Source organism: Argiope bruennichi, chromosome 8 (assembly GCF_947563725.1).
Source record: "Argiope bruennichi chromosome 8, qqArgBrue1.1, whole genome shotgun sequence".
Taxonomy (NCBI): Eukaryota; Metazoa; Arthropoda; class Arachnida; order Araneae; family Araneidae; genus Argiope; species Argiope bruennichi.
Window position 1 is genome coordinate 10,859,287 of NC_079158.1, and position 123,050 is coordinate 10,982,336.

At 31.6% G+C, this 123,050-nt stretch overlaps 3 protein-coding genes across 3 annotated transcripts; 1 reads left to right on the forward strand and 2 right to left on the reverse strand.

Moving 5' to 3' along the window:
- The first annotated feature begins 15,839 nt into the window (after positions 1 to 15,839).
- Positions 15,840 to 88,730, forward strand: LOC129981358 (proton channel OtopLc-like). The gene is made up of 7 exons (XM_056092179.1): positions 15,840 to 16,073; positions 60,055 to 60,276; positions 71,356 to 71,482; positions 74,179 to 74,356; positions 79,331 to 79,485; positions 82,748 to 82,931; positions 84,060 to 88,730. The coding sequence occupies exons 1-7, from the start codon at positions 16,054 to 16,056 to the stop codon at positions 85,034 to 85,036; spliced, it is 1,863 nt and encodes a 620-aa protein (XP_055948154.1). The 5' UTR covers positions 15,840 to 16,053; the 3' UTR covers positions 85,037 to 88,730.
- Positions 88,731 to 98,266: 9,536 nt separating this feature from the next.
- Positions 98,267 to 99,508, reverse strand: LOC129981464 (uncharacterized). Its single transcript, XM_056092311.1, has one exon. The coding sequence runs from the start codon at positions 99,506 to 99,508 to the stop codon at positions 98,267 to 98,269; it is 1,242 nt and encodes a 413-aa protein (XP_055948286.1).
- Positions 99,509 to 99,535: 27 nt separating this feature from the next.
- On the reverse strand, positions 99,536 to 100,816 carry LOC129981465 (uncharacterized). The gene has a single exon (XM_056092312.1). The coding sequence runs from the start codon at positions 100,814 to 100,816 to the stop codon at positions 99,536 to 99,538; it is 1,281 nt and encodes a 426-aa protein (XP_055948287.1).
- Positions 100,817 to 123,050: the final 22,234 nt, after the last annotated feature.

Genomic DNA, 123,050 nt, shown 5'->3' on the forward strand with positions numbered 1-123,050 from the left:
TTTTTTTTTTTTTTTTTATTTGACAGGAACGACATTTCAGTTCTCCAGCGTCAATCTTAAGTTTTGCTGTGCTTAACAAAAACGATCTCTCTAAGTTGCATTAATGTCCGTGGATGCTTAGTAATATAAAATAAATTTTGTAAGGACGTTTTTAAGCAATATTATTAGAGGTATGTTAAAACGAAGAATTTTTATATTTTAATTATTTTTACATAAGGATTCTGAAAAAACGAATTTAAGTCTTGCTATTTCATGCAATCGAAATTGCTGAAAATCAAGATTTCTAAGTTTAAAATATATAATTATCTCGATGTTGGAAAAAAAATTGTTTCAAACTGAATTTTCATTCATAATAATGTTTACAATATTCAAAACATGAACATGAATTGGGGTAATTCAAATATACATAAATATATATATACATATGAAACATATCATGTATTTATTAGAGAATATTTATAGAGAAAAATACTTTATCGTGCAGCAGCAATGCAAGCAAACGCAAAGCAGTGGAAGATTTATTCGTAAGTACAATAAAATTTCATTATTCAAAAATTTAAGTTAATTAGAACTTTATTTAAAAATAAGTACAGCAAAAAAAACTTTTTTTTGTTGCTAAAAAAGATAATGCATATCTCTTTTTAAAATTTAAATAAATGAAACAAAATGAATAAATAACTACAACGTGAAAATAACATTTCAATGAAAAAAATAATCATTATTGCTACAATTTTTCAAATTTAATATTTTAATAATTTTAAAACAATTATTTTAATAAATATGCTTGTTTTAATATCTAAAATAACAGCTCAAAAAATGCTGTTTATTTTTAATGGGATGCAGAGTTATGTAAGCACGTGACATTAAAAAATAGTGCGAAGTCTAAACATTTTTAATTAGTGAAATCTACTTTATAGTTTTTATTCTTCATTTGAATCACGAAAAAAAACTCGTCATTGTTCTTTGCTTTGTTTATAAAATATGAATTATGATGAAAATTAATATAAAATTAATTTTTAATGAAAAGATTTTTTTATATTTACGTAGATTTTATGAGCTTCGTTTTGGAAAAAAAAAGTTGATGATGATTATTTTAAAAATGAAAAGCAGTCTGTTGTATAAGTAAATAAGAAAACATGGAAAAATTCATAATAATAATTTTATGAAATATGATACTTGATTTTAATTTGAATCATTTCGATTACATTCGTTGCAGCACACTGGTACAGGGCCTAACTGGGAGCAACTGGTCAATTCGACTAAAAACGAGCTCTCCTTTCTGGCAAACATCCACATCACACCAGCGGGAGAACCTTTGATCCTCTATCAATTTCAAATGCACACAATAGATCTTTCGTGCAATCGCGATCCTTCGGTTCCGAGGTTGAGGTGACAATGAAGTGCGCTGAGTTATTAAAATTCTAATTTTACTTATTTCAATCCGAGCTCACACTTTAATACAATTTTTGGTATCATAATTTGATCGAAATTCGTAATCTGTGTTTTAATCCATCGATAAAAATAAGTTTCTAATTTAAGATATTTTCATTTTTAAGCATCATGCTTATTGTTAAGAAATGTTATCGAGTTGTTTGCAAACCGCATGTATATGAAATAATTATGCTTCTGTCAACTACTTTCGCTCTCTGAGTGTTATCTGAGTGCAGAAGAGATTTAATCGTAGTATCAGTCTGTTCATAAATCATCTCAGGTCAGCGTCGATGAGCGAAGACCTCGACCCCTTCTCTTCCTCTGCGTGAGATGGACCTTGAAGCGTCAGAGGACATCCTCATTAAGCCCTTTCCCGCTGTCCTGAAGGGTTGAATATCGGAAAGCACTGTCTAGAAAACTGACACCCTCAGCAGCCACTTGGCACGCGGTGAATCTTCCTCCCATTCACCCTAGCCAGCACATCGAACATCATCACCCTGTACGCTCAATTTGCTCTCTTGTGTGAAGGAGAGGTGATGTAATCGACCGGATGAGGAGGGAAACATTTTCATTTCGACCAAAGAATTCGTCTACAAATACAATAACTCGAAAATGGGACGAGCTAGGTGAATGAAATGAGTCGTGCTGTATTTAAAAAAAATTCTAGATTTATGTTAAAAACATGGTCGAAACATATAGGAAGTATGTCTGCCCATAGTTTTGTATATGAATATGTTAGCTTGAAAACGCCACGATCTAAATGATGTACGGTTTTATCACAAAACTGTTGCTCTCTATCAAATGTTTGACATATGTCCGTGTGGACAGAATACATTGAAAGCGCAACCACTTTAGTATATATTTTTATCAACATAATTTTAGATTTACCACAATTTGGAAAGAAAGATTGCAACAGCAGCTACATATTCGTATGTAGCACCAAACAAGCAAAATAAAAAAAGGTGGAAGGTTTTTTTTTAATATCAGCCATATTTGGTATTAATAAACTTTAGAAAAATATTAATTTGATGTTTAAATTGCTCAAAAAAAAAGGAAAAGCAATTTCCAATACATTATTTATGCAGTAATTTACTGTCAGTTCAGTAAATTATTTGTGCAACTTCTATTCTAAGCATCAGTAGTTTGTTAAAATACATCAAAATACATTTAAAGCTATAGATAGATGAATATTAAAATTCACTATTAATGACAAGAAATGGAAATATGACGAAATAATGACAGTTTGGCCTGATTGTTTCATTATTGCCGCGATTTTAAGCAATCGCATCTGACGGTGAATCCGGCCTTACAATAAATAAGAAGACGATTAAAATGTACGCTCGTTTTTCCAATCAGAATGCTACGCTCTCGTCATATTGTACCGATTCAGTTTCATAATGAAGATTAGTGACGCCCATTCATGGCATTATTCCTGCGTCCCTTTTCGTAATATTGATAGAAAGTGAGATGATCCATTAAAATTTTGTCCTCATAGCGCCCCTTAAAAATGGCTCCCAGGGCATTTTGGCCCCTTGATCCCTGTTTGTTCATCTTGTCTTGGTTTTTTTAAGTCATAAAGTCAAAAGTAGCCAAGAGAGGAAACTTGCACGTCATATTGAGATTTTTTATGCTAACCATACAAACATAAACTAGCAATGAAACGCATGACATTGCGTATTTATTTTAAAGTAAAAGATGTTCAACACGACCATCACCACAAAATATTAGGCAAGTAAGGATCGTCACTACGTTTATTACAGCTGAGTGTAGCATCCTGGCGAGGATGTTCCTGAGGGTCCGTCGAATGGACCTTTCCACCGAAGTGGCAACGGATGCTCGCTGTACGCTAGATTTTAAGCATCCCCATAACCAAAAATCTACCGAGATCAAATCTGGTGATCGTGAGGATCACCTCAACTTATTTTAGTGAAAGTGTCCAACATGAACCTCTTGACTTAACGAGTGAAGCGAGACGAGGCGTCATCTTGCACGAAGACGAGGACGCATTAAGCAAAGTCTTTCCTGCAATACAGGTACAACATGAATACGTAACAAAAAAAATCAACATGCCATGTGACTGCATAGGTTTTCTAGCCGGATACAAGGCAACGCTCTTCAGAAATGAAAGAGCCCAGAATGAAAGACGCGGTGAAATCGCATCGAACAATCATATCTGGAGAATGCAGTTTCCTAGTCAAGTACTCACAAGGATTTAACGTCACCCGTACACGACTGCTTTGTATATTGATGTTTGTATGCATTGATTTCTTGGTTCAATTCGATTCACGCTCAAAGATAGTCTCCAGACTTCCCTCCAAACTCCCTTTCTCCTCAATGAAAAATGTTCTTTCTCAGTGCGTGAATGAAAAAATCATGATCCCTCCAATTAAAGCATTTTAAAGGGTATTTTCAGTTGTTTTGAATCGAATGCTTCTTCCATCTTTGATTTATTACCAATTTCATTGGTAAATATAAATTGAATGTTATTGTTGAATTTAAAAAATAAAAAGACGGTAAAATGTTATTCCATCAGCCAGGAGCCGATTGTATTGGCTGTTCGGAATCCATTCATGTAAGCATCCATACGGTCATTAAAACTTTTGAAATGTTAGCCTTCTCATCGTTTTAGTCAGAAAAGTTTCGCTTACTGAGTTTTTCCCCCCTATTTCGTTGTATACTTAAGGTCATAATTTAATTCAAATCAAGGAATAAGACAGGAAATGCGAGTAGAAGTCTTGCGCTGCTTACTCGCGATCAATACCCTCAAGTTTGAATTCCATGAATTTGAAATATGTTTTTAATTCATTATTCATTTTGAAAATTATCATCTGAATTAAATTTCTACTTTTTTTAATAATTTTTTTCTATTGAAATTGCCGACAGAAGGATTTCAGTTTGCAGCACCTGTTTCATAAGAAATGTGTCCCCAACAGGGAATGAATTGTTTTAGAATTAATCTTTTTTAGCTATATACGATAAATACATACCTTCCATTCTTTTTACTTTCTAGTATACAAAATGAAAGACAATGATATGCAATTAATTCGATGTCGACCCATTTGCCTGTCTCAGATCTCCCTGCTTAAGGAGAAAATCATTCTTGGAATTCTGCCGACTCGTGAACACGATGACTAAAAACTGAATTCGCTGAAAAGATGAAATTTTGCATTTAAAACTAAAATCGCAAATTTTTGCCAAATTCTGTCCATATATGAATGTAATAACGAAACAGGTTGTATGAGGGAAATCATATTTTGTACTGTCTGTAAATTTGGAAATTATCTCTAAAATATAGCGAAGAAGACTGAAATGCCTACTCGGTTCATTTAAGGATAAACCGAATGTCCGAAACCGTTCCAATAAGCAATAAAAATGAGGATAGATTTTATCTGTTTTCATAAGGCATTAATATAGATGGCTTGCTTGCTTTTTTGTACATACAAATCTTAACAGTTAGTGGAAACATTGCAAATAACATTGAACGGCAGATAATTACGTACACGTGAATAGAAGTAACTTTAAATATATTTTGAAGCAATTAAATTGTTTGAAAACATTTCTGTTTCTTACTGAAAGCCTGTTTTATTTTTGAATTTGCTGATCATATGTAAGCAAAAGAGACGTTAAGTAATATATAATTAATTGTTTTGAAAATTTATCCTTTAACATGGCCAATTCAATCGCCAAGATGTTTCTCTATATAACAACAATAGTGTGCTCTCAGCTTCGCACGCACTTGAGTCGTCTACAGTGGCGAGCATTTGCACAGGCTTCGAGACTTCGGTGGGAGGACGTCAGATTCTATTCGATGAATGTTGTAATGCAAAACCAAGAACAAATTTTCTACATTGCAGTCTTGTTCATGGAAAATCTTCATCTTTACTTTATTTAATTTATTTTTTTAATGAATGGGGGGGGATGAATGCATCAATGAGTGAAAAGAACCAAATGAAAGAAAGAGGGAAATAAGCATTAACAAAAACACGGGAAAGAAAATCAGGGCAATAAATTCAAAAGTGGTGATATTCGGCAATTACTGGAATAAAAAGGGTTAAAAAAACGATATTATTAAATCAACACTCTATTTTAAGCTAAAAGCGTAAAAAAAGATTTTCAATCAGTCTTTTTCTATCCACTGAAAGGAATAAATTTTGTGTAGAATCATTTTCGGCACTCTTAGTGTGATTTTTTTTTTTTTTAACGCTAGAATCAACATTGGCCGTACTGTTGGGATCCTGTTTCTCTTCAAAAGTGTCGCCGTTCAAGTCAGATTCTTTCGTTTTCAATAATGCAAGGTCATTTATATTAATAAGAATAATATCTCGGAGTTTTTCTAAATCATTTAACAAATCTGAATGCAGTAAGTTATAAAGGGTGCTTAAATATTGAAGTAAAAATTCTTTTGCTACTTTTTCTTTCGTTTTTTCCAAATTGAAACGTGATGGAAATCCATACCAATTCTGAAAAGAAGTAGTGAGATGTTTTCTATTCTAAAGTGCATCGAGAACCAGAGTAATATGAGTGAACCGCATTTAAATGAGCTGCCGCTCTTGTTTATTGACAATGATGTAATGCAGATACTATTAGGTTACGAGAAAACAAGTTGACCAGTCCAGGGGGGGATGTCATTTTGTTGTCTTTCAATATTTGCTCCTAAGTTTGTAAAATTTTACCTCCCCCCCCTTGCTTTCACCGCTACCATACAACATCGCAATGCTTTTGTGTTTCTGAAAAAATTATTTCCTAAATTTATCTAAAGAATTAATTATTTTGTTTTTCATATAATAATAATTTCTACCATTATCGCTCAGTTTTTTTTTTTTTAAATATTACTTTATATTAGAAAATATGCTAGTAGACTGATTTTAAGATACTTTTACAAGATACCAGTAAATTTTATGGATTACTTTTGCTTTGAATTCACTATTCTGTTTTACAATTTATATTATTTTATTAAAGAGATTGAGTGGTCTCCACGAAACTTTCTCGCTTACTCGCTAACAAAAGTTTTTATCTCCCTCCTCAGCTTTATATAAAATTTGAACTTCGAGTGTGTTTTGGATGTCTTTTTTCCACCTATTAAAATTAATTTTTGATTTAATTGCACTTCTAGTCACTAGATGACACACCAAATTTCATTTCCCCAAATCATTACATTTTTAAATTATCACGTTTGCTTGCATACAAAAGTACAAACCGACAGACGATCCACTCCTTGACAAATGTAATTGAAAATTTGATATGTATCTAGACTTTAGATGCTAGATCTGTGTATAATCTAGTGTACGACCTACAACTTTTAGCCTCGCAGTTATCACTTTAACTTGTATTCGGACAATCTTAATGAAGTCTATAAATCAAGTCTGATTGAATTTCGTTCAAAATTTGATAGAAATCTATAAGATGGATGGTTAGATCCTTCAGTGTAGAGACCAAATTTCACCAGTCTAGATGAAAGAGTTTTTGAATCATTTTCATAGAGGGAGGGACATAATTCAAAAAATGCATTTTTCAAGTTCGGTTGGTTGGTTGGTTGATGGAGTTTATTGGCGCAAGAACCATTTTTGATTAAACTGCGCCAAACATACGGTAAGATTTAATCCTATTTTAAAAGTTTAAAAATTTCTTTCTAAATTGCATCATTTTCCTGAACTTATCAACCTGTAAAATCTACAAAACGTAAGAGCATTGCAAAATAGAATCTAAGGGTCAGAATCTAAGAGTTTCAAGTTCGGAGACGTCTGAAATGGGGAAATTCATTGAAATCACCCATTTCAGTTTTTTGGCGATTACTATACTAGAAAAGAGAAAAGAGAAGGCAAAAAAGGGAAAACAGTTTAAAGTCGTTTTACGATGAATCGAAAGAGTCAACAAACTTGTTCTTTGAACGTTTCTTAAAAAAACATTAGAGATTTCGATGTACCTTCACCTGAAGTCGTTTTGTTTCAAAAGACTCTGTTAACAGCTACCAGGATTCATTTCCATCGAAGCAGCTGTCTACTTTGGGCAGATAAAATAGTTTTATCGACTTAGTTACAAAATAAATAAATTTGTCAGAATTACAAATTCTATGAATCATGAGATATAAGCATATGGCCAAATAAAAATTGTTCTATCTCATTGCGTTCATTCATCATATAACTAGACACTAAGAGTTTTTTTTTTTAATAAAATGGTCTGCAGATACGGATGCAGCACACTCATCGGTCATCTATATCTATCTATCTATATACTTATAATAAAGCTCAATGTGTGTGTGTGTGTGTGTGTGTGTGTGTGTTGGCGCTCTACAGGCCAGACCGTTTGACATACAGCTACCAAATTTGGTACATGTATACCTTGGAGGTTGGGAATGTGCACCTGGGGTTTCTTTTTTCGAATTTTTAATTAGAATTTTAATTATTAATTAAAAACTAACTTTCCCGCCAAAAAAATCTTCCATTTTCCCCACCGCCAACTTTTCCGCCAAAAAAATCTTCTATTATCCCCAGCGCCAAACGAGAAAGGCTTCCGGGTTTTTTTTCTCCCAACAGTAATGAGGCTAGGGTTAAAATTTTTCGGCGGATTATTTCAATCGGTTCTGTTTATTTTCTTAATGTTTGATGCATTTAAAATTAAACATTGTTAATGAATCAATCTTTCAGATTCATTCAGAAGTACTTTTGAATTAAAATAAAACAGAATAAAGGAAATTGAAAATTTCTAATCCGCATAGCGTTACCCCAACTGGCGTAGAAAAAATCACGTATTTGCGTTACGTAACCGGCGAAGAAAATTCACGCATGCGCATTCTGTTCTGATTGTTGCCATGGCAACGTTATCAATGGATGATTTAAATTATTTTTGGGTTAGTTGCATGCTTTTGTAAGTAAATTGTATTTATGTTAGTTATATATTTTTTGTATATGCTTATAGTTTTAAGTACATCGTTTTTTAAGTAGTTTTTTTTAAACCTGTTTTCAACCGTTTATTTTAAACGATTCGTTTTATTTTCTTAGTGTTTGATGCATTTAAATTTAAACATTGTTAATTAATCGATCTGCTCATAATGAATCTAAGAAAATTTTGTTGACGAACTCTTGAGATATTACATAAATTAAAAAAGATATTCTTTAGTGCCCATAAAGTTTAAACGCTGAGTGACTCTATTTTCAGTAATCAGATTATAAAAAAATGCTTTGTTTCAGTAAAAAATATTATTATATTAATTGAAGATAAATTCTTTCCACTTTAATTTAAAGCATAAATTCTACCGTTTTCAACCGTTTATTTTAAACGATTCGTTTTATTTTCTTAGTGTTTGATGCATTTAAATTTAAACATTGTTAATGAATCGATCTGCTCATAATGAATCTAAGAAAATTTTGTTGACCAACTCTTGAGATATTACATAAATTTAAAAAGATATTCTTTAGTGCCCATAAAGTTTAAACGCTGAGTGACTCTATTTTCAGTAATCAGATTATAAAAAAAATGCTTTGTTTCAGTAAAAAATATTATTATATTAATTGAAGATAAATTCTTTCCACTTTAATTTAAAGCATAAATTCTACGGGTGCTAACAGAAAATGAGAGAGATACATATTACGTTACGACTGAAGGCCTTTATAATATTATGAATGAATTATATGATAATCAAAATTTGAAGTTTTAAAATATTTTGATGAAGAAGCTATTAAAGTAGAAATTGCATAAAATATTTAATTATTAAAATTTTAACGAACATTAAGATTGGCGAACCAGCTGGTCGCCAAAGGCGGCTAGTACTTATAATAAAGCTCAATGTGTGTGTGTGTGTGTGTGTGTGTGTGTGTGTGTTGGCGCTCTACAGGCCAGGTCATTTGACATACAGCTATCAAATTTGGTACATGTATACCTTAGAGGTCGGGAATGTGCACCTGGGGTCCCTTTTTTTCAAATTTTAATTAGAATTTTAATTATTAGTTAAAAACTAACTTTCCCGCCAAAAAAATCTTCCATTTTCCCCACCGCCAACTTTTCCGCCAAAAAAATCTTCCATTATCTCCAGCTCCAAACGAGAAAGGCTTCAGTTATTTTTTCTCCCAACAGTAATGAGGCTAGGGTTAAAATTTTTCGGCGGATTATTTCAATCGGTTCTGTTTATTTTCTTAATGTTTGATGCATTTAAAATTAAACATTGTTAATGAATCAATCTTTCAGATTCATTCTGAAGTAATTTTGAATTAAAATAAAACAGAATAAAGGAAATTAAAAATTTCTAATCCGCATAGCGTTACCCCAACTGGCGTAGAAAAAATCACGTATTTGCGTTACGTAACCGGCGAAGAAAATTCACGCATGCGCATTCTGTTCTGATTGTTGCCATGGCAACGTTATCAATGGATGATTTAAATTATTTTTGGGTTAGTTGCATGCTTTTGTAAGTAAATTGTATTTATGTTAGTTATATATTTTTTGTATATGCTTATAGTTTTAAGTACATCGTTTTTTAAGTAGTTTTTTTTAAACCTGTTTTCAACCGTTTATTTTAAACGATTCGTTTTATTTTCTTAGTGTTTGATGCATTTAAATTTAAACATTGTTAATTAATCGATCTGCTCATAATGAATCTAAGAAAATTTTGTTGACCAACTCTTGAGATATTACATAAATTAAAAAAGATATTCTTTAGTGCCCATAAAGTTTAAACGCTGAGTGACTCTATTTTCAGTAATCAGATTATAAAAAAATGCTTTGTTTCAGTAAAAAATATTATTATATTAATTGAAGATAAATTCTTTCCACTTTAATTTAAAGCATAAATTCTACCGTTTTCAACCGTTTATTTTAAACGATTCGTTTTATTTTCTTAGTGTTTGATGCATTTAAATTTAAACATTGTTAATGAATCGATCTGCTCATAATGAATCTAAGAAAATTTTGTTGACCAACTCTTGAGATATTACATAAATTTAAAAAGATATTCTTTAGTGCCCATAAAGTTTAAACGCTGAGTGACTCTATTTTCAGTAATCAGATTATAAAAAAAATGCTTTGTTTCAGTAAAAAATATTATTATATTAATTGAAGATAAATTCTTTCCACTTTAATTTAAAGCATAAATTCTACGGGTGCTAACAGAAAATGAGAGAGATACATATTACGTTACGACTGAAGGCCTTTATAATATTATGAATGAATTATATGATAATCAAAATTTGAAGTTTTAAAATATTTTGATGAAGAAGCTATTAAAGTAGAAATTGCATAAAATATTTAATTATTAAAATTTTAACGAACATTAAGATTGGCGAACCAGCTGGTCGCCAAAGGCGGCTAGTACTTATAATAAAGCTCAATGTGTGTGTGTGTGTGTGTGTGTGTGTGTTGGCGCTCTACAGGCCAGGTCATTTGACATACAGCTATCAAATTTGGTACATGTATACCTTAGAGGTCGGGAATGTGCACCTGGGGTCCCTTTTTTTCAAATTTTAATTAGAATTTTAATTATTAGTTAAAAACTAACTTTCCCGCCAAAAAAATCTTCCATTTTCCCCACCGCCAACTTTTCCGCCAAAAAAATCTTCCATTATCTCCAGCTCCAAACGAGAAAGGCTTCAGTTATTTTTTCTCCCAACAGTAATGAGGCTAGGGTTAAAATTTTTCGGCGGATTATTTCAATCGGTTCTGTTTATTTTCTTAATGTTTGATGCATTTAAAATTAAACATTGTTAATGAATCAATCTTTCAGATTCATTCTGAAGTAATTTTGAATTAAAATAAAACAGAATAAAGGAAATTAAAAATTTCTAATCCGCATAGCGTTACCCCAACTGGCGTAGAAAAAATCACGTATTTGCGTTACGTAACCGGCGAAGAAAATTCACGCATGCGCATTCTGTTCTGATTGTTGCCATAACAACGTTGGATGATTTAAATTATTTTTGGGTTAGTTGCATGCTTTTGTAAGTAAATTGTATTTATGTTATTTATATATTTTTTGTATATGCTTATAGTTTTAAGTACATCGTTTTTTAAGTAGTTTTTTTAAAACCTGTTTTCAACCGTTTATTTTAAACGATTCGTTTTATTTTCTTAGTGTTTGATGCATTTAAATTTAAGCATTGTTAATTAATCGATCTGCTCATAATGAATCTAAGAAAATTTTGTTGACCAACTCTTGAGATATTACATAAATTTAAAAAGATATTCTTTAGTGCCCATAAAGTTTAAACGCTGAGTGGCTCTATTTTCAGTAATCAGATTATAAGAAAATGCTTTGTTTCAGTAAAAAATATTATTATATTAATTGAAGATAAATTCTTTCCACTTTAATTTAAAGCATAAATTCTACGGGTGCTAACAGAAAATGAGAGAGATACATATTACGTTATGACTGAAGGCCTTTATAATATTATGAATGAATTATATGACAATCAAAATTTGAAGTTATAAAATATTTTGATGAAAAAGCAATTAAAGTAGGAATTGCATAAAATATTTAATTATTAAAATTTTAACGAACATTAAGATTGGCGAACCGGCTGGTCGACAAAGGCGGCTAGTATCAAATAAAGACACGTGCATTTTCACAAAGTTACTTAAATAAAAAAAATTTACCAGAAATAAATCTTAACAGGATTAAGTTAAAAATGCTCCGTAATGTTTAACTAAATTGACAATTTTATTAAAAGGGGATCACATAATGCGCACTACATTGAGTCTAAAGCCTGAATTTGTCATTGATTCAAAAATAACGGAGAGAATTCCATTAGCATTTCAATTTACCACTCAAACTTCATTGTAGTTCTTTCTCTCTCAAGAACAGTCAAACAGCGTTTAACCACAAGGCCTGGTTGATCCGTGTTGTATGTTTCGAATTTATAGCACGTAAAACACCAACATCTCTTAACATTACTTTTCTATAGTAATCGCCGATCAGCAGCTCGTTTCGAGCTTCTAGAAAGCCTTACACAGAGAATTTTTATTTTCTCATATGCGAAAGGAAAGTGCCCTAATCATCATAAAATTTAATCCCAAGATTTTCTCTGCGTTTCAGATCACATTGTGTTCGAAAAGCACATGTCTGATTTGAAAGATATGAAAGTTTGTATGTGATGATCTTAATGCCGAAAATGTAAATTTCTATCAAATATGGAAGACAGTGGGAACTCTGCAAATCTGCCTGTTTACTGGTATGTAAGCACGAAAACTCGAGGCTTGAGCTATTTGAAATTTGTCGATTTTATCATCAAAATTTGTTATTTGAGAGAGGATTTTGTAATTTCACTAAAGTACGTGCTATACAAAAGGGGAACATATCTGCCATAATAATTCAATTTATACTGGTAACTTGTCAGAGTACTTTTGCACTTACTTTCTACAAGTAATTTCATGGAGCGGGAAAAAAAATCATATCCTAATAGTGTTGCTTTGCAACTTTAAAAGTTTGCTTTATGCTCGTAAATCAGAAGAAAGTGACACGAAAATGCATTTTTCCAATTCTCCAACCTATTTAGCGTTACGATCTCAAAATTTTTTTTTAATTTTTTTCCCAGGAACAATTATTATGAAATTTGCTGCTTTTAATTTCTATATATCACATATAGAAACTTTTTTTAAATTTTAGAGCACTTTTACGCTAGGTTTAGTTTTATTAACGCCTCGTTTTTAAAGCAACACTTGGGCTATTTTGGGATGAACCTCGTAATTTTGAATCGCGGTCAGATGAAGAAGGCGACATCTGGTACCTCCTTTTCCAAACTTCCACACAACACCAGCGGGAGGATGTTTAGCCCCAGCAAATTTAATGTGCGACATACCCTCTTGTACGGAGGTTCTTCGGTGGAATCGGGTCTGGAACCTGAAACCTGTTGGCTCCGAAGCCGGGACCTTACCGCCAGGTCATCGCAGCCTCTTTTAAACTAGGATTTTTTCAGACAGATAAAAAAAAAAAATAAAAAAAAATACTGTATCGACATTTTCGGAAATTAATAAATATATTCTAAATTTTTTTGCACAAATTTACTCCTGCATAACACTTATGAGGAATTCCAAAAATTTTATTCGAATTAATAAAGAATCCACTAACGCACACAAGTACACATATAATATTAACCCTCCGAAAAATAATGAACATACAATTATGTCTATTTGAATGTAAGTATTCTTTAGAAAACTGAGATTTGCTATAACTCTTAAAAATTAATGTAAGAATATTTTCTATAATGAAATTACAATATTAATCCTTATTTAACATCCTTTTATATGGCGACATAGGAGTGAAAAGAGTAAAATGGTACGATAAGAAGCAGCATATTTTTCAATTATATATTCTGTACAAATGAGGAGAATAAATGTTATAGAAGAGATAAATAACAATGTAGAACTTAGCGCCATACGAAATAAAAAATATTTTTAAAAAAAATTAGGCATGAAGGTAAAGTTAGAAGTGCAAATGAGTTCAATTCACGTGATCTATCTTCAACAGATTTTGCGTAGGAAAGAATTTCAAAATAATTTAGTGCCTGCGGTCTCACGTTGCCAAATTTCTGATGCTTTGTAATTGATTTTTCTCACGCTTTCTAGTTTGAGAAGTTTTTTAATGTTTATGTTTTATTTTAATTTTTTTTTGGAATTTAATTACGTGTGCATTAATGCACAAATTGAAACTGAAATTGGAATTCATACAAATAGCACCATACAATAGCGCCATTCCATTACTGAACGTGAGAAGAAAATGAATTGGCATTACCATAGTCAATTTACCAAATCTATGATGATGAATTAATTGCCTATTAAAATTAAAATTTGAAAATAATTAATTTCAAAATATTTCTGCCTAAAAATTCGGAAAAGAGAATTTTTAGAACAGTTTTAAAGAATTTATTTTCATATTAATATATTTAACAAATAAATTCTGATTAAATTAATTAAAACTCAATAGAACCTAAACTGAAACTTAAGTTCAATATACATTTTTAGAATACAAGGGCCGTTCCATGAAAAATTCTTCTAATTATTCTAAAAATAAAAAATTGTCTTCAAATTAAAAACGAAAATAAGTGAGAATAAGTATTAAGCTCAGATGAGTTTTAGTTCATGTATCAGTGGAGAAGAAAAGACTAAAAAATAACTCATTTGCCTCACGTTGGCAAAATCCACTCTTAGTCGTCTCGCCATTGAAGTAATGCAATAAAAAAGCATTTGCGACGAAGAAACGGTGGAACAGAGAAGGAAGGAGAGTTATTATATTCAATCTTGGAAGCGATGTTCTCTTCTCCAGTGGTTTCCTTTCTTAAACTCGAACTTATTCATTCAAATGAATTCAAATATCGTCTAAATTTCAGAATATTATTATAGGGATTGTTTTATGCTTTAAAATTGACTTGAAGATGAGGTTGGTCCGGTTTGTTTTATGTCTAAATGGCTGATTCACAAGACAAGGCAAATCGAGAGCATTTTGTATAGTTAAAGGATCTAGATTTTATTAAAAAGATTTGTAATTTTCGAAATTATTTTGTTTGAAATTATTTTTTGATTTAAATTTGGTATTTATTTTATTCGCGAGATACTGATACAAACTCTCTTAAAGATTTCTTACAGTTCAATATTTTATTATTTCCACTGATTAATATAATTTAAGCTAAGTATTTTTATATTTATATTCGAAGTCGGTTTCTTAATTTTTATAAGCAGTTTCTGAAGAACACATATCACGAGAGCTGTAGCAACAAAACTTTTAGTTATGGGTATCCTTCAGGAGAGTTGGTACCTGTACTTCGAGCAGAACCCACCACCACCACCAAATTTGAATAAAAATATTATTTTGAAAGAAAAGTAAAAAAAGAAACTGTTTCAAATGCATTTTAAATTTTCAAACCAGAAGAATGAGCCAAACAAATAATGTGGATGGAGGAGGGGTATGCATGCTAATCTACAAGTGATTTTCAGAACATGAAAAACAACAACAGAAATCTTAAACCATATTTGACTTTTATTTTGCAACTACATATAGCCCTTGTAAACCAAATGAAAGAACAAAATCTGATACAATTCTGAAAATACCTCAACACATTTTTGAAGTTCTCCGGGCAATTGTCTTTTCGATAATTTGGCAAGAAAAGACTAAATCCATGGCCGCTTGGGCTAATTTTCACTCCCCTCCTCTCCTACTAACGCTTGTCCTTCAAAACATGAAATATGCGCAAGATTGTGGCCCTCATGGTGTCTGTCCCCTTAATCATCCCATCCGGGTAATCCCTTGCTTTCGTGACGCCACGGCTCCTGCCGTTCCTTATTTTAGCCACGACTTCGCCAAGAAGCGAGAAACACAGAGCTTTGTACTGTTCGCTCCAGTTTATTCATTGGACATACGTCATCCATTCACACAAGGCGTGTAGTAATAATTAAAGACTGAGCAAATGGAAAAAAAAGTAACAATGAAAACAGCCGCTCGGGGAAGAAAGGATGCACTGGCGGGAGGGGCGCGCGGAAGAGGAGCGTAGAGTGATCCTCAGTTGAAGCAGAGCAGGACCTAACAACAGCGGGGAAAAAAAGCCCACGAAAAAGAAGTGCGGTCACGAGGGGTAGGCGAATATCGCTTGCATTTCTCGATAAAGCCGCGCCCACAGCAGAAGCACTTGGCTGAACTTCCACACGATGGATGATCCGGGTAACGGGTAAGCAACTTTTTATTGTTTGTTTACCCTCTGCCCTGCGCAGGAATACCGAGCAATGTTCGAGATCTGTGGTGCCGATGATATTCCGAAATAATTTCACTTAACGCTCACTGCGTGGGATGGGATGATTGAAAGTTCTCAGAACACGTGTCTATTTCAAGTGTTGAGGAAGAGAGTCTTCCGAGAACTGATGTTCGACAGCAAAATATCTTTTGCATTTCCTACTTTAAAGAAACGACTTGGGCATTTAAAAAATATAATGGAAAATTCTGTACAGTTGGGACTTTTAAAATTGTGTATTACGAAACTTGAGGATTTTGAAGATTGTTTCTTAGATGATTACCATTCCTGGGAAGCTATTTTAGTTAGTTCTACTTAATATAATAGTGATGTGTTGGTTATGTTTATTGCCCCAATAATCCATTTTTCAACCGGAAACTCGGTTTATTTGAGGATGTACTATGAAACAAACTCCTTAAGTGCAAAATGACCAGCTAGGATAATTCTGGACAATAATCCTTCCCCCAGCTTAGAAAAAGGGTTGCTCACTTCTTAAAACCGATTTTCAATGTGCTGTCAGCGTATTTTCAAAAAGAGCAATATCTATATGTGAAATGATGATATGTGTTGTCCCAAACAACGTAAAAGTCGCTCTCAATGAATCTATATAATTTAACAAGCAATGCTATTAAAGCATAAGGTGTGAATAAGAATTCGCTCCACTGATTCAGTGACTTATTTGGTAATTCAAATTTCTTTGGTTCCTCCAATTTACTGTCTTTATAATGACAAGTATCATTTATAATTTAAACATGTTTAGATTCATCCGAAGATTTTAATTTTTTTTTTAATTTCTGAACTTTTTTATTAATTAAACATGTCTGCGCCTCAGTAATCATGAATGAAAGGCCTTTCTTTATCTGAGGCATAAAAGCATAAATATACATAAAATAAAATTGGTACAATTCCCATGCTCTTGACGGATCGGTTGAAATTTGACAGTGATATTTCTCCGATTTTTATTAAATTTTTCAAGGTTCATTTAAAAGAAATTGTATCAATTTCATGTTTTTTTGTCGTCATGTTAATACCATTTCATTGTTTACGAAAAACACAATTTTTCACAATCTTAAAATTAAATTACATTTTTTAAAACCATTTTCAGTTTTGCATTTATTATGTAACATAAAAGCAAATATGTCAACATGCATGCTGCAATTGATCCTTAAACTCAGTTTTTTTAAAATTTGGGAGCTTTTAGACCACTTTTTGTCTTATATTTTAGCCCTTTTAAAATTTTAATGTCTTTGGTTGGCATATTGTAAGTTTTTACTACTCTTTTTTACATTGAGCTCATCGTATAAGCCTTTATTTAACTTTACGTTTGTGAGTTTTGAGTTTACTTTAAGTTTGTGAGTTTGTATTGCAATAATAAATATTTTAGCACATCGACTTCAAAGTCATAATTTTTAAAAGGCCTCATTGGACATTTGGTTTCCGCTTTGCATTTTCTAATTGCAAATATTTGACCTTTTTTAAAATGCGTAATGATTAGAATTCAAGAATTCTCCCCACCCCTCCTCGATAATAGCTGCAAACGTATTGGCAGTGCTAAAAAATTTCAATTATTGAATTTTTAATAGTTTTTAAATTAATTTTGGCCGTCAAAGCTTCTAAAACAGTTTGGATGTGAATGCCAAAATCTGAACCAAACCTAAAATAGAAACTTTACAGACATTTAAAAAAAAAAAATCGTGTTTATTTATAAGCCGATTGGCATTCCCGTGAGGGCACGTGACATCGTGCTTCAGGAATTTTCTATAATTCCTCGATATCCCAAAGCATTCAGTATTATAATTAATTCTGATTTTAGCTGAAACTGAGAATTCTGTCTTTCTTGAAATTGAAAGAATATGCGTATCTGTGTGATCGCATTATCAACCATTTCACCAAATTTTGCACCAATATACTTTTAGTGCTGGAAATGGGCAACTCAAAAGGAGTTTTCCTTTTGAAATTTTAATTAATTAATAATTATATTAGATTTTGGCATTTTTCTATAATAATTGCTGGACATATCTTACGAAGATTGCACCATTTTATAGTTCAAAAAGTAAAATATTCTGAACTTAGGGTTAAAAAAATGTTTTTTGAATAATTTTCTAAATTAAATTTCATTTTTGTACTGAAATTTAAACTCCATTTTTTTGTTGAAAACTAAAGAAAAAGGATTCTGTTTAACATTTGAATAGTTTACAGGAGGAATGATTAATGAAGTCAAAGTACTACGACAATTAGGAGACAGATGATACATTTTTAACAACAATGTGCTACGACTTCATAGCGGAGATTTATTTACACAATAAATAGAACAATTGTGTGGCTTTTCAGATAATTCGGTTCTTATGCATATCGGAATTTCACGCTTAAAAATATCCTTAATTAATATTTGATATTAATGATTTTTTTCTTTGAAAAAATCATTAATATCAAATTTATGCATATGGGATTTAGGGGAAATTATTAAGGAAAAACATTTTATCGCTTAAGACTGATAGTATATTCAATAAAAATAAGAAATAAAAATGATCACTTGTTTCAAAACGCTATGCATGCATTAACTATTTATAATTTCAAGTTTCGTTGTGCGATGGTTGTATAATGGTGTTTCATTGCGCAATCGCTGTGGCATTGAAATGAAATAATGATTGTGTAATGGCATTTGATTGTATAAAGTGTCCATCTTTTTAAATTACTTGCTTATTTATAGAAATTATTATTTTCAAAGCTTTGCCATTTTTGTTTAGTTATAATTTAGATAAATTCTGCGAATTAATTATATTTTATATATTAAAAGTATTTACTTTTTAATTTGAACAGAACATTTCATTGAAATTTTCGAACATTTCAAAAATAGTCTTAGCCTTCATTTTTAATTTTAAATATTTGTCGTTTTCTCTTGATGTACACATTTTTAGAACAATTTTTCTTAACCCTTTCTAGGGCCGTGGGAAGTATGCTTCCCACCAAATTTATCAATCTTTGTATGCATTTATGTAGGTTGGCATAGATTCTGACAAATTTTCTTAGAAAGACAGAAACTTAGATGCTTTAGTTCTTTATCTCACACAAAATGATGTGCCTTGATTTGTTACTTAATTATTAATTAACAAAATTAATTAATGAATCAAATTAAATTTATCTAATAAGCTAAATGAATCCCTTTTCTTATTCTAATCTCAAGCCTAAAAGTATTTTAACATAATATGACTAGAAAAAAATGGCCCTTTAAAGGGTTAATTCGAAATTTTATTGCGGTCATATAAACTGCGAATTATCTAAATCCTGTGTTATACGTAATTATAGAAAATATCCCCCTGAATTCATCCAGACAAATGACTAAAGGGACTGTACCCGAAAGATTTTTTTTTATTTTTATATTACTGTATTATTATAATAATAAAATAATGATAATTATTATGCAGATTGAGGAAAAAACATTAGTTTGAACATTAAAAATGTTACATTTTAATTTAAATTTTATTGAATATTTTCAAAATGAATCGTAAAATGATAGTTGATTCACGGTGCAGTATAGGATTATACAAAATATGGACATTTTACTGCTTTTGCTTTCACACTTTTCAGTTTTTATATGCATAAAGTAAATGCGAATTCTGCTAATTTCAGAGAAAATTCTCATCTGAGAGTGCATCAAATCTGAATGCGATCCCACACTCTTTTTTTCTTGCTTCCTGCCTTTTTATTTGGAGTGTGTTCATTTCCTGTTTATGGATTTAAAAAAAATTGAGAAATTAAATTGCTAAGAGTTGAACTCTTTCCTTAACGACGAAGGAAAAAAATAAAGAAATAAAACTTTCAATTAAAGAAGTTATATTTTTCATAAAAATTGCATTCTTTTATTTATATGTAAAGTATAATAAGTAGCAGACATGGTTTAATAAGTAGCAGACATGGTTTAATAAGTAGCAGACATGATTTAATAAGTAGCAGATATGATTTAATAAGTAGCAGACATAGAGTTCTATAACAATATTTTTTATCCTTCGTGATGTTACCGAAGGAATTGACCATTATCTTTATACTAATCATGACCAGCAGAAAATGCCGTCCGAACAGGGAAGCAGGAAAAACTTGAAGTGAGAAAGTATTTTGGACTTGTATAGTTTCAAATGAGAATTTGCTAATACGGCGTTTTGATTCGGCACATTTCAGAATCATCGGTGGAAAATAAGAGCCATCTCAACCCAGAAAAAGTTTTAAGTGATTTCGAATTATAAGAAAATAATTATTTTTAGAAAGTAATTAATTGAGGTTATATATAAGAAAATCAAATATTGTTGTCGAAACATTTATCGAATGTAAGGCATTCTTCCACATATCGATTTGATTTGTCTTCTGTGTTAAAGAGCAGAAAAATTTTATTTCTGGAGAAAATATTTTTATATAATTTTTATTTTATTGAAATATTTTACTTTACCGAAAGAAAAATCGTATTTTTTCTGCAAAATCACCAAAACTGCTTTCGCCGATTGGAGAAAATGTCTGAACCCGTGATCACATGAACGTAATAACCGCATTCATCAAAAGAGATATTTTATCAGATTACATAAATGATGCGATTAGGCGATCGGTAGTACTAATGCTAACGCGTCAGTAAATTGCTTAAACATTCCTAATCTTAAGTGGAAATATGTACCGAATGAAATAGCTGAATAGATTTTTTTTAAAAATATGTCATAGTAATATTAGTAACTAAATGCCGTTGTCATTGTCTATAATTGTAACAAATTTTCGAACTGTATATATACCAAAATAGAAAATAGTAGTGACTTGTCGATTATTAAACTGCTAAGATTCAACACAATTGAAAGTGGAAGCAACAGAAGGTTGCACAGTAAAAACGTCAAAAAAGGAAAAGAACACCTACGTCGTGGAGGCAAATTCGAGAATGTTGCTCTTCCCCAAATCCTTAGAAATTAATTGAATATTTTTAATTAGTTCATTGAAATTAATTTAATTAATTAATTGAACCGTTTATTCAAATTCGGGAAACCAAATAATGTTATACTCTTCCCCAAATCCATAGAAATTAATTGATATTCTTTTTAATTCCTGGAAAGAATACGGATTTTATTTATATTGGAATTTGGCCCACAAGGGGAAGTTTTTGATTAAAATTCGATGACAATTCAAATTTTTCTTTGATTTCTGAAATTTCATTTCAATACTATTAAGACATCCCCTATAATAGCAATATTTTGGTTAGCTCGATGTCAAAACAAAAAAAAGCATTTATTTCTAAATAGTTTTTATTATTTAGATGCATCAACACATTGTGTTTTCAATAATCGCACGAGAAAAAATTTTTAACACTTCATAACTCACTCGGAAACTCGTAGAAAGCGCTATATATCTATAGTAACAGCAGATGTCATGTTTGAACATTCAAATGAAAAAATTAACAGTTCTTTTTTTTTCCCCAAGCAGTTAGGTAGAACAAAAATTTACTGATTGAAAATCTGGTATTTGTCAAATTTCGAAATTTTTCTTCTTTCATCATTTTTCTATTTTCACCTATGAATTAGTTTAGTGTTCGGCTCCATCGAATTCATTATATCTAAATTAAAATTTTGACATACACATGTCGTAATTTTTTTAAATTCACGATTGAGCAATTTTAATGTCGCTAGGAGTTTCAATTTTTTTTTTTTTTTTATTCTCCTCTGTACTGTGGTATATTTTTTAAAACGGGACTTCTGAAAAAGTTTGAATTTTCTAATTTGAGTAAGTTCCATCTTTTAAATTTAATTGTTTTCAAATAAAATCTTAAAATGATTTTGAATGAACATTGTTTGAAATGTGAAAAAATCTTCAGTACGAATTTCAGTTTAGAATAAGAGCTGCATCCAACTGAGCTGCAGTGCCCCACAATGCCAATATCCTATCAGCTGCCACCGGAAATGTTACACAAAAACACATTTGTTTGTCAACCGTTTGTTTTACGAAATATTTCCATGCTCTGAAGCTTCTTCAATCAGCAGTGAATTCCCGTGAGTCTCTGAACTAAGGAGGTGGATTGCAGTCTAATTACTAAATAAATTTATAAAAAATATATATTTAAGAATTATGAAAAACTAGAAGACCTTTCGAGACCAACTAGCTCTAGGGTTACTGCTCGCTAAAATTTTTAATTAAGTTCTTTATATAATTTAGTCTCTTAATAGCGTTTAGAGAAAATTATTTTTAAACCTCAAAATTTGATAGTAATATATAATAGTTATTCTATTCATTGTGCAAATGCAACTGTCTCATTTTTTGTCAATCTCGGAAAATGTGGACTTTAAAATCCAGCGGTTGTTATTAAACATCAATTAATAAAAAAAAACTTTTTTGATGAAACCAAACATATTTTTTAATGTGAGTTCAGAAAACTGAATCATTTGGCATTTAAAGTTTTATGCACATTAGAGAATATTTTTTTTTTATAATTAATGCAATATCTTAAAGAATTGTTAAAAAAAACTTTATCTGATTCATCACAAAATTCAATTTCTAATTTTACTTTCAAAAGGATTTAAATGACATATATAATTCTATTTTCTTTTGTTTCAGTCAATAAATGCATCTCTGAAAAAATATTTATTTATTCCTTTGGTGCTAAGAAATCATATTCAATGAAATATTCTTGATACACCAACTTTTAAATCAAAAAAGTATTTCTATCTTCTGCGTGGACAAGTCTTGAACAATCAACATGATTTTCGGCTTCTCAGTCTTGGTGGCTCATCCTCACTTAAGAAGGTCGAGGAAGTGCTCTGAAGTCGTGGGTTTTTATAATATGGCAATATTCAAATTTTCATTACTCATTCAGTTCACATTCAGTCGCAATAGACTGGATCTTCTTCTTTATAAATGTAATCGTCTATAGAATATTTTACTAAATATGACTCATAGGACCGACAGGCTCTTTATCAGTATAAATTTCACAATTCATTAGAACTTTATTGGTATTTTAATTGATTCAAACTGCATAAAGCAGTATTCTTTACTTCATTTAGACCCTTTTTCATAGTAAATGTATATGCCTAATATTAACTGTTTGGAAATTATGTGTTCACACCTGATTAGAGTAGATAACATGCATATACAGTGGCTCAAACAATTGAAAGTGCACCTTACTTTTACATGATGAATCAGTCATCATAAATAACACATTGCCGAAAAGTGCAAACATATTTTACTTTTACTCATAACAAATGGTTTAATTTAAAGTAAAAATAAAGAACAATCAACGAAAAACTTCTAAATTGAAAAAGTTTCAGAAGCAATCTAAAAAAATATATACAGATTTTTGCCTCAAACAACTGCGAATACACCATGCAATTTTTGTAATATCTATCATAAAAATTGTGTCAATATTTAGGCGCATGTTCTTTGGCTTTTATAATGGCTTCTAAACGTTGTGGTACTGATACGACCAAATTTTTGGTGATATCTGAAAATATTTTATTCCATTTTTCTTGCAACATTTTTTAAAATAGGCTTTATTACTAATTTTGCTTTTTTTGGACTGCTGTTTCGAGTGTGGCCCACAGATTTTCAATGACATTGGTTTTGGGGGATTATGGTGCCGTGTATAACTGCTGTTTACAAAAAAAAAAAAAAAAAAAAAAAAAAAAAAAAAGACACTGACGTTACATGCCGTGTGTTTGGGATCCTTGTAACGTTGGAAAATGAAATTTCCATTTAAACCGACATTTTTAGCACTTTCCTTTAGAATGTTGCGAAATTTATCCAAATAAACATATGGTTTATGATGCCATGTATAAAAACTAAATTTCCGACCCCGGAAGAAACCATTCACCAACCATGATGGAGTAATAACCACATTTAACTGTAGGATGCAAATTTTTTGGATTCAAAGCGGTATTGAACTTTACAGTTCGACGGCCGTCACTGCCAAAAATGTTGAGTTTACTTTTATCATTAAATATAACTTTTTCCAAAAGTTCTTGATCATGAATTGATGAGTTTTTGCTCCAAACACTTTTTCTGATTTTGTAAGCTGATGAACGGTTTATTTCTAACCACTCGACTTTTATATCCAGCTTGTCTAATTATATTTCGCACAGTTTCGGCACTTAAACTTCTGCCTATGATTTACTATAATTTTCTTCAACAAGTTTGATTGAACTTACTTAGGATCAATCTTGATTTCTTTCAAAATTTTCTTTTTTGCAGCATCTCTCAGAATACCTTTCCTTCCTCTTCTACATTTATTTTCAATCAACTCATCATTTTAAAGTTTTTTAAATTAAATGATTTTCAGGACACACGTGTGGCTTCTATCAATAATTTCAAGATAAGTATTTTTTAAAAAAAAAATAATCTTAATACGGATTCCCTTATATAAATACTGGTTTCTCGTTGATGAGCCACTTTCTAATTATTTAGTAATTCAGAAACGCTCTAAAAGCCATGGTGGAATATCATATTAGGAAAGTGAAGAATGATAAATAAGAACAAGAGCTAACAAATTGAACATTTAAAACACAAAATATGAATGCAAATTTTTCTGTATACACCATCAAAAGCGTCAAAAACGTCAGTATTCTCAATTTTTTGAGGCAAAAATCTGCATATGTTTATTTAAATTACTACTGAAACTTTTCGTTTTAGAAGATTTTCTTTGATTGCTCTTTATTTTTAATTTAAATTAAGCCATTTATTAAGTGCAAAAATAAAAACATGTTTGCACTTCTCAGTAATGTGTTATCTAGGTTGAAGTCGGATTTATCAAGCAAAAGTAAGGTGTACTCTCAATTGTTTGAGCCACTGCATATTAACCATGTTTGCCTTAAATACTTCAGAATTAACGCATTAATATTATAGAAATTTTTAAAAATCAAAGAAACTCTTCATTTTTCTAGAAAATAGCATGTTTCATTTATTTATTTCATTTCTTAGAGATATATGCTGAAAATTACAGGTTAATTTGCAGATTTAATTGCAGTTAATTTGGTTTAATTTGCAGTAATAGTTAATTTAAATTTTTAATTTGAGCTTTTGTCAACGTGATGGAAACTTCTAATAAAATATAATTTTCTCATGTAAGCAGCTCATGCACAATTTTATTTTATTTTATATAAAAATATTGTTGGAAAATGTGATTAAATTATCATTTAAAAATTTATTAAAAACTTGTTGCCTTTAGCCTGGAGCTAGTTCTCCAGGAGAAATATTATCTTAAATTTTCAATTAAATATTCATGTACATTGTCTCTTAATAGTTTATTCAGCAAAATATTTTTAAGCTTCAAATTTTGGTACTCTTATACTTTTATTGAAGCCTTACGATATTCAGTACATTGTACATGTATTATAGATATATATAGTACATTGTACTATATATATCTCTAATTTTCAGTTAGTTCTTGCAAGATTTAAATTCCAAGATAAATAACTTTATAAAACTTTAATAAATATGAAAACTTATTTGCTGAAACCAAGCGTATTAAAAAAAAAAAAATGTGAGTTCAGAAAATCAAATCCTACGGCATTGTAATCTTATGTGTACCACAGAATATTTTTTTTAATAATTTATGCACTATTTCCAAGAATTATTCAATAAAAATGTTCCTGATTCACCATAAAAATCAGTTTTATCATCAAAAAGATTTAAATGCTGTAAGTAGTATTTTATTTTATTGGAATACTTCTTCTGAAATGTACTTCTGAAAACAATTATGAAGTCTAAATTTTATATAGTCTTTCTATCCTATAAATCATATTCAGTAAAATTACCTTAACATTCTAACGTTTCTAAGTGCCCCAAGATCAAATCTGCTTTGAATATGATTGTTATTATATAAAGTTATAAAGCGTATGAAATATAATCAATAATTACATTATTTTAGGCAATCAGTATTGGGAAAAATCCAAGAATGGCGTATTTTCTTCAAGACGGTCTATGGGGAGGGAAAAGAATGCACGTTTTTATAAAATAGAAACATTTTGATTTTCATAATTCAATAAGCTTTAATTGCAAAAGAATGGAACGTTAATCTTAATTTAATTTTTCTTTTAAATATTAGTGTCTCAAGAATATTTTATTTAATGACTCACAAAACAGAGGATCTATAAAAAAATAAAATAAGTATAAAAACTTCATAATTCATCACAGCATTTATTGATTCAAACTACATTATAATTATTTATTTCATTTAGACCATTTTTTTATTCACTATATTTTTAATATATATATATATCATTTCCGGACCTTTCAAGGTATACATGTGCCAAATTTAGTAGCTGTAGGATAAACGGTCTGGCCTGTAAGCGCCAACACACACACGTTCATCTTTATTATTAGTAATGATTGCATTGTGTATTTACATTATTATTAAAGAGATTAGAGTATAATTAATTACGAAATTTTAATAAATTGGAATAGTGTTGGCAACCCTATTAAAAAACCATTTGACCATTAATAGTTTATTATTAGTGAAAATGGAGAGTTACACGATAGAACAACGTGTTTTCATTGTTCAGCAATATTTCAAAAATTACGAAAATTTGACAATTGGCCTTCTATATTGTGCAATTTAACACAATTGAATTTAGTTTTATGTGGTTATTTGAAGTCAAATGTCTATGCCAACAAGCCCACAAACTTTGAATGAGGAATTTCAACGCTGCATAAGCCATATTTATGGAATATGATCATGGAAAATTTCGATAAAAAAGTGTGTATGAGCCAGTATAGCCGTGGAGGTCATTTGCTCTATGTGTTATTCCATACATAATCCTATCCTTTTACAATTCAATAAAAATATAACAATTTAAGGAAAGGAAACTGCGTTTTTTTATTTAATTCAAATCTTGCGTTAAAACGTTATTTTGTCGTGTAACGCTCCACTTTTACTAACCTTAAACTATCAACTGTCAAATGGTCTTTTCAATTGGGTTGCCGACACCTTACTGCACGAATGGTGACAAATTCAAATCTTGAGTTTATTTGGGGACACCTTTTATTACCCTGTAAGATGCTGTAAAAGAATGAATTTGAATGGGAGTTTAAGTTGGAAATTCGTTACCTTTTTATAATCCATCATGATAATAAAATGCTTTTGTTTTTAAGTCAGAAAAAAGTTAAGTAAAAATTATGGTAAATTCTTCGACGATTTAATTACATAAATCATTTTTTTCCATGACATTGTATAAAAAAATACTTAAATAATAAAGTACATTTTTTCAAAAAAATGAAAAATTAAATTAAAAATTTTAAAAAATATAATTAGTAAGTGATTAATATATTGATTAAATCAAATTAAGTTGAAGTGTGAAACTAAATTAACAAATTATTAAAAGGGGGGCATCATAATATGAATTGCAAAATCTTCACTACTGCACGTCGTTCGTAAAAATGCCATTCTTATTTTTGTCCCGATTCATCTTTTTTTTTTTTTTTGGGGGGGGGGGGGTGTTAAAAGATTGCTTATTCCAAATTGCCTTTTTTTTTTGTAGTTCAATGAATAATAAATTAAAAGAATCAATTAATTAGATCGAATAATATAGCAATCAATACTATCATTTTTTTTTCAATTCTTTCTTGAAAACCAAAGAATAGAATACTTTAATTTCTATGTATTGGTGTATATTATTGTATAATACATCCAAAGATGAAATTTGAATACCTCTTTATATAAAAAAGATTGTTGTTATTAATTTATTTATTTAAATTGTTGCTATCTGGAGTAATAATCACGAATTTTTCCAGTCTTTAAAGATCGTTTAAAGCGGTTACTTGAATGCATGCTGAAGAGGTTTCACAGCAGATTTTTCCCAATGTAATGGAATATGAATAGCTACATCCAATCGCAATTTTTTTTTAAAAGCAAAGTTATATCAATAACGGAAAAACATTCTGTGGTCATACTTAACAGCATTTGGATCCAAGATTCGATCATCTTGTTCGGACATCGGTTATCTGAATGCATAGTGAAGAGTTTTTACTGCAGTGCTTTGCAAAGTAGTGGAATATGAATAGCCAAATCTAGTCGGAGATGTATCCAAACGTCAAACTGTTAATTTTCGATGATGGAAATGCTTTTCAATTACTGGGAATAAATAATTGTTACATCTCCATCTTTTCGAAAGATTGCACTTCTATCGTCGACAAAATCTTACGAATCTGCATTCTCATGAAACCAAGTCTCATGTCATACGATGCCATGGAACTAAAAGAAACGATTGTTTTAGTTCGCAAGCATGCTAAAAGAACATAAAAGCACTTGCTGAATTGAATAAGAGTTCAAGGATTTATGATTTAGGTTGAAAATATACCCAATAACTCTGCATCATCAATAATTTCATCATAAATCTCAGCATTCTAAATAAGACAGATTTCTGTCCACGTCATTGCTTTTAAAAACTTTTTGAAATCATTTTTTACGCGAAAGGATTCGTAAGACTAGATTTTAGTTATGTGTGTCTATGGCATAAAGTATATTTTTAATTTAAATTGCTGGTAATTTTGCAGGTTATTCATTTTTAATCGTCGAAGATATGTTAAGTTATATTTCTACTTTGGAACTGGCGTAATCCGGTCACCAATGCAACCCAGCCGCTAAAGCATTTGGCATGCTTACGATGTGCATGCATATTCTTGAAACAAACTCGTTTTAAATCAACCACAATGATCATGCTTTGGGAAAACCTTCCTTTTGCCGTGTAGACATAGACGAAAAATGCTGTAGCATCAGCAGCGCGAAATTAATTATTAATCAACTTAATTATTTTAAGAAACCTGATTCGATAGTCAGGGTTATAACATAGATTTGTAGATATTCCCTTATAATTGAACATTCCGTTATAATTTAAGCTTAAATGACATTATGCCTTTGATTTTCATTTTGGAACAGATTTCTGTCCACGTCATTGCTTTTAAAAACTTTTTGAAATCATTTTTTACGCGAAAGGATTCGTAAGACTAGATTTTAGTTATGGGTGTCTATGGCATAAAGTATATTTTTAATTTAAATTGCTGGTAATTTTGCAGGCTATTCATTTTTAATCGTCGAAGATATGTTAAGTTATATTTCTACTTTGGAACTGGCGTAATCCGGTCACCAATGCAACCCAGCCGCTAAAGCATTTGGCATGCTTACGATGTGCATGCATATTCTTGAAACAAACTCGTTTTAAATCAACCACAATGATCATGCTTTGGGAAAACCTTCCTTTTGCCGTGTAGACATAGACGAAAAATGCTGTAGCATCAGCAGCGCGAAATTAATTATTAATCAACTTAATTATTTTAAGAAACCTGATTCGATAGTCAGGGTTATAACATAGATTTGTAGATATTCCCTTATAATTGAACATTCCGTTATAATTTAAGCTTAAATGACATTATGCCTTTGATTTTCATTTTGGAACAGATTTCTGTCCACGTCATTGCTTTTAAAAACTTTTTGAAATCATTTTTTACGCGAAAGGATTCGTAAGACTAGATTTTAGTTATGGGTGTCTATGGCATAAAGTATATTTTTAATTTAAATTGCTGGTAATTTTGCAGGCTATTCATTTTTAATCGTCGAAGATATGTTAAGTTATATTTCTACTTTGGAACTGGCGTAATCCGGTCACCAATGCAACCCAGCCGCTAAAGCATTTGGCATGCTTACGATGTGCATGCATATTCTTGAAACAAACTCGTTTTAAATCAACCACAATGATCATGCTTTGGGAAAACCTTCCTTTTGCCGTGTAGACATAGACGAAAAATGCTGTAGCATCAGCAGCGCGAAATTAATTATTAATCAACTTAATTATTTTAAGAAACCTGATTCGATAGTCAGGGTTATAACATAGATTTGTAGATATTCCCTTATAATTGAACATTCCGTTATAATTTAAGCTTAAATGACATTATGCCTTTGATTTTCATTTTGGAATTTCCACCAAACGATACTTTAAACCATTTTAAAGAATTTTTATACGCTTCATATCTTTTTACCAGAAAATGCATTCAATAAAAAAAATAATAATTGGCAAAATGTTTAGAAGCATTTGTTTCATTAAAAAAGAGTGGTATCTCGTGAAAGTCTGATAATACTGCATTATCTATACGATAGGAGTTGTTTTTGTATTTTATTCAATAACGTTTTATATATTCATATATTTACGGATTTAAATATACAGAATTTTGCTTCTGTGATTTTTTTAATCAATTAATGATCTCACAAGTAATTTTTTTTAGCTGTAATCGGCTGACAAACGAAATTTGGTTTAAAATGTAATCTAAGTAGAATCTGTCGATTTTCCCCCCTTTTCATCTTAGCATTTACTTTAAAAAGAAAAGAAATTTAAATAGCTTAAAAGACACGTTTTGTTTTCCCTCACGTTTTGTCAATTAAACCTTACGAAAGATGGATTCAATTTGAAGGCATAAAATATGGCTTCAGATTTTTTTAAAAACAACAACATAATTTTGTTTGTTTGTTTATTGAATATTTTAATTCGTGATAACAATTATTTGTAAAGCATCATTACTTCCTAAAATATATTTTTAAAACATGAGAACTCTCATTGCAGATTAGAAACTCAAATTTATCAAATTAATTATCAGTTATAAGTAAATTTTTATTTGCTTATAACTGATCAATCAATTACTCGAATTTACAAACCGCTTCATATATTTGAGCAATTTTAATTAGGAGAATTAAGATATGTGTTCCAAATCGGGTATTGCTATTTGGAAAAATTTAGCCTCAGTAAACCTAAATATAGAGACGCCCCTTCACAGGAAAGAATATTTCATATACTTAAAGAGAACACACAGTGATAGACATTTACAATTTTACTTTGCGGTTATTAATATCGGAATAAAGAGCAAAGTCTGGATACTTTTTTGATGAATTGTAAAAAAAAAAAGAACAAGATAGTTTTCTTCCTTTAAAATAAATTTAAGAATATTGTTAATTTTTAATTTGAATATTGAATTTCAAAGTTCTTTTTGAAGTACATTCATTATTTTAGTATTTAATGAATTAGGAACATTTTTACTCATCTTTATAGTTTGAAAAAAACTCTCGTCAGTTTAAAAGTTCATTTTTCTTCATCCAATATTCCTTATAATATTAGCTTTGGAATGTTGAGACCTGGCCGCACTGTTCGTGCACTACACTTCGTTCGTTCGTTCATGAGGGTAAACTGAAAAATAAGTCAAAATATAAATTTCTGCGTCCTTTGTATAAAGCTTTGTTTTCCCCTTTCGACTCCGGGAAAAAAAGGATTCTGCTGTAGTTCCTAATAGCCAAACCAATCTGTAATTACATTTTCTAGAAGGATGCCGGGTATTCGAAAAAATGACTTTTGTATTTTTCTACAATTAGATTGCATTATGAATGTATACACATAAATCGTCTGAATATTCAAGAACTTTTAGCTCTATGAGCCCGGCTTATGTAAAAATTCTAGTGCCTGAAAGCACGTGGAAGTTCGTGTATGGAAACTGAATGGAATTATGGAATAATAATAGGTTGAGAGCACCTGTTGAGAGCCATAATTGCAATGCCCGTTCGAATTTTTCGCTCTAATACGACATCCTCTTATTGCAATTTGCGGTTTTAAGGAAGAGTTTACTTAATTTATTGATAGTTGCTAAATTGACATTCATCCACATTTCGAAGATTTTAAGAATATTTTTTTTCTTGTATCGTGGCAAAATATAAATTACAGCAAATTTTAAAAAATAAAATGGGAGAGACGAATCAAAAATAAAACATTAGCATACATTTTCCCTCATAATTTTAAAAAGAAATTTTATATAATGTGTTAAAATTCATCGAAATATGAATACGTTTAAATATATAAAATAAAACTTAAGTAGTAAAGTAAAATATAAATTGATTTTTTACGTGTTTTTAACGACATCATTCACAACATGGCGAACAGGAAACTGCTTTATTTATTATTATTTTATTACTTTTTATAAAAATATCAATTTTTATAAAAAGACTGTTTACAGTTTTCAATTTTCACAGTTACAATTTTTTTTACAGTTACAGTTTTCAATTTTCGCATACAATTCATATTTAAGCGATTTTTAGCATAACTTTATTTATTTTTTCATAAGTAATTTTATACTTCAAGACAGATTTTAAATATAAATAGTAGATGCCATTTTAAAGCAAAAGATTTTCTGCTTTAAAAACAATTGAATGTGTCAGATTAAGCATATTTATTTCATTTGTTAGTTTGTGCATTTTCTGTTCGGAGCAATGAAATAATTTTTTATCATTTTTTTCTCTTACATATTCAGATATAATTTAATTACTCTTAAATTCAGGGAAAATATTTCCCGATTTATTATTTAGGGAGTATTATTACAGGTTCCCATCAGAAGTAAAGAACAAACTTCTAAATTTCGGTTCAAAACCGTATAAAATATTGCCAATGTACAGATAATATATAATATTACATTTCATTTAGAAGAAAGTATTTTTATTTAAAGAAGCAACCTGATAATGTCGAAAAAATGAGATAGAAAAAAATTTATTTCATAAATCAAACACCATTTTTTTTTTCTTAAATTAAAATTGAATACATCATTTTGAAATTACATTCACAGTTTGATTTTAACTGCATTTAACAATAAGCATATTTCTCTAAAATATGGGGATAATAAAATATAATAAAATGCGCATATATATATATATATATATATATATATATATATATATATATATATATATATATATATATATATGTGTGTGTGTGTGTGTGTGTGTGTGTGTGTGTGTGTGTGTGTGTGTGTGTGTGTGTGTGTGTGTGTGTGTGTGTGTGTGTAAGGATATTTTAAACTCTAATTTCAATTTAATTAATTTCCAAGGTTTTATCTTAATTTAGCCCATAGTTACTTCATTCTAAAATATTCTCTTATTTCGTGATCCAATTCCACTTTCTCTACTTAATTCATTCAAGAGAAGCTTTGTAAAATTGCTGAATCGGCTAAAAGCATAATTTTCTCACACTCCGCGTGAAGGGCTAGAAAATGTCCAGTAAGCGCATTCTTTTTTAAAAGGTTCCTGTGTTTCCCCTGCCTCTTAGGCGCGTGTAGCAAAAATCCCTATTGAAATCTCATTGTATATAACACTATGAAGAAATATTTTCCCTATCAAGATCTCAGGTTATTTAAGACCAGGGATAAAATGTTCAAGAGCTTTTCCGTCACTTCTTTCTGTGTCGTTCAGTGTTGTGTGTGTTGCTCGTCGCTCCTGCTTGTAAATAATGCCTGCTTCTCCAAAATGAAATAAAACGACGTCACGAAATCGAAAGTCTTTTCACTGTCTTCAAAACTGCATCCTGATTCACATAATATATATATATATATATATATATATATATATATATATATATATATATATATATATATATATATATATATACTGATGGGAAACCAACACCAAGAAAATAACAAAATTTGGTAGGCGTGTTTATATATCTAAAAGATGACATCAATTCAAATTTCGTACTAGGCGCATGAATGTGGCTCGAAAAGCGCCACTATGAATATACAAATCTTTAAATAGGAGCTGTAAAATTCGTCAAAGTTCTTTATCGTTGAAATTTGACGTAGTGAGTTTGATGTTAGTCAAGAATGTCTTTAAGAAGACGAAGAAGCCATTTTCAACTGCTCACAAAGTTTGAACGTGATCCTGAAGTAAGACTATGAGAAGATGGATTTTCTTTCTGAGATATAGCAGAAAGACTTGGAAGTATTGTATTCCGGTGCACGATTGTTGGCAGCAGTAGTCAAGGGAAGGTATTTCTAAAAAAGATCGGGTTTCGGGAGATCATGTGGCATTAGTGACTTCCCAATTTTCGCTTAAGGAATATTTCCATTACTATCAAGATTCCGGAAAGAGTTATGTTTGTTAAATGAAGTTCAACTGTATTTGAATAATAATTTAACATTTTAACGACTCTTGATCTTAATTTTATTCAGTTCGAGTGCATAGTCTTTGTAAAGTGAGTAAAAACTTAAAATTAAAATATTCAGAAAATATTACAAAAGAAATATGTATCGAAATGTGTGGGGCTTCTGTTATTGCGGTACAGATACCTGTTTGTTAATTTTATCTTGACGAGAACTCCCTCCCCCCCATTCTATCTAATTACTCTACTACCTGCTAAATGAAATCTTAAAAGAGAGTCTTTTGGCAGTCATCAGTCCCTCAGAAGAAATTAAGAGATTCTTGTGAATTATTGCTGAACCACACCTGTTGACTGATTGTGCTAATTCAAAGCTGGTAGTTTGAAGTTGATTACTTCAAGTAAAAGAATGCCATCACGTGTCTTGATACTACAATCGTAAATGGTACAAATGCTGGTGAATGAAACATTTGCTTTCATTTTTACTTTTTACTCTGACAAATTTCAAAAGCAATTGATAACTAATCGCTTTTATTCATGAAATAGCGGAGAGGAAAGCGAAGAAAGGGTCGGAGGTCCATAACTAGAGAAAGGCAAAATCCAACATCGTAAAGAAGGCGATGTCTCCTTTTATCAATTCAGTCAACAATCTGTTTCAAAAAAGACCAAATCTTCTTTTTTACTTCCTCATGTCTTAAATGATCGAAGAAATGAATCTTTAAATTTTGATGTGACCTCATTGAAAGCCACTTTTAGGATTATGTCTGCTCGTCTGAGAACACTTAATGAGTCAGATAAATAATACGGTCTTCATATAGCAAAAAAAAAAAAAAAAAAAAATGTAAATTTTAATCAAATTTTCTACAGTTTTTGTGGCAGGGAATCTTCCTTGACCGTTCATGCCAGCGCTTGTGAATGGAAGAACTGAAAACCGCTACGAGCCTGACGAGTGAAATTTTATGTTTAATTTTATCACGAAAATTGTAGATTTTTTATCGAATTTCGGATGCATTTCGCCAAGACGATCATTCTCTAGTAGTCTTTGTGTTTATGTATAGGAATGCTCTAGATCAAAAGCGGGAAAAAAAGTAGAGATTAATTACTGTAATTGATTTTTTGCCCAAAATTGCAAATCTTTTGAACTTAATAATAAAAAGGAACGAATCTGAAATGCATACTCTGTTCTTTTGATTATGCGTGGGAAACAAATGCAAAATATGTCATATTACCTGAGGAAATCGGATTTCCTTTCTTTTTCTTAACTTTTTTAATATGCTATATTTTCAGTGAACAAACAAATAAAAAAAGAAATGAGATAATCTGGGAGAAAGCAGAGATTTTTTTTCAAACCAGGCACTGTCGAAAACCTAAATTGTTCCGGAAACTCTGATCACTTTAAATGCTATTCATAGCTTTTTTAAAAAAAAAGGCTTTCTGTCTGATCGCGATTGAAGTGAAACTTTTGTCGCTGTCTTGTGGTAAATAAATTGAATCCTGCTTAACTTTTCATTATTTTTCGACGGTCATTTCCAACTCCCTCACCGCGACAATCATTATTTTCTGGAACTGTGCCAATGCTTTCATTATACCACAGTATGTAATGGAACAATGTCTTCTGCCGAGGCGGCATCTCGAGTGTTGCCCGGTCGTCCATTGCTTTGACGTAAACAGTGTCATGTGACACCGACTTTCGAAATCCCACCTCCGCTTCCGGGTTTCGTGTTGCTAAGTTGGCTTCCATACTTCACTTCTTGTCCAGAAAGCACAAGAGTTCATCTAATGAATGAACAAGAATAAATGGCACCTTCTACAGAGCAATTTATTCACTTTCTGTCTTCATAGCTGCCTATAACACGTGTTTCATCCCTCTGAGTCTCCCCACCACTACCCCTCACCCGTATCACGGTGCACTGTTGCCTGGAATTATTTCGAAAGCACGCACGGCGTACCGCCGGGAATCATTGTTCCCGAGAATACCGATCAAGGGGAACTTTTACAGTCTTGCCCTCCACAACTGCAATACATAGATTGATAGCAAAGCTAACCTCTATCGCAAGTGTCTGGCAAAAGTACCAAATGGAAACGGATGTGCCCCTTGTATCTTTCTTGCAAATTCACACGCAGGCACAATGTTAATGTGACCCAAATTTCCATAATCCCTCGTGAGATTGCAAATCATTCTATTTTTTTTTTTTTCGCTCCTCGAAGTCGCTTTTGTGAAACCTCTTCAATACGGGCATTCGTGCCTAATTTACATTTTAAAGACTAGGCAGAAGGAACAACTGCGGGAATGAAAGAAGGCTGATATCAGATGAATACGGGATTTGATGAACTGTTGCCAAATATTCGAGGATAATAACAGCACTAGAAAAATGTACTTTATCCCCGTGTATTTAAAAGTACAAAAAAAAAGTACATCGTGCCAAACACATGAGATAATTCGCCAAAATTCCGAATTCAGTTCCTTTCTCCGAATTGATTTATGAGACATTAGAATAATATTCGCTGTTGACAGTCTAGTTAATTGATAAAAATCCGCAATGTAAAGTTCTACAACTTAAATTTTTATTTGATTCGCTTCTTTGTTTATTCCACTCAGCTATTCTTGTTTGTAAAATCTTTTTTGAATTACTTTTCTGGAAGAAACTGCATCGCATAAATGCATACTCAATTATATTCGACATTTTGGAAGATAAGATGGAATCATTTATGTCATGCTCAATATTAAATTCATGTTTTGTTTCAGAGATTGCAGTCAATCGAATTCGTCTACATTCCAATCGATGGTGCGTCTCTTATTAAATTAAATCTTATTAAAAATAAATTTATTTTCAAGCGATAATATAAATTTCTGATTAGATATTGCCAGATATTCATATAAATCATGAAAAACTTTTCAAATAGGTTCTGGTGTGTATATAAATATATTCAAACAAACATGCTTTTCTAGATTTTGGTCCAAAATTTGACATACTTCTGCTATTTTGATAATAAACTGTATCCTAAATTTCATACATCAAGCGCATTGCATTTTTAAGGTAAAATATAAAAATGTTGTCAATGGTGAAAACTATCCTTTAAGATCTATCAGTGACACTTTTAAGTACATTGATAAAAACTTGCTTTTAAAAATCTTTTTTATTTATTTTAATTATTGGAAAAAATAAACCGAGTGGAACTCTTTGCATTTAGTCCGTCTTGGAATAAAAAGCGAAATATACCCTTCCGTGATCACTAACAACGTACTAACATTTTATCAAAAATAAGTGTGCAGTTAGTGGTTATAAATTTAGTGTTGATATTATTTCAGGGACATAAGCGCGCTCTCTCTCTCGCAGAAAAACAGTCGCCGCATTTCGCGTTCCTTTCAAGGAGGTTCAGCAGGATAACGCTGCATTTGGGGTTTCGTTGCAGGGTGTCAAGTTTCACATCTTGATATAATGCTTATTTCATCCTTACCGCTTCGCAGCGTCTCAATTTTCAACTACGCAGAGAAAATTCTGAAAAATTCCAGCGTTGAGAAAAAAAAATTGTTCCTGTCAAATTCCTGTCAAAAAAGAGCAGGAATAATAAATCTTAAAACGTTGCCTGTAAGCATCAAAAGATGCGGTCAGAGCTCTTCGAATCTTTCCCGTGTAAGTATCCTCTCGAGACTCTATTAGAAGTTCCACGTCCTTATTTGTGCCATTTTAATAGAGACACCAGTAGTATCATTTGGTTTGTTTCCCGATGATAAAAATAAAAAAAAAGTTTTTTAAAACGGGCTTTTATTTGCGTATTTCAAACAAGAAGGCTTTAAAAAAATCTGATCTCAAAAATCTCTGGATCAGAACAAAATGCATAAAGCTTTTGGTCTATGAAAATTGCAACTTTTATTCATAATCATAAAATATTTTAATTTTTAAACAATTATTCGTTATGGCTTTCTGATACCACGATTAACCATTTATAAATTAACCGCTGATTTGCTCTCATCAACCTCTGATGAGAGCAAACAGCAATCATATAACTGAATATTGACTATGTAATATGGTTTGAACTATGAAATTAATAGTTAATATTATTATTATTTTGCGATAGAAATGCTCCAACATCTAATGTATAGGCGTGATTCCAATTCTATATAAAAAAAATCTTTCCATTTAGAAAACTAACCTAAAATAAAATTCCTGTAGGGTAAAGGCTCTAACTATCGACACTTTATTAACATTTTTCAAGTATCTTCCCAATAACTTTTTTATTAATTGATACATCCTTCAGTTTCTAAGTTTCTGTACTGCCCATGTTTATTTTATAGCTTTCGCTCATAATTTTTTTTGCAAAAATTCTAAAATGTTCCTTTTTTTTTTTTTTTTTTTTTTTTTTTAGCCGGAAAACAATGAAAATATTTTTTTACCAATTGTTGATAAACAGAAACAAATTATCTGCAGGAAAATTATTGAAATGTGACTCATTTTTGTTATGTGTGCATCAAATTTCGACAGGGAAAGGAACCAGTTACTGCCAGTATCAAACGAATTTATTTTATGCAAAATGCCTTAATATATATCTTTTATTTATTGGAACAAAATGATCATTCAAGAGTTACTGAACACTTTTAAATTTATTACAGTTATTAGTATCTAAATGTTATTACAAAACGACCTGAGAAAGTAAATTACCAAGGCAAATTTTTAAATTGTCGAGTATATTTGGATATATTTCAATTGAAATTTAAGCGATTGAAAAATAAAACTTTGAATCTTCTTATTCACAAACGCACCAGACTTTGGCGACTTGTAACTATATTCTGCTTTTTGATTCCAATTCTCAAAACTTCGCATGTCTTGGCTTTTTTTTTGTTTTTTTTTTGTTAATATTGTGGCTGTGATGAAGTTACATTTAATTATTGCTCACTCTGTGTCCATTTCTGCTGAAATTTTGACTTCTATGTTTTTTTGTTGTTTTTTGTTGTTGTTTTTACTACCGTCCATCTCACCATTCCCATCGGTTTGACCGTACGGTCCCCTCTCTTCGTATCTTCACTGCAGCTTTCATGTAATTTCTTAGTCTTATTGGTTCTTATATCATTTTCCTATTATTGTGATATTGCCCTTTTTCTCTCTCTCTCCTTTTGGTAATATTTTTTTTTAAATTTTGTACTTGCTTTGTTCTTTCCTCAGTTGTTTTATTTTCCAGTTCCCTTTTCAGTCAATTTTTATACTCAGTTAAAGTGACTATGCTAAGTAAAGCTTCTCTGCTACGCTTCTTTTCATAGACCTCAGGCCAGCCATAAAAACTTTTGGAAAAGCTTGATAACAAAGTATTGGCTCCTTCAGGATTTGCTTCAGGTACCAATTATCAATTAATATTGCTGAAAATGTGAGATCCAGTGTGCCGTGAGAAGAGCCAATAGTTCAATAACTGGTGTACTCTAATCCAATTATTGATATTTCAGCTCTATTATTAACAATCCATTAAAAAATTTCATTCTTTTGTTATTTTTAAAAAGTAAAAGTATAATTACTTTACGAATGAAAAAATAACTGTATTAAGCATATAATCCAAAGTTTCATGAAATATCCAGTAATTTACATTTTGTGACAATAATGAGGAAACTGGTCATTTTGAAGATGCCATTATTGATATCTCTAAAAATTGTTTTATTAGAAAATGTCATTTGAAAATGGCATTCAGCCATTAAAAAGTAACATCAAAATGTGTGAAAATGTTTTAAATTTCATAAACTTAATAGGACAAAATAAGCAAAGTTTTGAGTCATCGTTTTGGCGAAATCCATAAGAAGCCACCGACTGATGTGAAGTGTTAAGAAATATGCGTTCCTTGCACCTATTATTACATAATAGAGATTAGATATTAATCGGAATCTGTAGCCTATTAATTGAGTTGTAAAATGATGCCAAATTTGAACTCCTATGTGATACCAAATTTAAGTTTTCAAATTTATGTTAAAGCGTCAATAATGGTGGAGTGTCAGTAATAAATGCCTTTACCTTATAATTAACACACAAAAAATGTTAATGTGATGCGCATATACATGCATATTTTAAAATCAATTTCACTTGTAAGACATAGAGAAAGATTTTGAAATTTTTTCTTGAAAATTAACTATTATGTCATTAAACAGTATAATTTTAAATAATTTTATAATGTTCATATCAGCATAAAAAGTGCATTTTTGAAAATAATTATTCAATGCACCATTTCCTAACATTATTCAGTATTTAATTTTCTCAACATTTTTAAATGATTGCTAAATATAGATAATTTCTTAGGAGGATAGACAGTTATAGTTATTGCTGTGTTTACATTTTCTCAACTAATAAAGTTTGGAAAAACCGTTCCCCAAGAATTCAATTAGAAAGTGTGAATGTTTTTAAAAACTCTCTTACCTATTTGTATCCATTTTTGTTGATTTTAATGTTCATCGTCCTCGTTGGGGATCAAACAAATCCTCTCCTATAAATCATGATTTTGCTGAATGGTTACCAAATTACTGTTTTGATCCCCTTAACACTATCCCTTGCACTAGATCAGCGTCGTTACTTGATCTCTCAGTTTGTTCTGTATATATTTCTCAATGTTTCAGATTCGACTTTCTAAAGCGGTCATTATCACATGAACATGTCTCAAAGAATATGAAGATAATAGATTGGAATCGGGCTATGAAAGAATCTGCAAACAATCTGTCTTGGCAATTTGTCAAGCTTTGATAAACTTTCAGTCACAGGAAAAAATTTACTTTTGCTGACAGCTGTTCGGTCCTTAAATGCTTAACAATCAACTCTCCAAAGGTCATTGACAGATAGGGTGGCAAGATTCTAGTCCGAAAAAAATTTAATAAAAATATATGCTTAAAAATATATGGACATTCACGCATTGGGATGGAATGGCGGACTTGCATCCATTTCTGGAGTGGATTGCTTCTGAATGTATAATTTCTCATCATCTGAAGACGCCTGACTTTTGTTGACAAATGATGGACAAAATATTTTTAAGTTTTGCTGCCCCGAGAGCTAGGTTTTACCTATATCTGATTGTTTTCTTTCTTCATTTGAATCAATATCCATGATAAAGTCAGATAACCCAAGCGATTTTAATAATAATTCTGTAACGTACCTAAAACCAGTAAAAGTACATTAGAATGTAAAATGCCTGTTAAAATAACCATATTAAGAGACGCTGGAGAAGAACCGCAACAGGAAGAGAAAGGTTCACAAGAGTAATAAATTTTGGTCAGATGTCGTTGATGTGAGATTTAATAAATTTTCCATAAAATATTGACCAGTGAAGTTTTGTGGAAACTTCTAACCCCAAAAATTCTCATGATATTTTCCAAACTTCCCCCCCCCCAAAAAAAATAATAGTTTATGGTTTGCACAGCACACACACACATTTTCTCAAAGATGTATGTTTTGTACATTTTCAAAGCTGTTCATCATTTATTCTTATATTACCTAAATAATCAAATGGATTTTCAAAAATGCGCCATGAATGAAAGTAAAATAGATTTCAATAGTTTTGTAACGATATCTTTTTTAGTTTGAATATTTTTACCCGAAAGTTCACAGCATCAATAATTTCAGTTCTTATTTAATGTTTAAGACAACTGTACAATCATTACATAATATTTTATTTCTTGATCTTTCATAAATTAAAATTATAATTAACAAATTATCTATCAATTTTATTATTATCTATTACAATTATCTATCAAATTATCTATCAATAAAGAAGGGAAAGTTGTAGCTTTACAATGTAAAAGAGAATTCAAATTGTTAAACTTGATAAAGATATTTCTTTAGAGATCTTTTTCTTCATTACGTAATCAAGTCATTTAATATGAGTCTCTTTCAGAATGCATTTAATTCCATTTCCTAATAACCTGATCTTGCCAAGATCCGTAATAAATTGAATGAATATATTTAATTTAATAAAAATTGAATTATCAGAATAATAATTCTCAAAATTCTGAACATAAATTTTCAAAATAAATTTAAATGCTAGATTTGTTTCAAATAAAATTATGCTACGGTTTTGTAGCTAAGTTTGCAAACGTTCTCCAATCGGCCATCATCTTGGAAATTCGGAGGGGGAGGGAAACGAAAACGAACAAACCGGAAAACAACAGCTATGAAGTTTCGATAAAGAAATATTCATTTTAATCCATGTGACTTTTTAAAGTAATGCCTATTGAATTATGGAAGTAAATTTAATGCATTTAGAATCGTTGCTATCTATGGCGGAATCCTATTTCTGAATATTTCTTGGAAGCAGCATTCCCATGTTCAAATATTGGAAATGCTCAGTCCTTGTATGGGGTTGTATATCTGCAAATAGCATAAGGAATTTTTACTGGTAGTATAATCGATAAAATGGAATATTTGGATGCACAAAAAATTGTGGGCAAAATACGCAGAAATTCAATTTAGGATCAAAATTTATTACTCTGCAGGATCCCAAGTATTCAGACAACATTTTAAAATTACTGTCATAAGACTTCAACTTTATTGAAAGTTTGTGGTCTGCTAAAGAACCGAACATTAGGAAGAAAGAATATTTAAGACTAAGCGAAAGAAAAATAGCATTTCAGGTAAAATAGAATCTTGCTAACTCAATGCAATACAGTTAGATGCTGTTTTGAAAGGGAAACAAAACGTGATATGTGTTAAAAAAATAGATTAACTGTACATTAAGTTTTGAGACTTTAACATAATATTAATGCTATTAAAAATACCATCTTCCGCTTGTTCTGGTTTAGTATTACCTACCTCTAGATCGTTCCATTTTCGATCTTCTTTTGATCCTTTTATAACCAGTGGTCGTTCTTATTTTGTTCATATAAATTTTTTACTATCAATCTCTTGTTCGATTTTCAATTATTTTTTCAGCTAATAAGCTTAAAAATGAAATTAATTTGGCATTTTTTAAAAATCTTTAATGTCGAGACAGTGTGGTGTATACTCAGTCTTGAATGTCATTGAATATGTTCTTTAAATTGTATAATGTATGTTACATTTATTATTTATCTCCCTGTCGATGATTTTGGTTGGAATTTAAAAGTATCATCAAGAATATTAATCTGATATTATTTTGTTTGGCTTTTATATTTGAAAGGGGGGGGGATGTAGGAAAGTTAAACAAAGCACAGAAATTTGGCCTTCATGTCTTAGTTACACAATTAGTTTTGAAGTATGTTCAACTACCATATAAGTGAGTTAAAAAAAGAAATAGAGAGAGATTAAGTTTTCGGGTGATTATGGAGAAGATTTTATTAGAGAATTCCTTAAAACTATGGTTGCAACTGGAATTTAAAATAAAAGAAAGGAAGTTTCGCTTATAGAAATTAAACGTGAATAAATGTAATAAATAGGAGCTTGAGTAAAGGAAGAACGAAGGAAGAATCCTTTTGTTTGTCGATAAAGCGGCGAGCGAGAAGTATCACAGAGGAGAAAAAAGTCACTTGCGAAGCGCAAGAACTGTCCGTCAAGGAAGGCAATGGTGAAACTCAGATTAAAGTGAGAATTGGGCAAGAAAACACTGCTGCCTTAATACAGCAAGGAAAGGAAGGCATTCATCATGCAGAAAATGCGATTAGAAAGTGCAATTGAACTTAATTCAAGCCCAAGAATCCAACTGCCGGGCACGCCATAGAATAAAATACTAATTATGAATTTTGAAATGGTAGATAGACATCGCTCTTAGTTAATTTTGGGATGTACAAAGAAATTCTATGCGCTTAAATCATAGAGAGATTCGCATAGGCTTGAAAAATATTCTCCAAGATTTTTCTCAAGCAAGGGATTCAATCGAATGCAATTCCACAAAGTATTGCTGTTGGGCCAATTACAAATTCAACGGATAGCATTGTGAATGGGCCGAAATAAGGATTGATGAAAATGATGCCCTACAATATTATTCACAAATCTTATCACTTACGGTAGAAGAGAATTTCTCAAATCTTGTGATTCAATACAACCACTGCTGCAGTGCTGATGAGATTAAAAAAACTGGGATAAACAATGTAAACACTTATATTATTTATACACTCTTGTACATGTTTTCGTATTTTAGCTTGAAATGAAAGTTTTTCATAATGAAACACCACTGTTTTAAAATTTATTTAGAGATATTTATATAACAATCTACTTTATTAGATCACATACATAAATTTTTGTATGTGAAATTAAATTTAAGGGCGAATTGATCGGAGTTGATAAAGCTCGCTTGTTGAGATGGGATAGACAATTTAGCAAGATTTCGACTCTGAATCTTTGTGACAGGTCAATCATAATTTTCCTTTCAACAATAGCATCTCCTCGCTTCCTTTTAATACGCAAAATACTAGTGACGAAAGTCGTTTATCCTTTTAGGGAATTAAATTTCTTCGGTGAGAGAAGAAGAATGTCTTCGGCCGGAAGGGAGTCGTATCTGCTCCTAACAAGGAAATTCAAATAAATTTGAATTTCGTTTAATCATAATTATAATGATGAGTGATCGGCTACTTGTGTTAATTTTACATACAAATGTTGTAAATAATTAAGAAATTAAACGTTTTGGATAAAAAGCATTATCTGGAAATGTACAACATTTTTTCCAAGTCTGTTAGTTTATATAAAAGGCCAAAAACGCAAAAAAATTGAGAGTGAAATTCGGTATGCTTCCTTTACATCTAAATTGTAAACGACTATCACGTAATTAATAGAACGAAATTCATCAAAGGAAATATGTCTGTAAATCCATGCCGAGACATGTGAACTACTCGATAGCTTACAAACTATGAGTGAACGAAATTTAGAAAATAGTTTTTTACCACCGAAGTTGTGGATGTGTATTGAACGCAGGGTAAATGCTCAGCTTTAATAATCAGATTTAAATATTTATTTCCACTTCGTATACAGTTACATGAATATCTTTATATTCAAAGGATGTATCACTGCCGAGTGGCGTCTGGTTTTTCTCTCAGACTCGCCTGAGGAACAGAGTGCCAGTTACCTGAGCTTCTGGCACAATCCCAGAATTCTCTGACTCTCTGTGTTGGCAACCGCACGCGGTCTTCTCATTGGATCGCACCTGAAAAAGATATGAATAGCAATTTGCAAAATTTTCATATCTGTTGGCAATATAAAAATGCATAATCAACTTTTCTCACTGTGCTATGAAATTTTGCATAAGTTGAGAGATGAACACTTCTCCCTCTGTCTGCAAAGGAAGAAGCTTTTTCAAAATATAGACCTACAAATTCTGCAAAATAATTGTTCTCAGCATTCATTCAATTTTAGCTCCACTTTCTCAATATAGAGACATTCAATAAATAAAATCGTAGATTTTTATACTTTACTCATTCATACTTCAAAATTCTTCATTGAATTTATATTATTCCTTTTAATTTGGCTTAAAATGTTGGTGATATGAGGAAATTATATATTACTAGCTGACCTGGAAAACGTTTTTATGCCATATAAATTATTTCTAATGAATATTTTGGCTGTTAATTAAAAAATAACGAATGTATTGTAAGTGTGTGGGGATAGGATCTATGACAGAAAGAGGAATGGAGCGCTGTTGACGATGATCGCCAATAAAAACAAAAAAAAACACCAACCAATTCATTTTCTCAATACAATGCATTTCATTAACGTAACGAACATATACATTGTTTGATCTCTTAATAGTTAAACGTAAAGTGAAAAAAGTAATATATTTTTTTCTAGAGCAATGGAGTGTACGATATTTTTTGTCAGTCCGTCTTTAGCCAACACATATAGGCGCGGTGGTTTATTCATGCGACAACATGTCACGTATAATTGTCCGTGTGAAAAACATGGTGTGCCCAAATCTAAGCCGCAAACAGACATCGTTTGGCCTTTCTACTTATTGATTGGCATAGCAAATGCCAATCTGATAGGAAATTGAACGCTTTTGAATTCAGTTGGCACATCTGTGAGAATCATTGGAATTCGTGGCAGCAAAACATTTCCTGCTCGGAATTTGCCATTCAAAATGGTGGCTTCAATAACGTTTATCATCAATTTTTTAATGACCAATCGCCTGCCATTGCACAACCGTAGTGGGTTCAAATTCCGAATTAAAATATCCAGATATCCAGCTTTCAGTCGTAGGAGGTGTGGTGACATGCTTGGCAAATCCAGTGAGTTCAAAAACTCTGTTGGATAATTTACAACTTCATTAGCATCGCAAACTGTATCGATCGATTTCTATGATACCAAGTCGCCTGGCAACGAAGTTTTATTGCGGCATAAATCGTAAATATTTTATTTAAAAGTAGCTAACGACTATTTTAATAATTATAAATTTTATTTTGTAAATAGTTGTAAAATTCAGATTGGCAACAGTGATACTTTTGGAACTTGTTGTTTAAAAACGATGCTAGAATGTTGAATGAAAATAAGTTGATGTAAATTTGATAATATTATCTATATGTAATATTTAGTTTTACAGTACGTTTGTCTGCATTTTATTTTTGTTGATGCACGAACACAACAACTGGTGACCCTGGTTTTACGATGACAACGGATAGCGAACATTCTACGACTGAAACAACTACTGTTATGGATGCCGAAGCAAATAAAGTAAGCATAAAAATTCCACCATTTTGGTGTGAAAAACCAGACATTTGGTTTTATCAAGTTGAAGCTCAGTTTGAAATAAATAAAATTTCTACTGAAGAATCTAAATTCAACTATTTGGTTTCCCAGCTTGAACCGAAATATGTTGAGCATATATGGGATATTATTAAGGACACTAAGCCTAATAAATATGCCCTGGCGAAAGAAAGACTTTTAAATATGTTCAAAGAAAGTGAAAACAAGAGAATTCAGCGCATAGTTACTGGAATAGACCTTGGCGATAACAAGCCAAGTCAGCTTTTGCAGAAGATGAAAAATTTAGGAGCGGACGATTTTTCAGAAAAAGTGTTGAAATCTTTATGGCTGGATAAAATGCCTGATTTTATTCGAAATATTCTTCTTGTAAGTGAAGAAGGTTTAGACAAACTGGCTACGATGGCTGATAAAATTCATGAGATGAAATCGGAAAAGGAAGTTTGTGCTGTTTCGCCAAATGTTAACTATACTGATGCTTTATTTGCAAGAATAGCTGCTTTAGAACAAAAAATTGATTCACTGCAAATAAATGACCGTTCTAGATTCAAATTTATAAATCATCGCCGGAATATATCTCGAAGCCGCAGTCGTTCTACTAAGCGATTTAACCAGAAAGGTAAATATTGTTTTTATCATTTTAAATTTGGCGATTGTTGCCGACCTGATAAATGTTACTCGCCATGTGCTTGGAGCGAAAAGGCGGGAAACTCCAAGATGCAACAGGATTAGCGGCTACCGCTGTTGCTGATATTAATGAAAGCCGCAAGTTTCGTTTATTTGTAAAGGACAAAAACACAGGACTGCGGTTCTTAGTGGATTCAGGAGCTGATGTTAGTCTTATTCCTGCAACTCATCGAAATAAAATAACAGATGATTTTAAACTATATGCGGCGAATGGAACAGAAATTCCTACTTATGGAATTAAAATTTTGAACTTAAATTTAGGACTTAGAAGAGAATTTAAATTTCCTTTTATATTAGCTAAAGTTGATAAAGCAATAATAGGAGCTGACTTTTTGAATAAATTTAAGCTTTTAATAGATATTCATAACAAACAACTTATTGATGGAATAACTAATCTGTCCGTTCGACACCACGTAACAACAATATCTGTTGATGATGTTATTAGTACTTTGGATAAAACTTCTAAATATGCTAATTTGTTACAACAATATCCAAATTTAACTAAACCTAATTTAACAGTATCTAAATTAGAACATGATGTTGAGCATTTTATCACAACAAAAGGACAACCTACTTATTCCAAAGCTAGACAACTGGATTCCAAGCGATTACATATAGCAAACAGGGTAATGTGGTGACGCTTTATAAGCCAGATAACAGCTACGAGACATGAGAAATTTCTTTTGTCTAGTGGTCTTGTTACTCGGCTACGAACCCAAAGGTTGCGAGTTCGATCCTCGCCTATCGCTAATAGCAACTGTTTAAATCGTCGACGACCACATTTCTTGCTGCCAAATTGACTCTTTCTGCCAGCCACGCATGATTTATATATTGTGTGCGTACATCGGGAAATATGCGGTCATTTTGCGAATCGACGACAGTGCAGAAATTAGTGGACAATTTTATGCATCCAGTATTTTCATAGACAGCAACTTTTCCATCGCCGATATCTAATAATTGGTCCGAGAATGTGTCAGCAGAGAAAGCGAGAATGTGTCAGGTCCGAGAAAGCGTCTTCAGTACTTGCAAATAAAACTTACCGAGAGAATCTTTTTGATTTTATGAAATTTCATTCAAACTTTTTAAAAAATTATTTTAAGCAAGTTTTTATCTGATATATAAAAATGACTTTTGGGTTATTCGTATTTTATGCGCTGCTGTACCATTCATCCGATTGCGTTAAAACTTTGCCAATGTACTGCTTGCACTTGCCCGAAGGTTATGAGCATAGCACATATTATATCTTATACATAAAAATGAATTTTTGTTTGCACTTTTGCGCTACCGTACCATTCATCCGATGGCGATAAAACCTTGCCTCCTTATTGCTTTGAGTCTAGAAAATCCATGTTTTTCACATGACCAGTTGTATGATGGTTGCTCACGAGTCGGGCAACCAAGAAATTTATTTGTTTTTGCTGAAGACGGAAACACAAAAAATATTGTCTACCCTAAAGTATACTTGAATAATAAAGTAAAAATAAATAGAATAAATATTATTTATACTTCTACTTTATATATCATACAGTTTCAATGAATGTATTCATTATAGACAAGGAAATAAATATCATTCTTTCTATCATTCCTAATTAAACGTGACAGCTATTTCAAATAATATTTCCAAAATTATTTCTTTTGCGACAGCAAAGCACCGGATACTAGCTGGTCTATTGTTAATCAACTCTTACTTTCGGATTAAATTTCCAAATTGAAATAAAAAAATAAAAAATCACTTCGGCGAAATGTTTAAAACAACATAGATTTTTTTTTCCCACTGGGCTTTTATGCAGTTCAATTACTGGGAAAAAAACACCCGATCTTCGCGTATACAGCAGAAGAAATGCAGTATTTCAAGAAGTTTTGTGTTTGTTATGAGAAAACCAATTCTTTTGCTGCAGTTTTCCCCTGGGAAGTCGAAATAAAATTTGATAAAGATGCATTTAAGTATTATGTGTAAAACTAAATAGATAAGTGATTCAATTTATAAATTGTAAAAATTTCCGTCAGACGAGAACGGAGATCAGAAGCACATCGCTGGAGAGTAGCTTGATTCTTGACTTTCAGGCCGAATTATTAAAAGTTGATTGATTCTGCAACAGAATGGATCTTGGAGAATGGTGCTCAGAATTGGAATAAGATGAAAGGAATATTGAAAATTTCTGCAGTCAAATCCATATTTTGTATGCAGAAGTTTTGTTATGGATGTCAAAACTAAAGAGTTCGAGCTTTGTCAGATTCAAAGTGTATCCTGATTAATTTGGGGAAATAGCTGCTGACAGTTTTAAAGAAATGTCACAGAATGTATTTCTGTTAGCAAAAGGAATTCTAAACAATATTTTGGACTGAAATTCAATGAATACGTTCTTCCCCCAAACAAAACGTTTGCCAAGTTATGTGAATGAATAAACCGTTTCATAACACAAGCATTATATATCCCTGATATTGTATTCTTTTACATTTAATTTAATTATCTTAATTATGTTTGAAGTTGTTTCTGTATAATTCAATCAATGTTCTTGTGTTTGTCCTTTTACTCAGAATTTTTCTGTTTTGGCAATGTATCGATTAAATAATACAAAAAACATATCTAAAATTTGTATATCTGTTTATAGAATGTATTATTAATAATGAAATAATTTTTAAAACTTCCGACGCATGCTTTAAAGTAGTTCCTAAATTTCATATTCTTTCTCTCCTGTTTCTGTTATTTACAATATTTCATGTATTTTAATATTTGCTTATTCTAGATTTATATACTGTGCGATGTGACATTGTGTCGGCTGATTGTGATTCAGTTTTCTTTGCGTAAAGAACGGGAATTAATGCATTTCTGCAATTTTGATTTGTTAATCTTTTACAATAAGAACCATTTTTTATAATTTAAAAAGCAGCTGGTAAATAACAAGCACTCTGTTTGGTAAGAATTCTCGAAATAACAATATGATATATACACCCACTGAACACATTCGGGCTTGTATCGTTGAAAAATATTTTGCTTGGTATTTCTTATTTCTGCTGATATATACAATTGTGTATACTGTAAATATTTATATAAAGATTTTTAGAATACATATTTTTAGAATACTATATTAACTTTCATTTATTGCCTTTCGTTTATTATGTTACTAGCCGCCATTAGCGATAAAAAAAATTAGTTTGCGTGGTTTGCCAAAACTTTCTCTAATAAAGGAATGATCACTCTCAGTTCTCTTAAAATTGTAGACATTGACCAAAGCCTTGAATGCCTTAAGTTCTTAGAATTTTTTTTTCAGAGTCCTACGCGTAACAGTTGTTTTAAAGTAGAATAGTAAGAAAAACTACCTGTTATTGATTGTATAGCTTTGGCGATCCATGGAATCGAAATGTCGATCATTAATATGAATCACGCTTGTAATCAATGACAGTTTTTTTTTAAATTTTTTTGAATGATTAATCACTGGCTAAGCTACTGAAAGTACCAGAAAATCGAATATTTATTTTGGACTCAATTTTCTGGAACAATTAAAACCAATTTTGGCAACAAAAAAAATTATCACAAGATTACATACCAAATCTCCTTCATTTAAATAAATACGTTTTTGAATTATTACCTTTACATGCGTTCGAAAGTACAGATTAATAGACAATTAAACTTTTTGACGGATTTGGTTTCAACATTGATACGGATCTACCTTTTTAGATGCTTAACCTCCTTACTAAATTTTATTTATTTTGTTCTTTACGTCCTCTGGTCATCTTATTTACTAGTTTCTGGGCCTGATAAATTTCCTCTGGATGGACAGCATTCAAAGTTTGATAGCAATCCACAAGCTTAGTACAAACTCCATATATCGCAAATTTCATCCATCTAGCTTAGAGCATTTATGGAACACATTGTTCATAAACATAGGACATTATTCCGTAAGACCGTTTCCCGCCCTCTGGGAGAAGTGATACATGAAGATTCTTTAAAATCTTCGAATTTCTTGACGATTACAAAACTCTCAGGTTATTACTTTCTCTTATATAATGAGAATCTTCATATTTTAATCATCAACAACAGAAACCAACGTACCTCGAAAGTCTTTAATAAATGCACTTGCATGTTATTAACCATATATCATTGGCGAAAAATAATTACGACAGAGCATATTAGCGTGAAATGTGATTATTGCTCACGCACTAGAAAACCGAATGCACATTTAAAATGCATTTTTCCCTCCCGATTAAAACCGAAACTGAACACAGAACTACAACTACAATCACGTGTCAATATTTAAAGCAGGGTTCACACGAGGTTAACTATTGAGCGCAATGGAGGCTTACTCCTACTTCAGGAAAATTAAGTGACTCCAACGGGACAATGGCAAATAGTTGTCCCGATGAGACAACCATTTGCCATTGTCCCGTTGAAGTCAAGTGATGTACCTGATGTAGGCGTGGCTTCCGATTGCGCTTATTAGTTGGCCTCGTGTGAACGCTGCTTAAGTCATTGCGTTCGCACGCTTGTGAGATTATGCATTGGCAGACGGTCTACCCTTAGATGGATTTCAAACCAAATTTGAAAGGTATTTGCATTTTAAATGTTAGATCCGTGTACCGAAGATGATCCATATAGCTTTCTCGTTTTGTAGTTAGGTGTTAGTTTATATTCGGACAGACAGACTTCTTCTGAATGGATTTCGTTGAAAATTTAATAGGAATCTAAAAATTTGTTTTAAATATTATATACCAAATTTAATCCATCAAACTCAGTCTCTTTTTGTTATCGTCTTTACAACGATAGTTATAATTCACAAAATGTGTTTTTCGGATTCAAAGTAGTCTGAATCGAAGAGATTTGTCAAAATCTCTTCATTTTTAATCGTCAAAAATTATTTTTTGACGATTACAATACTTTCTCTTTGCATACATAGAAAATAAAAAGGCTTGGGGAAAATATTAGTAGCAACAATGCAAAAACGTTTCAGTTTCACTTCAATAATGATATTTATTGCTATTAATACGTAAAAAATATTTTTTGAGAATTAATTGAAAACAGAAGCATCATACGGCACAAAATGGTATCATTGAATAGATATTTTTTTAATGTTAAGATGATGTAAAAATTATTATTGCTTTGTAATATTTTTAGAAATTACTGCGGGCAAACATCAGTATTTAAGAAAAATATTATCTTTAATCTACTAAAATTCGATTTGAAATTTCAAAAAAAAAAAAATTGCTCCTAGGTGCACATTTTCACGTTCCAAAGTAATGAAAACAATTCGTTCTAGAATCTTGCTCGTAGCGCGGGACACTCGCCAGGCGAAACAATTTTCTTAGGAATCCATTTAAGATAAGACAATACGTACAATCCTGAAAAAACAATACGCAAACAAATTTATAATAATCCAAGTTATTATTTGTAATGTATGCTTTTTTGACTAGAAAATAATTTTCTAAAAAAATTTATCTTTGGCTTCGCTTCAAAATTTGACAAAAGTGAAACAGAATATTATACTTAAATGAATTTGTACCGCGCATAGCCATTTCCTTGTCAGGGTGTTTCTTCTTAACACACAATACAATAATTTTCATGCTTTCAGCATCTCCCTTATTTCACTAGAAAATTGTTGCTCTGTTGCATCTACTATTTCTTCCTTTCTTGACCAATTAATTACCTTCTGTAACTTCTTGCTGTAACACAAAATGCAGTTCTATAAGCACTTCGGAACTTCTGGCTATATTCTGGCAAAAGCTCATCGATGTCGTTGCTTCATAATCTTGGCCAGAGTGATTAAGGCACTCATAGGCACTTCCTCAAAGCCTTCGGAATCGCGTTCGACAAAAGCTATCGGGATAGAACTTCTTCCATATAAACGTAAAGATTCTTTTAGAACAAGCACTCAGTAGACTGATACAAGTCAATCCAATATGAGACGTTCCGATATCCCCTTTCCACGTGTTTTGCGAAACATCGCTCATTAAGCCAGGACCTTTACATTTTATTTTTCTCTTTATGCGAGGTGATTGTTAAACGAATACATGTGCTGAATTCGATTCTAGGTTAAACGTCCTGACCTGCAGAGCGCCAAAACTTACAAATTCTTCTTTATTTTTGGTAGAAATAAGCATTTTAGAAATTTTCTTAAAATTTTGGCGTAGAAACAAGTATAAAAAAAACTTTCTAAAATGTCATATAAATTCACCAAATTAATTTACTGTCAAATTATTTAAATGGACAAAGCGGTTGTCAGATGTTAAATCTCTGTCATTGGACTTTTGGACGATAATCATCAACGATGTCTTCAGACGATGAATTCCACCATAGCTTCCTCAATAACTTTCTTTGATCTCCAATATGGCTGAGGGCGGTAAAAATTCACTAAGGTCCTAACCTACTGATTCATCTATCAAGCTTCCAGCCAAATCGGTCTTGAGATCCTTGTGGATTTTTTTATTTGCATTGTGATTTTGTCGAAGGTTCTTTACTCTTGATGATTTTCCCTATTTCTTTACTCTCAGTGTTAATCCTCTTTATCGTGCTACCATCTAGTTGAATTCCTTGTGAACTGCTGTAATCTTGAATATTATTGCTTTCGTTTATTGAGTTGTTACTTTCTGAGCTTTGCGTTACTTCTTGTTCAGTCCAATTTTTCATGGCAACCATGTGCACCTTGTTGCACAGAATTTGTTGTACCACCTATTTTTGAACTAGGTAAATGATTTTGTCAATTGGGTCCCAACCCTGGAGATACAGACATGAGAAATGCTGATGCGGTAGATCTCTTTGCTGTGATTTCTTTCATCCATTATTACTAGAACTAATACTTAACTAAGATCTTTCTGATATTCTTGCTCTTAAAGAATTAAGAGATAAAATTTCCTTGCAACGTCTAAACAGTTGTGGCTTCATTGGGTATGATAAAATTAATTTAATTATGAATGTTTGCAAAGCAAGGATGCTTTCAGAACTAAAACACAGCCTATTCCTATTTATGGGTATTATATATAGAAAGGAATTAATTTCCTTTATATAATACCTTCTTCAAAGAAAAAGAATTAATGGAAAATATAATAAATTGTTAAAAAAGCAAAGAAAAAACAAATATTGCCATCAGCTTCAATGAGGAACGAAATATATCGTATCAATGCGAATGATCTTTTTCAAATTCATCTCCTACCACCCAACCTTAAGATGGTTCTCCTACTCAATCTTAACTTCATCCACTTCAAGTATCGTCTCAAAAAATACTGAAATAAGAAAGATTACTTTCAATAACATAATACTAATACCAAACGATGAATAAAGTAACAAGAACATTCTACCATTAATAATTTATAATGTGACTCGTGTCCAAAATTTTCTTGCTGCAAACCAACTGCAACCAATTCAAAAGTGACGGCAAATTAAAAGACTTCTCTTAAAACTCAGATCCATCAGCAAACTAGTAGATAGTAGCTGAACAGAAATTGAAAGTGTTTCCGAAATGTCAGACGGAAAAACTGTTAAAATCACAATCCGGGGGTTTACCTGTGAACTTCTTAGTTATTAATATCATTTATAGTTTTGCACCCATGAAAAATAGAAATCGAATTCAAATTTACTCTGTTTTTGATTAAAGTTCCAAAGGACATTTTTTCTGAAAACCTCTATGAAATCGATTTTCCTTTTAGAATCCTTTCTTATCTCAGAAAAAACAACTTACCTAATCATTGTTTTAATCCACAACAGTTTCTACCTACTACAAAAAATGTACCAAATACCGAAACTATCTTAAATCTGTTAGTTTGCAAAAACCTTAAGATAATTCAGCCATTTCTGCGCTATATGGCCTTTTCTCACTTGGTAAATTTCTCCGAGTGTCTCCATAATCCTAGAATCATACCCTTAGCAAAATCATCTGTTCTCAGATGATTCAAATAAAGGCTTCCTCAGCTAACAATTTGCTTCTCACTTTAAAACGATAGCACAAATCAAACTTTGAATCGACAATAAAGCAACGTAACCCTGACGCTTGCTCTGTCTTCAGGAGTGAGTTAATTGCGATTAATATAGGGATTGATGCTATCATATCTTATGATTTTGTGGAACTATGGATTTTATCGGACAGTCGCAGTGCACTACAACGTCTTATTGGCTGGTACTCTGAAAACGATGTAACCGGCGTATCTATTCTGCTCAAACTGAGAAAGATCTCTCAGAACGACGACTCCACCTTCAATGGATCCCCATCATACGTAAACATTAGTGGTAATGAGATCGCTGATAGATTGGCCAAAGACAGTAATGAGAATGAAACGGCCACTGGCTCTTTGCTTACTTATTAAGAACTATACTCAAATGAAAGATCTAAACTCAATTTAATATGACGTATTCCATCTGAACACCAATGGTACACAGGAAAATCCCCTGGTATTTTTGTGGTATTGCTGCGCTAATTCGGGTATGCCTAACTATGATTGAACCGGTTGGCTCTTGACTTTCTCATTACGGATGACTATTCTGGACCAACATCCAACAATGTCTAAATGTTTAATATCCATTTCCTTTTGAGTCTTCATGCATACAAATTGACAGTCAGCCAGTTGGTAGACTAATTTGTTCCGAACAACTTTGATTAATTCATATGCTTAAGCATAGTTTATTTTGCCCATAATATTATTGTATTGTCGTGATCCCACACATTCTAATAGACAGATAGTCAACTAGTGGTTAGATTGCGCCTAAAATTAGAACAAGTTTAACAAAGTGTAAAAGCCATTATCCGCATTTCACCCATTTACCTGATTGCTTGTTTTTAATGGTTCTATTCACAATGAAAGGAATAGACATAATTCCAAAAATTGTTTTAAAGAACCCAGGGAGGTGCATAATGTGAAGATTTATCCAATTGTCAAATTTTTAGCGATAAACAGTACTCCTCTATAAGGAAGTAAAATCCATACTCTTGTTCTAATCTCTAAATCTAGGAGGATGGGTGTTCATTTGCTGGAAGCAGCGAAAATTCTTCAATTTTTTTATGGCATCTCTACAGTTTCAGGAAGCGCTGCTTTCAAGTCAAATGCAAGAGCGGAAAGAGCTTTCCATTTTAGCAGTAACTAAATAACGCGATGTTTTCATTTTCTTAAATGAATGAATTAAATTACAGTCAGGATGTGCAGTTTTCCGGAAACGGGAGTGTTTTCGCTTCTAAGATGCATTTTCTGCTTCATAGCATAGAGACGGAAAGCGACTGAAGGCTCTTTCCTTCGATTTATACGAGTCCATAAATTGATGCGTATTTACAATCATGCCAAATTTCATCTATTTATATATTTGCATTTTTGAGACGTCTCGCTCAAATATTTGGAATAGATAGATCGTCTGACAATCAATGCATCGATTGATTCAAATTGTGATACAGATTTGTTTTATCAATAATAAGTCGAATGCTACATTTCATCTATCTGGTTTATTGCTTTTTTCATTTATCGGGTTCATTCATTCCATGTATGATCAGATTGATATAGTTTCCCGTTGATAGAGTAGTTATTCGCCTACAGACTTAAATCCTAAAAATTGGTTTTCCGAATGAAGGGCGATTCATGCAAACCTCGAGATGGAAGTTTTCATGTTAAAGAGAGCTGCATCAAAATAGAGGAAATCGCCGTGCATTTTTAATGTCTCATATGCGCGAGGTATCATCGTACTAGACATTTATTCAATTTCGATATCCGTTTTGTAATGTCTTGATCTAGACTGATCAAATAACGAAGCAGAATTTCCAGACAATTCTTTATTTTACAGCCCTATATATCAAAAGAAGAACTTGTTCTAATCTTGGCTAAATAAATAGTTATTTACACCTGTAGTAGGAGACACAACAGTCGAAGTCGAAGGTTTATCTTGCAACTCATTTCTCCACCAATACAGGGAACTAACAGGTTGTTAGTCAACACGACCACTCCAGCGGTAGTTCTCGAACTCCGAACTCGTGGGCGTAGTCCAACAGTCTCCCTCCAATTCGTTTCTTCTCCTCTCCCTAAAAAAAAAAAAAAATCACCGCACTTTATTTCGGCAACAATCTCCACCTCTTAATTTACATTGGTCATTTGAGCTCTCTTTCGGCCAATCGGGGTTCAGCAATATGCTCCCTCAACGGCGCCAGTCGGTCGTGGGAAGGTCCATTTAGTGATACACCTTTCATAACTGACTATTCTGGAACACGGAGTTATCATAGTCCTTTCACAATGAGAAACATTTAGCATCCAAATGTTTGGACACCCCTTTCTCTTTGAAGGTACTATCAATATATCTTGGACGAGGAATTCCTACATGTGGTCTTTCACTGTAGTCGCTAATGAACATATGCGAAACCACCCAGGTGAAAAGATCCACCATCTGGCTATCTCGAGGAGTTTAGTAATTAACAGCGACGACACAGCTGGCTGTAAATGTCTTATCAGTACTGGGAAACGGGGAATGTTACAGTTTCAAACTAAGGCGAGACCAGAAAAAAGACATGAAATTATTATTCTAAAACTGAACAGTTTAATGGAATTTCAAAACAAAACATATTACAGGTAAAATCTAACTTATTACTTTTTCGTATAGAAAGAGAAACTGTTAAAAAATTTGAACCCGAGATTTTCAGGAATCTTCACGTCATTGATTGGAGTTACATCCATCTGTGAATACGATGAATCTAAAACGTTTTGAGCTATATGAATGAAATTTGATATGTGATCTTTACACCTATCTGAATATTTCTGCTGAACTTTAAATGGAACTCATTTATAGGAATTGCTTATCGGGATATCCAAGCGAACACAATAACTATAAAATATAAAGAAATAGAAAAATAGAATTTGGTACACGGATTTAACATCTAAATTGTAAATCCGTGTACAATCTGCCAACAAGTTGATCATCTGTCGTCAATGTGTACTTTTACTTACATATAAACGCGATCGTTCAAAAAACGCAACAACTCGGATAAATGAAATTTAGTACAGTTTTATGATTTCTACCACATCTTGAATGAAATCCGTCTGTCAATCGATATTTTCGCATCCATATATAAATACAATAACTCAAAAACATAAAGATTTAAATAAATAAAATTTGGACTGAGATTTTATTGCTAAAATTATATTATTATTATTAAAGACATCGAAACTGTTTTATTATTTGTTTGTTTTTATTATAATAATACAAAGTACAGAACTCTTATTGTGGAACTCTGAAAATAAAGATATGAGGTTCGCACCGTTCATATGATCTCTTCCAAAGTCCATCATTTTATACACGGAGAGAAGCATCTTTATCAAAGACATTGAGGTGAAGTTTAGGAAGATCATTCTAGCTGGTTCGGAACAAATGCCCCTATGCAATAATGAACCGTATACACGATGGTTTTTAATATTGGCGACGAATGAGAATGTGGCATTCATTTTCATTCGCTTCTTTTAAATTACTCACACTCTTTGCATTCTTATTGCTATTGACGATGAGCTTGTCAAACCATCGTATCAGGAATTTCGTATCATTCCTATTGCAAATACTTCTCATTTAGAAGAATTGCAAAAAGTCCAGTCGCACTCTTTTTGCACGATTTGATATTTATCGTTGGTATGAATAAGACTGTCTCGAAGGTTAGAGACCGATATATCATTTAAAAATATCGGTCGTAATTAGTCTCATTCATTAGTTTTAAAAGCTGTTTTAAGACTGTAGTAAAAGACATTTTTAATATTCATTCTATTCATCGAAGATGTCTAAATGATAAAAGTAACAACTGTGTTTCTCTTCAATGGTGTCCAATAAATTGTATTAAATGCATGTTTAATGATTTTTTTATCATAACCTTCATTCAAATAAATTAAAATAAATAGTAAAACCTCTTTGATACATCACTCAAGGATATGCTCCAAAATTGAATGCTGTTGAATCTTGGAACTACTTATTTTAGACTTAAAATATAACATCCATTATTTTAATATTCATAACAAGTTTAGCGTATTGCAATGCTTATGGTAAAGGACAATAATAATTAATTTTTCTGTCAAACATTCCAAAGTGATTTTGGCTTGGCTTGTTTTTCTACTTTCTGTCTCCATTAACAATTTTTACGCAGAACTTTAAATTGCTTTGCTTTTTTAAGTTCAGCGTTTATTTTTATTACTTTGTTTTTAATGGATTCATTGAATTATTTTATCGAAACGTTGATCATTTAATTACAGGGACACTAATTGTCTCTAAAGGACATTTATTTGTAGTCTGAACAAACCTGCGTTACAAAATCGACAAAATAAATCCGAGATATAATTAAACGTAATCTAAAAACACAGTTCTTCTTGTAAAAATTTAATTGAATACAATTTCATTGCTTGGCTTAGATTAATACGTTATTTTTCGGTTCATCATTGTATAGTAAAGAATACGTTATGTAATTTCACTTAACCTGCTGGCAGTGAACATAATACCACCAATCCAGTACGCATTCAGACCTTTTGTCGGTATTTTTCATTGGTTTCAAAAAGGGAAACAGGGATGAAATAATGATTTGCCATTGTTTTGTTTTTTTCAACCTTTCTGTGTATATGTGTGTGCTTGACCTCAAATTATCGATTGGTCTCGATGGAATCAGATGGCCAGAGATTTTTCCAACTGCAAACACAGCTTTGTAAAACATATAATGTATTTCGTTTTTGTATGAATCTTTCTGGCGCAGAAATGACCTTCAGTCTTTTCTTTCTTTCCAGAAAATTGCAAGATCAAAACGAAGTCCAACTGCTGGTCTACCAGCGGGCCCCCCTTGCCGGTCTGGATGAAGACGATCAACCACCTCCAACACCACCCCCACCTCTGCCTCCACCTAGCGCTCCAATAGGACCTCCGCCGCCCAGGCCTGCAGAGGGGCCGAAGGTCCAAACAGCAACCCAGCGCGACGAAGAATCTGCGAAGTTCATGGAAGATTGCTCTAGGTAAAGTGATACTTTAAACCTCTTTGTAAATTTTCTTCGAGAATTTTTCTCCCTTTAAATTTTTTGTTGAGTTCTCCCTATGATAAAAATGCAATACATTAGAAAATTTGTAATTGGAATATGTTCACAATGTAGTTTGGGATACAAAATCAATGGAATAAATCAAGTCTTACGGGAAAGAAATAACTTTCTAGAGCACCTTTAAGCCTAGCAGCGCATCTATTTACTTCCCAAACTGATTGTTGGAGACGAAATAAATGCCCGCTTTTAAATGCAACTACTTTCTGTTGGCAACCAGTTGGTTTGTGAGAATTATCAGTTACGTAAATTTTTAATTGAATCTTTCGTTGGTCATCTAGTGGTTTCCTCGGCAAATGTTTTTGAATTTCACAATGATGTTCCTTGCATTCACCTAAAATTCGATGCTTAGATCTCAAAGGGAAGTGATTCAACTAAAAATAACATAGTATATTTGCAGAATCGAAGCATATTTGTAAAAATTATTAGAGCAGGAAGAAAAATTCAACGCTGAAGTTATGGATGTGCAGAATATATTACATGATTTAAGTAATATGGCAGAGGATTGTTTAATAAAAATTTATCCGATTCAAGAAAATCAGTGTACTTTAATAAGAAAAGAAAACATGAAGTTAAACAAACGAGCAATACTACAAAATTATTGAAAAAATGTTATTTGTTTCTAAAATAAATGAAGCATTGATTACTTCAGAAGTCAAGTTAGCTGCAAACTCCACAATATTCGAAAATTTTACTAAAGCAAACTTAAGTAGAAAGCTGTGCAATATTAAAAAGTAAGCCGAATCTTCATAGTTTGATCGTCTACAACGCAAGAAAAAAAAACAGAATAAAATATTGGCAGCAACAATGAAAGCAATTTAGATTTAATTCACAACAAAGAAAATATTCTTGCTAAGTGTACTTAAAAATATCTTTAAAGGCTAATTAAATCTAAAGAACTTCATAAAACTAATGTAAAAAAAAGATAACTTTTGAACTTTAAAACGATATTAGAATCGTTTTTGGTCTGAAATATCTTCTGAAGTTATTGCGAAAAGGCCCTAAAACCTTGTTTAATTTTTAATTAATTAAATTTTCAAAAAAAAAAAAAACAAAGTGCTACGAAATGATCCTTCCAACTTTCTATAGTATGCATATATAGGAATCTAATAACTATAAATGAAACAGTTTGACCTGTAGAGGGCCAATGCACACACTCAATCCCTTTTTATTAGTAGTAACGATTAATTTAATGTGACTCTTCAGCTATGTTATTTGTGTGACTTCATAAGATTAAATAGCCTATATTAAACATTTGCATTTCTTATTTGGCAATATACCCAGCGTTGCACTTTTCGTTCACGCAGGTCCTCGGATTCTGCCGATATTCTGACGAATTCTAGCATGGCCAGAGAATTTTGCTGCCATGATAGTTAAATTTAATCTGTTTTAAAAAATTGTGCTTTTTCGTTTTCGGTTCAATTTGAGAGATTGATTTTCATCTCCTATCAAGTATTGACAAATCACAAAACTAAAGTTTCTAATCAATAGCATTGCCTAAAACGTCCTTAATGCATAGATTGCCTACATAAATAAATTGAAAAATGACTTTTAGTTTTCAGGTTCATTCTTATTCTAATGGATATTCATTTTTAGGCTTGTTATGTTTGCTCTCGTTACGGCAATTTTACTACAAATGAGCATATGGTATGTTTCTTTCAAATAATATTCTGAGGTCAAATCATAGCAATATGAAAGAGTGCCATGTCGGTCACTTTATACTGTAAAATATGCTGAAAATGTGACCAGAAATTCTAAATGATCTCAAAGATCAGTTTGTTTTGCCGGTCACTTGCTTATAACCACCACAGGGCTACTGAAATAACTAGTAGTCGGCCTGTGATTAAATAAATAACTATTACTATAATTAAATGAATAACGTTTCAGTAAGATTTCTGAATTCGTTCATTGTTATGTAATTCAGTTTTATATCTAGCATTTAGATCTTAATTGCGTAGACACTTTAAAAATAAAACTCAAACAATTGACATCTAATGCATCTTTTTAGTTATTACTACTATCTATATCGTTTTTCACTTGCCGAAAGAGGCGCAAATTATAACAAATGTTCTTTGGATTAAAACAATTTAGAGTAAAAAATTCACGATTACAATTCAAATTTAATTGTACAGTGAAAAGTCTTTAATTCTGAAGTGTGAAGAGATATGCTTATTTAATCGCAAAACTCAATCGCAATTCAAAAATCAATAGCACTAATCGAAATTCTCACTTGACTTTGCCACAATTAATTCATGTCGATTCTGACATTGAAACTTTAGATAAGTTGCACCGGCGTCCTGGCTTATGTGTAGCGCGTCTTCCCCGTGATCTGGGCATCCCGGGTTCGAGCTTGGTTGTTCTTTACCCTGTGAAAATGCCCCTCTGTGAAAAGGGATTGTGCAAGCAAGTGTGTATGTGCCATCTTCATATGAAATAAAGTCAGACTTAAGCCCTCGGGTATTCAGGGCTCTTTCCTTTCAGAAGCTACTACACCCTTCTCTTTCCTATTTATTAGATAGACTTGGTTTGAATTGATGTTCAATCCAAAGGGGATAAGTCATAAACAAGAAACAGAGAAGTTGCCTACTTTTTATTGTTTATAGAAATGAGACATCCAATTTCTGGAAATTTCTCGTTTGTCGACAACCATGCTTCTCCAAAATTCGAGAGATCGAATTTCTTGACCTAATATTTGGCAACAAATTTGGTCGCTAAGTCACCTAAACATTACAAAATTAAAATCGCTTCGAAAATTCCCATCTCTTCACATTCCGGTGTGTTACCTTAAATAAAATTGAAGTTGTGCCTCCATGGAATAGAGCTAGTCTATCAGCATGCATGACTTTGGCTTCTTAATTCGCTGAATCTTCTAGCGACATCATTGAGATTCTTTAAAATTTTAAACATATAAACTTTCACAGTATTATTGTAACTTTGGGCTATCACTGTCGGAATGGGTTCTTCTTCATAGCACCGTTCCGTGGATTTGAATTCGTAGTGCGTCTTCATTCATTTTGCTCATTATGGTAAATCGCTTTTGGACGAATTGATGATCGCTTTCCAGACGTACCTTGAAATTTGGCCAGGCGAAAGAACTCAGCCGTCGACACAAACGAAGGCGAAGAGGCTTGCGGAACATTTCTTAAGGAATCCAGCCAATTGCATTGCGCTTAAGTCAGGAGAACCAGTATGTGAGTCAACCTGATTCTTTGATGCAAAGAATAAAAAAAAGATTAAGAGTAATTCCTTTCTATTTATTATAAATATAATGCTATGGTATAGATTTTCTGTATGCTGAAAAATCTGTAGAGTTCCGTCAAAATTTATCTTGATCTCGTACTGAATAGAGGGGAAGCCAAAACTTGATAGCCAGTTTTTCAGAAATGCTTCAGTAACTTCTATTTTTCTTGAGTAATTAGATAGTTATTCGTATTCGGTTACTACAGTCACTCAAAAAAGTATTTGGACACTTGGCATGAATAACTACAAAACCATTTATAAAACTACTTATTTTAAAATAAAAACAAAATATTAAAAAAAAAATAAGTCAATTCCTATTTTCGCAAGAATTGAACTCGCATTCTTCACCTTCACGTGAAAAATACTGAAAATGCATCTTACCGATTGAGCTACTGCCTGTTGATTTCAAATTTCATTATAAACTGCTAAAACTCTATTTAAAGTATTAAAAATTAATTAAATTTAATGAATTAATTTTTTTTTAAATCGTATTAATATCAAATGTTATCAACTACAAGTTAAAAAAAATGTATTTGAACTTAAGTGTATGAATAAAAAGTATTTTATTAACGATTGAAAATTTGAACAAGATATATAAATATATATATATAGGGAGAGTGCGAACTAATAGTAGGAAATGAACAAAGTTAATCAAGAAATATTTTAACATTTGGTGTAAATTTGTAAGGAAAATTTTATTGGTATTTTAAAATTATAATTTGGTCTAGTTTTTCAAATATAATTCAAACGCACATAGGAGTAAAAAAATATTGGGTCACTTTTGAAATAAGAAATTCAACAAACATATAGCACTTCAATAGAAATGAATTTACTAGCTTTTTTAGACTATAATTTTAAGCATAAAAATTTCAACATATAAGATTTCTTATAGTAAAAAATGACGAGAAACAAAGATATATCGTTTGATGTGCAAAATTTTGTAATAAGTCATTGGAAAAATGGAAAATCAGTTCGCTGTGTAGGATATATCTTGAAATGGAGTAAGTCTACTGTTTTTAACATTATTCACAGGCTCAAGAAAACAAATAGTGTTGAAAACGAGCAAATATCAGGGCGTCCAAGGGCATTTAATGAACGTGAAGAGAAGTGGATTGTGAAACAAGTTCACTTTAATCCAAACACTAGAGCAGTAAAACCGACTCTGCAATATAAAATTAAGTTCGGAAAATCTGTTAATCCTGAAACTGTTAGAAATGTACAAAGAAAACGCAAATATAATGACAGAGTACCTCTAAGAAAGCTCTACATCAGCAAAGCAAATCGACAAGCTACGCTGGCATTTGCTAAAATGTATGTAAAGCAACCAAAAGAATTTCAGAAAAATGTAATTTTTATTGATGAAAGCAAATATAACATTTTCGGATCGAATGGCAAACAAAAAGTTTGGCGGAAACCAAATACAGCAATGCATGTCAAAAATGTACGGCCTACTATCAAATATGGAGGTTAAAATCAAATAGTCTGGGTTTCTATGGTAATCACTGGTGTCGGAAACTTGCATTTTATTGTTGATACAATGAATAAATGTGTCTATATTGACATATTCGCAAGCGAAATTTAAAGCAAAGTGCAAACTGGGAATCTCAAGACATAAACTAGACATAATTAATTTCAAGATTTAAACTGTATATCAAGGTAATGACCCGAAACCTTCTGCTGATATTTACGAGTTATGGGTCACTAGTGTTTTTAAAACTCTTGCACAAAGTTCAGACTTTAATTCCATTGAACATGCGAGGGATTATTTGCAACAAAAATTGTATGAATATCAAATTTCTAATACGCAGGATTTAAGAAAACATTTTGTAAAGAGGGGGCCAAAATCGATGGATCCAAAAATTGGTCCAATCCATACCAAATAGACTATGAGAGGTCATAATAAGCAAGGGTGACCCAACAAGATATTAACTTTTAAGTTTGTATTGTTTTTCTTATTTTATTGGGAAGTGTCTTAATACTTTTTGAGCATGTTTTTTTACTTGATTTCTTCTATTTTCAATTATAACATAATTACATTAATAGAAGAGTTTTGTTTTAATTATTATGATTAGTATATATCAAAACAATATGTATTTCTTTGTTTTGGTTTCATTTGTACATTTAAGTAAAATATTATGATAAAAATCTGTGAACTTGTTAAAAATTATTGATTTTCTTGATTACACAATTTATTTGATAGTGAAGATTGTTGCATGGGTGAAATGACTTAAAGACACATATTTTCTTTTATGGGGTTTATTGGTAACATCAACAACAAAAGGCACTTGATTACGCCATAGTGTAGTAGGCCTAGAGAATGCACATAAAATTTCCCGGGAGAGAACCGAGATCACACTCTCCCTAGTACATGAGTCAAGTTCGCTTCTACTGGAAAAGAAAATATACTAACATCAACAGTGAGACCACGTGGTATTTACATGATTGGCAGCTAGCTCCGCCCAGGAAGACCACGTGGTTAACTGAATTCTTAACACTTGTAGTGTGTCCCAATACTTTCTTGCCAGACTGTAAGTATTCTTCTTGATTCCTTTGCTATAAGTAAAGCTTCATGTTCCTTTGTAAATTAATCCATATTTACCAGGATGAACTGATGACTTTTAGATGTTACAGGCAAAGGCTCTGAGATGAATTCCTCAAATGAAACATCCGCATTAAAATGCTGTGATCGTCCTTTTGCACTCAGTTTAGTTCTCTTTCGAGTTCCACCGCCACCGTTTCTCGACGCTGCCGTGTGCCTGATCCTATTATCCAAGGTTCTCTAATCTTGTTTAATCTTCATAACACTGAATTGACTTCCATTAGGACAGTAATCATTTGGATCGAGAGATAACCAACTGTTAATGATAGGACTGTGCCAATTTTCGATTTATCGAAAAAAATCGATATTTTTTTAATGATTTTTCGATATTATTTTCTTTGAAAAATATCAATCTATCGATATCATGGCGATGAATCGCGATGCAATAGATCGATACTCACAATTAATGTTCATTTACGATCTTGTTTTGTTTTCGGTTAGTGTTTATTTTTGTTGCTCTTCATTTGCTTTTTGCCTTTATACATAATTTTTATTAATATTTCTAAAAATATTAACAAAATATTATCACGCCACTTTGGAATAAATTGTAATCTGTTCCCTAAACTAAAATATACAACCAACAATTTCTACTTAAATATAGTCAAAAAGTTATTTATCTTTTATTTTTAAATATATTTACAATTTAAGCAATTTTTTTATGCTTTATTTATTTTAACCATCCGAAATATCTTTCAGAAAAATGTAAAAGCAATTATTTAATAATTTTAATATCCTTATAAATTAAGTTTAAAAATCAAACATATAACCTGAATTCCAAAAATATCTTTTCGGAAACAGGTGCATGCAAAGGCTTAATCATCAGCCATAAAATCTTTTCTACACATATAATATATATTATCACTTGTCCTGACATGGGACTTTTTGCATAAATGATAACAACACATGTGAAAAGAAACTTTATGTAAGTGCCTCATCACCGACGCTTTAAGGGGAACAAGAATGGACACTAGGACAGAAATCAATCCTTTCTGATCATTATGGCTCTTAGAAATTCCAACTTTTTTCAAAACTAGTCTGAATGCTCGATTGGTTTTGATCGAATTTCCGAAACTAATCGAATTTCCAATGATATTTGGATTTTCGATCATTTCAAGATTTCGAAGTTGATCGAATTTTTATGACAATCGATTCTGCAGTATGCGCTTTTATATTTTTTTAAATGTAATCTTTTCCAATTTCATAATATATTTTACCTTAAAATGTTTTATTTTACATTTAAGATAAAGATTATTTTTAATGAATAAATGTTTATTTCTAAGATTTATTTCAGTTTATATAATTGGAATATATGTTGCACTTTTTTCAAATTTTAACGCCGTTTAAAAGTTTTTCTCTTCTTTGCCTTTTTCATTCATACACTTTTTTATTTTCAAATATACAGTATTTTGAATTGACTTAAAAAACCTACTTTTAATTGACTTAAGAAAGATTATTTTAGTCGTAATTTTTCCATTTTTAACTGCTTTTTAGGTAACCGTTTTCTTTTTTATTTCATTTTCCCCTCCATTTTAATTTTTCATATTTTATTTTAATTTTCAATTCCTTTATTTTATTTCTAATTTCATAATACACCAAAATGTTGATAGAATAATTAGAAATAATAGCTAGAATTTTAATGTTCAGAAAGACAACGTTTTATTTGAGTGTTGGGTATTTTTTCATTGAATTTGATTAATGATAATATATAGCAGCGTATTTTTCTTTTACTTGACTGTATTGTTTCCGTAATGAACGAAAATTGAAAGACCTTTTCTAAATTTTCAATATATTGCCTCATTCTTCCGTAAAAAAAAACTTATATTCCATAATATATGCTGTTTGTTATTACACCCAATTAAATTTTTCGTCTATTTTTTTTTTTAAACAGTAAATTGTATGAAAGCCTCTTTAATTAAATTTTAAAAGTATTTAAAATTAATCTAATCTACCTATTGTTAAAATTCTAGTACATATTTAAATTAAATCTACTAATATTTTTTTAACCCTTTAAAGGGCTATTTTTTTCTAGTCATGATATATTAAAATATTTTTAGGATTGTGATTGGCTGAAGAAAAGTGACTCATTTAGCTTATTAGATAAATTTCTTTTAATTAATTAATTTGGTTAATTAATAATTAAGTAACAAATCAAGACACACCATTTTGTGTGAGATAAGGAAATGAAGCATCTAAGTTTCCGTGTGTTTGAAAAATTTGTCAGAACTTGCGCAAAACAACATAATTCCATACAAAAATTAATGAATTTGGTGGGAAGCATACTTCCCATGGCCCTAGAAAGGATTAAAATAAAAATAAAAAAATTACGTAATTCATATGCAGAATTAATTTTTCAAGACATTAGACTTCAGATTTCGAATTCATTATAAATACTTAATTTTACTTGTTAAAGACATTATTATGTTTCCTTCTCTTTTTTAAATCAGCTGTAAAAAAAGTAAAATTTTTAAAAATTGCTATATTATTGAAAGAAATGAATATGATAAATTGTAAAATGCAGATATGCATTAATATCAACACATTTTATTAAAGTGGTTTTAACTCAATCATTTTCTAATTATTTTTATCGAAAAAACACGAATAATTTAATTGTATAAAATGAAAATTCCTTTTATTTGGAGTTGTTCTGATTAGTCAGAAGGTTAAGAGCTGCTGGCTATAATTAATTATAGCAATAAATAAATAATGAAATCACGATATATCGAGAAATATTGATATATGTTGGATAATATATATCGCATGATGAAGTTCCATCATCATCCAGCTCCAGTTATTGGCGTGTATTTCCATCGTCACTCTTCCATTTGTAGTATAAAATTCTATCTCTAATATGAAGAGAGTTCCATTATTCCCAAGTGAGTTCATCTCTTCCCAGGATATTCACTTGTATCATTTCTTTTAACCCAAATTGGCCCATCTGCTTGAAACTTCTTAAGTTTTTCTGGATTTTACTGGGCAAGTCTGTCACAGCTTTGCATTTCTTTTTCTTTTTTTTTTCTTTTTTTTTTTTTCATCCATTTGGAACGTCTTTCATGATAAATCATCTGCATTGCCTTGTTTTTATCCTTTCTTCCTCCATCAAGGGGCACTCCATAAATGCAGATGAGAATCTTGCAGTATGGTGACTGGTTTTCTCTTCCTTGGTGAATAAAGCGAAGTGTGGGATCAAGTCATCTCCTCCCCGATAACGAGACGCTCCTCCTGCAGCAGGAATTGTACTGTGGCCCGAGAGTAGAATCAAATATAGTTTCCGCCTCAGTACTGTCGTGACACTTGTTATTCACTCATCCCGTACGGATGCTACAGCAACGCTGATCACTTTTGCGATTTTCGTTCACACTTTTAAAGTCCGTGAATTTATAGTGCTACGTGCTCTTCCGGGTTTTTTTAAATTGAATAACCACTTCTAGGAGACATAGTCAATTCCTAGAATAAATTTCTTGCAATACAGATAATAATGAAGTATTTCGTTGGTTTTACGATGGCTCGAAACTCCTTTATAATTACATGATCATTTATCTCTGATTTTTCATACCTTGCTACCGATTACACTCTCATCCTTGTCAAACTTCTGAGGAAGCACAATTTCTATTGCTTCACTGCAAGCATTTGTTACTAGAATAAATTATTAATACATTTGAGGATAGGTCAGAATTGTTACTGATGTCAAAACTTGCTTCAAATCCTAAACGGTCCTTCATGTTCATCTGTTTACTTTTACTTTCCACTGGTGTAGTGTAGTTTAGTGTGGAGGGGAGGGTGCCAGCTCAGGTGTCGTCCTTATTTTTCGTGTGGACTTTCGGAAGTATCGTCATAGTAGATCGGAAAAGCCAAGTGCACCAGAAACGGGATATTTCTCATCGCCCTCCTACATCTCCTCTACGCTGTCATCTGTCAGATATCTTGCTCCGAATGAACTTTTCTGTTTTTCACAAATCAATCAATTTACGCGACCGACTGACTGAAGGAAATCTGCTGCAGTTCATGGAAATATGCGACGAGTTAGTGGCACTAGTTGAGTTATTCATTTACGGTTGCCATAGAAGATATCAAATTGAGTTGTTAAACACTTCATTATGTTTGTTCGAAAATTAATAAATGGCATAAGATGAAATATTTTTCTAGTTTCAGGGAATTTGGAATGTACTTGAAAGCTTTAGTTTTCTTTTCAGTTTCCTGGAATTTTATTCCGATGTTCCTTTTATCGCTACCGACTGTTTCGGTTTTAAATTCTGTTTGAATGGCTTTAATTTGCTGCTGTAAGTCCTGAAACGCCTGTATTGATTTTTGGAATTCCACTTTTATTTCATCGTATCCGGATTTTGTTTCAGTCTTCAATTTTTCCTGTCCGACTTTTATGTCTGCCATCTCAGCCATCAATTGTTTTCGTCCGATTTCGAATTTTATATCTGCTGATTTGGATGAGAATTTCTCCGTAGTTGTGGTATTCATCGAAAACTCAAACCAGCTCCAGGCTTCAGCCTTTCACTTGTGAAAAGTGGCAAAATTGGTGCCATATGCTTCTTAGCTTTAAATAGTTATCAGTTATAAATTCAAATGTGATAATAAACATGTTTATATGTTCAATCGCAACTATACTTTATACAACTATACAACTTTTTACTTTTTCTGTAGAAGTTGAGCCAAATTGCCAGGATCAAAATAATGCTTTTTGACAAATATGACCACCCAGAGGTACAACAGAGTATGGCACACGAGCACTTGTGCACCTCAGCCTAAGATTGAAAGTTATATTTAACTAGACAAAATCAGTTTTTCCTGGATCGTGTTAGTAGCCATTGTATTTTATATGCTGTTCATCAACTTGATTTTGCTTTATGTTTATAAAAATGAAACTTTGTTGGTGAGGTTTTATTCACTTACTCATGGAGTTAGGAAATTTTGTACACTTGTATGTTCTAGATCAATATTATATTTTAATATTTTCAGAACCATTTAAACAATTAACATAAACTTCGATTCAATACCAGCGGCGCCTCTTAATAACGAATATCAGAAAAAACATCTTAAAATTCCATACTGGTGCTAAAAAACAGAATTTTTTTTTTTCAAATTCTACTTTACTTAATTTAGTACATTAATGATTGCATGTTTTTAAAGATTCTTCCTATTTTCCTATTCAGACCGCGGCCGACGAAAGGCACCGCTCATCTACTGAGCAGTCTGTACGCCAAGATGATGTTGTCCGCAGTCTTCGTGCTCCTCCTCACAGAGATCCTGCCCAACGGACGACCACTCCTCTTCTTCCACGTGAGTATGACGCCTCAATGTTTGCTTTCGTGCTCAGATGGCACAGGAAGGGCTGGAATACGATGATTCACGCCAATTAAATAATCCTAAATATGATCTCACTCTTTTCGAATACTCATAGCACATTCAAATTTCTTTATATTTAGGGCATAATTTAAATTTTTAACGACTATTAGAAATTCTGTTTCTTATAACAAAATTTTCTTACTTCAACACTTTTCGCTCTTATGATTTTGTTTTGACCATCGTATTTTTGATATTTTCTGTTTTTTAGTATATTAATGAAAGCCTTATCTTTTAGCTCTAAGAACATTAGAGAATCCTGTGCAACTTATTTATTAGTATTTCTTATAAAGTAGTTCGTTACTGTTTTTGCTTGTCCTCAAAGAATCTGACATGTGTCAGATCATCTCTAATGTGTTGTTGACAGCCAAAAAATCTCTAATAATAAGGGGACCGGAGGTTAATTCTGCCTTAGAAAGTCTGATGCAACCCAGAATGTGATCCGATGAAGCTGAATAGTCACAGCATCTTTTTACAAATGGGATGGATTTTTCTAGCATTTTCAAAGGCAAGACACTTAAAGTGGCCTCTTTTTAATCTAGCCAGAGTAATCTGGGAGCCACGGTCACATTTGATTTCCAGCAGAGTGCCAGGGGATGTTCCTTTGTACCATTGGTGCGCAAATGGAATACGTCATATTACATTGAGTTTAGATCTTTCATTTGATTATAGTTCTTAATAAGTAAGCGAAGAGCCTGTGGCCGTTTCATTCCCACTACCCTCTTTGGCCAATCCGTCAGCGACCTCATTATCACTAATGTTTACGTGTGATGGGATGTATTGGAGGTGGACGTCGTGGTTCTGAGAGATCTTCCTCAATTTGAGCAGAAGAGAAATGCTGGTTTCGTCGTTTACAGAGTACCAGCCACTAAGACGTTGTAGTGACTAGTACTCTGGATTTTATGGTACTCTGGAGACGTTGCAGTGGCTGGTATGGATTTTAAGGGACAGTCGCAGTGAGGGGAGGTCCTAATATAAATATTGCTTCCAGTACGATCTTCTATACGACTACCACCAATATAGACCTGCACTGCATCTTTAGGAATGCAACTAATAATTTCTAGAGCCAGCTGTCTAAGATGGTCTGAATGGTGAGTTTGCTTGTTTGCAGGGGATCTCAGATCAAAGAGAAAGAAAACTCTCGGTAGTCCCTCTGAGGCATCAATCTAGGATCTTAAAGATAGACGTTCAACTTCTCGAGAGATCAGATTTTGAGTTTCTGCCAAGCTAAAAGGGCTGTATTTTTGAGTCTTTGATTGTTGTGCCAAATGTGCAGATACAGAGAAATACGATGTTGAAGGCCGTAGCTGTATATTTTATTGAAGTACTTAACTAATTTGGCTCTTCTTCTGTAATTTAGTCTCTGGCTGTAAGTCTCGAACAGAGCTATACCAGAAGGACAGCTATTTTTGAGTCCGAAAATAATTTGAGCGGCACTCAATTGTACACGTTCTAATTTCTAAAGATTTGTTTCAGACGCGCCGAAATAAATTGGGTAACCAAATGCCAGAATAGGTCTTATTAGCGAAACATATGTGGTTCTAAGAGTGTTTGCATCAGCTCTAATACATTTCTTAACTTGGCAGACTTGTTGAAAGATACCCTGAGGATAAAGTGCTCTAGAACATCTTGAACAGCGCCATTTCATTAAATTTTTGAGAAAAATTTAGTTATTTCGAAGTAAAGAGGGTTCACAAGACTTAATAACTTTTGGAGATGGCAACAAAAATGGAGTTGCATAATTACTTCAAAGACAACAGAACATTAATGGAGAGCTTTCTAAATGTCCTTCAAAAATAATCAAGTAACGCAGAATTATCGAATTAAGACGAAACAACTTGCAGACCATGCATGTATCAGCAATGAATCCGTTCATTTTATTTTCATTGAAGATAATGGGATACAGGAGAATCTTGGCGGAGTCCATGCCAAGAACCGAATATCACGTGCCGAGCAAAAGACGTGACAAATCTGTACACACTCCGTCTGGAATTTGCACAACATATATTGCTGGCTCTCAGCATTGATCTGAATTTTCTCTACATACTTATTACTGGTATGAACTCTGAGTTAATAGATACTATTCAAAATCCAAGTTGTAGTTGTTATAGGGCAAGCATTCCGAGGCCAAAAGGCAAGATAGTACCGAAGTAATGTCAAAATTTTGTGACCATCTTTTTCGGCTGTAGTAAACACACCCCACGCCCTAAGCTTTTGCAAGTGTTAAAAAGAAATTTCGAGTTGCTTTTGATCGACCTGTTGGTAATGATCCATCACGATAACGCACCCTTAAATTCGTCACATTTTATACAGAGTTTCTTTGCCAAATAGTGTGCTCCGCTACACTTCCGGCATCGCTCATTTTTTTTCCAGACTGAAAGTGCCCTTGAAAGACTTGTTTACGTCAAACGCAAACATTATGCGGAATACATCGGATGAGTTTTTCAAAGTTTTTTTCCAATAACGATATAAATATTAAAAGGAATTGTAGTTCAATTGAACTTCTTCAGAACTAGAATATTTTCAACGAATAAAAGTCATGTGCTTGAACAGTTGATTATTTCGAAAGCTTCTTTTGAAATATGACTCTCATTCTTTCTGCAGATTTCACAAATCTAATTTCTTCCTTGCAGGGATACCTCTTCTCCTGGGTGCTGGGTGCGGGACTGCTCTGCTTACTGTGCATTTACGTGGGAGTAATTGCACAGCGCTGTCCCGGCATGGAAGAAATCCATGAGATGGAAGTCACAGCCCCAACATACAGATCTCTATTACCTCAAATCAGTGTTTTCTTCAGGGTTGGCTTCTTTGGTAAGTATGCATTGCTTTTAGTATTTATCCCTGAATGATAAAAGTAAGAAAATTCCAGAGAATTTGGATTTATTAATTAATTAAGAGTTTTTTAAATGTTGGTCAAGAATATGGACGTCGGCAAAAACATTTTAGTGCAAATTATTTATTTAAAAAAAATCAAAGAAATTGGAAATTTAATTATATTTATCAGTAGCCGCCTTTGGCGACTGTCTTACTCGCTGATATATAGAATCATTTCAAGAGATACTCTTAATCATGGATTTATATCCATGATTATAATCATGGATATAAATCCATGATTCTTGTAGCAAAATGTTTTTAAATTCAAACTGTAGTAGATATTTGAGACGAATATTAATAAACAATATTATTCTGTATTCAAGTGCCAAAGTGTCCATATGCGAAGTGGAATTTGCAATGCTCAACAAAATGCAGGTTCGTTTTCTCTTATCGATAGCTTCGTGGAAGAAAGACCAGCAAGGCTTAACACCTGAATTTTAACAGTACAATATTAACCAAATCATCTTGAAGTGTTTGTTCAATGTTGGTTTTTACAATCTTTGTTATTGTTAAGAGCGTAAAAAAGAAATAAATCCAATTGCTAATTGTTTTTCCCCTATGTTTTTTTTTCCGATTAGTCATTTGTCACCGATTCATTAAAGTCAAGCGGAAGTCAAAGTTTCTTCTATTTGCGAAGAAATTTTCTTTGATATTTGGGAAGATTTTTAACCAAGTACGTGAGTAAATGTATACAGTTTTTCTCAAACTATGGTACATGGTATAATGAGCTGGTAAGAATTTTTGGTGTCAAAAGATTAAAGTGAATGTTCGATATGAATGTAAGATGACATCCTTTCAAATAATTTGTTTAAATCCATATATAATTTAATCTTTCCAGTTTCTGCACCTCTCCTCCCTTCTCCATAAATTCTGGCAGCGATAAATATAAGCATATAGTCGGTTTTAGCATCGGCACATCACATCTTCGTAGAACTAGATTTTCAGCCATGTTATTAAAAATAAATATAAGACACTTTTGAAATTTGAAGCTGCTCAAAATTGTTGTCTTGACAAACTATATAATATTTCATTTCTTTTTTTTTTTAAATCTTTTATTTGGCACAATTCCTCAAAAAAAGATTTTTTTTAATGTTCTATTTCTTCAATGTTTCGTTTTCCCTTTCATTGATCGATTGCTCTCTTGACAAAATATGAATCGGGATATATTTTGCACATTCAATCATGTTATTAGTTTCAAATTTTGGAAGCAGCACAATCTTTCATGTGGACAGAATTGAGTATTTGTCTATCGCTCCGTCCTCGAGCTTGCCATGATTGTGGTCCAGTTCAAGAGATAGATAAGAATGTTTGACTTATTTAATATTTGAAAATATTAATTTATGCGGAATGAAAAGCGAAAGAGGTGTTTCTGATTGGTGTGGGATTGCTATAAACTTCAGAATTTAAAATGAAGAATGGGAAAGAATTAAAATGAAGAATTAACTTGAAAGATGAAAAAAAAGTTAAAAAAAGATCAAGATGAAAAAAAGGTCGTGCGATGCATACCTGTTGGATTGTTTGTCTATTTAACTCATAATAACTTATTTTATGTTGGACAGTTGGGTTTTTTTTATATATATATAATACTAGAAGTACATTTTATATATATATAATACTAGAAGTGTCCGTGACATAACATCCAAGAGAAAAAGGTTAGCCTTAAACTTAAGTTTAGCCTCCACCCGATATGACGTGGACATGTCACACAACATCAAACAAACATAAAAATGTATTTAGAAATCATCAAAAATAACTACAAAACAATTTTTATAGCACACATTCTTAAATATTAAGACTGTTAAAAAGATAGAAATATGATATGTTCAGAGACAAAACAATTCACTAAAAATATAATAAAAAAGCTGTTTTAAAATTTAAATATATACGAGTAAGTAATTGTATCCATTGTTTCACACTTGTTTACCAACTCCGTATAATCTGATATGAAAATAAAATTCTGCTTACTTCATAATATTTCTTTGTTAACGATATTGGGTGTTTTTCCTCTCGATGCCAAAACAAAAAGATTTTGTTTGGTTGGGTGCAACTCTAGAAAGTACCACATAAAGTTGTCCACGAGAAAAATATTCTTCTCTTAAGTCAATTCCAGCATTGAGAAACGTTTGTCCTTGGGCTTTATTTATTGTCAGGGCGAAACAGCGACTAACTGGGAACTGAACACGCTTAAAAGTAAATCTGTTAGAATGAGAAGGATCTTTGGTATTAAAACTGATTCTCCCGCAATGAGTTTTGAATTGCTGTTTAAAATCAGACATAAGGAAAGAAATGTATCGCTCATGCATACCACAGATCTTGCTATTTGACATGAGGTTTTCACACATGCACGGATAAGTGCAAAGTACAGATACTGCTGTTTTACGCATGCGCGAATCTTAGTAGGAATTGGCAATTATAAAACTCCTTTTTTTATATATATATGACTTTAATATACTAAATACTTTCCCAATAAATGCCCTACAAAATGGTACAAATGTCACACATTTGAGTCAAGTATTTCTCGATTTTTTTTTCTCTTTCAAACATACAGACGCTTTCAGGAGACTTCATTTTATACTATGTATAGATTCAAATATTGATTTTGTATAAAAATCGTAAAAAAATGTTGTATTTATATTTCTGGTGCTAAGATAATAAATTAAATTTTATTCAATTATTGCTACAAACTTTAAAGTTTCATTTATAGGTGTAATGTGTGTGTTAGTTTAAAATGTTTCATTCTTTCAATGCAATTACTCCATTGAGAATGCAATGATTTTTAATCTGGAATTACTTTCGCGATGGTCTAAAACTTTAATTAGTGTAACATTTAAAAAATTCAAGAATCTCTACATCATTGTTGAGGGGGTGGCTGAAATTTAATGTCACTACAGTGTATTCACCTTTCAATTCAATCTTGTCTTAACAACCATTAAAAAGGAATTAAAAGTTTTGATACCAGATTTTGAAAAATAGCAGATAAGACATTGAGTTAAAGTTAGTTAAGTTAAAGTTACATAAGAGTTAAAGTTTATCCCTCGTTAGAAAGCAGACAAAACTCGACAATGAAAGTAGCACAAGTATTACAATCAACAAAACACCCAAAGGAGGAAACATTAACCAACTTTTCAATTTAGAAAGAGGAACAAAGGTTGCAGTGTTATCATAACATTGTTAGTGAAGTATCATTTTATTTTATCTGTAACCAACTTACATTTCGCCTAACAAAGGATCAACTATATGTTGGATAAAGCTATCCTTAAAGAAGGTAAATAAATCTGACAAGTTTTACTTTACTTTTTATAAACTTTATAAATTTATTATTCATAAACTTTAATTTACTTTTAAAAACTACTTTTTAGGAAAATTCTTGCTTGTAAAATCTGGTTGCCATGGAATTTTCAAATGCTATATTTCTAAAAAAATCTATTAGATTTCTTTTTGGAAAGTGGATATCTTTATTCTTTTTCATCCAATTTCAGAAATGAAATTCTTCCAATATGCATAAAATGCAGCAAATCTTGACACTTAAATGATATGTTGATAATTATTTTATTTACCACAGTGATCACGACAGATTTGACCAAACTTGATCAATTCTCCATTTCGTTCTATTTTGACTAAAATTTCTAAAATGTCCGATTATTCGAAACAAGCAGGTGAAATTTATATTATCTAAGCTATCTAAATTTATATTATTTATATTTAAATTTATATTATATATATAAATTATGCATATTCTTGTCTATCTCGTAATTTCCACTTAAATAGTTTGGTGTAATTTTTAATTATTCATACTTTAGTAATTAAACCTAATAATTTCAGGTCAGTGAGAACAATAATAGAAATAATTGTCGATTGCAGCTTCTCTTTGGGGATACCTTTTTAGATTACTCCGATCTTTCTTTTTCTGAAGACATTTCTTTATATAATTCAATTAACAAAGAATCGAAAATGATATTTTTATGATTCTTATATGGAGCAATAACGATTTCGCGAAATGTGAAATATATATGGGGGGGGGGGGTAAATATCTGTACAGATATAGCATGAGGTGTAAAAATTCTCTTATTTATACTGATTTGCATCTATTGGATAATTAATGATAATAATGTTGCTTCACGCATATTTTTTAAAAAAATTATTTTGTTGAGATTTGCAAATTTTTGATATATCTACCAGTAATAAAAGCGCATGTTTATGTGCACAGTATATCTAGAACTACCAAATTTATCAAAGGATACTTTTAAAGAGTGGAAAAGTACTCCTCAGGATAATTTTTTATGAAATTTAATTTTAAAAAATGAAGCAAAATTTTCTATTTTTTCTTTATAACTTAAAATATTATGGATCAAAAAAGATTTTTACGCCATCTTAATATTAAAAATTTATCTTTTTAATGATATTAATTTAATTGTAATAAAATAAATTTTATTTTTATTTTTTAAATATTTTTAGCACATAACAACACTTTTCATTGTTGTAGTGAAAATCAAAATGTTCTTACTGTTGATACAAATGTTTTATTTTATTTACTGTTGATACAAATGTTTATTTTTTCTTCCGTTGTTGGTGTCGAAAACAAAATATTTTTAACTTGTATTTTTATTGAAAAGGTGTGTTTTTTTAAGTGTGCTTTTAAACAAATTTTTGATTTAATTTTATAATTTTAAGGAATCTTGGTTTAAAATGTTAAATCAGAAATAAGTTATGATAAACATTCTTCATAATTCTTTCATTTTTCAGCAGTTCCGCACTTTCTTGTGAAATAACCATACTTTTCCCTCTTTTGAAATTTTTCTACTTCTAATTATTTCTTTTATAATTATCTCGTGACACTTGTCGGGGAGAGTGCACAAAGCAAAGAAGGATTGTGCATTCTTCTTTAATAAACGATTCGTTTTTCTGTTCCAGTGTTCGGCCTCGGCACGCTGATCGGGGTGGGTCTGGGTGCGGCCACTCTCTTCACTCTGGAGCAGCCATGTGTGGACCAGATCAACTGGTTGCAACCATTATTGCTGGCCGCCTTCACGTTGCTGCAGACGCACGTCCTCTGCCTCAATTCACAGGTGAAACCGCTTTGTCCACAGCATTTAGTTCCCTTTGTCACAAAATTCTACTAAACAGAGCGTGACAAAGTATTCATGTACGCAGAATTAATATTTACAGAATACCTACGGTCGGCTCATTTAATTCAACATAATCAAATTGAATGGCAGCATATGCGTGGCATCCCGATAGGTCATTTATAGGTTGGTGAGGCATATTGAAACAAACAATGGAAGATGGTTGTCGGAAACAGTTGATATAAAGGTATATGGTCAGTGAATTAAATTAAAAATACAACAGATTAAATGTTCAATATAGATTTAATGGGATGCAAAATTAAAATAACACGACATTTAATTGCATGAATTGCAAGTTGCACGCAGCGTGATAGGAACAACTACAAAGCAATGGACACTTGCCACCCGAAGCGATACATGCTTCGCATGCGGTTTTTATGCTGTAATATAATTCTTATTCCAGGAATTATATGGAATTCATGTGCATACAAACCTTTTTTTTATCTGATATATTCTTTTCTTTTACTAGATTCACATCTATATCTCTCTTCAATTTGCATTTCCGAACCCATGCTCTAATTAAAAAATGTTTTGTTTAAATATTGATAATTCTTAAATATGAAAGTCATGTTTGTGGATGATCTTTTTGAATTCAAATATATTGATAACAGGTTCTGAACAAAGGTTCATTACAGTAAGTTGCATCATACCCTCTATGCGTCTCTTGTGAAGTTTAAACATTTAAAAAAAAATCCGAAATTTCATTATAAATTATACCATCTCACGGCTCTACCTCCCGTTCATTTTATGGTAGCAATTATTGAGTGTTAGAATTGATTATCAAAGGAAAAGCAGAATTGCCAGAAGATCATTAGCAGTAGAGAGGTACGTCACAGTTAGAAATTGCAATACCGGACCAAAATTTCAATACCTGTATTCGGTATTTTTTAAATCTTAATACCGGGATACCGGTTTTAATACTGGTATTAGAAATTTTGAAAAAAGAAACAAAACACAGGTGTTTCTTTTTTTTATTTGCCAGTTTTGTTAGAGAATGTAAATATCACAAAAAATAATTTGTAACTAATAAATTATAACAGTATATAATCACAAAAAAGTAAAGAAACATCTTATTTATTTAAATCACAAAAAAAGTGTAAATATCACTATTCAGTTTGTGGTACTATTACAAATTTTTGAAATGTGATCTAAAAAAACGTAATGCATCAATTATACTGTCATTAAGCCTGAAAAGTAATTTTGTGTAAAAATTACCAGGTGTCGAAAACGCTCTTTCGGCATCTACGCTAGTTGGTGGTACTGTTAGCAATGCGCGATATACTTTTTCCAAGTATTTACCTCTAAATCCCTCCTCTTCAAATAAATCGATTTCTCGTCGGATGGTTTTGGGTATAGCTGATTTCTGTATTCTATTTTGGTTCGTAGAAATTTTTTTATTTATTGCTAATTCTAATTTTTTGTTCAAGAGACAATTCCTTTTCACTATCGACAGTAGTGACATCATAATCTTCGATAATTGAACCGAATTCTGAATGTGAATAGGTTTGTGGGAAAAAATTTTTAGAAACTTTAACTTAATCAGATTTAAATTGGTTATTTTCTTTTCTTCTTTTCATTTTCATTTTTAAAATCATTAGAATTATATAAATACCATAAGACATTTTCTATTTCGGTATGCCTTTCTTCTGTGCGATTTTTCAATGTAATATAGTTGGAATCCGACGTTTCTATATCCACAGTATTTGGATTCTTCTGTTCTTTATATTTTTGGTATAATACATCTATTACTCCTAATTGAATTCCATGTGCATAGCACAACTGCTGATTTGCACCAATCCACTTTCCAACTTTTTTCATAATTGTTGCTCCATCAGTCGTTATGGATACAATATTTTCTTTCAGGGAGAATCCATGTTTCGCTCATTTAGATTTAAGCAATTAATTAAGCCATTAATTAGCTAATAATTTCGCCCGTTAGGGAGACATAAAAAAAAAAACGTATACTATATTGCTGTGCTCGCGATACCTGAACATATAGTGGAGACAAATTAAAAGTTTCTAGTAAATACCGAAAAACCGGTATTTAAACTTGTGAATACCGGTATTACAAAATTGTACAAATGGCACAAAATACCGGTATTCGGTATCCCGGTATACCGGTATTGCAATTCCTAGTCACAGTTTTAAAAGAGATTAGAATAAGATTCTTCAAACTCTCAAATCACAAAAAAGTGGATATTTGTCCCACGGCGGGAAATTTAAAGGACTTAATGGGGTCATATTCGATAGTATTGAATCTCGAACATTAAACGTCGGACGTCGATGTCGAATCTCTAATTTCCAAAAACATTCTATAAATTTTGAAGACATTAAAATATGGTATTATTAATAACAGTCCGGTTGGTTGGATCAATTCAGAAGGTTTCATTCTGAGTAATTGATTCAATGCAAATCTCTTGTTTCTTCGAAGGGACTACTAAGATTGATTGAACCATTCTTCTCATCTCAAGAAAACATAAACGCAGATATAAGTAGTTAATACCCTGCAATATCATAAAACATTTGAGTTTTATATTCAATCGTAATGAAAAAAATCAGACAGCTGTAGACGAATCACGACTTTGGAAACTGAGGTGCGATGCTATTCTCGCTGAAGATTCTACTCTAAATTGAATCCTAAAGTTTCTCTGAAGTCTAAGACAATATAGAAAAGATGTAATGGATTACCTCATCAAAAATTGACTAGTGTCGAAGAATTATTTCACCGAAGATTGACTAGTGACCTTCTATTAGACTTTTCCAATGATCCATGGTGGGTGTTTTATTTTCAGGTACATCAACGAAGGTTACGCTTTCTAAATACAAAGGGAAATCGATGAGTGAATTAATTCCTTTTTCACCCACTACGGTATTTGACTTTCAAAAATTTCGTTATTTTGTCCCCATGGTTTCCTCTAAGAATTACGGCTTTTTTCTTTACACCCTAGTCTCTACGCCATGTGTTTTTTATATAGACCGTTCATATAGCTTCAAAAAAATACTGGTTAAACATTCTAGACTAAACAAGAAAAAATCACGCGGAAAAAGTGTTCCTTCCAAAGCAGCATTTTCAATCCTCTTTCTCGCTCATAATATGAACTAAAGCAAGATGCTTATTGATTGCATTTACTACAATGTCAGGCATTGTCCCCTGGACATTTTTCTCTTCTCTCTTTTGAAACAATTACCCTTTTTCTTCTTGCAGAGATCCATTGGCTGTTTGGGCTGGTGCAGGCATCCCGTGCTGATGCACCTCTGCGCCGCTAACTTGGCTCTCTGGCTCCGCATGTTCATTTGGGACGGTGCAGAGATGTGGCTGAAACACACGCACACTTTCGATCCCAACCCTACTGCTCACACCTTCAAAAACGGACACCATTCTATTCATGGTAAAGTGATCTTTAAATTAATTACGAACAAATATTTCGCTTTGTCTTAAAAGGATGGAGTATTCGTGCATGCTTCGATAAGAAGAGAAAACAGGTCGTCAGATTATACTTAGAACATTTTGAAGAAAACATATTTGAAACTGTAAAAAGTAAAAAGCACCATTTACTAGCAAAATGAATATTTCTGCCGTTATCCCTTCCTAAATGCGTGTAAAGCGGTTGTCACGACATTTGACACTGTCCTCATAACATACAGTTTTATGATAAGTAAGAAATCTATTTTAAGCTTTTATAATTTTAAAATTAACATTTAAAAATTAAATTAACTTTTTTTAAACGACTTTTTTCTTATTCAAAATTAAAAATCAGAAAAAAGTCGTTTAAAGAAGCGTGGCATTATTACAAAAGAAGAATCTTTTTTATTCTTGTTTAGAAATTCTGGGCTGAGGATTTTTGAAAATGATAGTGAAGGCTTTTATGCGATTACATCTTTTACAGTAACTTTTTATACTCTCTACAAAACACCTACATTTAAAATTCGGGAGCAATCGTCAAAAGCTTTCTACTTTTCCAATTATCTACCCTAGTAATTTAGATTTTGTGAGATTTCATATTTCCTCATTTCATGATTACATATTTATTTCAAATTATTTTATGAAATTTAATTGAAAAACATTAATAAAGTATTTAATAGAAAGTATTATTCCTTTAAAGTTTGATAACGCAAAATTACCTATAATGATTAAAAAAGAGTGGTAAGTAAAGAATGCAAATAAACCTTGCGAAATCGATTCCCTTTCTTAAAAATCAAATTAAACGTCATTCCATGAAATCTCAATAAGTTCTCATTTTTTGTAATTATAATACATGCTGTCCTTATAGTAAATTGAAGGAAATTTCAATTCTGTTATTTGAATTTGTTATTTTGTAGCATTTTGGGTGACTCATTTAACCCTCAAAATTTGAAAAGTTATTAGATATAATATTCTTCATTTGCAAGTTCACTCTTTCGGGCAATAGCGCCGATTCAGTGATAGCGCATCATATGTATCACCTGACTGCAAACATTATCTTTTTTTATTTACTCATTTTTACATTTTATTATTATAATGCTTTTTTCATTTCCAGTTTCAAGTGACTGCACATGGCAAGTGCAAACTCCAGATGTTGTGGAAGACTTGCTACGCTTGCGTAATTGCTATCGAAACTCGACCCTCGGTGTCATCTGGGCAGAAGCCCGACCTTTCATCAAGCCTTTCGTCTTCCAGTACTGCATAGCCGCCGCAGTACTCCAGTACGCTCTCTGGAAGATTCCGCCACCCAAGAGCCACTCCCAGTCCTTTCACCAGGTACAACCACAGCAACGGATGGATTGTAGAGGTTCCAGCAAAGGTTTGTTTCTGGGTCTGCTGGTACTAGCTGTTGGAATCGTCGCATTGATACTCTACTTCGTTCTCGCCCATAACCCTGGTCTCAAGCAGGAGACTGTCTTGGTTCTGGTCTGCACGCACTCTGGTCTTCTACTCCTGGCCCTGTTAGCAAGTCTGTTTGGATTTTGCAGAGTGGCTGGTATGTGCACTCGCACTAACCGAGACTCGTGCGCAACTCTCCACCAAATACTTCAAACCATTGGAATATGTGCCCTCTTTGTTCAAAGTGGATGCACACTAGTGGCCGCTTCGCAGGATGGTAATCTGGCGTCGATGAGCAGCCAATCGGCCCTCTCGATCCTTTCGCAGGGTGGGAGCGTTTTGATTGCAATGACGGACGCCATTCTATGCATCGTCCACGCCTTGATACAATCGATTCTGTTCCACCGACTGGGGCAGAAACAATGCTCTTCAGAATGTCCTCATGAGAATTCTCGTCCCGGTCGTCAAGTTATCACGTTCCTGGCCTTTTGTAATCTAGTTCTCTGGGTGACAGATACATTTGCTGGTGGAAGAGATCAAGCAGTATCGCAGTTGCAATTACAATCATTCGGAATTCTTCCATGGAAATTAATCACCCAGTTGACAGTGCCATTGGTCATGTTATATAGGTTTCAATCGACTGTTTACCTGTTCGAAGCTTGGCATTTTGGGTTTGGTGGCATTTCGAAGTAAATATCTAGAAATGTTTTCCAAGGAACTGTTGTATAGTTAGAGGATATTTTTGGTACAGTCAATGTCAATCTTTTCTTCAATGTAAAATAATTCGGATTTTAGTATATTCTTATACTCTTTCTAAACAATGGTGTTCAATTCTTTGCCTTTCTCTCTCAAGCTATGCCATTCGCAGACATGAATACTCACAAAAATACGATAGGCAAAAGCAAACGTAACAGCTTTTCCTCTTTTTTTGCCTCAATTGTTGGAAATTCAGAGAACTTTCTGAATAACCGAAGACTGTGAAACTCGATCATAAACTTCTAGTTGAGCATTTCATTCATATGAAACAATATTGTTACATCCAATTTCATCTATAACTTAGACTGTCATTTTTCATTTTATGACTTATATTGACGAAATCCCTGACTGTCACAAGACTACTACCTTCAGTTCTCTATTAGCTATTACTCAATAGCTATCAATCGTATTATTTCTGACACTTAAGGCAGAAATGATATTTTCTTTTAATCATGGATGCTTCTGACTTTTTTTCTGATCAGAAGTAATAGCCCTGACTATTTCATATGCCGAAGTTCTGGCATTCAGAGACAACTATGAGAAACGGCGGTACCTTCAGGGAGCAGGAAAACATCAGAATTGTGATAACAATAAGCAGTATCAAAAACATAACATCTTCAGAAGCTCTAGTTATTAATCTCAGAAGTGTTAACATCTTGAAGGAGTAGAAAAAATATTATAATAGTGCCTTTACAACTTTAGAACTTTAAATGCATTCAAGGTATATGTTTCATGTTCCAATGGTAATAAAGTCACTCCAGTAATGAATGATTGATATGGCATTCATTACTTGCTCAAACTTCATTTGGAAGGAACATGCATCAAATGTTTATTCAAGTCAATATATTTCTTTGATTAACACACGAACATATGCAGGCTGTTCAAACGGCCCACAAAATGTTTCATAAATCGACAGTTCTGAAGCTGTGTAAGATTTCACTGCCAATTTTAATTTTTGAGTTTTGCAATTTTTTCTTATAAATAGCATTTTTTGAATCTTGGATAAACATTTATTCATTCATCATTTCGTAAAAAAAAAAAAAAAATCTTATATAATCTATCGAATGCGCATATTTCTTATACTAACTTTTGAAACTTCTTGATCCGCGGTGCTGGTGGAAACGAAACGTCTGTATCGGTGCATCACATTTGAAAAAGAAATAGACTCGTTCTGATTTGATTTGCAACTCTGCTTCCTTTTCGTTTCATCACAATGCAGAAAAAAAAAAATAGAGATACTTTCAGACATTCATTGGTGAATACTGAATTCTTAATACTGTTCAATCTGTACTATACTTCGTTTCCACAAGAACCTTGCATAAAGGGCTACTTTATAAAGTAATCTTAAAAAGGGAGGACTAATAAAAGCAGTAAAATATTGTGACACTATTCTTCATTAGTTTCTTTAATTAAAAGAAATAAAAAGTGTATGCCAAAGTTTCATAAATAGTTTTCCGCGTTGGAAAATAAATGTCAAAACCGAAAATTATTTAGTAAAAAAAAATTAAATTTTAAAGGTTTCTTGGGGGAAAAAAATGTTTTTTTTTTTTTTTTTTTTTTGCCTACTTTTGCTTACAAAAATTTCGAAATTTGTAAAAAAAATGGGGAATGCATTACAGTATTGAAAATATTTTTTTAATATTATTCATCGACTTATCGTAATGCTTAAACGGCTGTACAGTTATTTATGTTATAAAAAAAATACTTTTTCAAATTTTGTTGAGCGAATTACTGGCCCAGATAATTAATAATACTCTTAATACCTATTAATATTCATATACTAATTATATTTAGCCTAATTCCAATTTGTAGGACAATACCTTAAAATCTTGGATGCCTGAAAGTGACTACCACTTTTGGAAGTACTCCTGAATTGGTAATTGCAACACTGGATAAATGACTATTGAAGAATCTGATATTCGTTGCATTATGAATGCAATACCCATTCTTCTGCAAAAGAAGTGGATGAGTGAGCATGTTGTCGGAAAATAAAATGCTCACTGCTACATAACAAATCTGAATCAGTAATTTATGCCTAAATAGAGCAATATTTTTCCGTGCATTCTTACGCGGCAACCATTTATCTCGGAGTGTTGTTGTAGCATCATCTGAGAATAGATGAAGAACATCAAAGGAATGCCATTAGTATAAGGACAAGGTGATTCAGGAGTCTGGGTTAGGTTTAAAGTCAAATTGCAAATGAGTGATTACTGAAATATACAAATTGTCGAAGCAGCATCCTTTCAATGCATCCTTTTTTTTTAATACCAGCGCCATCTATCTTCAGTTATTTTAGATTTATTGGTTTCTAAATGAATCCCAGCTTCATTGTCGAAATAAATATGCGATTTTATTTAAAAAGAATAATTATTAACATAATTATGAAGCAATTATATTTTAATTAAGTGTCTGTTAGTTGTTGTAGATCTCTTAATTAAATAATTTTCATTTAAAGACTCTTACACACTAACTGAGAAAAATACTGGAGCTTATCAAATGTTTCACCTTCTGCAAATAAAATGATTACAGACCAATATGTGTTTGTTTATAACAAATTTAATGAGAAGAGTATTCTTCTTTGTCTTTTAAACATGGAGTTTAAAAAGAATGTTTCGGTAGCCTTTTAGTACTGTAGATAAAAGTTATCAAATCAGATTCTGTTAATTGCATTTATCATCAAACTAAAGCACACACAGAGGATATGATTTTATATTTATTTTAGACAAATTTTAAAAGTGTAAGGATATGTTGAATTATTGTGTTTTGTTTATATTTTTGTTATTTTTATAGTTCTCTAATAAAGTGGTATCTGAATGTATGATCAATAATGCTGTTAAATATTATTTGTTGGAAACATTATATACTAGTCGCTTCGAGCGACCAGTTAATTCGCAGGGACTATTGTTTATATTTAATTTCAGATAAATCGTTTTTTATTAATCGTTATCATGTTCATAATTTCGCCACACTGTCTGACATTAAAGCCGCGTTATTTTGATTGTCTTCATTAAGTTTTGTTTATGGTATACATGAACTTTTCTAATGGAGATGGTCCCATAACATCAAAATTTATTAAAGATACAAATATTCTGTTCATCTGTCTTCTAAATTTTTCGATATTGTAACTTCATTTTTTTTATATATATAAATTCCATAAACTGCGCAGGTTATTAAACAAATTCCTCTTTTTTTTCGCTTAACAATGGAAGAAAATCACGCAATTAAGTACTTGATGAAACAATGAAAATAGTTTGAACTTCAGATCAACAATGTAATTCATTATTAAAAATTCGGCAAAAAAAAATATTTTTAAAAATTGCCAAAATGTATCGAAAATTCGCACGACTATTAAATTGGTATCATTAAAAATTAATCTTTAAATTTCAAAGTGATGTAAAAATAATTTTTGTGCGATAATAATTTTATATGTTATCATGGGAGAAAAAACAAAGTTCAGCTTAATTTTTAATTAATTAAAATTTCAAATAAATCAATCCGAGTTGTAAATTACCTTTTATCAAGGTATATATGTTTCAAATTTGGAGAGCTATAGATCAATCTTTTCTGTAGACACATACACACATTCATCTTCATTATTTAGGATAGATTATTATTTTCAATGACGTATTTTTATTGTTGCAATGTGAAATATGTCAATAAACATTTTATACATAGCATATGTAATACTCGTCCTATTGCTTGAGGTCATAATTTCTGTTTTAATACCTTTTTTATAATATGCATTATAGTATTATTTTGTCTCCTTTTATTTGAAATCAACCTTTCAAATCTTTCTTCTTTATTACATCATAAACTACCGAAAAGAAAATGTGATGAAAGAATATACATTTTAAACTTTGATAGCGCAATAACTAATCTATCTATACCAATATGGTACAAATATATTATATATAAAAACTTATGCAGCAAAACAAATATGTATAATTTAATAAATTTTATTTCCTTCTCAATATTTTAATTTAATTTATATTCGGAAATATTTCAAAATTATCTCCTGAATATTAGAAAACGTTCTGTTTTTTACTGAAGTCATCCAAGAGGAGCATCTAATTTAAAAAAAATCTCTTGAAAGAGATTGAATCAATACTGCAAAAACTTGATGATTCTAAAGACGTTCCTATTTATAGTAGAGTCATTTGGCTTTTGGTTCCTTCATTGTCGATCCTAAAAATGTGTTAAATCCAAAAAGCAACGTACAGAATCTTAAAAACTCAAATGGGAAGCTTCGGGGGAAAAATGTATCAAATAATGAATATTAAATTTTGTTTTGTTTTTTCATTTGTCATATACAAAAAAAAAATCATGAGTAAGCTGTATCCTGTACATATATTAGATTTTATGATAAGCTTCAGCACTGTATAAAAACAAAGTACAATCAAGGAATGGATCAAGAATTAAATGTAAAGGTTTAAAGTATAAATGCAAATGGTAGAAACCACGATTCTCGGAAAGCAACTATGCAGTGAAAATGCCAAATTAATTAATCACTTCTTGAATTCTATGAAATTCACTGATAATGAAATCATCCTCAAATGAAAGATTTATTTGGAGGAAAACTTTATAGATATCTACAATAACTCCTATTTTCTCTTCACAAAATCCATTTAAAATTGTTGGTATCAACTCGGTTAGATTTCGCCCTTTTCTAAGCAACGTCGAAAGCCTTTCGCTTTTACTTAGAAATTCATTATTATCTTATTTGCTGTGCTCATTTATCACAAGTAGTGTGATAAATATTATGTTGCTTTAGAATTTTTTCATCTGAGATTTTCTTTACAATCGGAAATCTCAGAACTTTTCATTTTTGCTGAAACATCAAATATTATTTTCATTTTAGCAGAACTTTTTTCTTTTGTCACGGATGGTGGGATAAATAATGCGCTGGAACCTTTGGATCATCTGGGTTTTTTTTCTATAATTTCTCCTCTTAACCTCTCTTCAAACACATTCTCTTATGCTTCGGGTAAATATTGTGCTTTAAATACTCGGCTGCAGCATTTAATCTCTGCAATGCTAGACTGTAGACATATGAGGATAGTCAATGATCTTCTCTCCGAGATAGTTGTACAGTAAAACGATTGTCTTCCATGCACACTGTTTTCAAAAAAATGTTCTCTCGGTTTTTTCACTGAAAGCTTAGTATCCACTATCTGCTGTCGATCTAGCCACCGCTATTGTTGAATTGCCTGCAAAAGAAGCCCTTTCCTCAAGGGCAAGTGGTTTAAATTAAAGACATACAGTGGTGGCCAAAAGTGTGGACATTTTTTGAAAGTTTAATGTTTTTCAAATTTGCGTGCTTGTAGAATATATTAATTTTCACTTAAATACAAATGTTTATATATCAAATTGAAGGTAATTTCATGTAGGATTTAATAACAAAAACAGTATTACAATATCTGTATTACAAACAAAGTTGCGCTAATTTTAGTAAGATGTATCTTAGATTTGCATTTTTTTAAAGTGATACACAATCAATACTTAGTAGGATAACCCTTATTTTTTAAGACAGCTTCACAGCGTATTTTCATCGAGTGAACGAGTGTTTGGAGTTCATCTTTCGGAATAACATGGTGCCAAGAATCAATTATAGATTCAATAAGTTGTCTTTTATTGGATGGACGTTTTTGTCGTACAAGAATTTTCAAACGTCGCCACAAATTTTCAATTGGATTGAGATCAGGATTGTTTCCTGGCCATGGTAATACATATATGCCTTTATTTTGAAACCATGCTTTGCATACTTTTGCTGTGTGGCATGGAGCTGAATCCTGCTGAAAAATAAATGGTGCTTTGTTGGGGAAGAAATCCCTGATGGAAGGTATCAATTTTGGTTCCAGGACAGTTTCGATGTATTTTTTGGCATTCAGAATGCCATCAATCACTTGAATTCGGCCCACACCATTTGCAGACTTACATGCCCAAATCATGGCATTTGTTGTGGTTTTCATAGTTGCTTCAATGCAATGAGGATGAAGCGCTTCACATACTCTACGTCTCACGTATTTTCTACCATCGCTACCAAAGAGCGATATTTTAGTCTCATGGCTCCAGATTACTTGCTTCCATTGATTTTCTGACCATTTAATGTGTTCTTTTGCCCATTTAACTCGTTTTTCGCGTTACTTTTGATTTAAATATGGTTTTTTCCTTAGAATTCTAGCTTGTAGTCCAAATCCTGATAACCTTCTTCTTATTGTTCTTGAACTTACTGCAATACCCGCTGCACTCATTTCACATCTAATGGCATCTGATGAAATTTTTCTATCTTGAAGGCATGGCCGTTTAATTTTTCTATCGGCAGTAGCACTTGTGCATTTTTTTTTGGCCTTATTTACCACTGATTTCGTTTTTTCGTAACGTAAACAGAACTTTCGTACACCAGAACAAGTCACTGAACCACCAACTTGTCTTGCAATTTCAGCATAAGAGAGGCCATTTTCTCTCAATATGACAATTCGGCTTCTTTTTGTAGATGTCCAATCAGTTCTTCTTGTTGGTGACATTGTTTAAAATTAGTTTAATTTAAAAAAAGAACTTAAAATATTAAAAAACAGCAGTACTCTATTTAATTGTACTAGTATGCATCATTCCGCAAAATATTTCCACAACAATAACTCTTTTACCATCCAAATAATCTAAACTATAGTTACGGACATTTGATTGGTCCTCAGAACAGTTTTGTGATTGGCTAGTACGCTTTTATTACAAAACATGTCATTATTCAAAACGATTTGTGTTTGTTTGTTCTATTAAAATAAGCGTAACTTTTTTTATACAGATATTGTAATATTGTTTTTGTTATTAAATTCTACATTAAATTACCTTCAATTTGATATATAAACATTTGTATTTAAGTGAAAATTAATATATTCTACAAGCACGCAAAGTTGAAAAACATGAAACTTTCAAAAAATGTCCACACTTTTGGCCACCACTGTATGTTTATCGGTCACAAATGCGCCTGTAAAGACTTCAGCCACTATAATGTCACAAGTAATAAGAAAATTTTAGGTGAGGTAGGCGGCATGGTTTCGCAATTCACGGTTTGATTGAGAACTTTGAAAGGAGGTCAATTCCTATGCATGTGAAAATTACCATTTTATTTGTCTGTGGCGTTGAACTTCGTTTATTTTATTGCTATCGGAAAGCTGCTATTGAGAACATACAGCGTGGTGTACAATGCGACCTGAATAAGAACAATTAGATTTTTATGATTTTTATTTTCTTCATAAATTCTGAATTTTTAGGTGAAAAATATTGGTTTCTGCTTTATTTTTTGTCATTTGCTAATGAATATTCTTTTGCTTTCTCTGCAGAAACATTTTATTGTTATTGTTCGTTTTCATAATTGGTCTTTTCTAATTTGAATTACAGTAACATTGATAAAAAATGTTGCTTATATTACTTATTGACTTTCTTTTTGAAAATTATTTTATCGTGATTTATTAGTTCTTTGTTATAAAAATGTACACTAATGTCCTGAAAAATCCTTTTGGAGATCAGGAGAATATATCAAACTTTGTGATAATGAAATAAATTATATTTTTAATCCCACTAACATGACCCAAAATGAACTGTGAAAAACCATCCGCATAATTAAACTGATCCATTATCATCAGATTATAATTTTATGTCTAAAAATTATCAAAAAAAGCACAATTTGAAATTTATAATTTTTATTACTTGTATTTAGAAGTGGAGAAATACAATTTATGCGATTTATTTCAACTTTTATTTTACTGTACAGGGGCAAATGGAAAGAAAAGAAACCAAGGAAATGGAATGGGAATGAATTAAACCAATGGAACCAAGAAAAATAACTCCAAACATTATTATTCCGTTAAAAATTATTATTCTTCTAGACATCGGAATATTAGATTTGAGAAGCACTTTTCCAAATATGTTAATGGCGCAGCTTAGCCAAATGTGGCTCTTGCGCCAAAAAACCTCACAAATCAAACCAAATATGTTAAAATAAAAGAGGAACTGTTTTAATATTCAATTACTTATTATTTTTCAAGCCAATATATATGATTTTCAATATGACATATAATAATGCTTTCATTTGTAGAAAAATATGAGAAACTATTTCCTTGACCCAGTATTACCAAAGGCACTTTATTCAAAGTATTAATTTCTGCATTGATGTGAAAGATGATACAAGACTTATCTGTTATTTCAAAATGAATGCATTTCGATTATTGTAAATTTTAGAAGATATCCTTGCCCGATAAAAATTCGATGGAAGCATCATCTTGTTACTATTACCATCCATATAGTTGTAGCGTTACTTAATCGCCGGAAACATTTTCGACAGATTTCTATTCAAATGTGAGCTCTTTTATTAAAATTTTGATATTGAGAAAGCTTCAGAGAATTATTTTATTGTAGGGAAGACCAAGACTAGCTGTAATATTTTTTTGAAAAATGTTTATATTTATAAATGTATTCTCGATTCCTTGATTATAACTACCTTTTTTACTTTCTCGTATGCGTAGTATAGAGATAAGTATAGTAATCGTCAAAAAATTCTAACTAATAATTTTGATAAATCTCCATGTTTTAGATCTCCCCGAGTTCGAAAAACACATTTTTGGAAAATGTCTGTCTGTGTCAAAGATAACTGAAAACCATTCTGAGCTAGACGGCTGAAATTTGGTATAGGGTTTTTACACCAAATTTGCAGATTTCTATCAACTTTGGAATAGAACCTGTTCAGAGGAAGTCCATCTTCCAACTGTTCGAATATAAAATAATACAATAATAACAAAACGGAGAGAACTACATAGATAAAATTAGTTATACAGATTTAACATCAATATCAAATTTTGAACCAAATCAACAGAGAGCTGATCGCCTGTCGATCTGTATTTTCAAAAACATGTGAAGGCGATCATTCAAAAACGCAATAACTTAAATATCTGAAATTTGGTATGAAATTTTGTGAGTACATTTTTGCTTCAATCGGGTGAGAAAAACATGTCTGAAGCACAAATTCGATTTTTAGATATTATTAAATGCAGGCCAGGGATTAATATACAAATAATTCGCCAAGGACGACACGATAGATTCAGTAAAAATGCCAAATTCAAGCCAAAAGTTAGTATTTCGTAACTATTGTACGCTAATATCATGTAAGGCATTCTCTGACCTGACAAATTTATTAGAGAGTATGTGAGAAAATTTTGGGGACACAACTCCAACTGGTTATAACTTAACTATTCACTCATTATATGCACAAAAACACATTAAAAGTGATAAGCATTTGATTTAAAAAGAAGAAACATTAAATTAAAAAAAACCATTTACATTGTTGCCAAACAGTTGCAGTCTTCAAAGTGGACTTGAGGTTCTTCTTACTACCTATGTCCATTAGTTAATGCATTTAAAGCAAGGCACATTTTGAGAATGAGGCTGCACCAAAACTTGTGAAGGACATAAAACAGATATGAGAAGAACAATTGAATGAAGCTTGCAGAAATTGAAGAAAGACCCCTTTTAACAATTGAAGGTCTAGCTTTTTGATCAACGATTGATGGTTTAAGATGGAAATTGACCAGATGCTTGATGCCAGATGAGAGTTTTAGAGGCTATGATGTCTAGCACTGCCAATTAAATTAAAAACTTTAAATAAAATATTAAGCTATATGATAATGAGTGATATCAATTTTTCGATTTGCGTTAAAATATACCATATATAAAGAGTTAAGCAAAAGGAAATTATCATACTAGGTCTCCAAATATATTATTTATTCAATAATATTTAGCATCATGATATTGGCAATGTTTCTCTTGAGTTTTCAGAACAAATGATCTCCAGCATCCGTTTTGTGTTTAACAGTACTAAGGTTTCGACTGTCTTTATGATTTTTCTTTTCACTAAAACTCGGCGTTAGCATACGTGTGTAATCGATGGATGTTTTTCTTTCAACACTGTTTCCATACGAGAATGTCTCAGACAAAGCATTCATGCAGGTAGTTATTAACCAATTCCAGCATACCTTTCAGATTATGTCCATTTGCGATCTACGATTCTTCACTTTTATTTTAATAATTTTAAGGGGACATAAGAATAACTTTTGTAAAATTGCAGGTTTCAAAATCATTCCAAAGTAAGCCCTGAATGTGCTGTTTAACACGTAATAAGAACTAATTAGAATGCGAAAATAAATTTTATGTCTCTAATTCTCACTTGTTTTAATTCATCATAGTTACCTGTTCTACCCCATCAAGCATACTGGGTTTGTATAGCCAGTGGAAAACTGGCCAATTAGGCCAATCGGAAGTGGGCCCCAGAGTAGTGGGAAATCCTTTGGATGAGAGTCTAAAATCTAGTCCTGCTCCTTGTTATGTTTACATTTGCAATAACGTCATTAAATAATTATGCAATTTTATAGAGTTTTTAGAGAAGATGTTTTAGGTCATTAAACTCAGGCTTAACACTAATTATAAAAATACATCAAATACTACATTAATGCATTTTTTTATATTTTTCTGATGATTTTAGTAATCACTGTTTGAGTACCTATATGAGGATAGAACGTCATATCGGGGCCCTTCTAACAACAATAGTTATCACCTATTAATTATACTAATATACAACAATAGCCTATTACAGTTTATTGGACGATGCCGAATTTCGACAATGCACCATTCTATTTTATTAAATACAGACGCTCAAGTTGTTTTGAAGCTGTATCGTAAAAGCTATTGTTTAGTCAGTGCATGACAATTCCATAAATGACGAAGCAGGAGTTGAACTTTCATAGGTTTATTTTCACACATATATGGACACGGACATTTCTAAGCTACCACACAAACACATCACAACACAAAGGACGGGAGAGAGAGTATGTACATGTCGCCGCGTCGGCGTCTCGAATACATCTGGTTAGGGGAACAGAATTTCCCCTTTTCTCCACCGGAGGGAGTCAAAACTCTAACATCCACCCCCCGGATGAAGACCTTCATAAAACTGCATACAATAGTTACAATAAAACAATAAATTCACAAAAATACAAATTATACAATCAGTATAAATACAAATACAATTCTGATAATTAAATTCCATTATATATACATTATAAACTAAAACAAATAACAATAACATTAATACACTTCATTTCCAGAGGGTAAAATAGCTACATCACGAACATTTCGTTTTATTATATTGCCATTTGGTAATTTAATATTGACTACTCTAATTTGGTTGTCATTACCTGGGAAAACTTCAGTAATTCTTCCTAACAACCACTTTGTTCCAGGTAAATTTTCATTTTTTATCAGAACAAGTGTTCCGAGTTTTACATCATTCTTATTGAATTTCCATTTGTAACGTTGTTGTAAACTGCAAAGATAATCACGTTTCCATATTTTCCATATGCTTTGAGAAAATTTTGTAATTTTTTGCCATTTTGATAATCGATTTTCATTTAAGTTAATTAACAATGGTTCGGCAATTCCATTAATTGGTCTGCCAATCAAAAAATGACCAGGTGACAAAGTTTCAAAATTGTCGAATTCTGGAGATAGTGGAGTAAGGGGTCTAGAATTTAGGACACCTTCAATTTCAGCCAAAATTGTTAGGAATTCTTCCAGACTTAGTTTTTGATTTCCTAGTACGCGTTTTAAATGAAATTTAAAGGATTTTACTCCGGCTTCCCAAATACCTCCGAAATTCGGTGATTTAGGTGGAATGAACTTCCATTCAATAGATTCTGAAATTAAAAATTCACTTAAACATTGATCAGGAGAGTTGACGAGATTATACAGCTTTTTAAGTTCTTTGTTTGCACCGACAAATGTTTTGGAATTGTCGGTAAGAATTTTTGCACATTTACCTCTCCTTCCAAAGAAACGCTTTAAACTTGCAATAAAACAGTCAGATGTTTGATCAGTAACGAAATCAAGATGCAAAGCTTTAGTACATATACACACATAAATTACAACATAAACTTTGTTCAATATACCTTTTCTCTGATTTTTGAATTTTAAGAAGAATGGGCCAGCAAGTCAATACCAGTAATGTTGAATACATGATTAGGAGTTACGCGATCAGCTGGTAAATCACCCATTAATTGGGATGTTAAAACAGGTTTGTTTTTCACACAAGTAATGCAATTAAATATCACCCTTTTACAATTATGTTTACCATTGATTGGCCAAAATTTCTGACGTACTTGATACAACAAAGCCTGTGCTCCCAAATGTAAATATTTCTTATGATAATGCACTAAAATATTGTAAGTTAAAATATGATTCGATGGTAACACAATAGGATATTTTGAATAAACATTTAATTTGGAATTTTTTAACCTGCCTCCCACTCTTAGAATATAATTTTCGTCCAAAAATACATTTAAGGTTGACAGTTTACTTTTCTTTGAAACATTCTTACCTCTTTTCAAATCCCCAATTTCCTCCTTAAACTTACCACGTTGAACCATTCGGATTAATTGGTTTTCTGCCTAAATCCTTTCACCAGCCGTAATGGGCCCTGCAGTCCTTGACTGAGGGTACCTGCAATTAGCTGAAAATCTAAAAATATATGAAATAATACAAATCAGTTTTACATAGTCATTTGTGACTTTGAGAAGTTTGTCGAGAAAATCATCACAATTAGTTCCGGTTATAGTCATTACTAGGTTGCTCGCTGGAACATAGTCCTTCTTTAGTTCGTTTGCTACTTCAACTTCGTTGAATTCACTGTTCACTGTGTTGTCAAGGCATAGATCTGGGTTAAACAACCAGTCTGGACCATGCCACCAAACATCATCTTGCGCTAACACTCGGATAGACAGTCCTCTGGTTAACTTGTCTGCGGGGTTCGTCTTTCCTCTGCAGTAATTCCACTGGTCTCGATTGGTTTTCTCCTGGATCTCCCGTACGCGATTTCTCACAAACTCCTTCCATCGTAGAGGGTCTCCTTTTATCCAATGAAGGCTAATTTGAGAATCCGACCAGAAGAAGATGTGATCCGATGTAATCCAGGGAAATGCTCGTTTTAAGTATTCTGCTAATCTGGCAGAAACAAGGGCTCCCATGAGTTCGAGTCTGGGCAGACTCAATTTTTTCAATGGAGCTAGGCGGCATTTCGCCACTATGAAACTAGAGTTCACCTTCCCGTTGGTCACTTTCTGCGTTTTTTCATGCTTCTTCATATTCACTTTCGAATTTTTCTAAATGCAGTTTAATAACTGCGGCAAGTAAGAATGGGCTGCATTTCACTCCAAAAGTGACTCTTTTATATTGAAATGTTTCAATATTGTGAGGGCTGAAACCGAGATTAGGACAATCCTCTTTTATCCATAAGAATTTTAAAAACTGCCTATCTTCCTCGGCGATCCTTATTTCTAAAAAAGCGCGCTGAATATCTGCACTAAATGCAATTTTGTTTAACCTAAACCGCAACAAGACTTCAAGTAAATCAGGATTTAAGTTCGGTCCGCTCTCTAAACAATCGTTTAATGATAACGCGCCTTTTCCCTTTGATGATGCGTCAAAGACAATCCTAACCTTTGTACTATCCTTCCGTTCTCGCACTACAGCATGATGTGGAAGAAAATAACCTGTGTTTATATTTTGGTCTAAATTCAAATCTACTCGTTCTATAATACCTTCTCTTAAGTGTTCTTTAATGATGCCATCGTATTTAACAAATAATTCTTTGTTTCTATCTAATGTTTTGCTTAAACCGAATAAACGACGCTTTGCAATTTCATAATTACTGCGTAATGCCTTATTATCCTCCTTCCATAACAAACGAGTTTCGTATCTTTTGTCTTTATACGTCGTATTTTGTTGAAACGAGTTTAAAATTTCTTTATCTGAAAGCGACACTTCATTATCCGCATTTATCCCAATCGTTTCTAATAACCACAAATCTTTTACCCTATCAAAGCTCGATTCCTCACCCTCGACGATCAAATGGTTAGCAGATATCTCCTTACAATCAATTCCCATCTCCTTTCCCAGCAGTAAATATCCGAAAATACTATCAGCTGCAATCAATCTTTTACTAATCCTTATATTCCTTTCTCCTAAAATGTCTGAAATATAATCCGAACCAATCAAGACATCAATCCTCTCAGAAGTACTAACATCTGCTAACTCAATTCCCTTTTCCAACGCTATGTTTCTAACACACTGCGATGGAGTATGAATTTTCGCCGAGGTAATCGACTCGAAAACAACCGCTTGTATTTTAACACACCGAGTCGGGTGTTGCACATTCCTTAACGTAATCTCCACTATATCGTAAGCACGACGCTCAGCGGTTTTACTTCCGAAAGTGTGAATAGCTAGAACTTCCCTGCCCACTGTTTTCAATCCCAATTCCTCTACCACCCCTCTCAAGATGAAGGATTTATTGGCCCCGCAATCCAACATGCAACGCAGGTGCGTCCTACTCCCCCTTCATCCGGTCACCACAGCTGAAAATGTTTGTAATAAAACCGATCCAGGGACCCTATTTTTTCTTTTATTTTGTTCGGTGCTGAAAGATACCATGGTAGAAGCGGTATTATTTTCTTTGGGGATAGAAATCCCTTCTTCGACTGGAGGGGAAATATTCTTAGTTACGGTATCGGGTTGCTGTCCTTCGCAAATTAAGGAATTATGCGAAAAAGAACCACAGAGCTTACATTGATAGTTACTATTGCAGTATTTTCTTATGTGATTCTGAAAACATACAAAGCATTTTCCCTTAGCCATTAACGATTTTTTCTTTTCATTAATATTTACTGAGCAATCATGGCTCATGTGTTTTTCAGTGCAAAAGATACATTTTTGATTACTCATTCTGTCATCGGAAGAAGGATAATAGTTTCTTTTTGGATTAAATTTACGATTCGATTCAGATTTATGGTGAAATGAATTAGCGTGTGTCGTTAAGGCATTCGTATGCGAAGAATATCTATTTTTGTAACCTTGATCAGGTTTGCTTCTAAATGAATACTCCTTTACATTAGAAACTTTAGGGTTTGCTAATAATAAAGAAGCTTCCTTGCACTCTACTTCTATTCTTAAGAATTCTACTAAATTAGTGATATCAAATAATTCACCTGCCCTACGGTGACGATTATAGTTTAAATTTAATTCTTCGGGTAGCTTTTGTAATATTACAGGGCACAATAGGTTACTATAGGTACCTGTAGCTACATTTAATGATTGCAACGATCTAATTTGGGTTTCTATTGCATCATACATTTTTCTTAAGCCTGTTACATTTGAGCAAGTTTTTACTGGATCAATCAATAAAAGTTTATGCATGTGAGAAGATATGATTATATCTGTTCGGCCAAATCTTTCTTTTAATAACTGTATCGACGCATCATAATTTTGCTCAGTTAATGAAAATCCCGATACAGCATTTAAGGCAATTCCACGAAGATACGTTTTTAGATAAGTAAATTTCTCAATTTTTGTTAATGAATCATTTTTATGAATTGCGACTTCAAAGGAATTCCAAAAATCTATAAATTGACTGCAATCGCCCTCAAAAGTTTGTATATTTAATTTCGGTAAATTAACACTTTGATTTCTTAAGGGGATAACATTTTCCGCATTATTTGTAACTGGACTGTTTGTCCTTACTTGTGGAATATCCCTCAAATTTTCAATTTGTCTTTCTAGTTTAGATGTTAGTTCGATTGCTTTGTCTTTGTAATCTTCGCATAACTCAATTTCTCCTTCCATTTCGCTTAAATCTATAATTAATTGAATACTCTCATCCAAGCTAATTAAATCCTTCAATTTTTCCGTGAGCTGAGCTTTTAAGCTCACAAGCTCGTTAAGTTTTGTTTCTTTCGTATATTCATTACAAATTTCTTTGCTTAAGGAATTTTTTATTTTAGTTAAATGTTTCGTGAAATTAGTACGTAATCCTTTCCTTTTTTCCTTTAATCTATTAATATCCATTTTAAACTAAATCATTCAAAAAAGCTTAGAACAAATAATAAATGTGCCCACCTCTGGTTTCAGCTCCTCACTGTGCTTCCTCCAAATTGTCACGCTTTCCAAAAAAAATTTCAATTTCCAAATTTCAACGTATCACGTCCGGGTCACCATGATGTTCAGTCAGTGCATGACAATTCCATAAATGACGAAGCAGGAGTTGAACTTTCATAGGTTTATTTTCACACATATATGGACACGGACATTTCTAAGCTACCACACAAACACATCACAACACAAAGGACGGGAGAGAGAGTATGTACATGTCGCCGCGTCGGCGTCTCGAATACATCTGGTTAGGGGAACAGAATTTCCCCTTTTCTCCACCGGAGGGAGTCAAAACTCTAACAGCTATCTTTTAGTTATTAAAACAAAACAGTGTTTCTCATTTAGGGCTAGTTTCTTTATGAAAAATTAAGTAACTAATTAAGTAACCGAATTTTTTTTGTATATAAATTAATGCATTATATAATGTTTAAAAATTCTTCTAATTTATTAAATACTAGCCGCCTTTGGCGACCAGCCGGTTCGCCAGTCTTAATGCTCGCTGAAATGTTCAAGTAATATTTTATGTAACTTGGTCTCATAATAGATTTTAAAGCAAAATATTTTTCAGATTTTGATAATCATATAATTCACTTATACTATTATGTAAGCTTTAAGCAGTTCTGTTCATCGCTCTATGCATTTCTCTCTAATTTTCTACCAACACCCGTAAAACTGAATTTTAAATCAAAATGGAAATGATAAAGCTGCAATTAATTTAAGGACATTTTTTACTAACACCAAGCAAAGTTTTTTTTTTTCGTTCGATCGCTCGGTCTTATGCACACTACTGAATAATTTTCATAATTTATAATTTCTCAATGAATTATTCAACAAAAATTTCAAGGATTCATCTTAAAATTCAGTTTTTAGTTCTATTTTCAAAAGGATTTAAATGATGTCAATAACAATATTTTTATGGGCTATAAATAAATATACTTCAAAAAATTATGAAGTTTAAATTTCAGATAGTCCTTTGGTCCTAAGGAATCATATTTTGCAAAATATTCTAAACACTCCAACTTTTAAATAAATAAATAAAAGTTTCTATCTTCTACGATCAATCGTAATATTCAAGTTGTGAATATTACGATTTTAGAAAAATTGACATTCTCATAATCTAGGCCAATCACTCTTGAGAAATTCTGGTAGATGATTGGCCTCATTGAGTCGGTCGATGAAGTAATCTAAAATCGCTCGATTTTATAGAATAGTGATATTCAGATTTTCACAAATCAGTCAGTGATTGATTTTGATGATCGGAGTTCAATATTTTTTATTTAAAATATTAGCATCTCAAGAATATTTTGTTAAATACAATTCACAAATTACATAAAATATAATTATTTATTTCATTTAGATCCTTTCATTTGCAGATGTATGTCTATTAAAAAAGGTCTACAAATTAGAAAGATTTACAAATTGGGTTCTGATTAGAGTGAATATCTTGTAATATTAAACCATATTTGCCTTGAATAAAACTATTTCATTGAATTAGTAATATAGGTATTATAAAATATCATGGAAAACGTTTCCTCGCATGCACTGTTTAGAAAATATAATATTTTATATATATTTCATTTCAGACAGACACGTGCCGAAAATTTCAATTTTATGTATTTAAAATGCTTATTTTGAAATAATACTTAACTTATTTTTGTAAATTTGAGCTTTGTCAATGTGATGGAAACGCGTTGATAAAAGCTAATTTTTTCTTATTCACGTGCAACGTTATAGACGCACTCATTAAATTTTATTCTCATTTTGTGCGAACTAAATTATTTAAAAATATTATTAAATTATTTTTTAAAAATTCATTAAAAATAAAAATTTAATTTATAGGTTAAAACATTAGTATCATGGAAAATATTATTTTTTTAAAAATTCAATATGATGTAAAAATCAATTTTGTGCTGTAATATTTTAGGAAGTTATAACGGAAAAATGCCACAATTTCACTTAATTTTTCATTAATTAAAATTTTAATTAAAAATTCAAAAAAAAACTCGCTCCGAGGTCCACATTTCCCTTCTTCAAAGTATACATGTGTCAAATTTGGTATCTGTAGGTCAAAAGGTCCCGCCTGTAGAGCGCCAACACACGCACATACATTGCGCTTTATTATAATTATAGATATTTTCTTTCCTACAAATATTTAGCTCATTTAATTATCATTTTCATTTATTTTTTTATTGTCTATAAGTGTTTTTTTCATGGTGTCACAAGTTTGATTGATTGAAAATTTTATCCAATTTGAAGGTAGATTATATATGTTTTAAATTTATATAAATATATATTAAAAAGGATAATTTTTTAAATATACTTCTTTTATGTATGTAAAAGAAAAGGTTGCTTTTTTTATTATTATTCTTTCGGATACTAAAAAAGACAAAAAGAATTAAATTACGGGAAAAGCATTAAATAATATTTGAATTTAAATGTGGTAAAATAAAAGAGTATTAAACAGAGAACAAACATTTATATTTATATATATATATATATACTAGCAGACCCGGCCACTCGTTGCTGTGGCTAAGGTTTTTGTTATATTACATAGTAGTAAACTATTCAAGGGAAACAGTAGGAGAACACGGTCATGGGGACCACCATGCTTTTTTACACAGATACCATTGTAAAAAAACATGGGGACCTCCATGATTGATTTTCTAGTACCGTTGATATTGAGCAAAAATCAATACAAAAAAAATTAAATTTCTTTATTTTTTGTATTTAAGTTTGTAACAAATGAGTACATTACAAAGTTGTTAGTAAAAAACACGTAACACTTAAACTTATAAATGAGGTAGGTAGGGAAGATAGTTTTAAATCTTTGACAATAATGTTTATTATTTTGAATTATGAATACTTTTAATTTCAATTTAATTTAGCACTAATCGATGCACAATATTTTTGGTTAACCTGTCTTTAGCTAACACAAAAAGATTTGACGGTTTTCCTAAACGTGAACATGCAACATATAGTTGCCCATGAGAAAAACGGATTTTCCAAATCTAAATCACAAATGGACATTGTTTGGCCTTGAGATTTATTTATAGACATGGCAAAAGCTAAACGAATTGTAAACTGTAACCTTTTGAAGGGTATCGTAGATTCTGATGGTATCATCGGAATATGTGGCAACAGGACCACTTCTCCTTTAAACTTTCCAGTTAAAATGGTAGCTTCAAGTATATTTCCGGTTATCTTTTTGATGAACACACGCGTACCGTTGCCTAATCGAGATGGATTCAAATTACGCAGGAGAATAATAGGTGAACCAATCTTTAATCGAAGGTTATGTGGTGGTATTCCAGGTATATCTAGTGAATTTAAAAATTCAATTGGAAAATTTGCACTATCATTTTCATCAACAACAGTATCGATTGATTTAAAAGACATCAGATCGCTTGGTAACAATTGTTGTATTTGGAAGTTAATTTCGTTAACATCAACATTTTTGGCTGCCAAAATAGCCCGATAACTGAGCCAGTTATGATTCAAGTAATTACTCTGTATATCCGGAAAAATACTCTGAATCAATTCATTTTTTCCCTGAAAAACAGTGCAGAAATTGTCTGGCAGTTTAATGCATTGCGCATTTGGTTGCAGTTCCATTTTACCGTTCTAAATATCTAGTAATTGTTCAGAAAATATTTGTGCTGATCGATCATTTTGCAATTGTACGCGCATGTTTATGGCCAATCGAAGTGTTTCATTACTTTGCCATAAGAATGATTGTTTTAAACATGCATTTTAATTAAAGATTGTTGAACAATGAAGCACTAATAATTAAAAAGCAAGAAGAATTCCACTGTATTACTTTTACTATAATATGAATTCAATTTATACTTCAGTCTAAATATCACGTGGTCGGCTATGCTAATACCAAAAATTGAAAAAGTAAGAACAATTGAATTTCATTGTATTGCGTTTACTACGAAATAAATTTAACTTATACTTTAGCCTCAGCAACACGTGGTGGTTATGCCATTAAATTGTAGCTTATGTGAAACGTTGGTACTTTTAACACAGCGCCATCTGTTAGAATACTTACTCAATCCAGTCAACAGATACAGCCATCTGTTAGAATCGCTTGGAGCTAACAGATAATTGTGACTGTCAAATAATGAACAAATAATTTGTTCCTTCTTAAAACCTTCCTTCTTAGTATAAACCCTTTATGATGTATAATAAATCCTCTAACTTCAGTGATACCGATTCTGGCTTCCTCAGCTTAAAGGAAAGATTTAAAAAAAAAAGTTCTATATTCCACACATGAAGTTGCCATGAGATTTATTCCGTCATTGATACATTTGTCTGTTGCAATAATTCAAAATTCATTTACAAAATGAAATCAGTCTCAGAAACATTTATTAAATAATGATAAGCATTGTAGCTAAAGTGAATGATAGCTGAGTTGATGATAGCTGACATAACTTGATACGTACATGCAGTTTATTAGTAAAGAAATGAAAAACTGAAACGATTATTGTAACCATTTTTTATTATCATATCTTCAATAATTTATATAAAAAAGATTAAATTTCATTTAGCATACAAATGAGTTAATATTTTTTTATTATCCGATTAGAGGAACTTATTATTGGCTCGTTCACTTACCTTTTTTACGATATGCTTAACAAAAGAAATAAAATCATTTAATTGAAAATTCAATGAAGGTAACAAATGTTATTGCCGTACAAAATTTTTCTTAGTAAACATTCAAATAAAGAATCGGAATTCATTCAAAACGAAAAGTAATAATTATCCGTGTGCACCTCCAAGTATTTTTCCAAACTTCTTTATAATTAAAAAAAAGCAGAATTTTAGTATGTTATATTAATCAGTGATCCGTTAAAACGTTTGTAATTAATCATTTTCAAATAAAATATCTTATTTCTGAGAATTGCCACCGTGCACAATAATACAAAATTCAAACATAAGATCGTGATACTTTATCCGTTGCAACGTATCAAATTTATTGTATGCATTAAAAAATAATTGTGGAAAATGATATCTTATTCCTGAGAAACGTTTTCGGATAGGATCATAAATAATTCGAACATTCGGATTCGAAACGTAACGCAAATGCGTCAGTGTTTCTACGCCAGTTGGGGTAACGCTATGCAGAATAGAAATTTTTAATTTCCTTTATTCTGTTTTATTTTAATTCAAAAGTACTTAAGAATGAATGTGAAAGATCGATTCATTAACAATGTTTAATTTTAAATGCATCAAACATTAAAAAAATAAATAGAATCGTTTTAAATAATCAGCCGAAAAATCTTAAGCCTAGCCTCATGACTCTTGGGGGAAAAAAAACTGAAACCGTACTCATTTGGCGGTGGGGAAAATGAAACGATTTTTTTGGCGGGAAAGTTAGTTTTTAATTAATAATTAAAATTCTAATTAAAAATTCAAAAAAAGGGCTATCCTATCTTTTAAGTTAGATCAAACTGCACACGGTGTGCAAATTTGATTAAAATCGGTTGAGTAGTTTAGGAGTCCATCGCGGACAAACAACGTGACACGTAATTTATATATATTAAGATAAGATTGGCGGTGGGGAAAATGAAACGTTTTTTTGGCGGGAAAGTTAGTTTTTAATTAATAATTAAAATTCTAATTAAAAATTCAAAAAAAGGGCTATCCTATCTTTTAAGTTAGATCAAACTGAACACGGTGTGCAAATTTGATTAAAATCGGTTGAGTAGTTTAGGAGTCCATAGCGGACAAACAACGTGACACGTAATTTATATATATTAAGATAAGATTGGCGGTGGGGAAAATGAAACGATTTTTTTGGCGGGAAAGTTAGTTTTTAATTAATAATTAAAAATTCAAAAAAAGGGCTATCCTATCTTTTAAGTTAGATCAAACTGCACACGGTGTGCAAATTTGATTAAAATCGGTTGAGTAGTTTAGGAGTCCATCGCGGACAAACAACGTGACACGTAATTTATATATATTAAGATAAGATTGGCGGTGGGGAAAATGAAACGATTTTTTTGGCGGGAAAGTTAGTTTTTAATTAATAATTAAAATTCTAATTAAAAATTCAAAAAAAGGGCTATCCTATCTTTTAAGTTAGATCAAACTGCACACGGTGTGCAAATTTGATTAAAATCGGTTGAGTAGTTTAGGAGTCCATCGCGGACAAACAACGTGACACGTAATTTATATATATATATATATATATATATATCTTAATATATATAAATTATATATCTTAATATATATATATATATATATATATATATATATATATATATCTTAATATATATAAATTATATATCTTAATATATATATATATATATATATATATATATATATATATATATATATCTTAATATATATAAATTACGTGTCACGTTGTTTGTCCGCGATGGACTCCTAAACTACTCAACCGATTTTAATCAAATTTGCACACCGTGTGCAGTTTGATCTAACTTAAAAGATAGGATAGCCCTTTTTTTGAATTTTTAATTAGAATTTTAATTATTAATTAAAAACTAACTTTCCCGCCAAAAAAACGTTTCATTTTCCCCACCGCCAATCTTATCTTCTTAATATATATAAATTACGTGTCACGTTGTTTGTCCGCGATGGACTCCTAAACTACTCAACCGATTTTAATCAAATTTGCACACCGTGTGCAGTGTGATCTAACTTAAAAGATATTATAGCCCTTTTTCTGAATTTTTAATTAGAATTTTAATTATTAATTAAAAACTAACTTTCCCGCCAAAAAAATTTTCATTTTCCCCACCGCCAAATGATCAGTTTTTTTTTCCCAACAGTCATGAGGCTAGGCTTCAGATTTTTTCGGCTGATTATTTGAAACGATTCTATTTATTTTCTTAATGTTTGATGCATTTCAAATTAAACATTGTTAATTAATCGATCTTTCAGATTCATTCTTAAGTACTTTTGAATTAAAATAAAACAGAATAAAGGAAATTAAAAATTTCTAATCTGCATTGCGTTACCCAACTGGCGTAGAAAAACTCACGCATTTGCTTTAAGTTTCGAATCCGAATGTTCGAATTATTTATGATCCTATCCGAAAACGTTTCTCAGCAATAAGATATCATTTTCCACAATTATTTTTTAATGCATACAATAAATTTGATACGTTGCAACGGATAAAGTATCACGATCTTATGTTTGAATTTTGTATTACTGTGCACGGTGGCAATTCTCAGAAATAAGATATTTTATTTGAAAATGATTAATTACAAACGTTTTAACGGATCACTGATTAATATAACATACTAAAATTCTGCTTTTTTTAATTATAAAGAAGTTTGGAAAAATACTTGGAGGTGCACACGGATAATTATTACTTTTCGTTTTGAATGAATTCCGATTCTTTATCTGACTGTTTACTAAGAAAAATGTTGTACGGCAATAACATTTGTTACTTTCATTGAATCTTCAATTAAATGATTTTATTTCTTTTGTTAAGGATATCGTAAAAAAGGTAAGTGAACGAGCCAATAACAAGTTCCTCTAATCGGATAATAAAAAAATATTAACTCATTTGTATGCTAAATGAAATTTAATTTTTTTATATAAATTATTGAAGATATGATGATAAAAAATGGTTACAATAATCATTTCAGTTTTTCATTTCTTTACTAATAAACTGCATGTACGTATCAAGTTATGTCAGCTATCATCAACTCAGCTATCATTCACTTCAGCTACAATGCTTATCATTATTTAATAAATGTTTCTGAGACTGATTTCATTTTGTAAATGAATTTTAATTATTGCAACAGACAAATGTATCAATGACGGAATAAATCTCATGGCAACTTCATGTGTGGAATATAGAACTTTTACTTTTTTAATCTTTGCTTTAAGCTGAGGAAGCCAGAATCTGTATCACTGAAGTTAGAGGATTTATTATACATCATAAAGGGTTTATACTAAGAAGGAAGGTATTAGGAAGGAACAAATTATTTGTTCATTATTTGACAGTCACAATTATCTGTTAGCTCCAAGCGATTCTAACAGATGGCGATATCTGTTGACTGGATTGAGTAAGTATTCTAACAGATGGCGCTGTGTTAAAAGTACCAACGTTTCACATAAGCTACAATTTAATGGCATAACCACCACGTGTTGCTGAGACTAAAGTATAAGTTAAATTTATTTCGTAGCAAACGCAATATAGTGAAATTCAACTATTCTTACTTTTTCAATTTTTGGTATTAGCATAGCCGGGAACGGTAATATAGAACTGCAACCAAATACGCAATGCATTAAACTGCCAGACAATTTCTGCACTGTTCTTCAGGAAAAAAATGAATTGATTCAGAGTATTTTTACGGATATACAGAGTAATTACTTGAATCATAACTGGCTCAGTGATCGGGCTATTTTGGCTGTCAAAAATGTTGATGTTGACGAAATTAACTTCCAAATACACCAGTTGTTACCAGGCGATCTGATGTCTTTTAAATCAATCGATACTGTTGTTGATGAAAATGATAGTGTAAATTTTCCAATTGAATTTTTAAATTCACTAGATATACCTTGAATACCACCACATAACCTTCGATTAAAGATTGGTTCTCCTATTATTCTCCTGCGTAATTTGAATCCACCACGATTATGCAACGGTACGCGTTTGGTCATCAAAAAGATCACCGGAAATATACTTGAAGCTACCATTTTAACTGGAAAGTTTAAAGGAGAAGTGGTCCTGTTGCCACGTATTCCGATGATACCATCAGAATCTACGATACCCTTCAAAAGGTTACAGTTTCCAATTCGTTTAGCCTTTGCCATGTCTATAAATAAGCCTCAAGGCCAAACAATGTCCATTTGTGGTTTAGATTTGGAAAATCCATGTTTTTCTCATGGACAACTATATGTTGCATGTTCACGTGTAAGAAAACCGTCAAATCTATTTGTGTTAGCTAAAGACAGGTTAATCAAAAATATTGTGAACCGATTAGTGCTAAATTAAATTGAAATTAAAAGTATTTATAATTCAAAATAATAAACATTATTGTCAAAGATTTAAAACTATCTGCCCTATCTACCTCATTTATAAGTTTAAGTGTTACTTGTTTTTTACTAACAACTTTGTAATGTACTCATTTGTTACAAACTTGAATACAAAAAAATAAAGAAATTTAAATTTATTTTTTTTGTATTGATTTTTGCTCAATATCAACGGTAGTAGAAAATCAATCATGGAGGTCCCCATTCTTTTTAACAAATGGCATCTGTGTAAAAAAGCATGGTGGTTCCCATGACTGGTGTTCTCCTACCGTTTCCCTTGAATAGTTTACCACTATGTAATATAACAAAAACCTTAGCCACAGAAACGCGTGGCCGGGTCTGCTAGTATATATATATATATATATATATATATATATATATATATATATATATATATATATATATATATATATATATATATATATATATATATATATATATATATATATATATATATATATATATATATATATATATATATATATAAGTTTAAGAAATGTGCACCTTGGAGCACTTTTTTAAAATTTTAATTAATTAAAAATAAACTTTCCTTCACTATAACTTCCGAAATATACTCACACAAAAATTATTTTTACACCGTTTTAAAATCCAAACAATTGTCTTTCAAAGATGCCAGATTAGCTCCTGTAAATTTCTTTGTCTAGGTTTAATTAAATTTCAAAAATGTATGTAAGTATATATTTCGTAACAATATACTTAAATATAATTTGAAAAAAAAAACCGAAATCGTTTTCATTGTTTCACCAAATATTTGATCACGTGCTTTACTTTCATCGTCGAAGTCTAAAGAATGATTCTGTTTGGTATCTATGTATACGAATAAAAAGACGAATTAATAAATTGAAGTGACGATACCGCTAAATAAATTTAGTGCTATGATGAGATTGAAACTAGACCCCATCAAAAAAATTCATATGAGCAATGAATAGAACATATGCAAGATCACTAAAATAATACAGCTTTAATGTCTGATGAAATAATAGACATCAAATCTTATCTAAACGATTTAACTGAAATTAAATATAACCAATATATCTAGCGAGTCAACCAATCGCCAAAGATGATTAGTTTAGAAATAAAGATTTGTCCACTTTCGTCATTTAGACGTAAATAAAGTTTAAAAATTCTTTGAAAGAATTTTTAAACTTTATTTTCGTCTAAATGACAAAAGTGGGACAAATCTTTATTTTTTAAATTTTTATTGCATTTTAATAGAAATATTTTTAAAAGTTATTATTACATTTAATATTTCATCAACTTAGAAGATTCGAACAACTTTGTGTGAACTAGTTCACAGTCATTATCTGTTAAAGATTTCTGTAAACATGAAAGATTCCCACCTTTAACAAATCCATTAGCTTTTACTTAGATATTAAATTTGCAATGAAATATACTTATATCCAAGTCATTAATAAAATTTATTATTCATAGCACCAAGGAATCCTCAAATCATGGGTTTTTTAATGTTATTCCCTTCCTGAGAAGCCAAAGAAAACAAGCGGCTCACTAGGCCACATTTAAGGGAGAAAGCACTGGCGATTTTCTACGTCGAAACCGATTTTAGAATGGAAATCGACGAAGAAGAGATTTGGTGGAATGACTTTCTACTTTCCAGTCCAATGAATAAAAATTAACAACTCTTCAATCGTTTACAAAAATTTGTTACTAATTTACAGTCTATAAATGCAAAACAAATAATAATAATATCTTAACAATAAGGAGAAGGAGTGATACCGTTCACAGCTGCTTTCGTTAGTAAAAATGACGGGAAATGGTTTCGGACCCCCTTGCCTATATGAAGAATATATGTTAGAGTAAGTTCCATCACTTTCTAATTTCTCATTTTTATTATCTCATTTTGAAGCGATTCGATTATTTATTTGTAATTTCTAACTTTCAGTTTTTATGGTAATATTCTTTTTGAAACCAATAAAAATAACTTCCATTTACAAATATTATTACATCCAACGCTTATCAATGCAATATGCCATTTTTTGAGTCAATGCAGTGAATTTAAAAGGACAATCCAAAATTAGAGTAGTTGTGTAGGATATTTCTACACAACTACTCTACACAAATACTCAATTACCATAATTAAGACAGGCGTTTTAGTCTTGCTGGCTCAGTAGAGAAGACACCATCTACAAACTGAAAGGTCTCGGGTTCAGATTTGAAGGTGATGGAGAGGTTCGATAATGATGACGGACCTTTTTTGTATTTTAAAGAATTTATTGTTTCTCCGCTTTCGGGAGTTGGTTTGAGCCTTGCCTTTCGGCGTTGCTGCTTCGTCGATGATGTTACAAAGACTGATAGTTTTTTACATATACCGCTAGAGGGCGTTACAAGTGAGAGGCGGGGCAACATACTTACGTAACATACTCCCGCCTTGAAATTGCACAATTTCAATATTCAGACACATATGAATTTCACACATAACAATAAATTCGACAGAATTATTATAAAAAATGAATAAATGTAAAAACAAATTAAAAAAAATACTGAAATAATTCTTAAATATAAATTTACACAAAATAGTACTGAAATAATTCTTATATATACACATTTATACAAATGAGTTAAAGTCTCTATATATTATTTACAATCATATACACATATAAATCCAATTAATTTTTTGGAAGTAAACATATTTGACTAATACCTCTTTTAATAACACCATTCGAAAACTCTTATTACAACAACTCTGACTAAACCATCTGAACCTTTTATTAATTCTTGAATTCTACCCAGTCTCCATTTATATGGAGGCAAATCTGGATCTTTGATTACAACCATATCATTAAGATTTACATTATTCTTATCAAACTGCCATTTGTTTCTAAGATGTAAATTATTCAAATAATTACGTTTCTAATTTTTCCAAACTTGTTGTACTAATTTAGTTAATTTTGCCATTTTGACAAATAATTAATTTCCTCTGAAAATTCAGAAGGTTGCACCTTGCTTACCATGAAGTTGGATGCTGCTTGAATTTCCATTATTATTATCTTACCTTTTATACATTTTAGAAGAACACTTCAAATGATTAATAAATCTGAAAAGATAACTTACAATTTTAGTATAGTTGTTACTTAAATTTAAAATATTCAAATAAAATTATTAGAAATATTAGTTAGTCAATTCAATTCACAAAGAGTTTTAACTTCTTTCATAAAGTCATTATTGGTATTACAATCTACAGCATCCTTTTTATGGGGAATTTCAGACTGTAGAAATTGTGGTCATTCCAATTTAGCCTTTGTAGCCAAAGTCTCTGAAGAAATATCTTGGCGCTGGTTATAATTGGGCTGATAAGACCCAAAAGATCAAACAGTCTTGCTATGACTGAAAGGACTTCCCGCTTTGAGTAATTGTTGTTCAAACTCACAGTCACTTCAAACGTGAAAATGTCTGATGTGGGACGCCACTGCATTCCGAGCGTTTTAACTGTTAAGTCTGGAAATTCAAAATTTAAGTTTTGATTGTTCCCTAATAATTCAGGATGGTTTGAAACCCATTTGTGAAGTTGCATGCCTCCTTTACTTAAAAGTTCTATTAACTGCTGTTGTAAAGCCTTGGTTTCTGGAAAGTTATTTGAACCAGTTAAAATGTCGTCAATATAAACATCAGTAAGAAGTGCTGCAGATGCTTGAGGAAATTCACTTTTTTCTTTCTCAGCTAATGCCTTGAGTGTTCTGGTGGCTAAAAATGGAGCACATTTTGCTCTATATGTCACAGTCCGTAGTCTGTATGTTTCCACAGGAGCAAATTTATTAGGTTTCCACAGAATTTTTTGCAGGTCTCTATCTGCTTCTGCAATCAAAATTTGGCGATAAATTTTCTTTATATCTGCACTAAAGGTAAACTGATATGTTCGGAATCTTGGAATGATGCAAAATTCCGCCGTTCAATAAAATGGAATTAAGTGAAACTCCATTGCTAGAATTTGCAGATGCATCAAAAACGACACGCAAGGGTGTTGATGTGCTTTCTGGGCGAAACACGGCATGATGAGGAATATAATATTCACTATTGGCAATTTCAGGAGAATCTAAAATTCTTTCCATATGATTTAACTGGAAATATTCATCCATGAAAGCCTTGTATTGTATTGCCATTGTTTTATTTTTATCTAATCTTTCCCAAAGTAAATTTAAACGTCTTTCCACTATTTCTTTTGAATCGCCTAATGTAGAACGTTTTTCTTCAATTATTGGTAATTTAACAACATACCTTCCGGTACTATCCCTCTTATGAGTGGAAAGAAAATGTTCCTCACAGTAAGTTTGTTCATATGTTTTTGATTCGACTGAATCATCTGTATTATCATCAGGAAAAGATTCTAAGTTAAAGAAATTTTTAACAGAATTCTCCAGATTATCATTTTCAAAAATTAATCCAGAAAAGAAATGAGAATTTCTGCTGTTGATTGTTCCCGTTACTAAATATCCGAACACACTGTTTTGTAACAAGAGTGAATTATCATATGATCTAAATTTTTCTGCCTTCAATAAATCAAAGAACAACTCGCATCCGAGTAATGCATTAATTTCACTAGGAATATGAAAAGTCTCATCCGCAAGTTTTATCTCACTTGGGAAGTTAACTTTTGAGATATCAATTTCTTTAGAAGGAGTTAAATGCGTTATTTTAGGCATAATTAAAAATGATGCAGTTCTGGAAAAATCATTGTCTTCATTAAAAATGGTAGTGGTTAATTTATTTTTAACGAAGAATTCTCCTCCGTTAATACCAGAGATGGATGCATTAACCTTTTCCCGCTTCAAATCTAAAGAATTGGCCAAATCTGCAGTTATTATGTTTACCGAACTCGACTGAACAACAGGGCTTTTATTTTTATTTTTTGACCAAATGCGTCTTCAATAAATAACTGCGCGGTGCATAGAAGGTTTGAAGATAGTTTCGAGTTACTTGCAAGCGCTGACTCAGCCTCAGGGGTCAGTTTTTGGGGGAACCTCGACGAGCCAGACGGTTCATTGTTTACATAAAGTTGCTCCCCCGCGTCTGGGGCGTTACCTCTGCAAGGCGCGTACTTTTAGGATCCAGATGTATCAAAGAATTATGGCCTGATTTTTGACAGCTTCGGCAGCGGAATGTGGATTTGCAGGGTGGCTTATGCAATTTCAAACAGTTCTTACAAATGTTATATTTTTCTAAAAGCTCGATTCTTTTAGAAACACTCAGTTTTAAAAATTCAGAGCATCTTTGTAAAGGAAATTTACATAAAATACATGGCTTTACATTACTTAGTTTATTCGCATCATGAAGAAAGTTTTTTGGCTTATTTATTGCGCCTTGAAATTCCTTGTGGAATTTGTTACTTGTGGGGTATTTCCCTAATTGATCGAGTACCATCGCTCTTGATTCTAAAAATTGCAAGAGCTCCTTCAATGAAGGTATTTGTTTTGATTGTATGGACATTTCATATGCCTTTCTACTCTCTTTGTCAAGTCTTTCTAATATTGTATTTACTAATATAGCATTTGTTAAGTCATTGCATTCTAAATTCAAACTTTTTAAACCTCTCAGATTTTTATTTATTGTGTCTGTGATATTTCGTAAGCCCTTTGCAGACTCAAAATTTAATTTTTCTAGTTTTAGCATATTTCGAATGTGAATATCAACAATTGCTCGCTTATTTTCAAAGCGTTCTTCGAGAGCAGCAAACAGTGACTCAAATGTATCATCACTTGTTTCTATATATTTAGCTTCACCACGGAGGGCAGCTTTTAAATAAAATAACTTTTGATCATTCGTTAATTCGATATTATCGTTTATTAGACACATAAATTGATTTTTGAAATTACTGAATTCTTCCATTTTTCCGTAAAATAGCGGTAAGGGAATTTCCGGAAGTTTCGTTTTTAATTCAATATGATTGATATAAGCTTTCAAATTTGAATTTGGATTTATATTATGCATTACATTTTCGTTTACATTATAATTAGAGAGTAAGCATTTCAAACTTACCTCTAATTCATTTCTTTCTTCTTCGATATCCAACATTTCTTGATCGCACTTCTGGCTTAACGTTTCATCTTCGTCGATTTCTAAATAATCCTTGAATAAAATTTTTAATTCATTTTTTTATTTCTTCCACAATTGCCAGCTTTTGTTGACAGCTTAATATGAATTTATTTTCTTCTTCAACCGTTGAACTACTTTCAACAAACTTTTTAACACTTGTTAATTTCGCCTTTATCCTTCCACGGATTCTATTTAACTCTTTGGCTTTTTGAGTTTTATTTTTCTCCATAGTTTCGCTAATTCGTCTCCGGATCGCTAGGACCAGAATGGAGAGGTTCGATAATGATGACGGACCTTTTTTGTATTTTAAAGAATTTATTTTTTCTCCGCTTTCGGGAGTTGGTTTGAGCCTTGCCTTTCGGCGTTGCTGCTTCGTCGATGATGTTACAAAGACTGATAGTTTTTTACATATACCGCTAGAGGGCGTTACAAGTGAGAGGCGGGGCAACATGCTTACGTAACAGGTAAATGAAAAGTAATGAAAAGTAAATGAAAATATCATTGCAGAATTAGATTAAAAATAATGAAGAGATATGTTAAGAAATGAAATAATTTTCTTGCTGGAATAGGTAAATATAATTAAGATTATTTATAGCATTTAGGGTTAATTTGGTAATACCGCGAAAACTATATTATATAATATCGAAACACAATATTGAACAATAAAACAAAAGTCTTAATGTCACTAGCGTCTTTATTTATTTTGATTATTTAAGTTTTAATTTTGAATCATTTTTGTCTAAAACCCAAATGGTGATAGGATGTTACAAGTTTCGTTGGTGCCGAGCCAAAATGAAGCTCTCTGTTGCGCGCGAAAGTTTTTTTTTTTTTTCTTTCTTTCTAAGAATGGCAATATTTATGGAATTAGAATTGTAATATTATTCTTTAGTACGAAAATAAATGGAGTCAGATTAACATGATTGTTATTTTGTCATATAAAAATACATCATAAAAGTATTTGAAGTGGAGAAACGACTAAATGTAATAAAATTCAGATAGACTCTGAATACTTACATTTTACGCTGCTTCAATATTGTAAAACATTGTTTCCCAGATTTTACTGTGTTAACAATATTGTCTACTACTTGGTTCGTCGAACAAACCGCTAAATTTAATCGGACTATTTTGTATGGACTAGGAAAATTCGGTATGCAATTTTGTTGAATCTTGTCAACTCAAACTGATTTCCATAAATCGACAAAAATAACCGTTTGGTATTTGTTGTCGTTATTTTTAAATGTACCAGGTCATTTTTATTAAAAATGAGAAGCTTAAACCTTATCAACGAATTTAATTATGAAGAAGACAAAAATTACTTTAAGAATTTATGAGTAATTCTTAAAAAGTGCAAGTTACTCGAAAAATAAAACTACGATGAAGACGAAACCGAACAATAAGGCTTCAAATTTCTGCGAAAGTATTGGGGAGAAGGGGAAGGGATGAAGTAGCTCTATGACGTTTAGAGAAGCTTTGTTATCGCAAGTTCGTTTAATAACACTAATTATTTCAATAATATATTCTCTATTTTATTAAAAAAATGAATCTTAGATCAGATTAGATTAATATTATATTTATATTGATATTGATAAAATGCATAAGAAATAAAGCTTTTGATTCTATTTCACAAAATTTCAATTCAAAATCATATCGTAATCTCAGTCCTCTTGAATGGAATTATCTGCCATAGAAGTAATATGAACTTTTGAATAATATGAAGTAATATGAAGTCTAATGAACTTTTTTCTAAAATGCTTACTCTAAAAAAGGTAAATTATTGGACAAAAAGAACTGCTCTCACTTCGCACTTAATGGTTGTTCTCAATGAATATTGAAAATTTGTCGTCGAAAATCGTTATTAAATTTACTATTACTGTAGCATAACTGTATGCCTCTCAATATTTCAAATAATTATGCTGGGCTGACATCTACCTGAAGTCTGAATGAATTTTAAAACATACGGAAAAAACAGGGATGTGACATACAAAACATTTAATAACAACACAACTTTACATAAAGAAGATTTTCAGTACATATACTAAAAGTGGAAATAGATAAGCTGATGTCAATTCTGATTGGCTCTGACTGGTTGACTAGGGGATGTCATTTGCAATATCGTCCCTGCCCTTCCTGAAGAGTTGAATAGCTACTAAAGTCACCCAGTTCAGTCTCTTGGGTTTCTTAATGGCCTGACTACATCTGGATACTTGAGGCTGGTCAGCCTTCAAAGGGTCTGAATTAGAAGAGTTTACAGACAATTCAGTCAATTCAGCTATCTGGAATGTTAAACTCGTCAAGTCGTTTCCACTAACCTCAATTGGAAACACACATTGTATTGCACGAATTAGAGTATAAATTTCAACGTTCTCACCAATCTATCCTTTCCTGGAATCGGTTCTATTATCGAGCTAAGGACCACTGAAGACGCTTTTTTACATTGGCCCAAATTAAGAGAATATAACTTCCACGAATATTTTATGACCGAGGATCTTTTTTCTGTAGTTGAATCACCTGACCCAGATACTCGCTCCTAAATCGCTGTCTTGACTTCTCGATTACTTTAACTCGAAATTTCAATCCTTTACCTTAATGATTAGGATAATGCATATCTAAATCTTTAACCTCAATATTTGATCTATCAAACAAAAACATTGCTGGTGTAATTGGAGTAAGATCTTGCATGTCTTCAGAGAGATATGTTAACGGACGTGAAATAACTACTTTCTCACTTCTACATAAGATTATCAACAGTTCCTCATACGTAAATATAGCTTTGCCTAATATTCTCTTGATCCTCACAATCCTCTCACACTAGTCACCCCACCAGGTATCTGTGGGAGGTATAAATTTCCATGTTATATGTTGTATCTCTACATAGAGAAAAACTTCATTCTAGTCAATAGAGGATAATTCATTACAAGCTCTGAAATTAATGTCGTTGTCTAAATTAATTACTCGAGGTCTTCCTCTCCTAGCTACAAAACTGTGAAACGATAACAAACGGGCATCAGTGGAGAGTAAAGAAACTAATTCCAGATATAATGCCCTGAAAAGGGCATAAGTGGGGAGGACACCCAAGCCTTGTCAACTCTGTTTCATGTGCAGGGGCTCAAATAATCTAGACCTATCACTTCAAACACGGCAAAGTTTTCAACTCTGTCAGCAGAAAATTAAAATGGATTAGCCATGGGAAGTTTACTTTTAAATCTCCGACAATTGGCACAAGAATTCCATATTTTTCGGATAGTTCTCTTACTGCCTAATATTCAATTCTTTCCAGGTATGTTGCTGAGAAGCAATTGTCCCAGCAGGATAATTCTCAGTATGTAAATACTTTGCAAGTCTCTGTGCAAAGATACAATTGTTAGGAATCAATAATGGCGACGGAAAATAAGAAGTATTTATATGTTCTGTAATTTGAATTTTTACCCGAATGATATTATTTTCTTTCTTTAAATATATACAGGTCATGTATATATTTTTCATCTGGAAGTCTCTGAACTGGTATAGATCGAATTAACTGAATCTCAGCTTTCTCTATCTCCTCTAGTGTAAATTTGCCTTTTTTTCTCTCCTTGATAGTAGTTTTAGTATTATTAACAAATCTAAGAACCCAGACTATCAATCTTAAAATTGAGTAAAGTTTAGAAAATTTCCTAGCGTACCACGGTACCTTTTCTTCTAACAAATTTAAATTACATAATCCGGCTTTTTTTCTTTCTGAAGAAATTTCAGGAGTTTCGCAATCAATTAGTTCAGTTGTGGGCCAGGTATCTGGAGACTGTAATAACCAGAAAAGGCCTTCCCACCAATGTGATTCAACCAAACAACTGGGTATCATCGAGAGATTAGGACAGCTGGATTAATTTTTCTTGGTATGTATCGCCATTCGCTATTAGGAAAAAGAGTCTTTATTTCTTAAATTTCATTCGATACAAAACTTGACCATTCCCCCTTTTTCCCTCAACCATATACAATGCAACCAATGGCACCAAATGAAATCACTTCAAAGAATAGTTTTCAATTCACGAATATTAAGCGCTTGTTGCTCAAATGTACCAACTTGGCCCCAATACAGCAAGTCATAAGCTCTAATTTAGGGATAGTCATTTGCTTTAAAGGATTCATTCTTGCTTATGCCCTAACAAGCACAAATTTTATGCCTTATGGGATATTTTATCTCAGGAATACACGTTACATATGGTGTTTTACAGGCATCAACAATAAACATGCGCTTGAGTGGTATCATTAATATTAAAAAAAAAAAATACAGACTTTCAACATTTACTAGTTTATGTACTTCACTCCACCAATTTAAAAAGAGTTTCACAATAACATTAAGCAAAGATAACCCCAAGAATTCCAAGAATATAAGATAATATTTAATATCTCAAGATATTATATTAAGAAAATAAAATTATCCTTATATAATTTTAATTTCCGTGTATTCTGCAACCGTATTTTAGGTGATAGAGTAGCAGATCATAAAATTCCAAGTGGATCGAAAATTTTCCTGTACAGCTGCCAAACAAATCTTTTTGTTATATTACTATCAGTTTTTAAATCTTCTATACAAACATTACACTTTGGTACATTATCTAAATTCTATTCCGGATATTTCAGCTATCCCAGTATTCTTTGATACATATTTGCATTCGAAATTGCTTTCCCGGTTTCGTACATTAAAACAGCCAAGTGATAAAATGTTCCTGGATTTTAAAATAATGTCTTCTTGTTGACTAAGTTCTCCCGCACCTGCAACACAATTGTCAAGATAAAACAAAAGTTTTAATTTATTGGCGATCTCAGAATCATCTGCGACACATTTTCAAGCAAGCATGAAAGCGTCGCTACTAATAAAAAAGGACTCAATGACGTACCAAAAACTATTCGACAATACTGATACACAACTTGCTGGCTTTTTATAGGGTAAAAGAATCTCAAAGAAACTCTATGCCCATACGTAATTCCCCAATTGAAGGAAAGCCTTTTCCATATCGGCAGAAATACCGATCGGGTGGTTCCGAAACCTATCAATAATATCTGGTATCTATTCAATTAAATTTGAACCTTTATACAATAAATCATTTAATGAATTTTTCTAATTTCGTGAGCCTTTTAAGAACTGGCCTTGTTTTAGTAGTAATGCTATTGGTTTTCACAACTAGTCGATGGAAGCAGAAAATGGGACTTTTCGTTTTCACAATCTACCTTTCAATAATTTTTAATTCTTCCCATTCCTTACACACGGCCTTATAGTCCTCTAGAAGCTCATTCCATTGCGTAGGTTCCCACATTTTTTTATGTCACTTTCAAGTCAATTCTTTTTTATTGGAAGGCAACTCAATTACATTTGATTTAAAAGGCAAACAAAGTTCGTATCTATAGTTTGGCAGAATTTTCATAAAGTTTTTAAATTCCTAAATCACTTTTTGAAGCTCATAATTTTTATTTAACTTCTGAATTGGATCGAGAATTCCAATACTTTTGAGACTCCACAACTTATTAATAGACGACTCTCCATACATGAAGAAATAACATTTAAAATAGTATCACAGTTTATACAACATGTATTAGCGATTTCCTGTTTCTCAGTCAAAATGTATCCTAAACTTATTTTGACAAAAACAAATATGAATTGGATAGATTGTTCTAATCCCAATAGGACTGCTACTTTCAGCACTGTGCCGCAAGTCCTTTTTTCCACAAAAGCATTAACACGAAGACTATATGAGCCCTCTATCAAACTAATAAGAAATTTACACACATCATAAATTTAACTCTGCGTTTCTTATCCTCCAAATGACACATTTTGCATTTTTATCTTATTATTTGATTTCATTGCCAATTTCTTGATTGCTTTTTTTGAAATATAAGATTACTGAGATCCGCTGTCAATGAATGTTCTTAATGTTATTACTCAATCACTCGAACACACTTTCAGAATTGAAATAATTTGAAACATTATTTTTACTATAACTGTTAGACGATGATTTAGTTTCAATTACATTACATTTATTCTTAATATTTTTCTTTAGAATGATCACAAATTAAATAATGATGCGGCTTGACACAATATAAGCATGCATTTTTTATTATACAAAACTTTGAAAGTGCGAAACAATTTAAAAAATACAGAACTTCCTTCTAATTAGAGACAGGAGCGAAATTCTTCCACTCTACCCTAATTAGATGCAAATACTTTATTTGAAGAATTTTTATCTCGACACTTTTTTGAATGAACGTGTCATCTTTCAAGACAAAGAATTTTGGAAATTCGAAAATCATCGAAAATATAATAAAATATAACGCTTATATATATTCACTTCTGCAGTAAAATACAGAAAGATTATACTCATTTCATAAAAAAAAAATTGATACTTTATACAGAATAACATATCGCACATATTCGTTATCCTTATCTAGACGAAGGGAGAACGGGAAAGATCTCCCGTTGACTTCAAAAGTCAGGTCAGTAGATTAAAAGTCAATCAGTAGATCAAAAGTCAGTAGATTACAAGTCAAGAGGAGAACGAGAGAACCCTTCTGCTTGCTTTAAAAATCAGGTCAGTAGAGCGGGTCGACTGGAGTCTCTTAAGCCATCCTGTTCTAACTAATGCGTATTGCTTCCAAGTAAATTTTATTTCTATTAACAAATACTACATTTAGTTCAATGTCTGGCCAGATTGGTTTGATTTTTTTGATTGTACCCTTCCTTTTTTTTTTTTTTCATTCTTTTTGTTTGTGTCCATCCTTATCTGCATCAGTCTGGTTCCGTACATATCTTATGCTGGTTCAATGGTGATACTGAGGAAAGGTGCTACGCACCTCGACTAGGGATGACGAACAT

What these genes read in the sequence shown, in the direction of transcription:
- LOC129981465 (XM_056092312.1), bottom strand. Translation starts at nt 100,816, where the DNA reads ATGGAAGGAGAAATTGAGTTATGCGAAGATTACAAAGACAAAGCAATC.
- LOC129981464 (XM_056092311.1), bottom strand. Translation starts at nt 99,508, where the DNA reads ATGTTGGATTGCGGGGCCAATAAATCCTTCATCTTGAGAGGGGTGGTA.
- LOC129981358 (XM_056092179.1), top strand. Translation starts at nt 16,054, where the DNA reads ATGGATGATCCGGGTAACGG. An exon ending in ATGGATGATCCGGGTAACGG is followed by an intron (nt 16,074 to 60,054) that starts GTAAGCAACTTT and finishes CTTTCTTTCCAG; the next exon opens with AAAATTGCAAGATCAAAACG. An exon ending in CTTCAGGGTTGGCTTCTTTG is followed by an intron (nt 74,357 to 79,330) that starts GTAAGTATGCAT and finishes TTTCTGTTCCAG; the next exon opens with TGTTCGGCCTCGGCACGCTG.